At 40.5% G+C, this 144,179-nt stretch overlaps 2 protein-coding genes across 3 annotated transcripts; one reads left to right on the top strand and one right to left on the bottom strand.

Annotated features, from left to right (window-relative positions):
• Positions 1 to 9,139: 9,139 nt before the first annotated feature.
• On the top strand, positions 9,140 to 43,934 carry FRRS1 (ferric chelate reductase 1). Its single transcript, XM_063298270.1, has 16 exons — positions 9,140 to 9,210; positions 17,350 to 17,545; positions 20,838 to 20,974; positions 22,329 to 22,423; positions 23,114 to 23,261; positions 31,747 to 31,926; positions 32,822 to 32,923; positions 33,933 to 34,080; positions 36,364 to 36,480; positions 36,951 to 37,066; positions 37,279 to 37,365; positions 38,588 to 38,685; positions 39,168 to 39,226; positions 40,049 to 40,192; positions 41,706 to 41,767; positions 42,157 to 43,934. Exons 2-16 carry the CDS (start codon positions 17,350 to 17,352, stop codon positions 42,247 to 42,249), a joined length of 1,782 nt encoding a protein of 593 aa, XP_063154340.1. The 5' UTR covers positions 9,140 to 9,210; the 3' UTR covers positions 42,250 to 43,934.
• Positions 43,935 to 45,246: 1,312 nt separating this feature from the next.
• On the bottom strand, positions 45,247 to 115,035 carry PALMD (palmdelphin). Of its 2 annotated transcripts, XM_063298268.1 has the most exons (10): positions 114,897 to 114,997; positions 93,241 to 93,333; positions 74,491 to 74,536; positions 69,334 to 69,414; positions 60,955 to 61,085; positions 55,569 to 55,683; positions 54,211 to 54,244; positions 54,009 to 54,122; positions 50,892 to 51,956; positions 45,247 to 46,070 (listed from the first exon to the last, which is right to left on the bottom strand). In XM_063298268.1, the coding sequence occupies exons 3-10, from the start codon at positions 74,533 to 74,535 to the stop codon at positions 46,027 to 46,029; spliced, it is 1,629 nt and encodes a 542-aa protein (XP_063154338.1). In that variant the 5' UTR covers position 74,536; positions 93,241 to 93,333; positions 114,897 to 114,997; the 3' UTR covers positions 45,247 to 46,026. The 2 variants fall into 2 exon arrangements, with proteins under 2 accessions (XP_063154338.1, XP_063154337.1); XM_063298267.1 differs by lacking the exon at positions 93,241 to 93,333 and having other exon boundaries at positions 114,897 to 115,035.
• Between the last annotated feature and the right edge of the window lie 29,144 nt (positions 115,036 to 144,179).

Raw genomic sequence — 144,179 nt, forward strand, 5'->3', positions numbered from 1 at the left:
TAGCATTTTAAAACTTAACAGTGCAGGCTCTAAGGAAACAGCCATTTGGACCTCCTTGTCATTTCATAATAGCTGGACTGCAAAAATACAGATGACCACTAGATGGCTGCACAGGGCTACAGTTTTCTGTACGTCTGGGCTGCTGTGTAGTGGTCATCCTCATTTTTGCAGCCCTGATATAGTAGTGCTAACAATTAACCCCTGGTGGACTTTGGGATACTTCATGAGGAATGTATAGCTGACATTGGTTCACTCATTTTCTAGTATGTAAATTGTTTTTTTTTTTAATGTTAGAATTGTAATTTTGAAGTAGAATTCATGGGATGTAAAATCTGTAGCACTATTGCTTTATGCCATTCCCTTCCTTGACTCTTCTACCAATAGGACTTGCATGAAGACTGGCAATAAGCAGATGACAAAAGAAAGACAACTTCTTCAAAATGACCACTTTCCAAACTTCCTAATAGCTTGGGGGACTGCTTAGTATTTCAATATTGATCCATATATCTAAATAGCTTGTCAGCTATTCTTCTACATGCTCTTGACATTATACAATAAAACAAAACAATTCCTATTCCCAGCTGGATGTTTTTTGTAATGCTGCAGAAGAAAATACAGTTGGTGAGATTGCTGCTCCACTGTTTGCATATCTATCTGGAAGACTGAGCTGATTCAAAACCCACTGGGATTGCATCATAACTTGCTAAAGATGGGTTGGTTAAATTGTTGTTCAGTATATTACGCAAACTCACTCAGCATGTTTAATTCCTGGTTCAGAGTGTTGCAAGCATCCAAGCAATTGGTTTAAAAAAGAATGGAGGATCAGCTAACAATGGGATAGACAGCCATGTTTTCAGAAGCCGCCTTACTTCTGCCACAGGTAAGAAATACCACAAGAGAGGGAGGGAACATCTTTGCATATAAATATACTATATGCAAATATAGAAATGACTGCAATTTAAGTAGAAAAGTAATAGATCTCCCCATGGTAAGACAGCGTTAGCAGGGGGCCTGGGTGCCTACCAAGTCTGCTACTCTGGTGCTAAATATGGGCAACTCTGAGAAATCTTCTTGGTCTTAGGTTCCTGTTTCTCAGTGTTGTGAAGTAGCAATTATGGTTCAATTTATAATAATTGCATTCTTACTGCCAATGAAGAGAGAGAGGGGGGTTTAAGGTTTTATTTTTTAACCTCTGTTGCTAAAATAACTTGACCACTCTTGGGTCTGTAGTTTTATTCAGCAAAGGGATTCAGCTTCTGATGTCCACCTTCAGAAATTCATTGGGTGACTATGAGCCAGTCACTGCCCAACGTACCTCACAGGGTTATTGTTGTGGGGAAAAATAGAAGGAAGGAGCACCATATATGCTACCTTGAATTCCTGGAGAAAAAGTGGGATATAATTTAACAGAGAAATAAGTAAATAAATAAATAAATAAAATGTATCAAGGACTCCACAAAATGTTTTGTGGCTGACAATAGGGGGAGTAGATACTATACTGACTCCCTTAGAAGAAGGCCAAGATAAACATATAATGCAGGGTTTCTCAACCAGGGTTCCACGAGAGGTCACTAGGGGTTCCCTGAGAGATCACGATTTATTTAAAAAATTACTTCAAATTCGGGCAACTTCACATTAAAGAGGTAAGTTTCATTCTTTATTTTTAGTTTACGAATGCTGTAAATGCATATATAAAGGCCCTCACATGAAACAAATAGAATAATTTTGTAACTTCTGGCCTATATTTGAGCCTGAATGCGCAGGGGTTCCCTGAGGTCTAAAAAACATTTCAAGGGTTCCTCCAGGGTCAGAAGGTTGAGAAAGGCTGGACTTCCTGTGGGGAATGGCAGACTAAGTGGTACTGCTTTTTTAAGCAGTGCCGGTGGCACAGCATTTTCTGGGTGCGGGCTGGGTCTTTGCAGCCTGAAGAATTCTCCAGGTAAGGAGAATCCAGGAAATCATCCTTTTTGTTCTCCGGACAGCATTTTCTTGCAGGGGGGTTGCAGAATGGAGTCCTTGCGATCAATCCGTGATTGAGAATGCTGGGAGGCACGGATGTCATCAAGTTCGGGGCTGTACTGAAGCCATAAAACGGACACTAAATCTTGCCACCCCATTTCTAAAACACCCAGGGTTTTTTGTTGTTGTTTATTTGTTACTGAAGAGAGGCCTTTTGCAACAAAGAAATGCGAACCTCTTGGTGATTTTTATTATTTTTGGAATTTATTAATTTGGAAAGTTGGCTTTTTCAATATTTAAATTGTAATATTGGGATTTAAACTTTTTTGCTTTTTTGTTGCTGTTTTCTTAATGTCTTGAGGATTATAAAAGATTTATCTACTTTCTTGAATCTGCGGAGTTGAATTTTGAGCTATCTGCCCCTGCTTTCCTGTGAGAACGGCTCTTCTTTACATCTTTTTTCTCCTGATAACACACTGTGGCGAGACGTGGAAGAAATGAAAGTGATCTTTAAAGAACTGTATCTTGACGTCACCCAAGCCCTGGATCATCTCCTAGAACTTGTGGAGTCTAAAGCCTACCAACAACTTGAAAAAGAAGACAAGAGTGGAAAAACGACTTTGAGAGTAGTGCTCCTTCTTTAAAGAAGAAAATGAGGATTAACGTTTCCAAGTCAAAAATGAAGGGAGAAAAGTCGGACTGCGGAGAGCTAACTTTGATTCTGAAGTAGGAAGCATTTCGGACGCAAAGGGAGAGATACAGTTGGCTGTGTTCCTGGAAAATCGGGACCAAGAATCAAGGCTGGGTGCCGAATTTGAGACTTGTAGGGGGAAAGCTTTGTGTGTAATACTGAGATATGTAAACGCCTTGGTCTATTTTGAAGTGGGACAATTGTTCAAATGTGTTTATCAGGATGGTCTCTTAAACGTTTACACTGATGTTTTTGCTTTGGGGATAATGATTTTACTTTGGGAAAAAGGACATCAAAAGGTTGTTTTAATATACAATAGTAGTGAGGTGTAATATTTAAATATATAGATACTTGGGCTAGTTGCCTATATATGTTTATTAGGATGGGTTTTTAAAGGCTTTGATGGATCCTTTTGTTTTTCTTGTTTTTTTTAATCTTGTTGAATAATATTAACCAAATGTAGACAATCTATTTTAGTAGGCAGATGGCAGTAAAATTTTAGTGAAGTAGGATAATATTTGATTATTTGCTTACTAGGTGAATAATCATGTTAGAAAAGGTTTTTTATTTTTTTTAAAAGGGAGAGACAGTTTGTTTTAGAGGAGAATGTCATATAAAGATGGAAATGCTTTATAGAAATAATGTTTATCTTAGGTTAAATTAGGATAAGAGATTGATATTGAGTTATGTATATCTTTGTTGTATAAAGTCGGAAGTCACCATGTAATAGTCTTTGTATTTCACACTTTTTAGTTTTCTTTTTTCTTCTAGTATTCTTTGTTTAATTATTTTTAGTTTTTATGTATTTTATGTATATGTTGAAACATTTAATAAAGCTTTATATATAAAAAAGAAGGTTGAGAAAGGCTGATACAATGAATAAAAATGTTCTTAGCCTTTGCTTTTGCAAGAGAGAGGGAGGGAGAATGAATTCTTGCATTCAGTGCCATCTTGTGGTCTTTCCATAGAAAAAGCATAATTAAAGGCAAACCTTTAAACAGAACTGGAAGTTACAGTATGCTCAAGTAGAGATGAGAAAGGAATGAAAAGAGAGAACTGTTGGCCAGGAAGAGCTCCTTAAACATTCACTGACTTTTTCCTGAAGATCCCACACACATTTGCAGTGCTGATTTCATTTTTTACCGAGTGGTTTAAGCCAAAGAAAGTAAATTGGGCCTAGCAATTGGAAACTTCAAAGAAGTTTGATGGGTTAAATACCAAATACATGCTCCTGCACACTCTGAAACATATTTCTGAAACTGAATCTGAAGCACTGCCCAGCCCTACTTAGAAATAGATTGTATTAATCAAGGATATGGTGTTTAGAAAAGGATATTTACTATTTTTAAGCTTAGCATGGGTACTTTTAATCAGCTTTTTTATTCTGTTAGATATCTTATTGTAAAGGAAGACAAACAAGCTAAATGCTATACCCCCCCTTTTTAAAATTGTAATATAGTTCTAACTATCTTAAAAATCTCCAGCAAAGGATCGTTACCTTGTCGTGGTGCTGGAGCTTGAGCACCTCAATGATGCCATGAGCTAAACTGTGAAGGGCCACCCAAGACGGGAAGGTCATGACAAAGAGATCAGACTAAATATGATCCCTGGGGAAGGTGGAAGCTCTGGCGTGGGCTGGTCCATGAAGTCACGAAGTGTTGGAAGTGACTAGACGAATAAAAAACAAAATCTTAAAAATAGTTATCACTGATTATATTTTGAAACATATATCATCATTAGTGCAACTTAATTGTTTATTTAAGTTGACACTTAAGGAGGTCATGAAGTCCACAGCTATCCTCCATCATCAGGAAAAATGTATTTTTTCTATGCACTAGTAATACTGTCACAATTTAGAACATCATTTTTTAAAAAACCAATTTTTAAATGAAAGCCTACTTTAGTTCAAAGTATGTTTGATTTCCTATCTCTCTTTTTTCCTCCCGTAATCTTGCTACTGTTAGCATTCTTTTTTTTAGGTCAATTGAGAGGATGCTGTAATATTTCTGAAATGAAAATATTTATTTTACATTGTATTTCTATAGCAATGACATACCTAATAGCTCAGACAGCATTTTCTAATGGGTTGTGCACTAGATGCAGCTCTACAGAAATAAGAGAATTTTAAGTGCAACAGAGGTATCTTAAAAATATGTTATTTGTAACAGGAAGAGAGAAGATGGTTTCTACGAGTATGAACACTAAAATAGTATATAAATGTTAGCAGAGTGCCTTTTATTTTTTGGTCTGAAGTATGAAAAATTATACCTTGGAAGGGGCCAACCAAGGGCAAGGTGGATGGATGATATTCTAGAGGTGACGGACTCGTCCCTGGGGGAGCTGGGGGTGTTGACGACAGACAGGAAGCTCTGGCGTGGGCTGGTCCATGAAGTCACGAAGAGTCAGAAGTGACTGAATGAATAAACAACAAAAAATGTAATCATTTGGCCTACTCAATAAGATTACCATTGAATGTTCATTACTCAATAAGTTTAGTATTACTAATACTAATTAGTATTACTAATACTAATTAGCATTCATATTACTAATTAGTATTACTCAATTAGTATTAGTTCATTACTCAATAAGATTACCATTGGATGTTCCTTAGTACTTCCTTGGTCTTTTGGCAAAGACCATGATTTTGGTCTTATGGTAATTACAAATTGGGCATTGAATCAGCATTAACTAAGGGCCTTCAAGGCTTTCCTGAGGCCAACTGGAGTTTGTGATAGCATCACACCGTCATTGCCCAGAGTTGAATAGCAGTTGTTCCCTAGTCAATTTGGAAGTGTGTATATCCAAATCCATAAAATGTTTCACTACTCTATTACCATAAATGTGGAAAAGTAGGAAGAGTAGGGTACAACTCTGCTTTTTTTTGGAATCAGCAGGGCTGGAAAGTTGACCATTAGTGTTAAATTAACTTTTATGTTTGTATTTTTGTGTAACATGTAAGTACTAACAACTACCTGTCAATTGTGGAATTTTTAATGTCTAGTAATATTCTAGAAATAGAGTCAAATGCATACCTAAGAGCTCTTCTTTATTTGGTGGTACATTTTTCAACCAAATACTGTAGTACAAGAGTCTGATCTATTAAGAGTGTCCACACCTATCTGCAGAAGAGGATAATGTATTTTCTGTCCATTTACTGAATTAAGCTAGTCTATAACCATTTTTCCCTGCTTGCAAATTCCATTTAACCTGAATCAGGCCACCTTACTCTACAACAACTGGTTGGTAATATGACAGGGTCCTTAAAAAGAAGTTGGGAGACTGCACCTGCGCATCAAAGATAAATGATCATTATTGGAGCAGGAGTCTATTCCAAAACACTCGGTCAGACTCACTAGACTATGCAGAATCAACATGTAATATGCTAATACAAAGGTCAATAGCTGAGAGCTTGATCAAAGTTGAGGTTTCAGATCCCAGGTGGAGGCCATCAGATTGGCAAAGACTGATCATTCTTCAAATGATTGTTTGATTTAGGAATTCTGGTATAGATTTTTTTCTGTACAATAATGAAATAAGACCACAAAGAATAATTACAGTTCCTTACATACTAAGCTATCTTATTATGCCCAGAGATAATTAGATGGGTTAGTATAAAGAATAAGTAAATCATGAATTATAATTATGTTCTGGGCTTTTGGATGACATAATTGAAAAGACAGGTAGAAATTACATTGCATCCAGCCTGCAACTTCTCCCCCATTAATTGTTACCCAGTAACAGTGAACTTATTTTAAATGGACATGGTTATCCTCAAGCTGATGTGCATAAAGCAAGAATTTGAAATCAGGTTGTGAGCAATCTTGCATAATAGCTGCTAACCTAAGGAGGCTTACCCATTCACAAAACAGCTGCCATGTGGATATAATTAATTCCAAAGCACTGATTTACCAGAACGTTATCTCTTACCCTCTCCTTACTCTACCCTGTTACATTTGTCCTTTTTTTCTGAATGGGTGGATATGTTTATAACCATTCAACAGGCTTACGAAGGGGCTAAGTGGCATTTCTGAGGGTAAGGGGCATTTCTGGAAACACAGCTGATGCTAGAGGCTGGTCCTTTGCAGTATACCAGTATTCTATTTTTACGTGTATGTGTGGGGTGAGGGCACTGAGTTAGATACCTGCCCAACAATAAATCAACAGAGCACCCAGTGCTACAAATACATAGCAATGATGTACTTTATGTTAATATTTTGAGTTGCCCATCTTATCACCCTCAAGTCAGTAAAATCAGAGGGAAATCATTCTGATTGTATATGGTGACTGCATCCTACAAGGAGGGCCTTGGCAGAGACTAATGGAATCTACTACTTAACAACCATACACTGAGTTTGTTCACATGTCATATAAAGCTGGGTTATCAATCAACTTAGCATATTGTTCAGACTTTAGGTCAAACCATGGTTAACAGGAATACAATACCTGAGTTTCAAAAACCCAGATAACTACTAGGTGGCAGCAGAGAATAAGATATTTTTATTTTTTACTGCCATTTAGATTAGGCAGCCTTACCTGAGACTAAACAGTAACTACAGTTTTTACCCAAAGTTTGTTGTAAGGTTATCCACTCTACCTTGGGTCCTGATGTTGTCTGGTGTGTGAGGGGGTTCTTCTTAAGTTCGCCTTCCCTTTTGGCCCCTATTACTAGAGAATGGAGCTTAGAGAAGCCATCAATGGGGTAGTTCTAGTTTTACTTATTCTAATATATATGGCTGTGTGGGATGGTGGTTAAACGGGGACAAAAAGACAGTAGAGAGACGCTAAGCTGTTCTCTCTTGTGTCTGTGTTGACTGCAACTCTGCTCAAGATACAACTGACTTTAAAAAACAGGCAGTTAAAAAAAAAAAAGTAAAGCCAGCTTTGCTGTATTGCCACCACAAATACTTCTACTTGCTGCATCTGGTGCCAGATGGATGGGCTTTTTACCCTAGACTAAACTAGGTGGATTATGTGAATCTACCCTATGAATAATCACATATTGGCTTTATGGTGATCAGTTGGCTGATTAGACGTTCTGACAGGTGTAAAAGATGGGTGTTATAAGTAAATAGACCAGATTTTGACCAGTTAATAGAACTGGTGAAAATTCAAATGTGGAAGTCTGATTTGTAAATGCTGGCTTACAGCTTAGCATATTGTACAAATGTAGCTCATTGTGGTTTAATCATCAGAAAGGGTGAATGACAAAAAATGGACACCTTCTCATCATGTGTCCAACATACCTATCTTTAGCTTCATTATTAGTACTTCTGGTGAGCATTCTGGTTTTACTTTATTAGTACTGAATAACTTGTTCTCCTTGAGATCCAAGGTATTGTGGACTCCTTGGTGCTCTCTCAGCCTTGTTGTTTTCTTGCAGATGTTTCACTGCCAGACTAGGCAACATCTTCAGTGCAAGAAGGGAATGGGGTTTGCAAAGGAAATTTGAAACCCCCAGTCTTTCACCATATGGACTCAGCCTCGCTGCACTATAGCATCAAACTTTCATTTTGCCTTTGGCCACATTAGCAGAATTAAATTAGTTTGAATGGTTGGGAATTGGCATTCCTGTCAGCTTTCCAAAATACAGATTTCTGTCTAGTACAGACAAAGGAATATGTTTCCGATATTAATTTTATTTTAGAAATTCTGTTCCAGTTCATAATATATCATTCCAAATTTTACACTGTCTTGTGAAGCAATTATCATCCCAATCTCCTTCCTTTCTAAAATATATCCTTCTATCTTTTACCCAGTAAAGTGATAATCCTATACTCATTTACTGATAAATCCTTTTGAAGCCAGTGAGATACTCACAACTATATTTGCTGGTTATCAGCCCATCTACTTGGCCATCTCCATATCATTCCCTTTCAACACATCCCAAGGCTAAGTGTGGCACGTTCCATTTTGTTTTGAACATCGTCCCATTAGTCCTTTTAGTAAAAGAGAGGCAGCGTCTAAAAACCAGCACGCAATCCTATTTTAGAAGCAAGTCCGAGGCAGTTCAATGAGCTTTCTCTTGAGTATGTGGAAATTGGTGTTCTGCTCTAACCAGACACTGCTTTCTCGTTCAGCCAGCCGGGGTAAAATCTAAATACGAGTAGATGTGTGTTTAGCGATGTTATAGCTGGTTCCCACGTTAAACCATAAATCTGCAGCCTTTTATGGGTTAGGCGTCTTGCGGGACCCCAGCCGTTCTTTCAATAGCCATTCTACGTTCTTCTAGAAAGGCTGAGCACCACAGGACTCGATGCCTAGCGATCAAAAATATTTTTAGGGGTTGGACGTGAGGGTCGTTCTCACGTTTTTCCCACGTCGTGAAAGGTTCTTCCTTCGTTTCTCCAAAGGTGCGTTTGGCTCCCTCGCTACTTTTCTCGGCTCCGCCCCCTCTGGGATGGGATACAGGAAGAGTCTCCGGTATTTTAGCCTATAGATAAGCATGTTTGTCTGCGTACTTGATAGCGTTGACGTATATGCTGCGTTTAGGAAGTCTTCATTCTTTGCTGCTGCCATCGGGCAAAAGTTTGGGTGGTTAAGCTTATGCGGTGTTTGGCAAGGTAAGAAACGGGTGTTTTAGAAATCTAGACCTTCAGAGGGGTTATGCAAAGTACGGATGAGAGAAATAGCATGTACTACAACAAAATAAGAACATAAAATAATAATTCCTCCAGCTAATGTAAGGCAACGCATGTGAGCAAGTTTATGGGAAGCTGGCCTGCTGTGGAGAGGACATCCCTGCTACAGAAAGCAGAACGGCTCAATTTGTTTATTAAAACTGTCTCCCTGGGACATGTTGGGTCATTTGTTAAGGTAAATTCAGAAACTTTCATTAGATTAAATCCAGGAGTTTGTGGCCATTGCTTCTTGTATGTGCTAAAACTATCCAAGTACGTCTCTAGGAATAATTTAAAGAGGACATGCTGGTGCTGGTGATCGGTTTTTAGGAAGCCCTTTTGAAAGTGAAATATAAACTAAGAAATGTTTGGGGTTTATGTAATGGCTTTTTTATGGCCTTTAGGAGCACATTGCTATTTTGTAAACTGAGAGAATGTTACATTCTAGATAAATAGAAATCTTAAGAGGCATAAGAGTTGCTGCTGGATATGAAATATCCTACAGTGTTTGCGTTGTAATACTTGTACAAGATTTTAACTGTGCTTAGCTATTCTCAAGGAATAGATTTGGGAGGGATTCAATCCATCATCCATATTCACCCTGATTCAATTTATATTAAAAGCATCTCTGAAATAATGGCTTTAAAACATTTGATAGTTAAACTCTCCCACTCCAAGCTGTATATCTAACTTTAGAATGCTAAAAATCCCTTTATATATATATATATATATATATATATATATATATATATATATATATATATATATATTCCCTATTTACTTTTTTAGATTTCAAAAGATATGCAGACAACCATGGAGTGATGATCTTCTAATCCTTCTGTAAAAGTAGCTGAAATACAGGAAGTTTCCTAAATATAAGTTCTTCTAGGGCATCATAGAAAAATGAATCTCAAAGAAGCAGTTATTAAAGTAATCTGCTTCCCAAATTCAGTTACAAAATGTAACTTCATTGGTTGGACTCTACCTTGTGCTTGGATGATTAAATCCCTGCCTGATTATGAAACTTAGTAGGTGCTCTTGAAACCTAGTAGCTATCTTTTGGACTAAAATGTTTATTATAGATTCTTTATGGATAAAATGTGGTGGAGATGACATATACTGCATTGAGCTCCTTGGAGGAAAGCAGATAAATTAAGGGGATGGATAGATCAGCAGAGTAGACATTCCCCAATAATCTTGTATTTCACTGATGTTGTGACCTAAAGGCCATTTAATAAATCATATTTGGAAGACTGCATTTGAACACAAACTGGCAGCACTGTTTCATTGAATGTATACCCTTGGGTGTACCTCAGAACTAATATTTTCTGGCCCAGTGAATCTTGGCTTTTTCCTCTAGAAGGGCAGCGGTATTTAATCTGTCTTGTTGGATTCTGTCAAACATTATCAGCTGCCCGACTGTTCTTTTCTGACTCAGCCTTGTATATGGAGCTCTGTTTGCAAAGTCCAAATGGGTCATCTTGATATCACAGTAACCTAGTAGTCTAGCTTTCTCAATGACCAATAAGTGACAACGTTATCATTCATAATATGTAACTTTTTAAAAAAAAAATAGTATGCAGCCTTCTTTATTATCATGTATTCATGGAAAAATTGAACTATTCCTGAATCTCATCTTTTCTCTACCATTACTCTGCAAATAATGATATTGAAATGTCTAAATAATGTGGATAACAGTGTAAATATATTTTATCTTCAGTAAGACATTGATGTACTAAGTTCTGATAGTTTTCACTGGCAAGTATACTTTATTTACTTCCTAGTAATTATGCTTAACATTTATTTATTCATTACATTTATATCCTACCTATTCTCCAGCAATTCTAGCATTTTCTCATCCACATTTTTATCCACCACATTCCTGGGAGCTAAGTTGGGCAGAGAGGTGGTAACTAGGGCCAAAATCACTCAGTGACCTTCCTTGGCTGAGGTAGACTGAAATCTGGGTTCCTTGGTCCCCAGTCCTAATATAACATCTTTACCACTATACCTACTGAAACTTAATTCAGATCTTTGCTGCTCTCTCATGACCATTTCTTCCATATTCCTCCTTAAGAACCTAAGTCAAGAGATTATATTGCTGTTCTCCCAGGAGGGCTTTGTTTTCTGTGTTGTATAGAAAATAGAATAGCCATCCCGTGATGTTAGTCAGGTGATTCCAGTGTGTAGAAATTGGTATCTTGACAGCAACTTTATCTGTCCTGTAATTGGCTGACAAAAAGTAGTCCATTTCTTCAATTAACAAAACTGTTGTAGGTCCTTTAGTATTAGAGGTGGCTTTCTTGAGTAGTTGTCCAACAAGTGCCCATACTTTATCTATCAAGGACATTTTGAAAATGACCTCCTTTCTTCCTGCTTTTCAAGTTCTCATTCCTCGTATGTATGTATGTATGTATGTATATGTTTGCTTGTTTTAACTTTAATTTCATTAATATCCTCATTGGTATATGATGGTGTGATGGTAGTCATTATTACTAACAGAACTAATATAGTATTGATGAATAAGATGGAAAAAGGGCTTCCTTTGCAAGTTCTATCAATACAATATGACAAAGTAGTTCTTAGGGTGGCCATATATTGTCCTTTACAGAAGACAGGATTTTATTTGGCGGGCTGTCAGAAGACCATCCTGTTTGAATATTATGCAGTCCATGTTTTAAAGTTGCCTATCAGCATTTCTTCTCTTGATGATGTATGAATGGTCCTCATGAAACCCTACATAGACTATAAATTGCATTTACTGTACCCTAGAAAGCATTGGTATGTGAAATGGAGCTCATATTTGATAACCTGTCTGTAACTCTTAAAGCGGTAGTTAAGTTTATCTTTTGCTACACATTTCCTCTAATAACACATATGTAACTAACTTAGTATAACTGGCAACAACTGATAAATAACATACAAGTCCCTATGATTTTGCTTTCAATATAAATTCCTTAGGATTTAGTCTCTTGCAGTTATGAACAATGTGGTCAAAACTGTTTGGGATGGCTTTTGGGGACTAAGAGTTATAGAATATTATCAAATGAAAAAATCAAACACCTAACTCTACCTCCAGAGGCTAGATTCACATATTTATTTATTTATTTATTTATTTATTATTTAATACATTTATATGGCTGCCCAATTCTCACACAGTAACTCTGGGAGGCTTACATATCATGCCAAGTTTTAAAGCACGGTTTATGGCTGGGATCACACAACATGCTAAGCCCAAACCAAACCAACCGCACTGTGGCATGAAACTGCACGTAAACCTAGTATTGCCGTAGTAATACAAAACTTTCTTTCTGTCTCCAAACTGATAGGCTTACCCAAACCTATAATATCTGTGAGTGAGGAAGAGGACTTTGATGGAAATATTCAGGAACTGTTACCTAGGCCAAAGGGGCTGAAACATTTTTTAAGTCCAGAGCAACGTTCAGAAATGGCTCAGGCAGATACTTCTCTAATTCAAGAAGGAAGGAGAAGTACAACACAATCAAACTGGCAAAATTCTGTTATTATAGCCAATCTTGATAGAAGTACCCACACTTCTTATGGAGTTGATTTCCTGATCTGGTCTATCTAGTTAATATGATTGACAGTATCTCATAATCATTCTTCAAAACCAGCTAACTGCCTTGATTGGGATTTTCCTAGCACTGTCCTTCGGGTAACTCAGTTCTTCCACACTGATGTTTGATCACAGATCAGTGACTCATGTAAGTTTCACAGTGATGACTTCTCTTTTTAGGAAAAATTTCAAGTTCATTTCTTCAAGGCTTTTTATATATGTATATATATACAAATGTAAAGAGCTCAAACATGAAATGAACTTTGATTATTTGCATCTGAATTCAAAGAATTAGTGTTATCAGCATAATCTTACTATACTAATTAGATCCCTTTTAAGTAAGTTTTGTAGGCATCATATAAAGTTAAGACATGACAAGAGTACAATAAAAGGAATGTAAATGAATTATAGAAGTGTAGAAATTAAATGCATAATTTTCTATGAACAGAAGCTTAGAATTATGATCTCAGAATCAGAATTTGCTCTCTGTACGTTAGACATTTTTCTTTTTCTTTTTCTTTTCCCTTCTTTTTTCTGTCTTTACTTGATTCTTACTGCTTCGCACTTTTTCTTTTACCTTTTCATATCTTTTTCTTTAATTTTTCCTTTACGTTTTTGTAGTTTTTAATCCTGTATAAAATTCTTTCTTAATAAAATTTATACATATATACATACAAAGAATTTGCTCTCTGTAAATGGTATATTACTTGAATTTGGGACTCTAGAGCTACTCATATCTGGAATGCAAGCACAGTACTTAATTTCCAAAGTAGTAATAGTTGTTCTTATTATTACTATTATTGTCCAATTCCAGCCATTGTGGTGAGTGTATTCAAAGGGAGGAAGGTTTATAATATTTTAAAAATACCTTGTTTCCTAGGGTTCTTCAACAACTCAGCAGTGAAGTGCTGTCATCTAGTATGGGAGTCAGCAGAAAAATATGCCTTGCTTAAATAAGTGCTGATCACATTTCCTTTTTTTCATAGTAATTTTATTAAAGATTATAATTACAACAGTAAAAACTAATACAAACTAAAAGAAGATTAAAAAATAAAAAGAAAGAGTAGAAGGTGCCAAAAAGAGAGAGAAAAAGGGAAAAAAATAGAGAAACAGAAAAGAAAGAAAAGTAACAATATAGTAAAAAGAAATATATAAAGAAGTGACTTCCCACCTCTGAGACTAACAGAAATAATAATAACAGAAGCATTTTGTGAGAACAAACTCCCTTGTTTGAAAGAATGTAGATCTGGCCTTGGGAAGGGAGCAATGAAATGATTTGTTGTTTATTCGTTTAGTCGCTTCCGACTCTTCGTGACTTCATGGACCAGCCCACGCCAGAGCTTTCTGTCGGTCAACACCCCCAGCTCCCCCAGGGACGAGTCCGTCACCTCTAGAATATCATCCATCCATCTTGCCCTTGGTCGGCCCCTCTTCCTTTTACCTTCCACTCTCCCTAGCATCAGCATCTTCTCCAGGGTGTCCTGTCTTCTCAAGCTCCTGTCTTCTCAAGCCCTGGCTCATAGATCTTACATTCCAGGTTCCAATGGTGTGTTGATCCTTAAAACATCGGATTCACCGTTCACCACCAGCACCATCGGCCGCTAGCCGTCCTTTTGGCTTTGAGCTAGCTGCGTCATCACGTCTGGGGCTAGTTGAACTCATCCTCTGTTCCTCCCCAGTAGCATTTTGACCATCTTCTGACCTGGGGGTCTCATCTTCCGATGGTATACCGACATATCTCTGGTTGTACTGATCCATTTAGTTTTCACGGCAAGAATACTGGGGTGGGTTGCCATTACCTTCCCCAGGGATCGCATTTAGTCTGACCTCTCTGTCATGACCTTCCCGTCTTGGGTGGCTCTTCACGGTTTAGCTCATGGCATCATTGAGGTGCTCAAGCTCCAGCACCACGACAAGGTAACGATCCTTTGCTGAAGAATGAAATGATAAGGGAGGAGAATCAGCAGCTCAGTCCTGAGAAAACGGAAAATGTGAGATGGAATCTGAAAGGAAGCCTGCCTTGATTTTGTTTAGCATCAGATGAGGCAGAGAGAAACGTTCACAGACTTTTAAGATTCTGTTATTCTACCCTACAATGATAAAGAATATTCCTGGAATCCCTCTCATGTCTGTTTCTTGACCTTGTGTACCTTGGAGGCTGACATCTTGTATTTAGTATTAAAATACCTCTAATGCTGTAGGTAAGTTTTGCAAAGAAATGTTAATACTTTTAATAACTTGCCTGAAATAGGAACATCAGACCTTTCCAAGTTTTCAGAATTGCTTGTTTTCCTCCGCCTTATTTTCTGTATGCTGACCTGTCATATGCAAGAAATAAAACTTGAGAGCCATGTTAATGCTTCATTCACTTTCTGGAATGGGTGTGAAGGGTCAATTCTTACCGCTCCCACTCTGAAAATGTCCTGGAGCCATGCTTCCCTCTCTTATTTTCCCCTTTGCTGCTGTCTCTGTATCACAGTAGCTCAGACTAAGTCAGGGTTCCCCAAAGTGGTCAAGGTGGTGGTGGTAGTTGTTATTATTACTTCTATTATTCGTAGTACTATTAGTTAAAATCGTATGGGGATAGACTAACAATCTGAAACATCACAAAGGGGTAGATGAGCTGAAGAATTTGGGGACCCCTGCTTTAGGTAATATTTGTTCAATTTATGGTAAAAATGGGAGAAAAAAGTGTTTAAAAATTGAAGGAATGTAATCTGCAGTGAAAGGTTTTGAAGCAGCATGGCAATTCAATTAATGCCAAAACTCAGGTGATGTCATTTTTGTTTAAACCTTTATTTGTTGACAAACATCCACATTTTGGGGAAACCCCCCCCAATGGTGATTATATTACTAAATCTAGGCTTTGGGTGTGTCGACATTTCTCACTAGTTGGGATAATGATGGATTGTCTTTATATTAAAACATGAATGGGACTATTTGTTTAAATTGCAGCTTGCATTTGACTACAGATCTCATAAACCTCAGCCAGTATGGCTATTCTTCCTGGGGTGAGAGTTAAGGATATTAGATTGGGGTAGACTATTGTAAACTGAAGTTAAAAGAACATAGGATTGTGACATTGCTCAGTGGCGATAATTGCAACATTGAAAGAAATGATTATGGGGGCCCAAAGAGAATAAAGTCACAATGTCTCCAGTCCCAAATTTGAAAATGGAGATAAGTAGTGGGTTCTGGGCTGCTAATTCAGAGAGATCAGGCAGAGTGAGTGCTCTCCAGGTTCCTTTGATTAAACAGTGTCATCTATGGGGATCAAAGAAGAATGCTTCTTTGTCACAGTGCCTGTCCTTTGGGACAGCATCCCCCCAGAGACCCATCTGTTCCCACCCTGATGATATTCCAGAAGTCCTTGAAAACCAGGGTGTAAAGTGTGGGTATAAAGCCCCTATCAGTTGTTTCTTTGGTATGCTTTGCATTTTTTTCTGATGTACATGATTCTTTTTCTCTATTTTATGGTTCTTACTTTTCGAAGTATAAGCCACCCAGAGTCATCAGGAGCCAAGTGGCCTAAGTTTAATAAAATGAAAGCAAATAAATGAATAAATAAATATCTTGCACCATGAGGAGTGAAGGAAGAAAGTGGTTACACTGAATTAAAGAATCAATGTGAAACCAACTGGAAAGACTTGAATACAAAAATCCAGTTGTCCATGAAGCTCATTAGGGAATCCTAGGCCTGTCTCTTAGCCCAGTTTACCCATCAGGAGTTTAGTGAAGGTACTGTTAGCCTTCCTCATCAAAGGAATAAAATAGGCTTTCTTGGCCAGAAGAAAAGAGTAGCAGGAATGTAACCTTTGGACTATGTTAGTATAGTATAAGAAAGGTCTGTTTTTGGCAGAAAATAGTCATCTTAGAAATGATCTCCTGTTCTCTGTCTCTCAGCAGGTGGCAATACTGGTTCTTCTTGTCTGGGCCTTAAGCATGCTAGAACTGGTTAATGGGAGACTACAGGGAATTACCAGGGTTGTACACTGGTAGGGACATGCAAAAGCTATTTGTGTACAAGCTCATCTATAATGCAGCACAGTAGGTTTGAGGTAGTTTGTATTCAGACCAAAACACATGTTTGGTCCAGGTACAGAATAAACCATGGCTCTTTCATTCTGGATATGGACCAAAGCAGTTGTTCTGGGGGGAGGAGGCAAGTATGTCAGTTGTAATGGTGGCTGAAGGGAAGCAAGGGAGGAAGAGAAGATCAAGGTGAGTGGGCTGGTGGAATATGCGGACTAGGACCCTGGTGATGGCTGAGGGGAGGCAGAGGTCAGAAGGAAGGAAAGGTGCTGGACAGTGTGGTGGGGTGGACTGGTCATGCTAGGACCTCAATGGTGGACCTAAGGTGAAAGAGGGAAGACCTTTCCAAAGGGTGTAATGAAGTGTGGAAGAGAGTTTGGGAAAAAAGGAAAGAGATTGGAAGCAAGCTTTAAGAAAATATAAAGAAATTAATTACAGAGCTCTATGATATTCACTGGTTTTTGTTTTGGTAGATGAAATCTTCTGAAGTAACTCTTATTGCTTCGCTGCTCGCATGCCTTTTGGATCAATCAGCTGGTTACCCAGACGGAAAAGTAAACGAAGCCTGCAACACCATGATGCCTCTTCATGGGCATTTGCCTCAGAAAAATCCTAAGCACACCATTGAAGTGAATGTGACAGAATTTAAGCCAGGAGATCATGTGAAAGGTATGGGTTTTTTTTGTGGGGGAGACCTTTCTTTCTTCTTCTATGAGCCTCGTGTGGCACAGAGCAGTAGGTGGCAGTATTGTAACCGAATTGTAACCGATTGGGGAAGGCAATGGCAAACCACCCCGCTCTATAGTCTGCCAAGAAAGCATTCATGAAAGCGGTGTCCCCCAAGGAGTCAGAAAATGACTCAGGGACTTTTCTTTCTTCTTTCTTCTTTCTTCAGAGACGTGGTTGATGCTCTGGTTATAGGTCATGTTTCCCTGACTTGGAGCTTTCCAGTTGAGTTGGAATGCCTAGTTAAGCTCAGGTTGAATTTATAGTGGTTCATTCTTAATATGAGAATATAAATTGTCATTGCCTAATAACATTTATGAGCTAGTTTGGGGTAGCGGTTAAGGCATCAGGCTAGAAACCGGGAGACCGGGAGTTCTAGTCCTACTTTAGGCACAAAGCCAGCTGTGTGAGCTTGGGCCAGTCACTTTCTCTCAGCCCTAGGAAGCAGGCAAGGGCAAACCACTTCTGAAAAACCTTGCCAAGAAAACTACAGGGACTTGTCCAGGCACTCTCCAAGAATCAGACATGACTGAAAGGATTTAAAAAAAATTTTTGTAATAGGCTCTTTCGGTTTTCCAACTCTTAAAGATCAGTAGCTGGTTCAGGAGAAAACCTGAGGTAGCTGTGCCATTTTTATTTTCCTCACACATAGTTTTTTCATAGAGTTTTCAGAATTACCATGTTATTTAGACTCTAAGCAGCTGCCATCTTGGATGTCCTAATCCAGGTTCTGTACCTTAAGTTTGTTTTAGATTATAGCATCTGGTTTAAAAAGTATGAAAGGGCGACTATGTAGAGTCAAACGATGTGGTAACATAAAATGACATGGTAACATTTTTCCAGGTTTTTAAATTGTATTTTAATCATATTTAGTTATATAGTAATTTATACTATTTTAGATGTTGAAGGCTACCCTGTTGCTGGCCAGTTTGTATGGTATCTTTATTTTTATTTTATTTTATGTATATGTTTTAACTGAAATTGCATTTTTTGTAGTTGTATGTGTGGTTTATTTTAAACTGTCCAGAGAGTTTTGGCTATTGAATTGTTTAATTTTTTCAAATAAATAACTCTATGTCCAGTTAAAGTACTTGAGGTATAAGCATGAAAGCGGCACATGCATATCCTTGATATCTGATGTTTCTTTCTGGGTGTATTGTATGAACATTGCCTGTCTGTTAGCTAAAGAATGTTCTGTTATACCTCTGTATCTGTTTAGACCAGTGTTTCCTAATCTTGCCAACTTACTTTTTTTTTTATTATGAATTTTATTAAGTTTGAAGAAAAAGATAAAAGCTATGAAAAAACTAAAAAGAAAAACTAAAAAGGCGTGAAAACACAAAAGAATTTTTTTTACAACATTACAGAGAGATGTGACTTCCGACTTTTAATAGCAAGGATGCACAAAATTTTTCCATATTCAATCTCTTACTCTATGTTAAACCAAAATCACATTATTTCTATAAATCATTCCCCTTTAGCATATTATAAAAATCACTAAGTACAGTTATTCCCTTCCCTTATATGAAAATAAAGAAAAAAAATTCATGTAAACCTCCTAAACAACTCCCCTCCCCCCAAATAACACTTATTTAATTATTCCCTTCCTACTACTATTTCTGTCTACTATAATAAAAGTCAAACTAAAAAGCACATAAATTGTCTGCCATTATATTAAATAATCCAACAGTTTTTTAATCTTAATAAACCCAAAAAAGGAAAGCAATTCGAAACGACCTTAAATCAAATCCTTAAAACCGTTCAATTAACATTTTTATACCCTAATAATCTTAATCCATATCCTTAAAAACAAATACATCAGTCAAATCCTAAAAGCGATCCAGATAATCATTCTTTAATCCTTATCCCACTTCAAAATAAACCAGAGCATTTACATATCCCCACAATGTGCACAGAGCTTTTCTCTTGAAAAAATCAAACAGCCCAACTGCTCTCCTCAAAAATTCCAACTTATCTTCAGAAAACCTCCCATACATAATGACCCCTTGTTTTTCATTACATTTCACCAAAAAGTCCATTTTACTTATTGCTTGCAGATCCCTATCTACATTGAATTTCTCCAACTCTACTCTGTAATCTTCATTCAGCATCTCAACAGAAATCCCAATCTCATTGTTAGAAGAAACATTTCTATCACTGTTGAATTCCTCAGTTTCATCCACTACATCCCCAACCAGATGACACATTTTAGAACTCATATTTTCCACAATGTCCTGAATGTCTTGTATAAAAACTTGATAGGAGTCAGAAAAGGTCTGTTTAAAATCTTGATGGAAGTCAGAAAAAGTCTGTTTAAAATCCTCCATGTCTCATGCAGTAGATTATAGTGCTCCCTAGGAGCTTAACCAGTGAAAGTTGAAGATATGAAAAAGTTCTGAAGTATGTTTACACAAAGTGCAAGGCGAGATAGACAGTTCACAAGGGAAAGTAGAAATAGAAAGCTGAAGGTTTAAATCAGCCAACTCAACATGTAGGAAAATGATATATCTTCAAATTTAATGCCAAAATAATAACAGGAAGACAATTATTTACTCCCAATCCTCCTTTATATTTGGAAGGAAAACGAACTCCAAAACTTGAAAAAGAATTTTTAAAAAAATTAATCCCAAAAATAACAATAAGCACCAAGAGACCCTGCTTCTCCTTGCTGTAGAAAGCCTCTCTTAGGGTACGCATATTTAAAATATATATAAATATAAATATAAATTTGGTGATTTAGATTTGGGGTGGCTGGTCTTAGTGTTCCTTTAAGGCTACAGTGCAGCTTGGAAAATGGTGACATCCCAGCCCCCTAGCTAGCTCTTACCAGTTGAACATGAGCTCTATTTGCGATCTTCTGCTGCAAGCAGCCATCTGGAGGGCAAATGGGGTGATTCCAGGTGTTTTCCTTTATATGGAAAACACTCCTGGGCTTCAGGAAAACCTGCCTCAGCTTGAAAAAAATTGTCACGTTTTCAGTTCTGCCTGTGGGCACAGCTGCTCAGTCTGCCATGTCCCCACCGGAAGTCCCTAATCTTGCCAACTTCCAGATGTGTGGACTTCAACTCCCAGAATCCCATACCTAGCATAGCCATTGATGAGAATTCTGAGCGTTGAAGTTGGCAACATACCTGGAAGTTGGCATGTTTGGGAAACACTGGATTAGAGGCTTGCTCCTGTTGCCAGAATAAACTGAGATCCATATCCATTTATTTTCTCAAATTCCTGGTTTCAGTTAGTTTGTCTGGGCCTACATTTGAAGGCTTTTTTCTACAAGCCCGCAATGCTGATTGTTTGGGAGACCCAGCCGTTGGTTCTTTTGCATTAGCTGATTGGAGAAGATCTCAGCTCCTCACTTGTGGGAATGTAAAGGTAAGAAGTCTAAATCTTGAAAATGGCTTCCGCCAGCAAATTTTGACTAGATTTTGAGCAATAGATGATGTAGGAAGCGCTCTTAACACCATTGCTTTAAATTACTATTTTACCCTTGCAGCAATTTTGTATTGGAATTAATCAACACTAATGAAGCTTTAATTATATTTATTTTTTCCTTTGTAGGCTATGTTTAAATATTAGTGTTCCCTCTACTGGTTATCTGATTGAGAATTAGTTATTAGCTGTTAGCAGACTATATTACCATGTTTTTATATATCCTTCCCTATCTCAGTTAACTCTTCAGTATCCCTCTGTCTTTTTCTGATTGACATATTCAAACTCTGGAGCAATGTGCAGATTGGATAATGTTGATGAGTTTCTTGGATAATGATAGAAATAAATCCTCAAGTTACTGAAATTTTAAACAGGTGGTATCCAGTCCCTTCTCTTTGGGATATCAAAATGAAGCTTGATTTGTTGCTTCCTCAGTCTGCCTCTGAGTAACACAACTCAGCATGGTTCTTTGTAGGGATGGCCTGCCTGAGAATATGTGGGCTGGATGCTATAATATGTAAACATAATAAAATAATAAAAGCACCTTCAAATAAACAAACCAATTAAAATAAAATATTCAAATATCTAACAGCAGTAAAGTCACTTAAATCTTTAAAATTAAAAGCTAGGGATTGAGGTGAGCCATTTCAGAACATAATCCATTTTTAGGTGGAATAAACCTCCTGGTGCATAAATTCATTGCCTTAAATGGTTTATGATCTAGGAACTCACATTGCCTTTTATATGGGATTGCTCATACATTAATCCTACTTGTTCCAGCAAAGTTGTTTGGCACCACAGTAATTGGGTTTATGTCACGCTAAGTCATAAAGTGATTTGTTGGGTTTCTGTTAGTGGTTGTGTGTTTTAATTTAAGCTGTGGCTGTTAAAGTCACAGTTGGGTTTGTGTATAATGTTAAACAATAAACTGTGGTTTTCAAACTGCAAGGTTGCATTCATACAACATACTAAGCTAAACAAATCACAGTTATGTCTGAGCTCAGTCAGTGTGGTGTGTTGAACCAAGTCATCATAGTTTTTTATGGCTTGGCATTTGTGAACCAGCTACCATGAATTGTTAGATTAGAGTTAGTATAGCTTATCAACCCAGTTATTGACTTGGTTAATTCATTTTACTAAGTTATTATAAATTTTGTTTCTTTCTGGCTTGATGCAGTGTTTGCACTCAAGTGATAGTGGCTTATTCAACAAACCATGGTTAATACAATTATGATAAAGTGCAATGTATAAGTCCAGCCATCATGTAATGCTAAAGTTGGGCTTTTGTATCTTGTAGAATTCAGCTGTTAGTCACACAAGTAAATCTAAGAAAAACCATCTGGATGCTTATTGGATTGCTCCTAGAGATGCACCAAAGAAAATACAATTTCTGTAAGTGTATTACAGTAATTTTCCTGTTTGGATGTTCCGGCGTATTCCTTTCCAATATATGTATGGCATGCAGAATATAAAAGACACAGAAGTCTCTGGTTTGTATGTCACGTTGACTAAGTCCTAGATAACCTTTCAGTTTTCACATGTCAGTGTTACAAGAGATCCCCGTCTTGCTGTATGAAGCAGCAGGAAAGAGCTTCAGCTCAACTTGAAACAAGGCTGAACTCTTTGGTAATTAGGAGTCCTGCTTTCTCAGAGCTCCTGTTTAGTCTGAAGGCTAGTACATATGTAGACATTAAAGGGAGATTTTTTTCATTACTTTAGCTCCTCTGTGTCCAGACTGATCACCTGCAATAAAGTTAAGAAACTTAAAAGGTTTGCAGAAGAAACACGACCCTTATATCGTGAAGATTGCATATGGTCTCATCCTTTAACATTTGTTATATATCTATATTAATCCTTGAGTCTTTTTCCTCTGTCAGGCATTGGGTATAGTTAATTATCCTACCACTTTTTAATTATCTAACTCAGGAATGAGTAGCCTTTTTAGAGGAATGAATGCTGGATTTTCTGGGCTATTTTGGATGGAAGTTTGCTGGGAACGTTTTTTTAAAAAATGGTTAAGTCTATGTTAGTTAATATTTGAACTCTAAAGATACCCTAATGGGCTTTGTCTCTTCTTCACAGAGTCACAGTTGTACAAAAGTATAGTATCTTCTGGGTAAAAATTCCTGGTCCTACGATTTCTCAATCTAAGATACCTCCTTTGACAACAGTAATGTCTCCTAACTGGACCGTTCCAACATCTTTGCCTGTCTCTTATCTAAGCCAACCAGTAAGTAGTAATGAGTTCATGAATTATTGTTGTTGTTGATTTTGTTATATATAGTAAAATACCCAGAGTCCAATGGATTGAGACAGTCCATAAATTTCATGAATAAATATTTGTGCAAAACTTATTTACTTTATCATTTGCATTCTCTAGACCAATGTTTCTTAAACTTTTTTCTCTCAGGACACCTTCCCACTTTAAAAAACTATGGAGGAGCCCGAAAGAGCTTTTATTTGTATGGATTATATTTATTTTTATGAATAATATTTATTAAAAGATTTTACGAAGATTTTAAAAACTACAGAAACATAGAAGAAGAAATAGAAAAAGATTAAAGAAGGGCAAAAGAAAAAATGAGGAATAACAAAACAGCATGAAAAGAAAGATACCTAAAGAAACGACTTCCAATCTTCTTTGCAGAAGTTACAGACATAGCAATTACCACCTCCACCCTCTCATATTTTATTTATTTATTTAGTTATCAAATTTATCACCACCCATCTCCTCCCACCAGAGGGACTCTGCATATCATAACTCCCTCCTTCCCATAACAAACCTTTTTAATCAATAAATCCCAAAATCAGCAGTTCATTTTTATCCATTTTCAGCAAAAAGTCTTTCCACTCTTTTATAAAAGTAGTTGTAGTTCCCTCCTTAATCAAGCAAGTCAACGTAGCCATTTCTGCAAACTTGGCCATCTTTACAGTCCCTTCCTCCATTATTGGTGTTTCTGTAGTCTTCCATCTTTGTGCATATAATAGCCTCGTTGCAGTTACAATATATAAAACCAATCATCCATGAGCCTTTTCTAGTTGAATGTCCATAAGTCCTAGTAAGTATGGATTATAGTTATCAATATTTACCATATTAAAAATTCAAATTGTTGCATTTGCTGCTGTAACCGCTTCTCATGATTTTTTGATGGGATTTTAATATTGTATTATTTTTCAACAGAGGTGGGAAATAATTTTGATTTTGCAGACCCCTGAGAGGCTCTTGGGGGACCCCCAGGGTTCCTACGACCATACATTAAGAAACATTGCTCTAGACCAACAGATGTGCACTACACTTTCTCACAATCATATAATTATCAGAAACCTGGTGAAAGGCAAAAATCTGGTCTCACACTCCCCGTCTCATAAAGCTGCTCTGCACTTCCCCAATTTTGCTCACTGCCAATTCTAGTACCCTTTCAATCAGAAATCTGTCAAGCACTTCCCAGGCATACTTAAATAAGTAACGCCCATGTAGATTTTGCATTGATTCTTGCTACCTGTCCTTTGTGTAGGGGAACAGTAATTTCATTCTTCCAGTTGTCAGGCATAGATGTAGTCTTCACACACACACACACACACACACACACACACACACACACACAACAAGGCATGCAGTTACTCCATAAGCAAACCTTACCCGTATTTTAAGATTTCTCCTGTTACACCTTGTACACCATTTTTCAACACACTCACAGCATTTTTAACTCCGCAGCACAAAAATAATTAACCTCTCCAATTTGCTGGAATTTATAGTTTTTATCTTGGTTCCTAAGTTTTCAGAATGGAGAGAATTTCCTAAATCCTTTTGGGTCAAGATTCAGACTGGTTAGGGGACATACATTATTTAGGGTATCTTGGTAAATTATACTCCCTTCCTGGAAGAGTGGCTTTAAGGAGTGATACTGGGGGATCCTAGTCTCAGGGTTATAGTTATGATTTTGTATTGCCCATGCTGTTCTGAACTGCAGCATACAACTTTTTGATACAGGTAAATGAATAAAACTGGGAGAGGCTGTCTAGAGTAGTGTTTCTCAACCTTAGCAACTTTAAGATATGTGGACTTCAGCTCCCAGAATTCCCTAGTCAGCATGCTGGCTGGGGATTTCTGGGAGTTAAAGTCCACATATCTTAAAGTTGCCAGTGTTGAGAAGCACTGGTCTAGAGCTTTGGCATTCAGTGCCATTAATATATTGAAGATAGCAATTCTTGTCTTCTGATGAGTCCAAGATGTTGTTCTAGCTCTAAATTCATGCCCCTCCTCTTCTTGCAGAGGACCAGAGTGGGCATGGTTGGCTCTATCTGAGCAGTGTTCACCATGAGAGGGTGCTCCCTGCAGCCTTAAACAAAGCTGTGGTACATCCCCTACATAAGAAGCCCTCCTTACATCCAGACATATTGGAGAACTATTGTCCTTCTTTATTTTTCTCTTTTTAAGAAGGTTGTTGAAACTTTGGTGGGGAGGCAGCTACACAGTGCCTAGAGGAAGCACCATATTGATTGTGTTGCTTGAGGAGCTTTGCTGAAGCCTGGTCTGGTGAGGTGTGCTGGTAGAGCTTTTGGTGGTCTTTGATATCATTGACCATGATATACTTCTGGACTGCCTACAGGGGTTGGCATTTGGGGGCGCTGTCTTAACAGCAGCACCACTCCTTTCTCAATGAGTAGTTCCTGTCAGTAGTTGTGGGGGGAAAAGATTGGCCCAAAGTCCTCTGGCATTTGGAGTGCTGTATGGTTCTCTCTCCTTTTAAACATCTAAAAGAAGCCAATGGAAAAGCTCATCCATCAATATACTGATGATATCCACTTGTACATCAGTACCCCATTTTGCATTGGTGATGTGCTTGAAGTCTTATTGTTGTGCATGGAGACTGCAAGGGAGAGAAAATACATGTTGATATTGAACCTAAGCAAGATGTAGTTCCTATTTGTCCATCAGGGCTGTCTGTCAATTCCAATGTTCTCTCCTCCCTTAGAGGAGTGGCAGTTCCTCTAAGGGAGCAGGTTTATGGCTTGAGGACCTTCCTGGACTTGTGGCCACTGCTGGTTGGGCAGGAGGAGGCTGTGGACAGAAGGACCTTTGCATGGCCCTGGTTGGTTGCTAGTTACAGCCTTATCTGTAACAGGAGGATCTTGCAATGGTAAATCATGCTGTCACCACTATCCATTTGTTGGTTGAACTACTTTACAGTAATGCCCTTTACTGGGGCTGCCTCTAGAGACCACTTGGAAGCTGCAGTTGGTACAAAATGCAGCAGCCAAAATACATGGGGTCAGGTGCTCATTATGCAAAGTGCTGTGGCCCTACACTGGTTACCAATAGATTTCCAAATGCAATTTAAAATGCTAGTATTGATCTCTTTACCCAATATGAATTGGCACCAAGGTACCTTGAAGACTCCTTAGCTAGAATTGACCTGTTTGACACATCTGTCCCCCAAGAAATTACTTGGGATTCTTCACTTCTGTGAAGTTGGGGGAATTCTGGCCAAGAGGAGATGTTTCTCCACTCCTCTACTATGGACCAGCCAGCCCTTAAAGGTTAGACTTACCCCAGCATGGATGTCCCTCTAGAAACAGGTTAAGACAGAGCTTTTCTGGAAGGCTTTTAAAACTTAGTTTGAGAATATTTTGCTTTGTGAATTTAATTGTGTTGCTTTGATTTTAGACTGAATGTTGCCTGTTTCTCATTTCTGATTATTATTTTTATGCCATGAATGTTTTATGGCTTTTACCATAGATGTTTTATCCTTTCTTTTCTTTGTAAATTGCCAGGGAAGATCCTGGTAGTATAGTAAATAAATACATGATGTTTAGTTTTTTTATTATGGTGATTTTGTTTATTTTTATTAGATATTGCAATTTTTAGGTTTGACCTGATTTGCAAATGTTGGGTATCTACACTCAGTCAGCTGTAGCTAGAGCAGCATATAAGCCCAATAAATAAGTTAATTACGCTTGCAAATTCAATGTGGCCAAGATTATGAAGTCCTCAAAAGTTCAGATTTGCATTTGGAAACACTCCTGGATTAGGCCTGAATTTACTCAGGTTTCAGTGACAGCTAGAAGTACATTTGCACACTAAATCTAGTGTGTAACTGTATCCATTCACAGAGATACTGGATCTGGCCATAGCAATACATGCCTTCATTAAATCCTGCTTGAATTACTGTAATGCATTCTATATGTGGCTCCCTTTGGAACGTTGGAAAGTTCATCAATGTGGCCATCAATCCATTTCTGGATGCAATTCAAAGTGCTGTCTAGGGCCTATAATGGCACATGTCATATGTGAACAGGTTCTTTGAAAAGTGACATGTTTCCAAATTGGACTGCCTTGAGTTCAAGGCCCTTGGGAAGGGCTCTTCTCTCTTTCCTGCCATAATAGGAGATCAATATGACAGGAATTTGGGAGAGATGCTGCTCCAAGGCTATAAACCTCCCTACCAAGGGAGGCCTGACTGTTTCCATCTCTGTTCTTCTACAAGTAAGTCTGAAGGCATTAAAAAAAATTAAACAAGTTAATTAAACTTAATCTATAAAATTTGTTACCGTTGAAGCTTTCAATCTGACAGGTTTTGCTCAATTGATGTATTACTTTGAGTTGAGTTGCAAATTGTAACTTAATTTGATGTAGATTGTTGGCCACATCCAGTAGTATTTCAGTGGAATGTCAACAATTGCATTTAACAGATACTTTCCAACATGGACACCATAACACTGATTCCTCTTCATAAAATGATTAGGACAGTTATTTGCCTCTTATACTTTTCTGTTTACCATATATTTCTTAGTTATAGATTTAAAATTCTAGAGTTTCCTTTATATTCAGTTATTTATTTAAAAAATTATATGGCTGCCCACATTATATAACAGCCAAGTATACAAATAACAACAACAACCCCCCCCCCCAAATTAAAACTCTTACATATCACCAGGCACCATAATACTACATCTTAAGAACAGAAATGCTGAGCTCATCTCCCATCCTGGCCCAACACCTGAGAGAAAAGCCAGGTCTGAATGGCTTTCCAGAAGGCAGGGATGGGAAAGACCCTCCATATCTCAGGGGAGACTGTCCCGTATGTTAGGTGCCACTACAGAAAAAGCTTGCTTCTTAGATCCCACCAGATGGCAACATTTAATAGAGGGGAACTGGAGCATACCCACCCAATCCAATATGTTGGGATGGTTAGATATTGGGGAGAGGTAATCTCTTAAATAATCTGGTTTGTGCCATGCAGGGCTTTAAAGGCAAAAACCAGCACTTTAAATTGCACCCAAAAAGAAAATGGAAGCCAGTGCAGCTCACACAGCAGTGGTGTAACACAGGCTAAATGTGGAGCACTCAGAACTTCACACACTGCTACTGTCAGGTGAACATGACAGCTACATATTGGACCAGTTGAAGTTGCCAGGTGGTCTTCAAGCATTGCCCCATATAGCATGTGTTGTAGTGGTTCAGATGGGAAGTGACTAAGGCATGGGTGATCATGGGCATGGTTCTTAGATACTAAATATTACTAAAAATAAATTTAATTTAATTTATAAGCGTGATGTCTCTTATGGCTTTCTAAATACAGTGGTGTTATAGAAAAATCTTTTTTAAAAAAATAGTCATTTATTTTAGCCTTTTTGCAAAATGAACGAAGTTCTCTCCTCTTTAAAAAAAATGGGCCCCTGTGCATTTAAAAAAAATGCTTTAATCTTTTTAGAGTTAGTAATTATCTAGAACACTTTGGGTTGATTTATAAAGCCTTTAATTATACTGCAGAATGAATGAATGAAAAAAAATATATATATAGTACAATTAAGTGTCTGACTTGGACAAGACTGTAATTGTAGTGTGCATCCCAAATTATAGACTTCTGTTGTTGTGATGTCAAGTATCTGGCTTAAACAGAATTGCAGATTTGAGGCTTAGCGCATAATAATGGCCAGAAAAATGAACTCCTTAAAAATACTTCAATATGAAAAAAAGGAAGAAAGAAAAAAGGAACTGAACGAATAAAAAGAAAAACAAAACTGATTGTACTACATATAAAAACAACTCAGTTTTTATTTTTATTTTTTTAATATAATTTTTTTTTTTTAAAGATAAAACTGATACAAACTAATATAAAGTAAGAAAAAGAAAATAGAGAAAGCTAAAAGTGAAAGAAAGGGGAAAAAGTAAAAGAAAAATAGGAAAGAAAGAGAAAAGATAAAAAGAAATAGCTTCCAATCTTCTTTACAGCAGTTATAAGTACAATTATAAATTTACCTCTTACTCTGTGGTTACAACATAACTGTCTTCTTTCTATAATCTATCCTGTCTAATCATCACAATCACAAATCAAAAGTTCATTTTTTTCTGTTTTATGCAAAACATCCATAAGAGGTTTCCAGTCAGCAGTAAATGTAGATATTGTCTTTTTTTCTGATCAAAGAAGTCAATTTGGCCATCTCAGCAAGTTCCATCCTCTTCACCAACCATTCCTCCATTCTGGGTAATGCCGAATCTTTCCATCTTTGTCCATACAATAATATCACTGCAGTTATCATATATAAAAACAAAGTTCCATGACTTTTTTCCAGCTGTTTGTCCATTTTTCTTCCCAAAAGAAAAATCTCTGGTCTCAATTGTATATTAATCTTTAAAATCCTCTGAATCAGTGTGTGTATTTGAATCCAGAATTTTCTAGCTTTTTTACATGTTCACCAAACATGATAAAATGTCCCTTCTTGTTCACATTTCCAACATAAGTTTGAAGTACCTTTATACATTCTAGACAATTTCTCTGGTGACATATACCAATGGTACATCATTTTATAAAAATTCTCTTTAAGATTATAACAGTGTAACCACATATTTTCTCATTGTTCCACCTGTATATTATAACCTTAGCCTACTTTATTGTACATTCTTTCACTTGTTCTTTTGTTTCAAATTTCAATAAAAGGTTATACATTTTAGCAATTAGAGGTTCATCATTTGTACACAATTCTATTTCAAACTTAATCTTACAATGTTCAAAACCATAAACTCTTTTATCTACTTTAAATCTTTCTAATAACTGTAAATCAGAAAACCATTGACAACTATATCCCTCTGCCACCAGTTCTTCTCTTGATTTTATTTTACATTCCCCTTGACAAAATTCTAGTAACTCATGATAAGTTAGCCATTTGTATTGGTCTAATATTTCTCGTCTCTAAAATGCTTCTTGTGCTGAGAGCCACAAAGGTGTTTTCAGGCACATCCTAGGTTTGTATCTATTCCACATTCTCATTATGACATATCTAACATAATGAATTTTAAAATCCACGTTAACCTTGACTTTGTCATATCACAAATATCCATGCCACCCAAATCTCAGGTTGTGTCCTTCTAACTTCAAGAGCCTTCTATTTCTCTGCAGCACCCACGCTTTCATCCAAACAAAACAGAATTTTGTTCTGCAAAACACAATTTCAAATCAGGTAGATCCAATCCTCCTCTTTCCTTTGCATCTTCCAACACCTTATTTTATTTATTTATTTTCTATCCCACCTTTATTATTTTTATAAATAACTCAAGGTGGTGAACTATTACTCCTTCCTCCTCCTATTTTCCCCACAACAACTACCTGTGAGGTGAGTTAGTCTGAGAGAAAGTGACTGGCCCAAGGTCACCCAGCTGGCTTTATATTTAACTCATGGTTTTTTCCCCACCACACAAATTTAGATATATCTTTGTACCATTGTTTAAATGGTGTATCAGTTGTCAAAACAGGTATTGCTGAAACAAAAACATCGTTCTAGGCAAGATATTTTTATCACAGAAATTCTCCTCAGTAATGACAGTTGTAGGTTCTCCCATCATAACATCTTTTTAAACTTCATTCCATGTAGTTATTTTGAAATAACATACAGCTCATATTTGTCATAGTGATACCCAGATATTTTACCTCCTTCTCAATCTTAAAACCCATTTTATTCATTAATTCTGTTTGATCTTCTATTTTCATATCTTTTGTTAACATCTTCATCTTCTATTTATTAATCATGAAACCTGCTAATGCACAAAATTATTTTAATTTGCATTGTGTTTGTTTTTAATTGTTAATTAAAAACGTCAACTCAGTTTTTAAACACAGCATTACATCTGGACTATATGAATAATATTAGCCAGTCTTTCTATTACATCTGCATAGAGCTAGTTCATAAGCAGAAAGTGAAGACGTCTTCACTCCAACACTATCTTTCCATCATAAAAACATTGCTTTTTTTTTTGCTATTTTCCATGCTCAAGATCTGTAATTTTTCATATATTGATGCATTCCAAATGTCGAGGCTATAATTTCAAATTTCATTTGCAGATTTAAAGTAGGTTACTCTTTCCCAAGCCATATTAACATATTTATGAATGTCAAACCAATACAAGAGTGAAGCAAGTATCCCCTCTATCATTCTACACTTCAGCATGGTGAAGTTTTTTGCTGAATTAATCTTATCTTAAAACCATACACATATTTAATATTCCTTAAGATTGTTAACACTGATGTGTTAATATGGAATGGAATATTTCAACTCTTTCCAATTAAAATGAATTCTTAATCAGTAGATAGAACTTTGTGGTTGCAGGAGATACATTTCCCTTAAATCCTATAACTGAGTCACTGATACTTTGAAAATGCCCTATTTCTCAAGCAGTAGCATGTGGAGTAATATAACCTTGCTTCTTGTCTTCTTAGTTCAATTCTTCAGACTGTGGAGTTCGCAAGTTCTGTGTGAGAAATCCAACAGACTGTGACCCTAAAGCCAACAATTGCTTCTTTCTCTCCTTCAAGCAAGATTATGACTCCGTATTGATTGAAATGAGCGGTCCCAGTGAAGGCTACGTTGCCTTTGCATTTTCTCATGATCAGTGGATGGTTAGTAAATCCTCTGACAATCTGGAAAAATGGCATCATCTTCTAAGGCTACTCCTACAGACACTTATTGTGGTTTTAACATTGGTAATTTCTACAACGTTCATGAGCAAAAGGCTGGTGTTCGTCAAAATCTCTCAATTATTTTGTTTATTGAAATGGCCATGATATGTAATGCATTTCTGAGACTGCTTGTAGCAGGCCTTTGGTATTTTAGGCAGGGACAGTAAAAAGGTTGTCCATGGGTACCATAGCATCTCTTCTACCTGCACTCTGTCCAAGTTAAATAAGCACATTAAAAATGGCCAAAATCTTGTGCAATCATAAATTCTCAGATTCTAGCATTCTTGCATGAGATCTTGAGATGAATTAAAAATTTGAGGAAGAGGGAGTTCTCAGGCAATCATGGGAGGTCATGTATTAACATTCAAGGTCTGAGAAAATTCTTGACCCTTGATAATAGGATAAATGTTAAATAATTTCTGGCATTCTATATTTTTATTGGGCCAATGGTACAGATATTTAAGGCTCATTTCTTATGAAATTGTTCCTAAACTATTTTAGTGAAACCTTGCATTATGTTCTTGCCAGATTTTTCAGCCTCCTATATTTGTGCAATAAGGTGGAATGTAATGTCTCTCATAGCCTTGGGTCTACTAAATAAGAACATCAGTGAGATGTATCTGTAGCTTAGCCTTCCCCAACTTGATAGCCTTCCCCTACTTGATACCTGATATATTAAAGTACGATTCCCATAATTCTCAGCTAATGCATCATATTTAGAGGATACCATTTTGGGAGGCTGCATTAAATTATTAACCTAGTCTAAATTTGAATATGGGCCATGTAGGCTTGCTGAGTAGAGTGGAAAAACAGTTTAATAATCTCTTATATCCAGGGTGGTGGTGATGATGCATATCTTTGCATTAGTGAAGGTCATTGTGCTGACATCAGTACAGCTTTCCTGGTTGGGCGATCTTATCCAGAATTTGACTCAAAGGTACTGTAATTTCATGTTATTATAGAGTTGAACTCCGTATGTCCTTGTTACAAAATGCCTTGCACAGTAACCAACATACGGACTTCCGTATGAATTCTTCTTACATCAGGGAAAACAACTGTGAAGTTAAAGAAGCTGTATAAAGGGGTTGTACTGTATGGAACTTTATCCATTCTCTGACTTTCCTCTGCAGAATTATTTTGCTGCATTTTGGAAGTACTATGTAATGGAGAATTCTAAATTTAAAATGTATGTGTACAGTTGTTCTATGTAATTATTATGTTGTTTAACAAAATGATACATATGGCCTTATTTCAACTCTTTCTGCAGAATGTAGATATGGTGGTTATTCTGCTCAAATTGGTATATCTCAGAGGAAAAATTACTTGCACTATTAACATTTTAGATCCCCAGTTTGTTCAGTGTGTTTGCATTCAGCTGGCTTTATTTTGCAACAATAAATATTAGGAAAACCACTGCCCCATTCTTGCTAAGTTTAGTGTATACCAGTTTTATTAGTATTGCAGAAAATACTATCACTAGTATTATCACTAGAGGATAACAGAGTTAAGAGGACTGTAATTTAAGTTGCAAGTGTCCTTTGAATGATACAATATCAGGATTCATTTGAAGGATCCAGTTTTTATTTATGCAATCAGCAGGCTTAGTAAGCCCCAAATTGGCTGCTGAAAAATGATCAGACTAGTTATACAGTATGTTGGCCTTTCAGCTTTCAAAAGGATTGAAGTTTTTGTAAATCAGCAGGATGGTGCTGAAGATGTTTGAGAAGGTCATTAAACTTACAATGGGAAATAGCCATGACTTGTCTTGCTAAATATTTTTCATCTGCTTCATACAAGTCCAGCCAATTAAACCTGTTTGGGTTTGGTATGTTCCTTCTTTGATATTGATAAGTGTCTGACAGCACTTTTGACAGCACCAGTCACAATATATGTGGTGGTTTATCTTTTGAGATACAGATGTTAAATCTGCATTGCCTGTTTCTTAGAATGCTTTGGAGAAAATGTCTTGGAGGCTGGCTGATGGTCTTATCCAGTGTTCTTTCAGGAGAAGAATTCATCTTCCAGCTTTTACAGGAAGATTTAATCTAGATGCAAAGTACTACATATTTCTGGCTGACGGTGAAGTCAGTGAAGGTAAAAAGTTTATGACTGTAGGAAAAAATCTGCCTGAACATTCACTTTATATAAGTTCCACATCAGATATATTTTTCATTCTGAGTTCCAGGCATTAGTTGGTCTTTACTTGTTGCCAGCTAATGCTTGGGTTGGAGAAGGAAAAATACTTCTAGATTCATGATCAGTGTTAATGGGGCTTTGGAAAAGCCTTATTAATAGATACAGATAAGGCAACATTTCCCTTTTCTGAATCTTTAATGTACTGGATATGTACTCTGTTGAGTTATGCCATGCTTGCAGTTGCCATCAGTGTGAAACTGATCTTCCCTAAACAAACACGCTTCCTCCTCCTTAGTTCTACTGGTACATTAGGTTGAATGTGTGAACTTTCTGTTGCAGATCCAGGACATGAATAGCAATGGAAATTTCATATAAGTCTTCATACTTCATTTTTAAGAAATGCCCAAGCGGTTTGCCCTAGATTGCTACTTTCCAGAGGTGCTGCTCTATGACTCTCAGCATTCCCAAAACAGCCTTATTATTGTACTGGCAAATGAAGCTGAGAGTTGTAAACCAACACATTTGGAAAGTAAGTCTTAGCCATACGTGAGAATCTGATGATTCTGATGTCTGTCTTACTTACTTACTTACTCATTTACATATTATTTTAATTCCTATAGCCACTCATCTCAAATACATGACTCTGGGTGGCTTGTAGAAATTAAAAACAATATAACACCCCACCTCCCAAAACGCAAAAAAAGTAAGTATAAGAACAATATGAAAAATCATACAATGATACAATCCAAGATATACCAAAACCCATCAGCAATAATCAACAGAGCCCATCAGCAATAATCAACAGGCACGATCAAACACCCGGGTCCCCACACCCGATGGCAAAACTAAGTCTTTAAGGCCCTATGGAATGTCAGGAGGGTTTGGACTAATCTGGGGGCGGGGTGATGTTCCAAAGGATTGGGGACACATCAGTAGAGGTTTTTTCCTGGGCCCCACCAAATGGCATTCCCTAGCAGATGGGACCCAGAGCATGCTGTTCCTGCCAGACCTCATAGGACGTAGTTGCATAGAGACAGTCCTTCAAGTAACCTACTCCCATGCTATAGAGAGTTATCACCAGCACCTTAAATTGAACCCAGAAGCAAACTGGTATAACCGATGCAGCTTGCAGAGCAGAGATGTAATGTGCTCTGACTGAGGAGCACACAATAACCACTCACACAGCTGCGTTCTGTACCATCTGAAGCTTCCAGTACTCTTCAAGGGCAGCCCCATGTTGAATGCATTGCAGTAGTCCTTATGGGAGGTGATCATGGCATAAGTGATTATGAGCAGGGCCTCCCAGTCCAGGTATGAGTGCAACTGGCACACAACACACAATTGTGCAAAGGTGCTCCTGACTGCAGCTGCCACCGGTTCCTCAAATAGGAGCCGTGAGTCCAGAAGGACCCCAAAATTGCGCACAGGTTCTGTTCGGGATAGTGCAACCCCATCCAGAACAAGGGATGGAAATTCCCCAGAACTAGGGGGACACGGTGGCACTGCGGGTTAAACCGCTGAGCTGCTGAGCTTGCTGATCGGAAGGTCGGCAGTTCAAATCCGTGTGATGGGGTGAGCTCCCGTTGCTAGTCCCAGCTCCTGCCAACCTAGCAGTTCGAAAACATGCAAATGTGAGTAGATTAATAGGTACCGCTTCGGCGGGAAGGTAACGGCGTTCCGTTTAGTCATGCCGGCCACATGACCACGGAAGGGTCTACGGACAAACGCTGGCTCTTTGGCTTGAAACGGAGATGAGCACCGCCCCCTAGAGTCGGACACGACTGGACTTAATGTCAAGGGAAACCTTTACCTTTACCTAGGGGACCCTAAAGCCCAAAGCCACTCAGTCTTGCTAGGTTTGAGTTGGAACCTGTTATTCTCCATCCAAAACTCCACAGCCTCCCAACACTGAGACAGGACCTCCACAGGTTCACCTAACTGGCTTGGGGAAGAGATGTAAAGCATACTGATGATTTTGTAGTCTTATTATGGCATGCTGTTGTTAATTTTTGCATAGCAAAGGATCAGTATAATATCAACACATGGAATGCTCTAAAGTGCTAATTTTAATCTAGAAGTGTTTGAGGGGTGTTGCCTTTGGCTAGCACATTGGAACTGCATAGAGAAATGAATCTCTGAAGCAAACTGAATTTCTGTTCTAAAGTCTTGATCTGTGGAGATAATGTTATTTATTCTTCCTGTGCTGGTGGTGCATAATTTATTATTTCTTCCCGGGTGCAGGAGGTGCAATCTACAAACACCACCAACAGCCTCTGATTACAAATGGAAAATACAATGTTCTGGGTCCATTAAAAGACATTGGAGGATCCCGCTCTCCGTTCCTGATCAAGATACATGGCAAGTTTAAAGTTTTACAATTTTGTAAAACATTATAAAATGCATATGGTGCAAGATGTTCTTGTTGGGCGATGGCTTGGGGTGTGTATGATGAGGTCCTGTTGTAATTGCTTAACAGGTTAGCTTTCTCAGATAGATCACAAGGTTTGATTATTTTATTTTGTCTTCAGTTCCAAGGAAAAGAGTTTTGCAAGAGCATATTGCAGAGAGAGTGGGGAAAATACATTGTGGCAAACATCATCTTTTGGGCCATTTGGAAGTCTTGTGGGAATTCAAACCATGCCAACAGAATGCAGTGCAAAGATTAGCTTGTAATAGTAAAAATTGGGGAAGAAAGCAGTCTTAAATGGTTTGAGGGTGCACTTTTGCTCTTTGATTCCGAAATAAAATGGAAGCTTACTTTTAAGTGCAGGGGCTTCTCAGTGCTGCAACTAAAGTCATTAGCAAGTGTCTTGTATTTTTTCTTTCAGGTGCACTGATGTTTCTTGGATGGATAACAACAGTTAGCATAGGGGTGATCATTGCCCGTTTTTTCAAGTCTGTCTGGCCTAATACTCTACTGCTTGGAGAAGAGGTTTGGTTTCAGGTGGGGGAAAAAGCGAATTGTGGAGTATCGTTATTCTGTATTGGTGTATACAAGATATCTTTAGCAAAGTTTTACTATTGTGCAAGAGTTTACTTGTCAGTTTTATTCTTATCCAATGAATTTTCTGTCAAAGGTTCTTGGTCATAGAATGTGTGTAAGAGGTTGCTCTGTTAGCATCTATTCATGTTATTTTTTGAATCTAACTTTTGTAGGTCCATCGTACCTTGATGATAATAACAGTATTGCTCACAAGTGCATCTTTTGTTCTTCCTTTTGTGTATCGAAGAGGCTGGAATAAAGTAAGTGACATAGATAAATTTGGAATTAACTGCTTAAAATCTGACAAGGTCATTTTAAATCTTATTTTAAAGGCTTAGTGTTCCATCCCTATCCCTTTTTGAAAACATCTCAGTATTCTATAATGACATTGAGTTTTTCTGTGTGTGTATGCACACACACACACACACACCTCACACACACACACACACACACACACACACATATACAGAGAGAGAGAGAGAATGATATGGGTGAGCAAAATTAAATCCTGTGCCAAAGGTCTTGAGATATCTGGCTACATGGAGGTGTATGGAGGTATAATTACTTTGTAGACTTTATGTTCACTTGCACCTTGTTAGAGAGGACCATCATCCTTCATAAAAGCAAGAAAAAATAGATTTGTGACTAGTATGTGACTACGATAGTACTTCGAGAACTAGCTCAGAATAGTATTAGCATAGTTAGAGTTGATGAATGAAACAGGAACATACTTGAATTGTACAGCTCATGCTCTGGCAAAACAAAAATACCTTGTACAATTGTGATTTGTACAAAGAGGCAGTTATGTGTAACCTGCATAGAATTAGTGTCTTGAAATCAAACAGATGTACATGATCTATCCCCAAGTGCAAGATGATTCTAGAAACTGGAAAAGACTTGTGCTGTTCCAAGTACTGTAGACTCTTGAATTTCTCCAGCATTCAGTAGTGTATCGAGGAATACTTTGTAATGTTACATTTTCTGCTTTATCTTTTTGTTTTTTATGATATAATAAAGCTAAATCCAATTTCCAAACAGACTTTACTGTAACCCCAACCCTAACTTTCTATACATGGAAAATTGTCCTTTATAAATTAGCATATCCAAAGTTTAATATTGTAATATGTGTGTTGTTGTGAAAAAAATGATTGCGCTGCTTGCAAAGTTTGGAACACCCTCCTGGGATCAAGCTGGTCCCTACACTCTTGGCCTTCCCAAAAGACTTGAAGACCTGGCTTTTCCCACAAACACTGGGGTAGTGTGTGCTGAAGTCCAATAAAGTTGCTTGTAGATGTGAGGGGTATGTTGTTTTTGGGGGGGCGGGCGCTCAAGGTGTTTATATTGGTTTTATGTTTTTATGTTTATTATTATTTGTAAGCTGCCCGGGGTTAAGATGTAGGGCAGCTATATACAGTACATCTTTTAAACAAAGAAAATTTAAAAAAAGCCTAGTTATAACTAACATTCCTTTTTCTAATATAGCAAGCAGGTTTTCACCCCTATTTTGGCTGCACTGTAATGGCACTGGCACTTTTTCAGCCTCTCACAGCAGCCTTCAGACCTCCTCCGCAAGTACCAAGGTATTCTGATTTTGTACGCTTAATTGCCCAAAAGTTTATTAATGAGATTGTTAGTAGCATTGTCAGAAGGTTTAAATGATCATTCCTCAAGCTAGTGTCCTACAGATGCCGAACTGCAGCTTCTAGAATTATTAGCTAAGTATTGATGTTGGCCAGTTTGGACTTGCAGGATGGGAATTATAGGGATTTCATTTAACACATCTGGAAGCACCTGATTCTGTGTCTCTTGTCTTAGGAAATTAGCCCCTGCAATCTCCAAAGATGTTCTGCAGACTCCAATTTTTCCAGAACTCCTAATTGTATAAATGCCTAAATGAAAATGCATAATGCATTTGTGCTCCTTCCTTCCTCCCTTCCTCCCTTCCTCCCTTCCTCCCTTCCTCCCTTCCTCCCTTCCTCCCTCCCTCCCTCCCTCCCTTCCTTCCTTCCTTCCTTCCTTCGTTGAAATGAGAAATGAATTCTTCTTTCCTTTCTGGGGACAGAAGGCAGATTTTCAACTGGTTGCATTGGAGTGCTGGCACAACTGCTAGAATATTAGCTGGTGAGTTACCCATTTTAACTCTTTAATGTACAGCTGCATTTCACTCAAGATGAAAAAGCCACTTTTCTGCTCTCTGCTGACTGCTTGAAATTCCTCTAATGCAGTCTGTTGCTTTCCAGATGTGTTGGACAACTCTCTGACTACTATCCATTCAGCATCATCTGAGTATTCAGGGAGTTGTGGCCAACATATCTAGCAGGCACCAGGTTGCAAAATGCTACTGTAGCATGGAATGCATATATGGGATTTAGCTCTTCTGTGATTATAGTCTGACTACATCTGAGAAAGTATAGGACAGTTTTGTATTTAGATTATTTAAAGAATAGAAAGCTAGCATGCTGCAAAATAAAGGTACAGGCTTAATCTTTATTTACAGCAATGCTTCTAGGCCTCACATATACTTCAAAGGTATTCTTAGAAAATAAGAACAGTAAAGGACTGGAGCTCAGTGAGCAGAAAGGTAGGGTATAGCTCAAATAAATAAATCTGCCCATGTGCCTCAAAGAAAGAGAAGCTGAAGTAGCAGAGCATCCTGGGAGGCTAAATGATGATGGTGGGGACCCAGTCTGTGAGAGTGTCCACAAAAGCTCCTGAAATTCTATATGTGCTTAGTGGTAAAAAATGTTGGGGTTCTCTAGTCTAATGGCTTGCATCAGAGCCTATTAAGATGGAGAGGATGTAAAAATTCTTTAATGGAAACAAGCAATAATTCACTAATGCTCATAATTCCATCTATACAAAGGATTTGAATGAATGTTTCAGTTTACAGTACTTTTTGAATACCTCAGAAAAGTGTATAAATATGGTTTTGTTCTTAATTAGTGGTAACAATGTTCCTGGGGATGGACTTGCCAGCTCTCAACCTTCCAGATCCATGGGATACTTACACAATGATTGGATTTGTAGCTTGGCATGTTGGCATTGATGTGCTTCTGGAGATACATGGCTACTGCCTCATCCGCAAAGGTTTGCACTGAGAATAATGAAGTTGCAATAAAGAAGAGATATTTCTTTTCTTGGTGGGGTCAGGGGTGGCTTTCTGGAGGATGTTGGCTTTTGCTATTCATGACTACTTCACACACTTTTCCCCATGATCCATTCCTATATAAGTCATAGAAATAATGGGCAGCTCAATATTTTAATCAAGTGTTGGTACATTCAGTTTGGTTGCTTTGTAATACAAATACTTATATTTACTATTTCTTAGATTAAAGTACTGAATTGTTAATTTTAGCAAGGTGAGGTTTTGATATGTAAAACTTTGTGCATATGAACAAAAATCTGTTCTTGATCAGAAAATTGCAGCATTGCAAAACATAATAATCATGATATAAAGCTCAAGGAAGGGAATTCTACCACTTTGTCCTATTGCTGTTCAGATAGACCAAGAGAATTTCACTGTTCAGCTTCTATTAACAGAGAGAATGGCATTTTGGAATCCAAATCGCTCTTGGGGTGAGGAGGGGAAAAAGAAATCTTAATCTACCCTTCTTCTAGAAAACTATGATGCTGTGTCATTTGGACAATTAGACCAGAGCTAGTTACTGTACAGAAAATAGCATTTTGCTGACATTCAAAGAATGCCATACGAAATGGCATTGACATGTTAAGAAAGGGCAGGTTTTAAGTTGCAGTTAAGCACATGAGCATTGTTTCTACTATAGCCATACTTAATAACTATAATTATATATCTGTGTGCATACACACACACACATACATACTTACGTAATAAGGCACTATGCCAGTTTTCAGATGAAGGCATCCACAGCAAATATGGTCAATACTTTATTTTTGTAGTGGAACAAATGGCAGGAAAGATTTTATTTTTGTCAAATGCCTTATGTGCATTTTGAAGGGGCAGTTATTGCAAATTGGAACAAAGAAAAATAGAGCCATATAGCAAAAGAGTGAAGGGCAGAATTGTAATTATATTTGCCTCTAAAGGCTTATGTTTGACTTGTTTTCCTGTGGCCTCAACGGTCATTAAATTGTCCTGCTGCTTATGATGAAAATAGCCAATCTGATGCCTTTTGACAGTTTCACTCCAAAATTCATCACTGTTCCCTTTTGCTTATGGGAGTTGTAGTACACAAGACTACAGGTTGTCTACCTCAATCTGTAAGTTATAATTCTTTGCATGATATAATAGTGCCCTGAGTTGGCTTTCAGTCTCACCTGCTGTGGGTCCCACCCAGTGTGACAATTAAAATGGAATGCAAGGGAAGAAAACCATCTCCCCTTCTCTATAAAAACAGAATGACATTTCAGAAATGTCCTATTAAATGGATCTTTTTTGTACTATGAATGGGTGGGTGATAGTAGTACAGTGAACCTGACATGTTGGATTGTTTGTGTCTATTATCTTTTTGGATAACATATTCTATTTAAGGCCATACTGGTAATCAAGATAAGTATGTATATGAGTGAAAGGAAGAATATTTCCATACAATGTAGCTTTAATGATACCTCTCTTTTACAGTCGAGGTGCTGGAAGATGACAGGATACAAATATTGCAGTCCATAACTTCTGCAGAAGCACAGGTAAGCATGGTACATTTGTCAGGGAGTGGATAGAATGGAAAGACAAACACAACTTTTTTTAAAGAAAACATGGAATGCCTTCTAAGATCTATACAGTTTTAAGACAACAGGGTTAGATCGTATGGATTCTTTCTGCTTAGGGAAGGGAAGCCTCTGTGGATCATGGCTGGGCTAGGATTTTTCATTTCCAAATCATTCTGTTAATTTTATTATCCTTGAGATGCTAGTATTGTTTTTCCATTGATTGACATTCTAAATGCTATTGGTTTCCCCTCCACCTTCACCATCATGAATAATTGTAGATGTGCCTTTTTCTAATGTGGTTTAGTCATTTCATAAATTGGTTAACATCTTCAATTTTTCTTTTTCCTTCTTTTTTTCCCACCCAGGGCCATACATTTAAAAAAGCAGTGTTGTTTATCTACATTTGTGGCAATATAGCATTTCTTGTCACCTTCATTACAGCAGTTGTGCAAGTATGATTCTAAAAAAGCTTTGAATATTCTAAAGAGCTTATCACTAGAGAGTTCAAAATAGCTTCTTGCTGGATTTCATAGCTATCAACGAAACTTGTCTTCAATCAAGATGTGAAAACAGTTTTTCAGCACACAGCCACTGAAGAGCAGACTTTGTTGGAGATTTTGTCTTGGTCCTGATAAGAATCTGTCTTGGTCTCCTTCATAAGCTAACAACTTGCTTTAATGTCTATTTGTATTCTGTAGCTTTATCTATTACCTGAAAACTAGAAGGAGGATCTTACTTTGAGCGAATGGGCAATTGCGTGTTCATTTCTTCATTTGGAGATAGCTTCTCATGTTACAGGATGTAGATTTAGCTGATGTTTTCACATACAGTATTGTTTTCTTGTGGTAAAATGTGGTCTTCCATGACCATGTGGCCCACAGCATGTCAAAACTGGAAGATGATCAACAGAGTATAATGATAAAAGATCTACCTCTTCTGAATGTGAGCACATTTATACAAAAGGTGTGGGACTTGCATTGCAGTGCTCTGTCCACCATCTTGCTGATTTTGATCCCGCCTACCCCAAGGACATTGCTGCATGTGCCTCATACACTTTGTCTCCCTGCCCTTCCACATAGGTAAAGCACAGATACAGATAGTCACTATCTCTATCTGAGATGAATCCCATCTCCCAAATACAGAATTTTCACAAGAGGCTCCTTTTTCTTGAACTGGGATTCAAGATGTTTGCATGAGGGAGAATACTTTTTGAAGTATTTATTACAGGATTTTTAGGTTGATTGAAATGTGCTATGACACTGAACATTCCAAGAGTGATGACAAGTGTTCATTGCTGTTTCTTGACACTTCTAAACACTTGAATGTGGTTATAGTCTACCTCTTTCTCTTGAAAGTAACTAGTTATTATACAGATAGTCTTCTTTAGCATGCATTTAATAAATGATGGCTTATATTGTTGCTAAAGTTAGGATGATCCCTAATTGTGTCCGTCCATTGGACAACCTTCTGCTACAGTCCCCTGTATATGTTCTATAGGGTTAGAAGACCCTCTAGAGAAGAAGGGGAATGCATGCATGTGATGCTGCTGCATTTGGAAAAGTCAGGAATTAGATGGAACTGCATAGGAAAATAGGCCAAAAACGTTAGTGTGAAATTCCTGTGTACGTTGTTAAATGGCAATGTAGGTCACTAGATTTCTCTGACTCTGATCCTAAAGAAGGGTCCAGTAAAAAAATTATTCTTTCAACTCAATCTCTTTGGTGCAGACTGCTTTCATTACTTACCATGCTCCATACAAACAATGTCCGTGCCCAGCAACACTGTAGTTTTATAGATGTATGTTACATACCAGTTATTTAATATTTTTAATTTTATGAAAAATTGAATTCTTGTACAGATTTTTGAAGGGAATTTCTTTATAAATTAACTTCTAAGAAATGTTTAACCAGATATATATCCAATCATATTAATGTCTGCTACAAATACATTTGCTATCAAAGAGTTTGTTCATCTGTTATGTTAAGTACGAAGTGTGATATCTCCTCAAATTCCTATGACTTAGTATTTACACAAAGTGTAATTTTGCTAGAAATTTTTCTCTAGGCAGAAACAGTACCCAGACAGCAATGTTACCTATGAATCAGTGTCTGAAAACGAATAAAAAATAACATTGAAATAATACTGAATCAGTGAGAAATGTGATGTCTAGAAATGGAAGAAGGGCTTGCTAATTCTTTAAGAAATGATGTCCTGTCTAAGATCATTTTAGTTATTTTGGAATACTGCTGGTTCCAACCTTATATCTGGATGCAGAAATAATTAGTAATATGGTCACAGCTTCCATTAGAAAATTACAGGCAGTGTTGTGAATGACTTGCAATATACCCAGTGTTGGCAACTAGGGCTTTTGAGAAGCTGCCCAGAAAGTTAAAAAAAACCAACAACAGGTAGAAAATGAAGCTCATTGGCTAAGCTATTTCCAAGCACTTTTGGTGATAATAGTATTGCCTTTCGATCTTAGCCTCCCTGTGCTCTATTTAACAAGAGGGGAGAGGAGTTTGTGATCCATCTTTAACAATTGCAACTGTCTTCCTCTTGAGAGTAGCACAAGGGTAAAGAGAGATCTAGTTGTATGCTAAACAGGATCATTCCAGAGACCCTGAATCTCAAATCCATTGAGCAGTCAGAATAGGTAGGTATTCTGGAAAATAAGTTATTTTCTCTTCCCTCTTATATCTTTTGTCATGAATATATAAGTAACATAAAAGTAGAAAATATTCAGAATATGTGAAGGCACTTGTAGCAGTGTATTTTAAATGCTCATCCATCTCTTTGGGAAGAAAATAGCTTCGTAGTCTCTTATATGATGTATTGTTCATATATTTCCTGTAGGATAAGTGCATTTCAATTCCATTTTGACTTTTTTACTGGCCTTTCATTTGTAGAGAACATGCATATTGTCTTCTAGAGTAGTTTCAAACTGAACTACTAAATACACAGCTGAGTACTGAAATATCACTTCTAGTGTTGAGACACTGTGTGGTGCTCTTGATTAGGTTTATAGCTAAAGCTAGTCATGCTGAAGTAGCCCATATTAATCTAATCTGTCCTAGAGAAGTATGTTTTAAAAATACACAGTGTTAACAAAATCCCCAAATTACACAGTATTTTTCTGAACACAAATATGAAATACTATCTCCGAACACATAGGCTCAACCAACTAGAAAGCCTTGCATATACAGTACCATAACAAGACATTCTGTCCTCTTGTCTGATTTCTGGGCCAGGCTGCATTCAGAAGCAAGTACCCAGCGATGACTAGAGCAGCTAATTTTCATAATCCGGTTTCCAAGTATTGCTGTGCCTAATCTGAGTGCTGTGATACAATGATGATAAATTCAAACTTCTGCCTAAAAACTGGGAGAGGTATGCACATTCCAGCCCAAAAGCAAAGTTTTATCAGAGGGCTAGAGGAAGAAAAAAGACAACTGTAGGACAAGGATGCCTTATTTAATATGGAAGTGGCTAAAATTCCAGTGATGAACAATGAACACAGGAATATAGAAATATAGAAAGCAAGCGACATGAAGGATAGAGCGGCCCCCATTTCCCATGAAACAACAGTGCATTTTCCAACTTGAAAGGGAAAATGAGATGCGGCCGCCTATCCAGGATACATTACTATTGGGGATATTAGGTGTACTTTAATCGTGTTTTTCCACAAGCCATAATAAATAAGGCTCTTATTTATTATGAGTGGAGAGCTGGTAAGTGGCAAAGCTTTTCCTTCTGTTGGATATGCTTGAGGTCATCAGTTCCTGATACCAAACACACACATGGGGGCTGTTTTTGCCAAGTTTGAAAAACATTGCTGTGATGGAATATAGCTTAGTAGGGATTGGAAAATAAGTTCATGTCTTATATTCCTATTTAAGTATGGTCAGAGAAGGAGATGGACAAGGCTCCTTCAATAAAACTCTAGATGCATTAGTTTTCACGACACTGATCCTTCAACTCCTATAAAATATAACAAGGCTGATAATTTCCTAACAAATACCACTAATAATTCCTCGAGGGACACACTTTTTTAAAATACTCATTTATGGATCAGAGTGAATATCTGGACTGGCAAACATTCATTTCCCTGTAAAGTGCCATTATTCCTATTGATGTATAGTTGAATAAGTAAAAGCTACCCAGGTCCAAAGCATAAAAAATTCTTCTTTTGCTTTTGTTAAACTGCCAGACTTTTAGTATTATATCACTGCAGATGTTTAAATCACCTTTTTCCCCAGTTTTGCCATTCTCATTCTCAGAGCTGTAAAAAAAAAAAGCAAAATATTATGTATTGATATTTTTATAATGTGGCATTATAGTATTCGTTTAATTAAAGAGTACCATACTTACCTCACAGGGTTAGTCCCAGAAAGTACTGTTAAGTTAGTGTAAAAGATAATCAGAAATTACAAATGTGCTATGAAGTTACAGCATAGGCATCAGAGAAATAAAGAATGGATGATTTTTAAACTTTTTGGCAGGTGTATTGTAGTGAAAACTGAATCTGCATTCCAATCTATTGAATATTTACCTAAATAATTTGGCTTTTCATTACCAAGTCTAGATTTCTGTCCATAATGGTTATAAAATAGCAATTTAAGGGATAAGATGTCCACTTGGACTAATATGTGGATTAGAATTAAGTTTTCCCATGGCATTTGCATTTCCAAAACATTCAGCCACTCTTCTTAGCTCAAGCAGGTCACTGTAAGTTTAGAAATATGTTGGCTGGGGAATTCTGGGCATTGAAGTCCACACAACTGAAAGTTGCCAAGTCTGAAAAACACTACTGTAAAGCATCTAGTGATTTACTTTTCATTTGGATGTGTGTTTTGAAATCTGAATTATATTTTAAGACAACCTTCCCAACATATATGCTGAGGATTTCAAGCCCATAATTTCTATTTTACCTGGTGGGTATCAAGCCGTGAAACTGGATTGTAAGGTGAAGCAGCTTTCCTCCGGCCTACAGTTGCTGTGCTTTTGTTCTTACACCAAAAACAGGTCCTTACCTATTCACCGGGTTTCAGTCCACCCTAGATTTTATTTTATTCCTTAGATTTTATTTTATGCCTTTTAGGCTTTGGCTTTCTACAATATAAACCATTATATCTTTTCCAAAAAAGAGACTTCCACTGATTTCAGTCATTTTAGTCAAAGGAATTTTGCTGAAAACATTCCAAGAAAAGAACGTTATTCACTTCACAAACAACTCTTTGTACATTGCTACCTTACTCTTCCTGGCTTTGTTTCCTTTTCAGAACAAGCAGTATAATTATGAGATTGTTTTGGAAAATTACTCATTTCCCTGCATTCTCCAATTCAGTATGTGTTATGGCAGAGGAACAATGTGTGGGAAAGCTGTGGGGGAGGGGATCAATGCAAGGGCAATCGCATTGCTTCAATCTGATAGCAAGCTCTTTGAGGAGCTGCCTGTAGCTGATCTGCTTATTTCAGTTCCATTATGAGAGCTCGACTGGTGGGCCAACACCTCTCCAGCAGTGGTTCTCAACCTCAGCAACTTTAAGATGTGTGGACTTCAACTCCCGGAATTCCCCCAGCCAGCAAGCTCGTTAATAAAGAAGAAGCACTGACAAAATCAGTTAGCAAAGCATACAAGTATACTCCTCATGGACAAAATCAGGATACTCATTGTAAATTTGTTTTTTTTAAGAGCACTATAACACTCGATATGTTAAGAGGGGAAAACAAAAGGCATGCAACTCCAGTCTAGAAATATCTCCCAAATCTAGACAGTATCCTCCAACACTTGGGAAGTCTGTAACCATGAAATCAAAGAAATAAAACAGCACATGGTCAAGTACTCTGCCATCTATTCTTATACCTCCCAGACTTAAGTCGTAGCCCTTTAACTAGGAACGGATGAGAAATTTGGCCTATCAGAACAGACACCCCGACTTTTTTTCTCAGCCCGACTGATGTTTCCTACAATTGTCCTGAAGCATGCTGACTTTTATCCTGGATCATATAGCAACCATGACTAATAGTCACTTTGTGTGATTTCCCCCGCTCCCCCCCCCAAAAAAAGGTAAGCACAGTCAGACCCATCACCAAGAAATCCCAGGTTTGTTGGTTAGACAAGGAAATCAAATAACCCAGTAGAAGGTAATGTCAAATTATTCCCAAATATTGCCAAGAGAAGTTTGTGGATCCAGCCGTGAATTCACCTGGAGTTGAACTCCGCTCAAGAGAGTCACTTCTAATTCTTCTTTTAAAGCCAAATTGGTAATTCAATTTCAGTTAAATTTTACACTGTGCAAAGAAGTACTTCTTTTTTCATCTCCTGAATCTCCCATCATTCAGTTGCTGAATGTGTCTGCTAGATTGCCCAGCAGGGGAATTCCAGGTAATAGCTCAGGGTAATCATGCAATACAGTAACTTCCTCAATGGTTCTGAGGAGGATAAATAGATATACTTTCCCCTCTGCTCCATCATCAAGATGGTTTAATCTAGAACCCCATATTTAAAGGAGCTAAGTCAGGTTTTAGTTATGGAAAACCTTGTTGAGGCTTTATCTCTGGGTTTAATGATAGCATGCAGGATACTGGCTCCTTGTAGAAATATGTTCTCTGGCTGCACTACGTTCACCTTGCATGTTTGTAAATAACACGAAATACTACATGAATGTCTTAAATCTCCAGTGATTTTTTTCCTCCCAAAGGAAACCAAACTTGGACAGCCATTTGCCTTGCAATTAGCTTTGCAGTTCCTCACCACTCAAGAATGTGAGGCATCTATAAGAATATACCAGCTGTTCCTCTGCTTGTTTTGATCGGAGGACATTGCTTTCTAGTATACAGTATCTGTCTGGTACTACTGAACTTGCACTCTAGCATGTGACATCCAGCAATAAATTTCAGATACTGTCAAGCTCTGTGAGGCAGGCAAAGAGAACGAATACCACCTTGGTCCAATCTGAAGGGAACTTTGCTGGTCTGCCTGTCATGAACAACTCACACTGAGTAATGAGAGTGAGGAATTGGTCCTGAATACCCTCCTCCCTGAGTTCCCTACAGATTGGACCAAGGTGGCATTCGTTCTCAGTTTGCCTGCCTCACAGAGCTTGACAGTCGTCTGAAATTGACAGCTTCCAGATAAAAGAATTGTAATTAGCAGTGCAGCACCTGCAGGGCCATTCCTGGTTGAGGTACATCCTGGCCCAAATGCTGTGCTAACTGGATCATAGTATTGTGAAAGCTCATGATCTGTGTATCTACCAGCTGTCTATGTCGCAACAACACCTCTACTACTTGTTCTGCAGGTAATGGGGTGCCTCAAGGGTTCTGTAGCCATAGTCTAAGTCCACAATGCAGGATCGAGTGCCTCTGCTAAGAGAGAGTAAAGGCGCTTTGAAGATTAATGTCAATCCTTGAGAGGCAGGCAGACTGGAAACAAGAACCAGTTGGATTTCTGTAAAGCTCTAAATTCTTCACAGCTACTCTAACCGCTAGAGCATGCTAATAAGGATATGATAGTTATAAAACAAAGATTTTGCCTTCACTTCTCAATATATTTTTGGAAAGGGTGTATGTGTGTATGAAAGAGAGAGAGAGAGAGAGAGAGACTTGTCTGCAAAGAGATGACTGCAACCTCCAAGTGCTGAACAGGGTGAGAGGTTGTACTATCTCATCAGCACAAGCTTGTCCTCATAAAGTTCTTCTTGAAAGTGTAAGAATAAATATGGCATGTGATTTATTGCTACCAAATTTAATTTTTTGCTATTTGATAGAAGAAACTTAAACTATCACTTGCACTTGCACTTCCCTTTCTATTTCAACAGCATCATGAGTCCAAGACTTGTATCATCAGTTGGGATCACTAGTCATTTGCCAAGCAAGACTTTGTCTCCTAGACATTCTAGCTACACTCTTGTTGGTTAGCTGTCTTGACATCACTTCCTGTTCCTGCTCAGGACCTTAGCAACAATGAATAAAGAGAAGATACAGCATCCTTTCTTTGCTTTGTCCTCTAAATAGGATCAAGAGAGCAATTCTGAGCCATCTTCAACAAAAAGCAAACATTTCATCTTAGACCAAATGCAGGCTTGCATAAACAAAGGGATTGATTATATGTAGATTGTGCTGATCTGTTTTGCATTCATCCAGGAGAGGTACTATTGTGTTTGCACTGAGACAGAATGAAAATATGAACTCAGAAGCCACTTGGTTTTAAGGTTATTATGATCTGTAAAACATTTTGAATGCAAAAGATTTATAGTGAGAAGATTTCATGCAAAGGTTAGAAAATGTAACAGCTTTTATTAAAGGTAGATACACAGACAGTCTGAGATTAATGTACAGACAGAAATTGATTTTTGTTATTTTTACTATTAAAACAGGCATTCTCTGTTAAAACAGGGTAAAAATCATACATTAAAAGTTGCATTAAGTTCTGTCAAGTGAAGCAGGCACCATCAAATAATGGTTAAGTCAACTCACTTTAACCAGTCTTTCTGTGCAAGATACATAATACGAAATCAGTAAATGAGAAAGACATATGAGTAAGTTCCAAAAATGGAAAGAAATATAACTTAATCACCAAAATGCAGCCTGAATTCATTTGTCTCATATTGCACAGGTGCAATGTGAATTTTTAATGCGATTTTCAAAACATGCTTGAAATAGAAAGTTAAATATCTGACTTGCATTATCGCTCTGATCTGATTTCAGTAGTATCAAACACACTTTCTGCTCCGAGCACTTAGGTCCTTCAAAGTGCTATGATTGCACATTATTAAAAACTAAATGAAGCATCCAAACAATCTTCCTCGATCTGCAGCCCTCCAGATGTATTGGATTTCATTTTCTGTGATGTATAATCAACACAGTATGTTCAACTCAACCACTGAACAAGTTGGCAAGGGATTGTGGAAACTGGGAATTCAACACATCAGGAGGGTGCATCAGAATTTAGAAGACCAGGAGGAAATTGGTTAGAGAATCAGAAATTGTAGATGAATCAGAATTAAAATGAAAAACAAGAACAGGAAGAAAGAGCAATGTGAGTAATGAATCTGCTACACAACAGCACAACAGTGCTGTGACTTGCCCATTTTTTTACCTGTTAAGGAAGGCTCTTCAGTTCCATCACTTGCTAAGTGGTCATCAAGTTGGCCATTGAAGGTAGAACAGCTCAAGCTTTCTTCTTGCTCTTTCAGTGACATGGAATTTTTGTAAAGTGGCTTGTTTACGTTGTCTCCAAAAGTTTTAGTCTGTGAAATTGCACATGTCTGATTGGATGGCTGATAGACCTGGCTATAAGGACCCACTGGATGATAAAGAGGTGTCTCAGTTTTTCTGTCTTCATCTTCACTGTCATCACTGATGACAACAAGTTCTGCATGGATAATCCCATCATATCCACAGATTTTTTTATTTAGTTCTTCATCATCCACATGTTGGTATCCCATGAAGATCATTGTAACAGGTTCTTCTGTATCATCCACATAACATGGCACAGCTTGGACCACACTATAACTAGCATTATCCTCACTCTCTAGTGTTACTGGAGAACAGTTTCTGATCTTTATATCTTGGTACTCCCTCATCTTTTGATATGGCTGAACAGCTTCTTGTGTAGCTTCTCTTTGAACAGAAGATACTAGCTTGTTTTGAGGACTAATCTGTAGAGGCCTTCCTAATTGTTCAACAATTGGACATTGAGAGTTCTGCTGGCAGCTCTTTGAAGTATTTAGATCATCTTTTTCAGTTTCATGCCATTTGTCCTTATCAACAAGTTCATTAGGAAAATTGTCATGGTGGCTGATCTTATTCTGGATGTTGTCTTTTCCACCATTTGCTTCTTGGATGAATTTATCTTTCTGAGGAGTTCTGGGTCTGCAAAACTGGTTAGCGTATACTGGCTCATGATATTCAGTGGGAGACTTTGATTGTTTCTCAGTTGCTTGTCTTAAGAGATCCTCCACTTCAATTGGGGCAAGGTCATCCACATCATCATTTTTTATGCTCCCATTGGCACACACTGCATAGACAGACTTTCTGCCATCATCATACACTTTGACACCTGCTCCTTTAAATTCATTTGAGGGAAGTGGTATTGTTGACAAAACTGTACTCTCCCCAGTCTTCATGTCTTTTTTTACTTTAATTTCCATAGCGCACAGTGCTGTAGGGAAAGAAGCAAGCAATCTTTTAAAAGCTAATTAGCACAGTAGCTAATGATATATATTGAACTTAAAAATCTATAAGAGATAACAGTGGATCTGTGAGCCAGCAAAGCAGGCTGAATGATTTCAAGCCTTGTGTGTAGGTAATGTTGAATTTCCCATACCCCAGATAGTTGTTGACTTGCAATTCTTTTTTTTCCACGTAGGAAGCAGGAGGTAAATTGTGTTGGGACAAAAACTGATTGGAAAGGTCATCTGGGGAGAGGGGAGAAGTCAAAGCTAGGGAAAGATAGAGCACTTCCATCCTACCTGCTTCTTCCAGTTTATGTAGCCCAACTCCTCTTTGTAAAAGTTTTGTTCAGCTCTGGTTCAACATTTGATTCCAGCTAAGAGGACACTGAGGAGGGGAATATAGGGAGCTTTCCCTCCTTATTTTCAAAGTATCTTCTCTACAATTGCCCTGCTGTTCTACTTACCTGGCCACTATCCATTAAAGATTAGAATAGGGTGGTTCAGATGGCTTTGGCTGCACTGCAGAAATCTCAGTATAATCCAGTGGTGACTCTGGAGACTGTGTGTAATAAAATGGAGCCTATACATATAGGCATCTGGTAGAAGCCATGATGACATCACATGCATTATGATGTAATCATGCAAATAGCGTAATTTCACAAATTATAAAATTCATGTTGTTGCCAATGATACCATGACATCTTATTTGCTCCTCTTGCCTCCCCTGAGGATGCCCCTATTGTGTTACTGATGATCAAATTTAAAATGGTAGGGTGGGCTGAGCTTTGATAGCAGTTTCACTGAGAATATAAGTCAGTTTTGCAAAGAAATCTATACAAATTAATGTTCCAAAGTTTACCAGCTCATCTGTCTACCCATGATGCTATAAATCATTTGTGATTCATCAATTGCCAGGAAAACTGAGAACTTTTTTTTTTCTGCAAGAGCCATAATTCAGTGGCCCATCTCCTGCTAAGGCTTGGATTCAATCTGAAGCTTTTGCAGCTGCCACTAGCCGGTGTATCCCTGATTTTCTCAACTGAATGTCTTCCAGAAGTGCTGGATTACAACTCTCAGAATTTTCATTCGTGCTTGTTGGTCTTCCGGAAATTGTAATCCAACATATCTGGAAGGTACCAGGCTGGGGAAAAATGAATGTAGGTAATAGAGGAATAGATAGTCATACTCAGACATCAACCCTCAGAAGTAGCTGGAAAAGTGCCTGCAATTGTTTTAACTTCTGCCAACTTGAAAAGCAAAAAACAAGGAGAGAAAATCTGCCTTGTCCTGATCTGCTGCCATTCCTACAGCAACAAAAATCCCCTTCCCTACTTCACATGAAAAAATAAAGAGAACTTCATAGCCCAATGCTTTTCATGCTAGCTCTTTGGTGCTGCAGAGAGGAGACAAATTGACAGAACACTTCTTAGCTTCATCCCTGACCTTTTGCTTAGGCTGCTAGTTTATTTATTTAATTTTTATCCACCTTTATTATTTTTTTATAAATAACTCAAGGCGACGAACATACCTAATACTCCTTCCTCCTCCTATTTCCCCACAACAACAACCCTGTGAGGTGAGTTGGACTGAGAGAGAGTGACCGGCCCAAGGCCACCCAGCTGGCTTTCATGCCTAAGGTGAGACTAGAACTCACAGACTCCTGGTTTCTAGCCCAGCACCTTAACACTAGCTCCACCATAAGTGAGCTGGGAATAAATCTCAGATCTCCAACTTCGATCAAGTGTTGGGAACACAGAAGTCTGGACTTGTTTTCACAGTGATGCAGAATCCACATGTGGAAATGCCATAAATCTAAGTCTCTCCAGCCATAATTTTCAGCTAATCTGGTCAGCAGAGTCTTCTATGAATAGAACATATCTAGAGGCCAGCAAGTTAGGAAAGGTTGGTCTGATGCAATTTCTTATGATCTTATGAAATTATAACCAGCAACAACCATGTAAGTTATTTTTATGACATTAGTTTGTTTTCAAAATGTAAAACCATACACATAGTTTTTGAACTGTACTGTTAATCTGTACCTCTTCGATTTTCTTCTTCATCTTCTGTTTGTAGATGGGCTGTTTTTTTAAGTGCAGAAGGTCTGAAAGGTTTTGGAAGGTCCGGTATGTTGGCATATATGTAGTCAGCTGGCTCTGTAAAAGAGGGATGGTTAATCAGTACATATATCACTTCTGCTTATGCATAAAATCATTTGAAAAGCTATACTTAAGAGAAACATACCTTCTGCGGTCTCTACTCTTTCCACTTGCACAGACTAAAAAAACAATAACAAAGAATTCTGTGATGTTCCCATCATTTAAAGAATTATAATACAACTGATTGCTGCTTTCTTTTAGGTTAACCAATATAACCAATTCCATGTGGTTACTCAGAAATGTATCCCACAGCACGTATTTTTCAGTAAATGCATGAAGTATCAGCTTTAAAAGCAATCGGGATTTTAAAATAATTCCTATGCAACAGGGAGGAAAAACATTTTGCTCCTAAGGGTCATGCTTTGCCAGGGACTGGGAAAGGGGAGCGGGGAGGCTGAAAGGTGAGTGGGACGATATTTTTGGAGAAGAAATTTTCCTGTGTCTTAGCAGCAGCTACATGGACTGTCCCACTGCTTTTTTGAATCTTTCACAGACTTAGTGTTATCCCACATTATGGTGTGTGTTGTTTGGAAAAAGGAAGGGGAAAGTTGGAGAAAAACTGGCAAATAGGAAGGAAGCAAAGTAAAAAGGCCACACTTTCTCAGAGCAGTGTTGTTGTTATTACTGTTTTTGTAAAAATGCAGCTCAGCTCTAGAAATCAAGGTCTGTGTCTTCCCAAAATGGATCAAGCATTTCCTTTTTGCATTTGGGTTATTAAAATGATTTTTTAAAAAAATGCTTAAGTGGTAAGTGTAGGTGGTAATTTTTTTTTGTCATTTCCAATCAATAAAATGAGATTTTTCCTCCACATCTCTCTCTGTACTACCATATTCTCAATAGAATTATTCAGGCAAAGGCAGTACCTTTTCCCCACTGTACCAATTACATAATGCATCTCTGCAGAATTGTTTGACTTTCAGGCAAGTTTCTATGTTTGTTCAGGCTTTCCCCCCCTACAGAATGAATAAATACATATCATTTTTCCCTTTCTCTGTGGGTTTGGAGAGGGCAAGGAAATGTACTCAAAATAATCTTGACATTTAGGTAATATAGGTATGGTTAATAGTTAACATCAAATAATTTCATGTTGCAATAATGTTTCAGTGCATAGCACAAAGTACAACTATATGCTGCTACAAGGTTAAAATAGAAATATAGGGAAAAAAATCCTATAACATGGAACAGATTTGGCAGTGCTAAAAATCCAGGCTCTGTAATATAACTGGACTGATCCTAACATTTACTTCATTTACAGTATCTGATCCTGAGCTTGACTTTTGTAAGTTTTTTTGGTATTATTAATTTCTAGTGTTGTGCATCAGATTGTAGCCTTGAATATTTCCTTGCTTTCATCCCTGCATCTACCTTAAAGGTTCATTTGTTATTTCTGACAGATCAATTGACTGTATCAGTGGCAACAGGATTTTAAAATTAGATGCTGACCTTTATAATATCTTCTGTGGTCCTTTCAACAGATTTAAGCTTCTTCAAAATGGCTTTTTCTTTTGCTGAGATTGTCAATTCTTCTTTCTCAAGATCCTCAATTTCTCTCTCAAGCCTGCATAGATGGGATATTAGATAGACCATAGATTAACAGTAATGAATACACGGCTTTCTCAATTTGGCACTTGCTGGAGTTCAACTCCTAGAATTTGCAGGCTTTGGAAGTTGTGGAAACTGCACTCCCAGCTCAGATAGAGGGTGCCAGTTTGAGAAAGGCTGACCCAGAATCAGGATTGCCCCCAAGGTACTTCATTGCCTGCTTCCATGTACAATATCCAGCTGACCTCGCATTTAAGTCTTCAACAGGACATCATCACGCCATGCTTAATGGGAAACAGAGCTTGGAGAAAAAGTGGTGGCAGGCTGCTGTCACTGTCCCTCCATCCCCGCTACCACCATCTGTTGCAGGATGCAACAACCTCAGTCTTCAAAGTGGCTAGGTTGATTCTGCCCTATAGAGCAACAGTGAGGTAGATTCAAAGCTTATTTGGTTAGATTGGAAGCAGGCAACTTTTTGGGGCCAGAACCTGCACTGAATATTTCTAGGGGAGCTGAAGACCACAGTGGGTGGGGGAAGATGTAAACAAGGCTAGGCTATGTCATACATCTGGTCAAAACACAGGTTTTCTACTTTTTCCATGGGTTGAGAGGACAGTTTGACAGGTGATCTTCATTTTTTAAAAAAATACAATTTTCATGCATATTCTCAAAATGGTAGAAAACTGTGACATTGATTTTTGGCAGCTGTGGTCCCCTGAAGGGACTTTAGGGGACACCAAGAAAGAGTTTCAGAACCAGATGAAACTCTTGTTACTTAGATTACCCAAATCCAGCCCTTGGAGAAATCCTCCCTATGGAGAAGCTGTGCCAAGTAAACCCTGCTTTGTGTACATCTATGACACCATAGCACTTCTTTTGTTGTTGTTGTTGCTGTATACTGAATCATTTAAACAAGGTAAGTGGTTCAGCTGCTGGTCCAAAGGAAATGCAGAGAATATGGGCTTGTTCTGTGTTTCCTCACTAGCTGCAGCAGAGGCAGTTTCCCACTTTCAGGAATTCTCACCTCTTGGCAGCTGGGATTCTCCTCATCTTCTGAAGGAAGGGCACTGCAGCGGCTTGCTACAGTCTCCTTGCAATAAAAGCAGCAGCTTTGCAGAGCCGCTGCAGAGGGCTGGATAGGCTTTGTCCTTGTCTACTCCCCACCCCACCCCCAACCTGGATAACTCAACACAGGGAAAGAAGAAATAAGAAGAGGGCAAGGCGCTGGTTAGCTTTTTAAAATATTACCCATTCCTAGCTAGAAATAGGCTTAAGGGGTTGGGGGGCGAGGGCAGAAGATGAGGCCAATCATGAGGACAATCATGAGAACACTAGGGAGTGGTGGAAAAATTACTGCTGGCAATTCAGAAGGCAAAGATGGGTGTGTGGCAGGGACCTATATTAGGGTTATGATCCCCAAAATATGAGCTGGAGAGTGCAGAAATCTGCTGAATGAAGTCTCAGCTCAGGTCGTACTACTTCCTTCTAAGAACCCAAAGTACTGAGGAACTCTCCTGGAATGGACCAAGGAGATGGAAAGAAATATTTTCCATTTTATATTCTGGATAGTCTCCTTCTAGCACGCTAGCACTGTAGAAAAACTTGACATAAAAAAAATGCACTTCTTTGCACCATTGTGGCTTCTTCTCTTGGAATTGCATTGCTTTTGATTTGGCATGTGGATAAACACATGTTTTCAGCTGCCAACATTTATCTGAAAATGGATTATTGGATGGAGAGTGTCAGCGTAAAAGTGATTCACAGTGGTGGCACATTCTACCAGAATTAGAATTAGTTGATATTGTCTTATTTAAAGTGTGCTCATAGAACACAGGACACAGTACAATCAATACTGAATTGTGCAGTATGTCTCAGTCTCTATTCCCAAGTGTAACATCTTATTTGCTTTATGATTATATATACCTAGGAATGAAGTGAATGCCAGGCAACCTTTCTGATTTAATCCTGATGACATTTTGCTGGGAATCAGTTGATATCTATTCTAATAAAAAGTATATTTTTAAATATGCACCAAAACAAAACCCTCCCAGAAGAGATAATAGTTTGGAGTAGATTTGCATGTGAAAGGTCAGAATCAAACAAAAAAGAAATACAAGCTAAATATCAGAGGGGACAACACAATGTTTCCAGATATTTGGGACTTCAATTAGCAAATGGCCAATAGAAATGCACTGAGAGAGTCGTAATCCAAAACATAAGAAGGGCACTAGGCCTCTACTCTTGCACTAATCTAAGACACAGCTATCAGTTCCCTAAGAAGAATGGGCCTTCCTGGAGCTGTTTCTAGCCACTGTCCTGGGAAAAAGGAGAGGGGAATACATATTTTTCGGTATCATACAAAGGCATTGATCAGAACTTAAAGCAGGGAACAGACTATCTGGGATATCCAGATGTGTTTGACATTAGTTCAACCCAGAATGGCCAGTGGCTGTAGTTTATGGGAGCTGAAGTATCTGAGAGGTTGCTTACTTCAGTGCACATGCAGAAATGCAACATGTTTGTGCAGCAGATGCACAACATCAGCTTTGTATATCATACACAAGCTGTGGCCATGATTTTCTGCCATACATATGTATGACTGAAGCAGAAATTGATTTTGATTAACTTCCATCCTTGTCATCAGGAATTAACCTCTCCATAGCACAAGTACGCCACTGATAGGAGTTGGTGTTGGCTTCCAATGAATTTTCCTCTACAGAAGTTGTCAATAAAGTTTTTAATGAGACTACAGCTCAACATTTGCTGCTCTGTGCTCTTTGTTAATATTATAGAGTTTATTTGGATACTAAGTGTATATTTCAAATGCTTATTAACAGAATGTGGGAAGCCTATTACTATGGTTGTTGAGAGATCTGGGTTGATTATGAAGCATTTAAGGCACCTCAGAAATTCAGGAGACATTCAATCTATACTGACCAACTCTTAAATTTTGGTTAAAGAGATACTAGACAGTATATATATACACACACACACTCACACACACAAGGCATTTGTACATGCTTTTATGAAGATTTGTATTCTATAAATATGAACATAATCACTTTAGAATAGCAGCATTCATACTGAAATAGTGTGTTGTAACAAAGGGAAGTTCTAATATGTTGAAATAGTTCTGATAACTCAGTGTCTTTGTTTTCTATCATGATTAGCTAAATTAGAATTTTAAAAACATAAGCTATGTCCACTTTAGGTATCAAAGGGATATAGGAAGCTCCTTTCTGTTGAGTCATTGGTCCAAATAACTCAGTACTGCCTACTGTCTACATGGACACTGAAGTCGGTCTTCAAGATTTCAGACAGGACGCTAATATTATTGGGCAATCCTGGGGATTTAAATTTTATTCAAATCAGCAGTGTCTGTCATTCTGAAGTAATGATTTAGAAAACAGCAATGACTTCTCAACCATCTGAAAGATACTCAGAATCTGATCTCTTAAAATGAAGAGGTTATATTTAATAAAGAGCTTTATTACTGAATAACAGATTACAAATAGAAGCCCAAGCATTAGATTTTTAGGGAAGGCAATTCAGCATTAGATCATTGTCTGACATTTATTCATTTGACCAAGTACTATAGCAATTCTAAGGAAAATTTATTTGCAGCATTTATAAATTTAAGGAGTGCATTTGATTCTTTCCAACAGAGATAATCTATGGTTAATACTAGACAGATTTCCTATAGACAGGTGACTAATTCTCCTTGTTAAAGCTTTGTATAAGAATAGCCTTCTGCAGGTCACATGTGGTAGCTAAGGCCTCCTTGCAGATGTCATCCAGATGTCAAGGTGAGGATGCATTCCTGCTCCTACTTTGCTTAACATATATTTTAAAGACTTGTTATTCCAGCCAGAAGAGCACTCACCAACTCTGGGTAACAGGAAAATTTGTGTGTTGTTATATGCAGATAATGTTGTCCTATTACCACAAACCAGATTAGGGTTGAGGTACCTTTTAGATACATTTGCTGATTACTGTAAGGAAATTTTTTCAAATAAATTAAGGAAAATTCAAGACCCTGGTTTTGGAGGAAAAAAAGCCCTGTTTGTAGATGGGGTATCTATATCAGCCAGCAGAACAGATTAAAAGTTTTATTCATCTGGGAATACTGTTTTAAAAGACATGATCATGTTTTCCTACCATAGCTTTGTAGTCCAGCAAGCTGAACCCGTTTGCTCTGCCCTGCTTTGCTTTTTCTATTTTGGTGGTGGGAAGCTTGTTTCAGCTGTAATTCAGGTTTTTAATGTTCAGCAATTCCAGTTCCAATTCAGATTAAGGCAGCTTCTAAAGTGATAACTGATCTTCAGGAAAAGTTCCTGTGGGTTCTCTTAAATCTCTTAAGTTGTCTCAAATACTATTATCCTCAGGACTGGAAATCCCTTTAAAACTCAAGACTGGCTGTCTGCAGTAAAATATGGCTCCAAATATATGTTTAAAAAAGTGGAAGCAGGTTAGTACTTGAACTTTTGAATGATAGCTTCACCAGCTTTAGAACTACACAATTAAGAAAATTTCCCATGTTGGTTTGTTACTGGACTATTCTTTTTCAAAGGGGTTATAAAACTGCTTTCCTTCTCACTAAACCCCAAAGATTATGGGGCATCAGGAGACAATAGAAAAATCTAAATCATGCTGGTTGTTTTGGAACAGTGGCACCAGTTATAAATATGCCTGTCAGATGGTATTTATTTAAGTAATCTTAGCCAAAGTAAATACTGGATCACTTTTACTAAAGTTAGATCAAATGTCTTACCATCACATAGGTTGAAAGATAAATTTGATGGTATCTCTGCTGCACAAAGATTTGGCCCTTGCAATAGTAATAAGGTAGAGTTCAGGGAGTACATTCTATTAGTTCGTAATTTTTATGTGGGGGCTCATTCTGATCCGGCATGAATTAAAAATGGTATCAGGCAGATCTAATTTTGAGTATATAAAGGACTGTTGTGACAATCACATTTTTTGATGGTGACTATCAAACTTAAGTATGAAGCTAGTGAATTAGTTAGGATTGGTTGGATTTTTAATATTTTGTCAATAATTAACCAGTGTTTAACATTTACCATTTTTTTTCTGCATTGCCTAGTGTAATAACATTAGTAATCTTTATATTCTGATCTGTTTCACGCTGGGTCTCTTGACTGTAATAAAGTTACTATTACTATTAAATAGCTGGCCCCTAAATATTAATCCTCCTGTTAAAAATAAAACATTCTGATTCCAAAGGCTTATATTCATACACCAGTAAGGAGGAGGACGTATGTTGTACCTGAGGATATTTTGCTCCAGTTTATTAATTCGGTGTTGATCTTCTTGATGCTGGTTTTGCATTTCTTCTTGTTCTTCTGGAGTAAGTGTACTTAATCCATCCCAGAGCCATTTCTCACGCAGAGCTTTTTTCTGCACATATATTTAAAAATACTCATTAAGAATTTCCTCTATCACGCCTCTAGCACATACTGCCATCATAGCTAGATGTCAGTTCCACCTGAAGAATGAGTGAATAAATGGTATTATTTGTTATCATCATCAATGATGTCGCTCAGGTTCCATGAACTTGTTCGTTACATCCTTTCCTTTCCCCTTCCTCTTCTGATGGGGGAAACAGCTGGACAGACAATCTTGTTTCATTTGTATCATTTCCTTCCACTTTTGTGTGCTGGTAGTACACAAACTACCTGTGGGACGTTTCTGGGAAAAACTGATTAGTATTTTGTTTATCTTAAGAATGGAGCATGGCCAAGATGCCAGAACTTTTTTATGAATTCTTATATGAATAGCTCAATCAATTCCACTAAGTACAATGAAGTAACCTGCAAGGTAGAGTGGGAACCTGTGGATTGTCAGATCTTGCTGAACTACAAGTTTCAGGGGACTCAGCCAGCATAGCCAATGCTGGGAGATGCTAGATGCTGTGGGTCATCAAACTATGGGAAGTCACAGGTTCCCTCTCCTAATGCCTCATGCTGATCCATGCATTTGTAAGGGTCAAAGAATTTATGGGTGATAGCAAAGGAGGGAGACCGTATCATATTCCTTATCTTCTGATCATGGGCACTTCAAGAACATTACACCTGCATGAGCCCAAAATAATTATGCCAACAGCTGAGTGATGAGAACAGCAGCAAAATGAATCTGAAAGGAGGATGGGAAAATATAAATCAGAAAAATAATGAGAAAGAGTGTTTGGAGAAACAGGAAATGCATATTATGATATATGTCCCATACCTTACATCAACTATCCCTTGATGCTTTCCATGTGAACTGTCTCAACAGGAAATGTAGTGTGTTTGGGTTGGAGAATATTTGCTTGCTTGCTTTAACCATTCAGTCGTGTCCGACTCTTGGCGACTTTATGGACGAGAGCTCTCCATGCAGCCCTATCAAGCACGGCTTCTTTCAATCGCTGGATGTTCATCTTGGTATCTGTTTTGATGGTATCGAGCTCGATACCATCAAAACAGATACCAAGATGAACATCCAGCGATTGAAAGAAGCCGTGCTTGATAGGGCTGCATGGAGAGCTCTCGTCCATAAAGTCGCCAAGAGTCGGACACGACTGAATGGTTAAAGCAAGCAAGCAAATATTATAGAATATATAGATAATATATAGAATAGAAATCTCAGATTGCATTTATTTCATTCATGTGTAGGTGATTTCCCATGTACACATGGAAGCAGATGAGAAACACATATGTGTGAACTCTGTGTGTTATGCAATTCCATCTTAAATATCATGGCATCTTGCGGTATATTACATCAAAAAGGAGATACTAATACCGAGTGATACACTAAGACTTTCAGAATGACATGAATGGCAGAAGGCTACATTTGCCTTGTGCAGATCACATTCCATTCCATTTCATTCCTGTTACTGTTAGTAGTAGCATGAACTCCTGTCATTAAGACCTCATGCATGCTAGGGATGCATGCACTCCCCCAAGCTAGCCAGAAGCAAAGAATTCCTGTAATAGTTCTTCAGCAACCAATCATTCCATAAACTGAAATAAATCTTGCCTGGGGCTAGTCGTGTTTCTGGTGTTCTCTATTATATTTTAAAGAAATGTTTAAAGCATAAAGATCTTAAAAAGCCCCTTTTGAGACTCCACCGTCTGCTAAATTCTTTTATTACTGCTCAGCTATTTTATCCTTGGTTGGAAAATTTTATCTCTGGTTGGAAGAAGTGATAGGATAAAGGGGTGCCACAAATGGAGCTTCATAATTTTATAGGTTCGTTACTCATGTGGTGGAACTGATGGATCAGGGTTTCTCAAAGTGGATTCTGTGAAACTCAAAGATTCCTTGAGAATTTGATGGGGTTCTGTGAGAGGACCAAAAAAAAAAAAATCACCCATACAGGGCCAATTTTTTAATCACTAGAGCTTTGCCTCTTGATCAGGGGTTCTGGGATTTTTTTTTCAAACTAAAATTACTTTATCCCTTATATGCCTGCCCATATAAGGTGGAGTAGGATGCCTTCTTGAAGGTGTTGTACTTGCCAGACATTTGCTATGCAGCAGTCCAAGGAGGGCCTTTATTTATACTGGACCCTGATTATGGAATTTCCTTTCTGTCCATTTATGATTGATATTGAGTCTAGTTAACTTGCAGGATAAAATACCTCCTAGTTCACAAAAGCTTTGGGATAAATTTAAGCTGCTGTGTCAGTTAATATGCTTCTGTTCTTATTGTCTTGGTCTTTTCATGGTTTTAATTTTTATCATTTTGTGTGGTTCTAACTTCTGAACTTAGGGTGGCTTTCTTGCTGTGTTTTATGGGGTCTGCGCAGGGATTTCTTTTAATCCATTACATAATTGATGTGTTATTATTTTGTAAGCGTCTTGTCCTCAGTCCTGTGAAATGTCCTTTGGTGCTTAAGAGCTTTTGTTTGTTTGTCTTCAACCCAGTGTTTCTCAACCTTGGCAACTTTAAGATGTGTGGACTTCACCTTCCGGAATTCCCCAGCCAGCATGGCTAATAACACTAATAAAAGCAGTGTTTTGTTAGTGTTTTAACCACGAGAGGCTTAGATCATGGGCAGCTGGTGAGGCTTGCCTTTCCTGTAAGAACTGATTGGTCATTCCCTGCTTCTTGCCCTTCCCATCCATGCAGGAAAGGCAAGCCTCACTGGCTGGTCCCTGTGGACCAGTCTACAGTCCCTGCCCTTTCCTTTTAGAGATTATGCCCTCCTTACTGTTCCCCATGCTTTTGATATGGTCAATTGACTAATCAATAAAGTTATACTACTACTACTACTACTACTGTTCCCCATGCCTTTCCTTTGCTTTGCACAAATGAATGCCTTCACCCTTCTTCCTCACATTATCTCCTTGGGTCTTTTCTTTTTTCTCATCATGTTACCATTGTAGCTCTGATACTACAATAATAAAAGCAATAGGGAACAAGGTGTTCTAGTCTGTAACATATATTTGCAGATCAGTGGTACACATATGGCTCTGCAATATGCCAACATCTTCATGACTGACCTAGAGTTTCAACTCTTGACGCCACCTTTTTATTTAAGATTCATTGATGACATTTTCATTATGGACCCATGGAAATGAATCTCTCATCAAATCTGTTATCAACCTCCGTCTCAGTCTATCTCAGAACAAGTCCATTCCTTGATGTCATGGTAAAACTCACAATGGACACATAAATGCCACATTACGCAGGAAAGATCACTATGAATCTTACATGCTTCTGGCTTCCATCTAGAACACACCACCCAATCTGTTGTCTGTAGCCAGGCTTTAAACTACAGCCACATTTGTTCTGACCCACTTGGCAGAGATGCTCAACAGATGGAAATAAACCAGGCTTTTGGGAGACTGTGAACAACCCATCTAATGAGATCAATAGACAAATCAATACAGCCAAACTGATTCCCAAGAGGACCTATTAAAAGACAGATAAACAGGAATAGAACAACAGAACACCTCTGGTTGTCATCTACAGCTCAAACTGCTAAAATGTGTTATTAACAAGCTACAGCCCATACTGAACAATGACACTGTACTTTCTCAGGCACTGGGTGGCAGGACTATACTTACATGTAAACAACCACCCAACCTGAAGCAGATTCTCACAAGCAGCAAGAAACAACAGGACAATGATGCTAACATGGGAATCAGACCCTTTAACAACTTCACATTTACACACACCCCTTTAAACCAACAGCATCATCACAGGCCTCAACAACTTCACACATGAGATTAGACACACTTTCACATGCTCTTCCTCTAATGTGATATATGCCATCATCTGCCAGCAATGTTTCTCTGGATTTACATAAAATAAACAGGCCAAATTTGTATAAAAGGATTAATGGGCACAAATTTGACATCGGAGAACTCAAAACAAGGATAAAGTAATACTGAATCATTTCAACCCCCTAGAACACTTCATAGCTATTTTGGAAAAAAGGAAAAAAGAACTTTAACAACACAATTGAGTAAAAGATTGTAGAACTCACATACTATACATTGAAAGGTATCTTAGAAGATCTCACCAAACCCAATGGGTTTTTAACATACTACAATTGTTAATTGATAAATTGTTTGTAATCTCTCCCATACCTGCCTCTGCATAGCCACCATGTCTTCCCCTCCCTGCCCCCACTCATCTCAATTTAAATCCTAGATCAGTTTAGCCACTTCATGCATCTGAAATGAGCTATAGCTCATGAAAGCTTATGCCTTTCGATAAAATTTATTAGGACGAAAATGTGCTTTTAGACTCTTGATTTTTGCTACTATAGACTAAAAAAGCTCTCCTCCTCCAATTCAGAGGGACTCTGCTTCAATTTGGATATGTCTTGAATTTGTCTGAACCAAGTTGTTTTGGTTAGGGATTCTTCTGAATCTGATGTACACCCCTATCTTCTTGCAGGTACATGCCTCTGACTAGTGTACTACAATAGTTACAACAGTTGTAATTTCCTAGCAGTCTTGTTCTCCCCATTCCTGCCAAAGCTTTAGATTTGATGGGTTTCCCATTTTTAAAAAAGCACATACTGTATTTGTTAGGCAACTAAAAGAAGTGCTCTCCAAGCATCTGAACTGTCCTGAAGGGGTTAAGAAATGACTTCTGCCGTTGCATAGCAACCACAATTCCAGCTTCTTTTATTTTCTGATGGGGAGATGATAGCCATGAAGGGTGAAGCCTAAAAGTCCTGTGGAGCTGCCTAATCAGGGATGGAGAACTCAAGAGCTAGTCTGAAAATATTGGTTGCTTTACGTTTACATTGAAAGGTTCTCAGGTTATCCTTTTCTTGAAAATTATGTTGTAACTGAAAGCAACAGAGGTGATTTGTTCCTTGCAACCTTGATGCTTTCCCCCCAAATAACATCCTAAGTCAAGACTTGTTATGTCTCCCAGTTCCCCATATCCTCAAATCCTATGACAGACAGGATTAAAGCAGCATATATTGCCTTTATGTAGACCAGTGTTCCTCAACTGTGGCAACTTTAAAATGTGTGGACTTCAACCTTGCTGGCTGAGGAATTCTGGGAGTTGAAGTCCACACATCCTAAAGTTGCCATGGCTGAGGAACCCTGATGTAGACTGAGCTATTGATTGCACCTCCTCAATTAATGCTGCATTCACTATGGTGCTAGGGAGATTAATCTGCAACATGGAACATATTTTAATGTGTTGCAGACACATCTTCAAAGCAGCAGTCAGGAACCTAGCCATGAGATGCAATATCAGCAGGAGAGCTATGGCAACATTGTTTCCAGTTTTTCAACTTGTAACCAAAAGCTGACCTTTCTGTATTAGAACAGCTGTTCACTTAAACTCTGATTCTCTCAGTGATTCATTGGTTTCTAATTACATCTCTTACAAAGAAATGTCTGGCTGTTCTTTAATTACATTTTCTTGAAACAGTATAATAGAATTTCTCTGTACAATGAAAATTAAGATCATCATTATTATCAATAATATTTTAAATACTTATTGTTGGATTGGATAAAACTGGAAATTAATGAGTGATATAAATATAGAATTTTAAGCTTTATGTTAAAAAAATGTAATGCCATAATTCTATTTAATACAGAGCATACTTTGTGTTACTAAATCTGGTCTGGTCTACCTAGTGGGGCTGGCAACTGTAGGCCTTACCTTTCTGGATTTCTCCATGTCTATGAATACCTGAAATGAATCCTTGAGTTACAGCAATAAATCTATGAACTAGGATCCTGCAGAGTCAAGGTTCTAGATCACTTTGGGAGATCTATCTACCTACCTGCCTACCCTTTATAGTACAGGTGGTCCGTGTTTAATGACCGCTCATTAAACGATTGTTCGAACTTATGACAGCATTGAATGAGTGGTAGTTACGATTGGACCTCGTACTTATGGCTGTCGCAGCATCCCGCAGTCACATGATCTGATCATGATTTGTTACCTTGCCTGCCGGCTTCCCACAAGCAAAGTCAATGGGGAAGGTGGCAGGAAGTTGGAAGTTGTGGTCACATGAGGTCCTTACTTAACAACCCACATGGTCCTTGCTTAACCACAGCAACCAGGACTGCTGGAACTGCCATTGCTAAGTGGCATGGTCACGAGGCTTTTCGACTTACGACCGCATCGCTTAATGATGGAGTTTCCAATCCCAATTAGCATCATTAAATGAGGACTACCTGTACACATATCATGCTATACCATAGTTTGTTTATCCATGGTTTGCAGAACAAGCCACAATCATTTGTATGCTGCCTATATTTGTTCCAGTAGGTAGGATACAAATGACCATAATAAATTATAGTAAATAAATAAGTTAGTACGATTTAGACAACCAAGCCAAAACCAAATGAACCCTGCCATATCTTAGTACAGTGACTATGTATAGCTTGGGAACAGAGTCTGCTGCTTTGATGTGCCTCTTAGTGCAGTGAAGACTAGTGGCAGTCAACAACTGAAAGGAGCTCTGGAACATTAGCAATTTGATCCCCCAAACACTTGTGTGATGGGGCAGGCCCAGCAACCTGAGCAAGATCCATTAGCAACATTCCTTTGCTTGCCATAGATTTTTCCAGTGTGGGCAGGCTGGAAAAGTTGAGAAAGATCATTTCTGTGACTTTAACAATTCTCACATTTTGTAGCTGACTTTGACAACCAAATACTCTCACTTGTTCGGTGGGAAAGGCACAATTCATGATTCTGGCATGGTTTTGATTACTTCCAATAAATAAGCATTGTGGGATTTTAGGTTTGTTCAGTTTTTAATATGACATGAAATGTCAAGCTGTCCTTGATAAGCTGAGCCTGAGAACATGTCGTCATTTTTTCCTCTTCCCTTTTATTCATGTCAGGCTTGTCATTTGATTCATCTATAATTGAGATTCCATTCCAAGCAACTTGGCAGGTTTAACATCAGTGTAAAATCTGCAGATGACTCCCCAAGGTGTGGGAAGCAGGGTTAAAAACATCTTGTCTTTAGACCCATTAATATAATTGACTAAAGTTTCGCCAGATAACATCAGTTACTGTCTGAGGATTTTACCAGGACCTGAAGCTTTGTTGAATCTCACTCTTAGGGTATATTAAAAGAAGTGCCAGTTCCAGAGTGAACACACCCTGTTGGAAACACACACACAGCCATACTTTCTAAAGGAATTATTTCTGACAATGATCTCATCTGACATAACATGACCAAACAGCACAAGCCAATCATTTGCATGACTTCTAAAATCCTCTAAGCTTATTTAATGGAGTCTGCTTTTTTTAAACTGGTAAAGCTTGCAATGCATAGATAAATGTAAGGAAAACAAACCAACAAGCAAAATTTAAGCTGTAACCATTAAAGAAATATTGAGATCTGTGAATTAGATATTTTTAATTTGAGCTGTATGGATGATACAGTTTATTTAAATTGGGTTGGTTCACAAATATGTATTTCTTTTGTGCTGGAATGGCAGGCTGGAACAAAAGACCAATTTATAGGCATATTCATACAGCACAAATCTAACCATAGATTAGAGTTTCCCTCTAGACATGGAAGGCTGAATTCTCAGCTAGCAGCAGCTCCCAACTTCTTGGCCAGATGGACACATTTAGAATGTTGAGAACATATTGCCAACACTCATGGAAAATGGCTGTGAGGGTGGAGAATGGTCAGTTACAAGCCTGGACATACTAGAATACTATTTTGCTACAGCCTCCCTTTCTGCTTCTTTGTTATTTTGTTTTTCTGGACTGGGGCACAAACTTAAAATCCAAATACTGGTTTGGATACCTCCCAAATACCACCCATCAATTTTCTGTGATGTGTTTAGGGCCTAGAGGTATTCTTGTAAATAAAGTGTTGCTAAAGGCTGTTGCTTTGCAGCACATCAGCTTCTTTATATATATGGAGAAAATCTATCTACGTCAAAAATGATGGCACATAATCAATATATATATATATCATATTATATCATCATATCATATAGTTTCATATATCATATATCTATGAAATAAGACAGGAAGCCAAGTGGATGCATTATGCTGGGACCCTGAATGTGGAGGGTGACACCATGGAGCAGGCTGCCATAGGTAGAGTTTCGGTATTCTGTCCACTATCCCTCCATCACAAAATCTTGGTTTCTTCTGTTTTGACACCATGCATTTCTAAAGAAAAAATAAAATAAAAAGAACACCTTACCTTTAAATGGTGGTGCTTTAGCTTTTCTTCTTCTACTTTAAGGCGTCTCTGAGTAATTTCTTCCTGCAGCTTCCTCTTGTCCTGAAAATGACAAAGATGGGAGATGGTATGTGTAGTGGTATTTTTTTTTAAAGTCCGTATAGGATTCCAGTTGATTTGGATGCTTTATGTCTGCTATATGATTGCCATACAATACTGAAGCAAATCCTATTAAGCCATTTTAGATATATTAAAAATAGAGGGAGCCTAGTCTTCTTAAGGCTTCTGACTTGCTAGGTATTCATGCATTAATAGGATGTAACTGCAGTGCTTGTTAACAGATGGGATTAAAGGTAATTGCACTCATCTTTAGGAATTATTTAGTATGCTAAAAATTTGCAGGCAGTTGCTTAAATTCCTGGAAGTACCATCTTTATTGCCTTATTATCATGGGAGAGGGGGGCAGATAGAAGGCCCTCTGGCACTTACTTGCTGACTTGCTTGTAACCTAAGAATTGCATAACCACTAACTAACATGTCAATGAAGATTCTCGGTCATCTGGGTGGAATTGTCTGTAGGTTGAGTCATGGCAACTGGATTTCTTTTTTTTTTTTTTGGTAGAAACGTTTCGCTGCTTGTCCAAGCAGCTTCTTCAGTCTGGGCAAAGGTTGGTAAGGGGACCCCATATATGTCTTCCAGGGTGGCTGCATTGTCCCTACACCTGAATGGCTTGCTAATTGTGCAATGGAGGTGTGGATTGTCTTTGGGATGTCTTACTCCTGAATCCTTTGTTCATCCCCAAGTGGATTAAGAGTGGCCTTCCTGGTGGTCTTAATCTTCCTGGGGACTGATGAAAGAGCAGCATGAAAAATGGGAGACAGGTTGTATCTGAGGCCTCTACCTCTATTGAGGGAAAATCCTTCCCAACCTACAGACACTAACTAACATGTTTTGCTCCTAAGAGCCTCCAGCTGTTGTTGGCTGCACTGCTATTGCCCTGTAGAGGACAATCAGATTGTCCAAGGAAAGAAAGGACAAAGGAGGGCATGTTGAAAGAAGGAACAGCCCTCAAGTGAAGAAGAGAGAGCCAAAAGGAGTGGAAGTGATGTTGGTTTGCTTTACTTATGTTTTTTTTCAGAAGCTATGATGGCCTGTTTGCATATATAACCAAAGTTTACAAACCACAATTGCTGGGCTCATACATTCTAAAGTACATGATGGCTTAATGTGAAGTGCGAAGTCAGTCTTGGAATGGAGAGAGGCAGAGAGGAAAGGGGCATCAAATGAGTTTAAAAGGTGAAGAAAGCTTATGTCACATACTAATTTCAGATAGCCTACAGTTTTGATGGGAAGTCTGTTTTCACTCAAAGCATGAGAATATTGCTCATGAAAAGGAATTGGCAAAAGCCTTTTTACTGTACTTTGCTATGTCGCTCTCATCACAACTAAGGGCTGCCACATTTTTTCAATGTATGGACTGCAACTCCCAGAATTCCCCAGCCAGCATGCTGGCTGGGGAATTCTGGGACTTGTAATCCATCATCTTCAAGTTGCCAAGATTGAGAAACACTGAACTACAGAACCCTGCCACCCAGAAACAAACAAAATGGTTGCCATAAGTACAATTTGTAGTTGTGTGCTTAAAAAAAAAGGGTTCTGCATAGCACTGCTTAAACCAATAAGTGAGGGAGCCAAGATCAGGATACCTCCAAGTTTTGGGAGAACCATGAGCGTAATATTTATTTCCCCAGTTAGTAACTACAACTGTGAAATTAGAATAGCTATGGTAGACTCATGCTTTGACCAGCTTGTGATTTGAATAAGAAGAAACAAACTAAAGCTGAATCCAGATAAATGTGAAGAGGTGCTGACTGTTGATAAGTCGGTTTGACTGGAGGACATTTGATCTTCTGTGGCCCTAGAAGAGCATGCTCAGGCCAGAGTGGTCAGATGAGTGTGATGATAAGAGGTGCCTTCCATCAGTTGAGTTTAATTTATTTACTTTATTAATGTTTGATTGAATTTAGCAGCTTTGCTCCTTTCTGGCTAAGACTAAGCTGGCTTCTGTGATCCATGTGCTGGCTATCTGATACAGATCATTGCACTGCTCTTTATGTGGTGATGTTTTTGAAGGAGACTTGGAAACTAGTGAGCAAATTTCTGTTGGGTGTCTCCCACAGGGACTGTATCAGCTGCATTGGCTTCCAGGTCACATTCAAAGTGCTAATTTTAAGGTATAAATGATTCCTTTATGCCTTGAGTCCTGCCTATCTAAAGGAAACATTTCTGCAATATGTGTCAAGCCCCATGCAGCTGATATGTGATTGAGCAGCTGACAACACAGCTGATATGTGAAGTCAGTCTTGGAACAGAGAGGGGCAGAGATCAAGGCAGCTTTTGCTGCCTAAAGCAGAGGGCTATATAAACACCTTGATTCCCCCCTTGCTGTTTAATATACTGAAGTCAAGAAGGTTAGCAGTTTAATCTTCAAACTACTTTAAACAACCCTACCATTGTTGATAGGGTACAGTGCTGTCCAGGGGCAGGGTAAAAAAAAAGTCAAGATGGTGAACATGGCAGCAAGAGCATACCCCATCCCTTTGTATGTGTGTGCCAACACCGGCACATGTAGACCAGGGGCGGTGTTTTGATTGCACACTGCAGTCGGCATCTTGACTTTTTTTGACATCTCCTGCGTGGATGCTGCTGAAAGGGTAGCATCCTTCATCCCACGAGAGGCAGAAGTTGCTTTAGAGGGCATATACTTCCAAGATAGAGGAATGCAGTGAGGCAGCCCATGTATCTGCTGCCTTAGCCAGTTGTCTCCTTATCTCATGGTAGATCTGGCCAGAGGGAAAATTAATTAAGGTGAAGTTGATGGCATAGTTTTAATTACAAAGGGCTAGAAGGTGGGTGGGTTCTATTCCTAAATTCATATTAAAGCTCTCAAGAATATTCCTTGCAGGGGTAATACAGTAGAGTAAGTCTGTGTGCAAATGTATTTTTAAAGTTTGTTTACTAAACACACCTCTGTTGAGCAGTTTCGGGTAGTTCAGTTAACCCAGATTTTAAGAACATCTTGCTGTCAGTCTCTGAATTACACACTTTCCTTTCTTCCTGATGACACTATATAAACACCTTGAGAAAATCCAACCCTTAACTGAATGGGTCATCAGAATGAGTTTGTACTTTACAAGTGAACTTCCCAATTAACTTTTCCCGACTGAATGTACTCTATCGCTATGATATTGTAGTGAAACCCTGTTTTAACAGACAAACCAGGGAAAGGAGGTGCCTGCTATTCAGGAATGTCCATTAAATACAAACGTAGTTTATGCTCTTACACAAGGGACACAAATTACATCATTTGTTTCAACTTAGATAATTTTATGCAAATACTGTATTTTGCATCATTTGCATAAATGATATAAATTAAACCATTTGCACAATATCATTATGCAAATGATATAAATTGCAGAAGAAATTTGGTTTGCTGTATGCAAAGTCTCTTGTATCAAAGTCCACTGAACTGAGGTTTTATTTATATTTAGAAGCAGGGAACTTTGGATCTTCCTTTAATGTTTTTGAGTGAGGTTAGCTTCTTTTTGCTGTTGGTTATCAAATGATACACATTCTGTTGATTTCCAGGGTGCCTGAAGAAGAATTTCTTTCTATGCTTCAGATATTTCTTTTTAGAAATGCCATCCCAGAACATTTCACCTTCTCCTGGGAAACCTTTGGCCCAACTTCCCATACATCATAATACAAAATAAACACACATTCACCCAACTTCATTTCTTTTGATGACAGTTTGAACTGAATATGGATGGTGGTATACAAATAGCAATTAGAATGTCTACGATTATGTAATTCCTTTAGGTGCAAAATGTGTTTTATGAGAAAGCTGGATTTTTATACTATTTTATTGTGGATATGGAAAACTCTTTGGGCCACTGTTTACAAAGAGGCTATAGCAGACTTGCAAATGAGTTTGCAAAAGTTACTAGCCTGCCTACTTCATAACAATTTGCCTGGCTGCTCATTTTTAACTGAGCCTTTTAAGGCATGGTAGGTAGGAAGGAGATGGGAAGAACTCAGGTCTCTTTCATTTCTTTTTAAAGCTTTGTTGTCTTGCTATTTGGAACATTTTTTTTTATTCAGTGCAAACTACAAAAACATGTATCTGTATTTGGAAACCTGGCTAGAGAGGTAATAGTTACATCTGTTGATCAGTGAGAGGGCTTTTATACATGGATGGAGAACGAAAGGTTGATCTAAGAGTGGTTACCACCAAACTTTAAGATTTCTCCAGTTTCTGCCCCTTGGCTATATAAGTTTGGGAAGCATTGACAGCAATGAAACTACGCACAGAGTAAAAACTTTGGAAAACTTAGCTTATTTTGTTTTTTCTGAAGGATATTATGCCTCACCTGAAAAGTGTTCGCTTAGATCATGGTTATTATTGTGCTAGCAGACAGTTATAGCCCAGTCTTTACAGAACTGGCAAAGTCTGTAGGCCCAACTTGTCAAAGCATAGGACTGTGAGGGTCATATTAGGTCAAGTGAGAACCAGAAGACAACACATTTTGATGTACATTGTCTTCTCCTCTGTATCTTTTTCTAATTACAACCCCATTTTTGAGGAAGCTTTCCCACATGCTTAACATATATGATTGATTTTTAAGGAATAAAATCTCCTGACTATAGTATGAATTGACCTGACTTTCACTTACAATGCCCTTTAAACAACCACAACCACTTTGATGTTTTCCAGAATTATCAACAAGTACTCCTTCAGCTAAGCAGAAGACTTCCTACCCTGGTTATTTCAGTTCAAGCTATGAAATTGTTGAGCTCCATCTTTTTTCTAGATTTCTGTCCTGGTGTCCTTCAAATGCAAAGTTTGTTCAAAGAGTCACTCAGCCCCAATAACAGCATCGCAGATGCCTGATATAAAACATAGTGTGACTCCAGCATCTGTCACATTCTGTGTCAGCTCAGTTGCCCACTGTGAAGGCAGTTGGGGTACTGAATTGTACTGATCTTCAAAGCTGCTGGGGTAACCCAGTCTTGTCAAATAACAGAAAAAAAGGGCTTCTGAGAGTAGAAGAATACATTATAAGCCACACTGAGAATCAGAATGCATAATTTTCTTACATGTGTATGTTCTTACTTACTGTGATGGCCTGAAATCTCTCCTTCAGCAGTTCCTCTTCTTCCATTCTGGAAGTGAAACAAACACACAGGTTGCAAAAGCTACAAAGGAATAACAGACTCCTGTGTGGAAGAGGGTTCCCAGGCAGGTGCTTTGAGAAGTATAGATCTAATTCCACTGAGGAAGGAAGGTGCCTGACTTAGCTGGAGTGTCTCCGAAGAGAGAGCAAATCTGCGCATATAGACGTGTAACAGGGTGTGCTGGAGAGCCAAACGTCCAGAACGCTGGCATCAGTTGACTGACAAGTTTGAACGGCAGAGCAGAAGCCTTTTCCTTCTGCAGCAGCTGCCAATTCTTTGTTGTAATAATATGCACACTTTACATGCCACAGATTAACTATTCAATGCCCAAATATTTTCTGTCCTGTCCTCCAACCAGAAGACCAGTCATATTTGCCTGTGGAATTCCTTTTTGGTTTTTGTTTTAATTGACAAAATAGAAAACTTCCAGCATTTTTAACCCCTGCTTATCCTTTCAGGCTTCTTGAGAGGTCAGAAAAAGAAGGGTGAGCATTTCTGTAGCAGCCTGCAAGGGTTTAATGATGCCCAGCAGGGTCCCTACAAGGTAGAACTGTTCCCATGTTGTCAGAATGAAGACTTGAGGCTGAGAAAAAGTATGCTGAAAGTTACAGGGAAATTTGGACTAGAGTAGAACTCTTATTTAATTCCATCTTATCACAACAGTCTCAGGACTCATATACATACACCCAGAGAGATACTTCTTCTGTCCTCAAAGTAGGAGGAAGGGCTGTCTAAATTGAGGCTGGCAGAGGGCTGTTGAGGGTTGCAGTGGGCAGACACCTGACTACACAGAGCAGTTCTGCCATGCAGTGCAGTAGAGATTTCTGCCCATGTGCAAAGGGCATATGACCAGCCCTGGCACTACTACCATCACCACCATGAGCCCACTGCCACTGTGCAGCTGCACCTAGGGGGCCTGGTCCCTTAATTTTGTGTGTGTGTGTGCACAAAGTAGAATATTAACCTCATGGAAGATTTCCACAATGTCAATATTCCCCCTACCCCCAAAATTGGCTGCCAGGTGGGGCTCGGTTTTCTCTGCTGGTCAAAGCTTGAATGGAAGAGTTGGGGTGGTTCTGCAGGTTGCAGGCTTCCCTTAGGCTCCTCCTCCATGTGACCTAGAATGCTTGCCTAGAGGAAGACAAATGAATACACTTGATGCTCAATCAAAGAGAATCGCTTGGTTCTCAGCAAGATAAGGTGCTACTGGAGGACATATCCTTGAGAAAAGGGAGCAGCCCATCTGAGCATCAGGGCAAAGAGGGTGTAGGGCCAAGCCTGTAGATGCTATATCAGAACTCCCCAATCTGACCCTTTCAGCCCTGTTGGATTAGAACTCTGATCAACCCTAACACTATAGATGCCCCTGGCATTATTCTTCTGCCTTTGTTTAAAAGCATTTTTTGAGGTCTGCAGTAACACTTGGGAGGCTGAGTCCAATAACCATGGTTTTCTTTCAACTGATTTCAGGCAGGCCAAGGCCATGCAAGTTAGGGATGGTGATATGATGACAAAACACCAAGTCAGAAACTGCTGCCAATTACTGTACTGCAGCAATTATCCTTTGACGTGTCTTTTGTTATTCCAGAAAAGCCCAACATAAGTTCTACTTTTTGAATAGTTTTCATTGGCTTTTGAAGTGGGAAGCTTTGGGAAGGTGCTTTGAAAATATTTTAGTTGATTTTTCCAATAAAAATGTTATGCTGGTCGACTTAATGCCATTTTACAGAAACAACTGTGTGGCATAAAGCAGTGCCACCCCATCACTATTTTTACCTCCCCAATACTTCCAGAACATTTTGAATTTGACCCAGGATCTCCTTTTCTGCTGATTGTGAAATACTGGGAACACGTAGAGTCAATCAATGCTTCCTTCAGCTGGACAACAGCAATTGCTTAGCCTAACTATCTCATTGGTAGTTGCTGTGAGAATGAAAAAGAACAGCAAAAATAAAATAAAATAAAATAAAATAAAATTGTGTGCCACCTTAAGTCCCTTGCCAGTAAGGCCAGTTTCAATGTCCCAATGAGAATAGAAAAGAATGAAAGTAATTTGCTCAAAACATACATCAACTCTGAGCGTTTTGGAAGGGTCATTTGACAAACCATTTCTTTTAAAGCTGCCAAGCAGGCTGGTGACCTTTGGGAGAGTGGGTGCTTTATGACTCCTCCTGCTAATGATTCCCAATCAAAGAGGAAAATCCAACAGATAGAAGAGATGGGCTCATTCTCCTTGAGCACAACTGGAAAAGCAGCTTAAGCTGAACTCAAAATCCAGAGCAGCAGCAGCATCAGTAACAGCAATCAGAGTGGCCACAGGGCAGGTATGTGGTCAAGGTCAGACAAGTCTATTGGTTGTAGGAACCTGCATGGGTAGGTTGTCACTATGCATCAGCCCAACAAGGCTAAGGAAGGGCAGCACTCACTGGGTGCAAGGCAGCAATAGCTGTGCTAATTGCTCTTTCTCCTATTCTAACGATGGCATGGCCAGTAGCTCTTGGTTTGGAGAGGGGCACCATTTTTGTGTGTCTACATTCAGGACCACCAGGGCTGCTGCCGCCACATCCATCTTCTTCTGGTAAGAAGGGCCACTTCCCATGTGGCTACTGTTCATAGGTAGCAGCCAAATACTGCTTTATGCCCTCTTCCTGAATTTGCAGCTTTCAAGGGAGATGATTTCCTGGAATTCCAGTCTTGCTATACTGTAAGTCAGTGTTTCTCAACCTTGGGAACTTTAAAATGTGTGGACTTCAGCTCCCAGAATTCCCCAGCCAGCATGGCTGACTGGGGAATTCTGGGAGTTGAAGTCCAAGCATCTTAAAGTTCCCAAGGTTGAGAAACACTGGTGTAAGTTCAAGTTTTGAAAACTGGTGCAAAATTCACTGGCACTAGTCTGGCTTCTGACACCTATAAGCCAGCCCTTCCCAATCCTCTAGATGTGTTGGAATTACAGGGCTTAGTATTCCCAGCCAGCACACCATAACAGCATTTTTTCTATAATGAAATTCGGAGCATGTATGAAGGATAAGCAGCCAATGATCTTCAGAGTGATATTGATGACTTAGGAGATTTTCATCTTCTGTAAATTACTGGGTGACTTTACCTATAAACCGAAAGGATGGTTTTTAAAAGTGAACAACAAAAACAAAAAAAGGTAAACAAATATTATTAATGCAAGGTATTATTGTATGGAACCTTACAATGCAGAAGACATTAATTAGAGAGGTTTTTTTAAAGTTAGAATTGGATGTTTGTCTCTTAAAACAAGGGTGAACTTTACAGCAAAGTCCAAAGTGGCTTTAAACTGCTGAGAAACCGAGCAAGTTCTTTCCTTTTCTTGTTTAAAGGACAAGCGTTCTAAAAATACACAGAGTGCTCACAAAGCAGGGGTTTGTTTTTCCAACCTTTTATTTTAAATCCCTGACAAAAGTGGAATGTGAATTATTTAAGACGTTATATGATATTGGGCATTGTTTCATAGCTTCAGTATTAGGTAAGCTTACCTTATGAATTGCTCAAGTACGCATGGGCGTGGGAACTGGTCAGCATCTTCTGTTTCTTCTATAAAGTGTACAGTGAGTGTAGCATGTGGCTCTTATACTTGAATTATAAGGAGAAATGAAGAGGGAAATATTTTCTCATCACTGTGTCTACATGACTGCAAAAAGTTTTCTCTGTTATCAGCTATAGCTGTTAGGCACAGAATGTCTAACCCCTTGTTTGAAGGATTCTCCTGAAAGCATTGTACTTTGGAAACCAGGATGACTAATTGGGTATTACATTACTGTTATAACAATATGCAGCAAATATGCCATTTCATCCTTGTGCATTTCTTTCCCAGATTTCAGACAAGATCGACTTAATGTCATATGATCTTTTAAATTATTTCAGTCTTTCGGGTCTTCCAGTTTCCAAGGTAGGTTAATAGCTTCTGACATCCTTCTAGCATTGCTGTCTTCTGCAGCTGTGTTTAGTTTGATTCTTATGCTAGGACAGTTTTAATCCATTATAGATGTTACTTTATTCATTTATTTGATTTATACCCTGCTTTTCTGTTCTGCTAAGCATTCCAGGCAGCTAACAAAATTAAAAGCAAAAACATATATGAAGAGTTTAAAAGAACTGATTTTAAATAACCAAAAAATAAATGCTAAAGCCATCTAACAAATAGCATTGTGGGGAAAGAGATAGGCCTTTAGATTGCCTAAACGTTGAGACAGTGGCGACAAAATGTATCTATCAAGGAAGTGCATTCCGTAGCTAGGGAGCAACTTTGCAGAAAGCCCTTTCTTATGTGTACAAAAAAGTTGGCTTCTGGCAGGGGAAACATCTGCAAGACAGCATCTTCTGCCAATACTGGAAAGTGGTCCCATAGATTATACTGATGTATGTCAAGATTTAATTTTATTTTGTGACTCATCCAGCAAAGTTTGGAAAAAGTTTATCGCTTATTATTTTTTTATTATTTTAGATGCAACATGAAAAATGTAAAGAAGCAAAGAAAAAGTAGAATGAGAAAAAGAAAAAAAAAACCCAATAGACTTGCATATACTTATCAAAACTAGTCTTACATATGCCATGCAATACATTCTTAAGAACTAAGGAAGTTTATTTAACAATAGAAAAAAATAAAAGTTTGAAATAAAAAAGAAAATAAACTATACAGCAGTATATCCATCCAAATCTCTAAGTAATTGTCCAGTTGGGACTCTCAGTATGTAATAAAACAGGAAGAGGGGGAAATTCTTCAGGCCATTGGTGGGGTATTAGTATCCTTCCAAACTTGTAGCATCATTTCTTATGATCATAAAAATATGCAATTCATTTTTTCATTGTCCTGTTAACTGCCAAACCATTGACATACACTGTAATGCAAATCAACATGAGTATCTACAAAACCCAATATTTTTCCGTAACAAACTTAAAATGTGAAATAACTTCAGTCTAACAGAGATAGATTATAGCACATGATAATATGAAATGAACCGATGCAACTTTTGGAGTACTGCATCTCCAGTAATAAGTAAACAAACAAACAAACAAACACTCTAATTCTAATTAGAACAGACCAGTTTCTTCCAAGATTACATGGATAAGTCTTGGCAACAGTACAGAAGTGGTTTGCCACTGCCTTTCTCCAGAATATGTTTGTCTGGATTCTCAGTTTAGCCTACAGACCTGGATTTTTCTCATTCAAGTACTATACTAATTAGGTCTGACCTTACTTAGCTTTTTCAAGACCAGTCAAGGCTGACTAGGCGCAGCCATGCTGCAACTCCACAAATAACAAAAAAATCATCTTCTAATCCTATGAATGAGTCTCATTGAATTAGACTCCACATTTTGTCCCAATTTGACAGAAAAATGATTGTTTTGCTATTTTCAAGTTTGGATTCTCCCATCATTGTTATCTAATTGGAGCTACTTTAAACGTCTTATAATTTCAAAAAGGTGATTCAAAAATGAAATCAATTTACAGCTTGTAGCTTCTGTTATTTTCTGAAGAATGTTTGACTGATATTCTCAACTAACAGGAGGTCACTCTACTGAAATGAAATTCTTTTCTCCAAACAAGGTTCATGAAATAACTTACAAAGAACTTTTCAGTAATGGCCACATTTGTCTGCTCTGTAACCTGATGCCTAAACTTTTGGCCTATTAAACAATGTGCCCAAACTGAAAAGCTGACATTTTATCTTTCAATTTTTTTTTGAAGTATTTGACCCCTTCTGTCTTATCTTCCCTAAGCCTTCTCTGAATGCATCTAAGATAAATAGCTGAATAATTTTGATTCCAACCAAAGTATTTTAATATGTTCAGTTTTTAAAACAACCACCCACAAAAGAATGTGGATTGGTCGGTAAAAGATTAGTAAGAAGATTATTTATTTGTGTCAACTTTCTTTTGTGACTCCATTATTGATTAAATAACAGATCAGTGTTGGCTCACCTACTTGATCTCCCTTGATCTCCCTTCTGTCCCTTGCTTTAATTCTGATAATTATAAACATTTAGCAAGATTGCTAGCAAAAAAAAAAATCAAATATTGTTTTTTTAAAAATGTGACCTTATTCTCTCTTTTGATACTTGTGGCAAACTGCTGTCACCATTGGCTGAGTGTAAGGTTCAATCTTTGATGGCCCATTCACAAAAATGTGTGAGAAGTAACCTTAGAATATATCATAAGATGTAGAAAGGGCATCAGCATTCTACTGGTTGGAAGACCATTAACAAAGGACAATAAAAATAGGCATCCAATAGATCAGGGATAGATATTAGATGCTGATGGCCACACTTGGTGAGTCAAGGGCCACAGCAGGCAGAGAGATAATCCAAAATGGATGGAGCCACATCTCATATATGACCAGATTAGGATTTTCCATTTTGCCCTTGTTTTATTGGGAGTTTAATACCCCTTGTGTTTGGGGGTTTTCTTGTTATTTATAATTGTATTGTGCTTACTTGTATATCCCCATGCACTATTTATTGTATTGGGACCACAGTATTTAAAGCTAGTTTGAGGAAAAGAAAAAAAGGTTTTTCTTCATACTATGGCCACTTATTTTTAAAGCAATTAGGATTCTGTGGGATTTATATCTACATAGTTTTCCACAAGATTGCCAGCAGAAGAATGTCACTTTCCCAAGTGTCTTCAGTTCCAAAAGTTCCTTAAATATTTGGTCCATTTAAACTTGTTGCTATTTAGAGTTTTTCCTTCAATCAATAGACTCCTTCTCACCATTTTGATTAGTCTTAGAGAGAACTGGATTTATGAGGTAAAAGGAAAAATAGGGCAGCTGTCATTTTGTGTAGCTTTAAGCTAACTTTGTCTATGATGGTGCTAGAACCAAAAGGTCGTATCTTGATAGCAATAAAGCTATAGTCTGTAGATTCCTGTAGAGAAGGAATGATATATCTGACAATTAAAATTGAAATAAATTCCTTTATGGTTACTTTTTAAGATGGCTGATGCCAATAACAGTAAACAATTTGCTCAAATTTCATCCCACCATTTTAGTAACTGGTTGTAGGCAAACATTGGTTCTGGATGTGATGGATGCTGATGTAGCAATACGATGCCTGCATCTGGCATAATCTTGCATATTGATTTGTTTCTGGAGACCCTCCCCCTTGCTGTATATATTCCATTCCATGGATTGTAAAGGCATTTACTGTAGCGGTTTGCTTTCCCGGCGCTTTACCATAGAAGATATTGAAATAACTATATTAAGAACTGACTGGGGATTTTGAAGATTAAATGATTACACTTTGCCTTTAAAAATGTAACATGAGCCTTGAATGATAAAAGTAACAACTGGAAAGGAATATAGATATATTGTTGTTCTCAGGATTTTCTTCCAAAAGGCGATCTTAAATAACTGCACCAGCTGCTGTTGCTTTACCCATAGCTTTTGACATATTCTAAAATGGCATTTCACCAAACTGCAATAGCTGTAGAACACACCCTGTTCTGGATTAAAATTGGAGGCATGTTTCACTGTGTTATGCTCCCTGGGATTAACACCAGAGTGAGAGAAAGCAAGAGGTCCTTGCCTTGTTTCCGCTTGGTAGGGTAAAAAAAAAAGCTGAAAACAGTGACTCATATAAAAACTTAACAGACAGCCTCCTCTGAAGGCTTATTGTTCTTCTACATTTTCTCCCCATTTCCAGCAAGTGCTGCTGGAAGAAACACCAGGACTATGACTCATACAAAGATGGTCAGACAATTCTCATGCAGTGAGGTTCCTTCAAAGGGTTGGAGCTTAGATCTTCATGTAAGTGACCATAAAATAAATACATCATTTACAGATGGCCCACATACCTGAAATTATTTTTCTAAGATATACCATTGTTCAATGGTAGGGAGGACACATAGCTCCTGAATGCCATTGCTGTCATTCTTATTGTCTCAGAAAGGATAACATTACTGGGCCACACCACTGAGGCTTGTAAGCCATTGGGGTTTAGCATTATGCATTAGGTTTTACTTCATTAAAAAAAAGCCTTGACTTAACAGATGTATAAATGTATTTCAGACGAATGCCTTTCTGGATATTATAGTTTTCCAGAGTGGCATTGCTTTCTGAAATTGCATTTTTTTTTTAATATCCACCTGCTTTCAACAGCTTTGCCACACATCTCTTTGGAACATCTTTCAAAGAGGAACAATGCTGCCCACACAAGTTGTTAAAGAAGTTACAGTTTGAATTTAGCAACAGGAAAGTGGGTTCCCAAAAACAATTTAATGGCTAGGTCCTTTGCTAAAAATAACATTGAAAACCACTAGGGTAAAATTCTTGTTTACGTTTTCTCAAAGGTCATTCCATTGTTATTATGCTAGTGTAAAGGGAGGTCATTTGCTATCTTCCAGATGGTTTGGAGTAGAAATTCCTCAAGTCACATAAGTATGCTTGGTAGTCAGGGCTAATGGGAGTTGTAGTTAAGATTTCTGGAGTACGTTGTGTGCATACTGCTACTCTAGAGTCATCGGGTAAATAGGTGTAATGGTTGCCTAGTCCAAATACTCAGACTCACAAGAGGTTGCTAAATGAAATCTGATTTATTAGGAAATGTATGGGAACTACAGAGAAAGCTGAGAATGAGCCAAAGCGCGCGAAATACAAACTAAATACCCTCGCTTCAAACCCAATCCCGCCCCTCGCCCCACCATAGCAACCACCCCCTCCCAGGTGTTGGCAACCGTCACACATCGGCCTGGGAAAGCAACCTTGAATACATGTCATAACCCAAACATACATTCCTGCAGAACAGCAAGGAGATTACAGCCTGGCACGGCTGAAATTCCCCTCCCCGCAAATGACAGACACAGAACAGGAGAGTGACATGTGAAACGTTACGATGTATTCAAACCATTGGAACGATGAACATGACAATAGGATTTCAGACTAGGAGAGGAGAGACCTGGATTCAAACTCTCATTCAGTGATCTTGTACATGTTACCATCTCTTAGATTAATCTACTATTGAGATGATCAACTGCTAACTGGGGTAAAGGTGAGGGACAGAGCCAGGTGCAATGCCTCAAGAACCATGGAAGTAATAAAACAAAACAAAACACATGAGGATCATGTCTGTTCTATATGGAATAGAAGTGTAAATTAGGCTTAATTCAAAGCACTGTGGAAAGTAAAGCGGTAGAAATCATCATCATCATCATCATCATCATCTTGTATGCTGCCTGAAACTCAGTGACTCTGGGCAGCTCACAACCAACCTTAACCTGTCCATTAGACAGATGAGTTAATCTGCTGGCTTGTGTAGGATTTTTAACTACAGCTATCATAAAGGAAGTGGTGTTCCAAGGTTTGCACATATAACACCTTTACTGTGTGAGCTGCACTGGGTTGCAGTTTGCTTCTGGGTCCACTCCATTCTTCCCCCGGAGGTGAGACAGGCCCCCTCGCTCCTGGACCTCCGTGAAAAATTAAAAACCCGGTTGTGCCAGCAGGCCTGGAACAGGAAGGGGACTAGCCACTCCTGGGGATGGCTAGTGCCATAGAATGATTTTAAAGGGGTTCGTTATACTCTCGGACTGCTAGAGAACTCTCAGCCATCTGGATTTTATCTCATTTTTACTTTTAGGTATTTATTGTATTTATAATTGTTTGAATGTTAATTGTTTTTGTTGTGAACAGCCCAGAGTCCCTCCGTGAGGGGGAGATGGACAGTGATAAAAATTTGACAAATAAATAAATAAATAAATAAATAAAGTTGATATTATGGCTGTGCAGAAATCTAGTTTTGAAAGGCAAAATGTGGTTTCACTGCATTTGAAATCTCAGTTTTCCTGTTGGTAGCAACTCTTGTCTCATCCTATTTCTCAAGTTCCCTCTCCTCCTCCTCCTAACAAAGGCTACAGCTTGTATGAATGCATTGTTTAGAATGCATCTCCCTCTTTAGCTGCTTTAGCAGCATGCAACCATTGTTAGAGGCATTGAGAAAAGCCCCTGATGTCACAACTGCCAGCATGCAACCTTCACATGTTTCAGGGGCCAATGCAACAGAGAAATAGCAGATGGTAGCCAGAAAGTCTATGCAAGATTTCAGTACTTTTCTTTACATTTCCCTGAATTCTATGCAAGGCTTTCCTTAGAGCGATCGCCCAGATTCTTTTGCAAATTGCCAGACAAATGCATACAGATATTTGTATTGGCAAATATGGAGGCAATATTGGGGTGAAGCAGGGGTGAAAGATCTTTTGTTACTCCAGTACTGGAGATAGCTCTGGAGCCAGAGATTAGCTGAATGATGTTCTCTGAAATCACCTATTTGTTAATTAGAGGGAACATTGCTTGTGGTACACTTTGTGATTTGACCTCAACAGAAGTGAAGACCACCAGGGGTGTCTCAAATTGCTTTTGAGGGCTTAGAGAATGATTGCTGCAGCAACATGGAAGTGCCCTAGCTGAACTATCAAGATCTAGTGCATTGCAGGAGCACATTAATTAGCCAAACCAACATAGTTCAGATGTTTGCTAGTTCCTTGATTCCACTCAGAGAACTGCGTTCTGAATGATCAGAATTGCAATTTGGATTAGATGCAAAAATATGTCGTTCTGCAATACTGAACTCTTTGAGGTGGATCAGATTTCCTGATTATAATATTTATGAAGTATGAACGAATCACTCTCTATGATTACCATCCTCTTTGGTAAAGGAAAAGCAATTTGGCTAGGCTGCAGTGTTTGACTTCTCAGCTGATATAAGTGACAGTGTTTTGACATATTTACCACTTTTTGTTTCAAAACTGCATTTAGTTAAATTTCAGTGACACAGCTTGCTTTTACCTGAGTGGGGAAAAGATGATCCAGACCTTTTATTTTAAAGAGCCATGCACTAATAAGAAAATACCTTAACATTCAGTGACAGATAATGTACTTCTGCTTATTTGCCTTTGTCTAGTCTCAACATACTTAATCCTCTTGACCTATCTCTATTATATTTACAGTGGGTTGAACAAGATACCTGTCTGTAGAACTGAGTAAGATGGCTAGAGAAGGAACTACTCTTAAGACGACTCTACTACTGCTCTCAAACATTCTCAGATAGCTTAACACAGTAGAAACCCTTCAAATTACAGCATTTTGCTAAATTTGAGGAGCAGCAATAGGGTTAAAGGCCTTGCACTGCAAAACAAGCAAGGAGGGAAATGCAGCTACAAAGGAGAAATAGGCTTACTTAGCTCTGGCCATACAGAAGGGGAAGGAAAGCTGCCATAGGGAATGAATCGATTGAATTGATATGATTAGAGCCATGGAGAACACCAAAAAGAATAGAAGGTAGATTTTTGTGAAGGCTGAGATGCCGGCAGGATGATTGGCCAAGGCTGGAGAGAAGGGAATTGAATAGCAGGACAATTTTGAGTTAATCTACTTTACAAGTAGCCTTCAGCCTTTCTAAGCAGGAGTTAGTCACAAAGTAAGATTGGGTGTTTTCTTCAGTCAAACATAGGACTCAAAGCCAGATATTAGGGTTGTGTAAAAGCAAATCACATTGGCTTGACTGAAGTGCAAGGCTGAGCACGGCTGTTTGGAGGGTTTTCCAAAATTCTTTATGTATACTTACAGTGGCCATACGTCCTTTATTATAGAAAGCTATCCTTCAGGTTTATTTATCAAAAACTCACTTTTGTCCTTTATTTTGGTCATTTAAGTTTTACCATACAAATAGTACCAGTTAAGGCACAGTCTTTCACATTCATGTGAAAAACATGGAAATTATCTTTTAAAAATAAATTTACATATACTGTTTGCCCTTAGATATTTTTGTTAGAATATGCATTTTTGTAAAGTGTTTTTGGTTTTGCTCCTGAATTTTCTTTTGTAAAGCAAAGTTATAAACAGAAACAATTACTCTTTTTTATCCTTAGGAACCTCTTTCAGATTTGCCCCTTTTTCAGGTTTGTCCTTTTTTTCCACCAAGAAATTGTGGGCACCATATCTGAACTGTATGTGTGTATCCCCAGTCAAACCAGGGTTGCAGACACCCTTCCAGATGTGACCTGGGAAAGCCTCAAAGCAACCATATCAAGCCTGCTGTAGGAGGTAGATAACTTGGTGCTTCAAGAAGGACTGCTTTGGTCATGAGAACAGCACTCTTACAAATGCCTTCCGTAGCCCTACAGAATAGCTTCATACAGAGAGGGATCAGCTGCTGTCCGTGTAAGCTTATTTGAAATGCTGTAAGTTGTTGAAATAAGAATTAGGTCCATGCAATGAGACATTCTTCAGTTAACCAGTATTATCCTGCTCTCGTTGTGTTCATAACTCAGCAGAAAGGGGCTAAAGCCAATGAGAATTCTTCACGGGCTAGTTCTGAAGGCTCTGTTGGCCTGCTCCAGGCTGAGGGTTGGCATGGTTATTATGTGAACGGGGGGAGCTCTATCAGACACTTCAAGCTGGAGAATGAAAATCAGCGAGCAAAAGTGAAAATGAGAACCAGAGGAAAATAACTATAAATCATGGCTGGACAACATGTGGCTCTTCAGATGTTTCTAAATTACAGGTCAAAGCATTCTTCATCATAGGCTGTGTTGATACAGACAGATGTTCTGGCTATTGCCTCATGCATTCCAGCTCTTTCTCACTGTGTATTTAGCATGGCCTAGTAACAATAAGGCAAGGCTAGCTATTTTGAACTGCTTTCATGTTATTTTAGTATTTTAATATTGCTTTTCCTTTAAGTTCTATGGGTTATTGTTTTTATCTGATACGATGTTTCCCATTCTGCTGATACAAAAATATCAAAATATATTAAGCAGGCAGGCAGGCAGGCGTGGCTTCAGATAACAGGGAGGCATATAAACATGCTCAGCTGAATGTGCTTATGAACTTATTGTAGACCTTTGCTCTCAGAAGTTAATGCTTGCAGAATCATCAGGCTTATAGGAACATTGGAGGCCAGAGGTTGCATGCATGCCCTGGTCATCAAGACATTTTAAATCAGGTTTTCTCAAGGTGGTGCCCTCTAACTGTACTGGAGCAGCAGCTGCAAGAAGTCTGTAGCCAATATAGCCTTTGGCTATGCTGGTTAGGAATTCTTGAAGTTGTCATCTCTAAAACATCTGGAGGACACCAGCCTTACAAATCTGCTTCAACTCCTTGTTAATTTGACTCTGAATGCTCACAGAGACTATAACTTTCTGCATACTTGTGTGGTATGTATTAGGTTGTATGAATTCCCATGATGGTTTACTGTGGTAGAAAGAAAGGAAATCCATCATGCCAGCCTGGTCTAAATGTTGCATTGTGTTAATTACTGGATGCAGAGCTATCTTACTTTCTGGGATAACTGCCAACAGAGATGCCAATGCCAAGAAAGCAGACCAACTAGACAAATGCACACATGGACACACACACATACTGTATACAGGACAAACTGGCTTGCTTGTGCACTTTTCCTAGCAGGAAATGGCAGTCAGGCTTTTAAGGGGATAAAAACAACAATGTTCCCTTGCCAAAGGCTTCACATCTGATTGGGGAGTTAAAAATAAGCTAGAGTACCATTAAAAAACAAATAAGCAAACCAGCACGGTTACATACCAACCACACACCAGTCATTGTTATGTACCAGCCACAATCTGGCATTGCAACCCTTGTTTTGAATTTCAAAAATTGGTTCTGAAACTAGGTAAAGCTTCAAACTCAGATTTTCTTGCAATAAACAGACTTGGCAACCTTGGCATTGAATGAAACCAGATACCTATTTCTCTGAGCAAAGCTGATGAGAGTGCCTTGTTATGGGTGCAATCCAGAGTTGTGAGATTAAAGACCACTGAACTCATTGGATTTAAAACAGCTCTATGGGCATAGAATTATGGTCTGTTTCTCTTAGACCAGGGTTTCTCAACCTTGGCAACTTTATGATGTGTGGACTTCAACTCCCAGAATTCCCCAGCCAGTCTTTCTGGCTGGGGAATTCTGGAAGTTGAAGTCCACACATCTTAAAGTTGCCAAAGTTGAGAAACACTGTCTTAGACAAAGAATGCGTCCTGATTTGCTCAGGAAGCCTTCTAATGAATTAAATATATGATTTCTAGATTTAAAAAAATCAGTTCAGACTAGGAATGCACACTTTTTTCAGACTGAGGGCCTTGCTTGGTCCTTGAGTGGCCTGCCCTAGCTGTATTTTCAGACATGCCAAGGCAAAAGCAATTTCATCAAATTAAATTGACATCTTGAATTTGCTCAAAAATCAACCTAATAAAATGTAGTCAGTACTGCATGATTATTTCCCAGGTGATACATAATTTCTGTCTGTTCCCATTCAAAAGTTCAGTTTGTGGTACATTGGAAATATTCACCCAAGCATTTTTGAGGGACCACAGGTTATGCACTCCTGAGTTAGATCAACTGTGGGAGTGCCAAAAAGGTTTTCAAGGTACACCCAGACGATACTCAAGAGAACTCATGTTTCAAACAAAACGAAGGAAACAAAGAAAGAAAGAAACAAAAAAGATGATAGAGTGGTAGAACTAGAAATTCATTGTTCAAATGCTTTATTTTAACCCCAGTTCTGTCATCTATTACTCCACAGATCAGTTTGGGTAAATGTAGCAATGTAGACTAGCCTCCTTGTGGTGCACCCGGGCAACGTGACTTGTCACGGCTAAATAGTCCACACATCTGGCTGCTGGACCTCACAAGGATTTCCCAGCAAGAAAAAGCAGCATGAACACCAAACTGCTATGCCATACGATTAAAAAAAAAAGTTTGGGTAAATCCAGCTTCTCCATGCACTGCAAAACTTCCTTTGCTTTCAAGACGCAGCAAAATGGCACTGATCCCTTTAAAATGCTTCTTCCTCTTTTTTCTTTATCAAAATGTGTCTGAGCATTATTCCCGAAGGAGGAAGATTTGTTGTCCCATGTCTCTTCTCTTCCTCATCCCCACTAATTATCATTTTTCTCTCACATCTCCTACATTTCATTTCTAGCAGAGGCCAGCTACTGAGCAATAAGACATCAAACCCACAACGAACCCTGAATCTCTTTCCTGTAGCCTTTCTATTGTGAATGGGTCAATGAGAGAAGGACATTTTGCTTCTTTTTTTTTTTTCTCTCCCCAGTACTATAAACCTTAGACTGCTCTCTTAACATTGTGCTGGGCATTTGTTAAGATATTCTTATCGAAGCGAGTAACGAAAGTTTTTCTTTCTTCCTTGAACAGGAAGTTCCACATCCTGTACCACTGGAAGAAAGTTTTCCATAGCTGTGTTGCTTTAAATGGATCTCCATTCCTATTTCTATTCCTAACTACCCTGTTTAGTCTTTTAAGATGAAAAAAGGCCTTGTTAATAGAGTTCCAGTTTTCTCTGTAAACTGCAATATGCTTTTTAAAAAGCGACTGGCATGTAACGCTCTCATGTAAAAAATTTACGTGGTGGACTTGTTTCCCACCTTCTTCTTCTCATATGTATGTATGTATGTATGTATTTTCACCTTCTGCATCTTCATCACTCTATACACCATAAATATTGTACCATGAAGTTATTTTGACAATGTAAGTATAAGTATTTTTAAAAACGTCTCATTCAATCTTACAGTGTTTCTGTAAGCTCCATTGAACAGACTGAGAGCTGAATCTGAAAACAGTGCCTTTAAAAAGCAAGTCATGAGAAGCAGAAATGAAGAATATCTGGCTTTAAAGCAGTGTTGCATTAACGCTTCACCAGAACCAGCCCTGCCATTATGCACATTATAAAGTCTGTTAATTATTTAATTGAGATGAATATGTGTTCAGTAGCCAGGCCATCAAAAAATGATTTTGTATTCCACTTCGTTACTATGATACTTTTAAAAGAAAAATTCAGAAAAATCTATAAAAAAGGCAGGGCTGCTCAGGATATTGATAAAAATTATGTATAAGCAAGGGAAGCTATTTTCATGACCTGCTTTGGGGCATCTGTCTGACCACCAAGGGAACAAAATTATAGGCTGCCTATGCCTTTTTTTCTGATCCATCAGGGCTCTTTTTATATCCTTAAGAGATGGTGAACCATCTTTTCAGGAATTCAGTAGATATGAGTATCCTAAGTTTCTGCACACCATTAATTTATTTTCTTTACAGACTGATAGCCTTTCCTTGTTGCTATTAATAAAGGTAAAATCTCTTTCAAGTTGAGTTTGACTGTTCGTGACTTCATAGCCATGGCCACATTGTTTTATTGTCATTGCCTTCTAATCTTAAAAAATAGTCTGGCTTACAGCTTTGGGATGTCCTGGTGTTCTGTCAGACAAGTATAAACCATATCCAATCCTGCTTAGCTTTTCTAGATTGAATAGGTGAAGCTCAGCTCAGCTCCATTTCTTCTGTTTCTCCAGGACAGTGATAGGCAACCTATGCTTTCCAGATGTTTTGAACTTCATCTACCATCTTGCACTGGTACTGCTAGTTTTTCTGGGGCCAATAGGAATTATCTTCTTATACATCTGGAAGCATGAGGTGAATACTGCATTTTTTTTTAATCTATTCAATCATGTCCGATTCTCGGAGACTGCCTGGACAAGTCCCTGCAGTTTTCTTGGCAAGATTTTTCAGAAATGGTTTGCCATTGCCTCCTTCCTAGGGCTGAGAGGGAAGGACTGGCCCAAGGTCACCCAGCTGGCTTTGTGCCTAAGGCGGGACTAGAACTCCCGGTCTCCTGGTTTCTAGCCTGGTGCCTTCGCCACTACACCAAACTGGCTCTTGAATACTGTACACAGTGGAGCAATCATGGTGATTCCATGGCTGGAATTTTAAACTTCTAAATATACAAAGGCTGAGAGGAGGTGATTATCTCAGCTCAGGTGACATGTCCTTGAGTTCTGCTATTTCCTCATTCTTTTTTCAAGAGGAGGTAATGTCTTTTTCACTGCATGTAAATTATTAAGTATGGAGTAAGGGGGCAGGGGACACGTGAAAGCCCATAGTGTGTACCAGTTTTTACAAGGTCATGGACAGGGTTGTATACATTTCTGCTTGTCTCCAGGTTGAATTTTGATATCAGCTTATTCTTTGATTGGATCTCTTGTGAATTCCTCATGATATTGCATCAGTAGATAATAGAGCACAGCTTGGAAATTTGTGGGCTATGCTCCTGCCTCCCGTTTATAAACCAAACATGTGAACAATACTAAATTGAGAGTCAGTATGGAGTCAGATGGCAAAGAAAATAAAAATACGTATGTTAAACCATATGCCAACTGATCACTGTATTATGAAAGAAAAGGACTGTGGTGCAGGCTCTGGAATATAGATGGATTTATTAAAGAGGGAAAATGGAAAGGAAATTGTTTAAAAGAAAATGAATAGTTCTCCAAGGTCTGTTATTACATTCAGCAAGGATTTTACTGTTGTTTGATTTTTTAGAGTGGAGAAAAATAAATAGTGTATTGGTAAGAATCTTGATATTTGCTTTGGGCATTCTAGGTAGAAAAATGTAATGAATGATTTGTTTTATATGTATACATATTTCAGTGCTGGTGCTTTTCAGTGATCTGGTTCCTCCCAAAGGAAACCAGAGTAATGTACAAAAGATTAAAACAGTAATTGATCAAACATTTTAAACAATGAAACAGAATTGATTATACATGTAACGGTAAGGCAAAGTCTAATTCTTCTACAGTTTAATGCCCCACTCTGCAGGGGGCATGTGAAAGCACGTAGTGTGTACCAGCTATTACAGCTGTGTAGCATTTCTGAAATAATTTGGAAAAAGTATTTCAAAGGCGGTCAGGTCAGAAGCATAGCACTTACCTGTAACTCTTTAAAGCAGCTGCATCTTCTCCTCAGATAGTACAGATGCCCTCAACAGCTGCTATGGGATCCCAAGAAAAGCAGCTGCTTTAAATGAGTTGCAGACAGGCACATTTGCACCCCTGTATGTGCCCTGAAGCACATTTTCAGAACAGAGACTGCAACACTGCCCAGCCTTTGTACTGTAGAATCAACTATGATGCACTGCTCCATTTTGATCAAATCCACCATTTTGTTCCCCCAGATTCATTGTTTTCTCTGAACTGGATTAATTTCACATTTATAGCATCTCCATATTGTTTATAGCCAGAGGAGAATTTGGATGATCCAAGTCAAGCAAACCTTGGGTAGAAATTTTCAGTTGCCACATTCCCAGAATTGCATGCAAGATCCAAGTGTCATTGGCCTCCATCTGTCACCTCCTCTCTTTTCCTGATGTTTCCCCATCGTTTTTGTTTCTAGGAGGGGGAAAAAAACCTATCCTACAAATGAGGAAAAGGCAAAAGCCTTTTGATGAATTTGTTAGATTTATACCTTTCTTGCAGGACCTTAAGGTAATGTATATCACACTTTCATCTTTCATCCCACTCTCGAACCAAAAGGCTAAAGAAAGAAGTAATTCTCTTTTTTATTTTGACTAAACTTGCATAGTTGTTAGGATCAGGAATGGTCTGGTTTGTGTGCAGATTCAAGCCCAACATTTATTTTCTTGTTTTGAATTTGAATTTGAATTTATGCTCTGTGCATTTTCTCACTGATCTACTTTAACTGTGACCCGTTATAGTTGCTACCACTGGAATTTAATATACACTTTCCCAATCCTACATTTCCTCCTCCTTCCTATAAAGATATCCCTTCTTTTTGCATCCTTCAGATCCCTGAACATCAGACTGAAATAAGCACCAATGGTCTCCTATCTCATCTTTTTCTGACTTACTATCTGTTTTGGGGGTTTGTTCTGCTTTTCGATTTGAAGGAAAACTCAGAATCTGGCTCTTCAAATCAAAATGGTACACCAAAAGTTATAACACTGCAACAGAACAAAATTAAACCAAACTGTGTAAAACAAGAATAGATGCATTCTAAAAGCACATGATAAGAAGGAAAAAACAGCAATTAAATTGCCATCCCTGTTCAGTCATAGTACAGGCAAGTAAGAATCTGATCTTGAAACAGTCTTCTTGGCCTTTCCACTTTTTGTTAACTTTCTTTTGTCAACATAGATAGGAAATGTCAGGTGCCAGTAAATATAAAACAACAACAGCAAAATTGTTGTGTCTATACATTGTTGTTAATTTAAAATAAATTACCGGTCTCCTAGGGCTGAATAACCTTAATCTTAGCTTTCTGATGATGGTCTACAGTACATTTCTGCATGGAAAGACAAAATCTCAGTAACTGCCATAATTTTCAGAAACACTGGCATCATTTAATTGCTGCAGCCCTAAAAATGGTCTGTTTTGGCAGAGTATATATAATTTGTGCAAGTAAATGATGTTTTTTTGCACTCTGACCCTTGCATACCATTCTGACATTTCTCAATGTTCAGGATGATTTTTGTGCAGTTTTGCTAGCATTTTCTTTTTTTTGAAAAAAGGGGGCAGCACCTTGGTTACTCTAGAGCCTTAAAAGTCAATTTTGGCTTTTAATGAGACATTCCCAATCCCCTCCCAGCTGTTTACTTTTAATCAGACATTCCCAACTCCCTCACCAGCTGTTTACTTTGATGAAACAGCTACCCGGTGTTTGAAATCCGCACACCGTGTTGTGAAAAGGAAAAACCAGCTTGCTGCTGAACAAAATTTAATTAAGACGAGCCTCTTTTGCATGGCCTCATCAGACATGTGCACTCCCCTTGGATGTCATTACCTTTCCTAACTACTCAAGAAAATGCTATTAGCAGAGGGTTATTAATTAAGGGGAAAATGTGCAGATTTCATTAAAAATAGCTAATAGAGACAGTCATCTTAGGGGTTATTTCTGGCTTTTGTAATGTGCTTCCTTTAGGTATGTGTTCTTGAAGAAACCCGTGCTCCCACCTACCCCCCATGGATAGCAGAGTTCCTTAAGGCGAGCTTGCATTTAAACCACTTCCACTTATAATTTAAGGCATCCTGTGCTAGAAAAATAAAACCAGTAGTCAGCCCAGTGGTTTCCCATGATAGCCTCCTCCAGGCTTTTACTTCAGCTGTGGGTCTGTGGGTTGCTATTCCAGTCTACTCTGTTGACTTTTCCATTTTGGTGGCATCTGGTGAGAAGGGCATCAGTCTCCTACTACTGTTATACTATTTCTTACTCTGTATCAGACTAGGAAAAAAGGTATCTCTTCTCAACTTCTCATGTAGTCTCCTTGCATCAGGGACAATCATTCTTCTGGGCTGGTGGACCCTTATGTAAAGTTCGGAGAAAGTTTATTATTCATTTATTCAAATTTTGCTACCGCCCATCTCCCCCAAAGGAGGGACTCTTTTGTGTGCATTCCTCCAAAATGACTGCTATTATGATGGGTGATTATGACCAGTTATAAATTATCTTTTATCAGAAAGCAAATTAGTTATCTATTCTATTCCACCTTTACTAGAAGTTCTCTACTGCCCTACCCATCATCATCATCTTTCTGGGCAGGGAATTTCTGACAAACTGAGAAACTCTGTGGGTGTGTGTAGGCCTGTACATATGTAATCTATAATCCCAGGCTAGTAGACTGATTAAAGTGATAATGGAATCCCACATAAATTTCATATTAAATTTATTTGGTTAGATTCTATGATGAAAGGGAGAGGGTACATATGATCAGTTGTTACAACATTTGGAGTGGTAGTGCTGGAGCAGATACTTCAGCAAAAACGTTCTTCGAAAAATACTGCTCTTAGCATTTTAAAACTGCTTAGTTTGATGATGAAGAAATAGCTGGTACAGAGTTAGTGAATAATGGAACTATTTGCAAAATTGGTGAGCCAAGTGTAGAATTCACTGTTAGAGCTGTGATAATACAACTATTTAAAAATGTTTAAAAGGAATGATACGCCATCTTTTGATAGAAACTCATCTGATTAGGTCAATTGCAAACCCAGTAAAATAACTGCTTTTTCTTCTACTCTCTAATCCTTTCTCCAGTTTTTATTTTTCATCCACAGATTCTGGGCTTTGGTAGTTTGATGATTGTAATCATCTTTTCAGGTGAAAACTCTTAGTGTTCCCAGTGGTATTCTGAACACTGGGATTTTGCTTCATCATGGAAGTAGGAAGGGTAGAAGACTGAATGCAACTGAAACAATAATTATGGAAATTGGGTTGATATTTGATCTGATGAGTTACTTTGGGTGACTTCTCTGCATAGTGAGTTATTTATAAAAATTATAAAGGCGGGATAGAAAATAAATAAATAAATAAATAAATAAAATAGTGGCACAAGCGAAGCCTTGAGAAACACATTGAATAGGGACTTCCAGGAAGAAATGGTGAACTGAAGATGGCCCTGCTAAGAGTGGAGCTGACAACTGCAGCAGAATGAAGAGTGGGCAAGCGGACTGGCTGTTTGTGATTCCTCTCTGGACAAGGAGAGGACCTGGGATCACCCACAAGTTGCTCCTCACAAGGAGATTGCAAGACAGCATTCTCCAGTAGGTTTAGAGCTCTGGGAGATGAGGGAATGCCATCTTTGCCCCAACTATGGTCAGTGCCTTTGAAAGGACATGAAGTCCGCATACTTCCTTTTGTAATCACTTTTGGAAATTGCTTGTTAACTGCTTTTCAGCTATTAGGAAACTTTGGAATGACAAAGTTTTTACAGCACCAGGTGTTTCCTTCAGTCCTTAGTGAAAGAAGTTTTAAATACAAGTTTAAGGACTTTACAAGATTCTCTTTTTGGAATAAACAGCAAAAGGGTGATTAGAACATTGATTTTGAAAGTTACAAGGGTCCGGATAGATTTGAAATAAGATTTTGAAATTAATTATAAGCATCCTTCCAATGGGAAAATGCTGTTCATTTGAATTCTTAAAAAAAAAAAAATAGGATGGGACTTCGAAGGTTGGACACTAGAGGGAACCAGAAGGAACTAAAGTTTACAATTAAAGGAGAAGAACACTTAAATTTGACTTACTAATACAGAATAGAGCAAAATTTATTTATTTATTTATCAAATTTAATCACCGCCCATCTCCCTCAAAAGAGGGACTTTAACATTGGACGTATTGGAGGATATTTGTGAACAATGGACCCAGAAGTTAATTTTAAGAGTGTCTGCCATTATAGATCACCTGTGTTTAAAAGATGTTATGGAAGAGGAACAAGGTTTACCGGTCAAGACTGAGACTGATCTGAATGTGGATTTTAAAAATGACAGGCTACAAGAATGATATGGAGGAAGATGCCACACTAGATGTACAAATGAAACCAGCTGATGTCTTAATAATTAAAAGGGATATACAAATAACAAACCAAAAAAGTGACTTGGATAACCTTCCTATACTGGATTTACAAAAGAGACTTGTTAAAGTTTTGAAGAATTTTGTGAGAAGGGACAAAGAAAAAATGAAAAGAAATTAAGTTCTAGGACATTATTTGAAGGGACTAAATATCAAGATCGTTAAAAGTAAAAAGAAGGAATATAAAGTTGGTTTATTTGATCAGAGTTAAAATAGATATGCTGTTATCTCTGGTAACCCCTAATGGACTTTTGCTGATCAGAACTGAATGATGAGGTTTTAAGGATTTGTTTATAGATAAGGGAGGCGATATGGGAAGAAGAGATCTTTTGTTGTATTTTAAGAGAAGGCGATAAGTCACTAAAATTGTTTATACTTGTGATGAAGTCATTTTTTAATATATTTTCTTTTTCTTTATGGTATTATTTTTCTTTTCTATTCTTTTTCTTTTTTTCTTTTCTGTACTTTCTATTTTTTCTTTTTTCAAGTTTATATTAGTTTTCATCTTTTCAATTGTAATGTTTAATAAAATTACTAGATATAAAAAAGAGAAACACAGTGAATAAAACAAATGCATTTCCCCCCTACCCATTTAGAAGTACCTCACAGGAAGAGTACAGATCTGTTCAGCTGGAAATTAGTTCTGTCATTTTTTAGGAAAGTTCATGTAGATCAGGCCGTGCATATTGGGTATTTGCACTGAATTCTTGGTCTCTTACGTTGCTTAGATCAGAGCTTCAACTTCAGAATGGTATTTGGAAATCACAAATGATAGATGTTCATGTACAGGTAATTCTCCTTTTGAGACTCCTCAGTCAGCAACCATTTGCAGTTACAGTGGTGGTGATAAAGTAACTTTGCAACCAATGCCCACAGTTACGACCTTCACAGCATCTTTCAGTCAGGTGTTCACCATTGCAGTCAGTTAGTACATGTTGCCCTGTGCCTGATCCTTTCCCCCCCTTTTTTCCTCCCTTGCAGAGAGGAAAGATTGCTTGAACAAACTATCTCTTCCTGAGCTGTTTTTCTCCCCAGCGCTGGGTGTCCCTAAAAAATGCTAGCCACAAGTTAAGAAACTTAGCTCTGTGACCTTAATTAGCCAGTTTGCAGATTCTGTCTGAAACTGACAAAACCCTAATCAGTTTCACACTAAAATCTTTTGTTTGTCTCCTAAAAGGCTAGCTCGGCAAATAGCTGGCACCAGCACATTCCTTTCTATGCATATTCCCCATTGTGTTACTTTGTTGTAGTCCCTTCCTCTCCAATGAATGTAAATAGAAACATTAATTCTCTTCTTGCTAATTATCCCAGCGCCAGGGTGAGCATTCCAGAGGGCAGGGGAGTGGTTGAAAAGAGCTATAAGGTTTGCCCTTTTAGGCTTCCTTGTGAGTCGAGTTCCAGAAACCTCCTCCACTGTTTGGGCTCACCTGGCTATTTGGGGTTGTATCCTTCTGATGCTGTAAAGCAAAGGAAAGCTGAAGTAAAAATTATAAGCGCAGTCGTGGTCACATGAGTTTTCACTTAGTGACTGTTTCGCTTAAAGACCAAGTTGTCAGTCCCAATTGTGGTCACTAAACAAGGACTACTTGTAACTTCATGTAACAATGTATTTAAATAAAACAATGTTAGGATTTCTCATATTTCCTTCTGCACAGTGAAGGTTTGTTTTGCCTTTTTATCTCTGTCTAGAACTCTGAGAGTTTCGCTAGAATATGCAAAAAAAGTCGGCACCCCGAAAGAAAAGAAAAGAAAAGAGACTGGAATAAAACAACAGAATTAAAATGCTGCATACTTATGACAGCATTACTGAAAGAAATAATATGCACACTGTAACTGAATTTCGAAGTTGCTGCATTTAAAAATATACATTGTCCACATGTTTTTGGAAAGCACACATTGGTTTCTTGCAGGTGAGTGAAGAAATTATAGCCCTCCAAATGTTATTGAATTATAGTTCCTGTTATCTCCAGCCACTGCTGCTGCGGCCTGGAGCTGATGAAGGTTCCACAATCCTGCTTTATTGTCAAATGTATGCCTATTTGCTTTTGATAAGGATATGGCACATGCTGAGATATAAAAGCTTGCAGTCATATGTTTTGTGATTGAGTTACTCTGCAGTGAGAATTACAATAAAAGCTTTCATTTTTGTAAGCATTAATTAAGCATGCTTGTTTTTTAGTCCAGAATCAATGAAGCCCTGAACTAGGATGTAAAAGAAATCCACACAGATTTCTTTTCCATTAAAAAGCCAGTACTCACAAAAGTGGACTCCACTGTAACAGTTAATGGAGTCCACGGTTTTCTCTTCTTCTCAGGATATATTTGAGAAAGTTGCATTTTGGACACATTGCGTTGTAATCAGAAAGTTGCACAGAGCACAGAAAAAAGGCACATGTTACATGCAGTTATATAAAAAGTATGTATATAGTAGGCAAGTATCTTGTGTAGAAAAACAAATACATTTTGAAAACATTCATACAACACTTGTTATAAGAACTGTGAATTTGGTCTGTATATAATTTTAAATTATTTGCTGAGAAAATGTTAAAGGGCAATATTTGAGTATATCTGTCTTCATCTGAATTTTCATTCAGCCACATATCCTTGATCTTGAGCATACCGAATTATAATTTTAGGGTCTATGGGCGAGTCAGCATTATATAGCTGTTCTGGTTAAAAAGTAATTTTATAGCCTTGTTCAAACATTCTTAAATCAATGTGTGAGCACTCTAGAAAAACCCTGCTTCCTGCCAATATTGCTCATATGATGTTGACTTCCAGCAGCCACTTATGTGCTAAGCCAAGTGTTGGCAGGAAACCTGCATGCATACCACTGTATGGATGTTAATTTCCACATGTTGGTCTCCATGTGCCTTACCACAATCCTTTCTATTGAGGAAGCCAACATAGTTGTGTTCTGCAGACATGCAAGTGTCTTTAGGAAGCCAGTATCCCATGAGCAAAAGGGGTTATCTGGAATGTTACATGGCAAGCGCCCAGAATTTGGGGACACTTGGAGGGGGCTCTTCCTCCTCAGACATCCTGGGAACTATAATTCTGCAAAGAACTAGACTACTCTTAAGAAGAAAATGCTTAGCACATCTTTGTCAAACTACATTTCTTTGCATCTGGGGGGAAAGACATTAATTGATCAGAACCAGCATCTCTTGGTAGAGTAGACATGTTAAATCAATCCAAGTATGGCTAGCCAAATATTCCTTTGGAACATTGTTCTGTTCTGTTCTGTTCTAGAGGTTGAGGTATGTGTGTTCTATAAAGTGTGATATTTCATACAGAGTTGTATAAGACATGTGTCATGAGTGCCGTTGAGCTAAAGTCATCAGCGCAATGGCACACATGACAATGACAAGGAAATAGGTGAAGGGGTACAAGATAAGTAGCCATCAACCCACAACGACTAACGGCCAACAAACAATAGCTAAACGGATCACGGAGCCACCCAAGCCATCAGCGGCAATACCACGGGGATCGCCCAGCTGAAAGCAATCAGCAGAGGAATGGGAAACCTGATGATGGGCGATCCCGGAAACCCTCACCCACCGGCAGGGCAACGTATTGGACAAAGGGGGGTGACGTGACCGTGAGCGAGGGGGCGCTGACCGGCGCGGGGTATTTAAACCCCGCACCGGCGCGCTCCTGTCACTCTCAGCTTTTTTCTACCAACGCTGTACCTGCCCTGCAAATAAACCAGAGCCTGATCCGCGAACCAGTGTCTGAGTGTTATTCAGAGGTAGGCAGCGCATGACATAAAGCTGAGAGTCATAAACTCAGCCTCGCCGAGCCCCACCGGACGACGACGAGCCACGGGAGGAGTAGACGGCGAGAAGACCAGCAAGATGAGGCCGGAGCGGCGTGGGCAAGGAGGGCGAGCCGCGCGGCAAGAGACAGAGGAGGACCGACCAAGGCCAGAGGCACCGCGGACTCCCGGAGCCATGGACGCCCACCCCACCCGACCCGAGCCTCAGCTCCAACCCCAAGGGGAGATGGCGACGGAGGCAACCCGACCGCGGGAGGGAGCAGCACGACTTCCGAAACCAGCGGAGGACCCCGCGCCCCACATCGCACCCCAGCAACGGGCGTGGAGCGACAGCCCCACGGCGGTCAACACGGAGGAGGACGACGGAGACACCCATCAGACGGCGGAGGAAGCGGACCCGCGGCAGAGGGACGATGAACCCCGCCGGCAACCCACCCCCGAGGACGCGCCAACGGAACCGGCCCCAGCGGCGGCGCGGGCTGTGGACGAGGAGGCACGAGCCGAACTCGCGGCCATGCGGGCTCAACTGACGGAACTCCGGACCATGCTCCAGGCGCTTATGCCCCCCGCGCCACCCAACGACGTCCCCGCACAAGCCCACACCCCGAGCGAAGCACCGAACCCACACGGGCCAGCGGAGGGTCAGCAGACGGCACAGGCGGCCGACACCACACCCCGGGAAGCGAGAGGCGGGGCCGCACAAAACGCCCAGGCCCCAAAGGACTTCCCCATCTTCTTCGATGGGACCCCCACAAAACTCTCGTTTTTCGTGACCAACGCTAGGGAGTTCATGGGGAGGCACGGACACTCCTATGACTCCGAGGCCGACAAGATCGCCGCCGTGGCGATCAAACTCCAAGACAGGGCGGCGGACTGGTACGTCCAACTGTACGAGTCCAGCTCCCCCGCCCTCGCCACCTTCCCTGCTTTCATCAATGAGATGAAAAACTACTTCGAAGACCCCCTAGCCAAAGTAAGAGCGAAAAGCGCACTCCAAAGACTTAAACAGGGCACACGCACGGTCCCTGACTACGCCCTGGAGTTCAAAGCCCTCGCGGGGAAGGTCAGCGACTGGTCCGAGACCACCCTGCTGGAAATGTTCAAAAGGGGGCTCAACCGCGACGTTCTCCAATGGGCCCTCTACCGCGATGACCCAGAAACGTTACACGGGTGGATCCACCTCGCGGGGAAAGCCGAACATGCGCACCGCACCTTCCTCATGACAACCACGGAAGACACAAACTATGCCGGGAAAAAGGTACCCGCACCACACGGGGGGATGGCCGGCCCCATATACCCAAAAAAGAAGTTCAACCGGGAGCCCTGCGGGAGGTGTGGCAAATTAGGGCACAAGACGGCGGATTGCTTCGCCAACCGACCGCCGACCAGCGCGCCCAAACCCACTCCGAAAATTAGCCCCAAACCACCCAACCCGGGGCCGCCCCCTCACCGCCGAATGACCGTGGCCACAGCGACACCAGAAGAGGGCTGGGATGCTTACTGGGGGGAAGAGGACAATACAGACCCCGACCAGCCGGCGGGAAATGCTCCCCGCTTGCCCTGAGACGCGTGGCGAGGCAGGCGGTGGGACAGCAACGCGGACCACCTCAACGAAACGACGAAAGCCCCGTAATATTGGCAGCAATTCAACTCTCTGCCGGCAACGGAGCCACCACGGCCGCGGCACTAGTGGACTCGGGGTGCTCAAAAAACCTCATCCACCCCGACCTAGTTGCCAAACTCGACCTCCGCTGCTTCCCCCTCCCCACGCCGCTGGCATTCCACCAGCTGGACGGCTCTACAGCGGGAGGGAAACCAGCCACGCTACAAACCGAGCCGGTCACCCTGCAAATGGGCACTCACACCGAGCGCACATCGTTCGTAGTCACGCACATCGGACGGCCCATTGCAGTCCTGGGGATGCCATGGCTCGCGACAAACAACCCGCGGATCAACTGGGAGACCCGCACCTTCACATTCGGCGACGGCGAGTATCGAGCACCAGTTCCAGCGGGCAGAAGCAACCCCACGGTAGGACGAGCGGAGGCGACCACACAAGACAACGCCGCTACCACAGCAGACCTACCAGAACAATACGCCGACTTCTCCGAGGTCTTCGGAGAGGCAGAAGCTGACCAACTACCCCCCCACCGCAAGACGGATTGCCGGATCGACCTACTGCCCGACGTCCCCTTACCTAGACCAAAGATCTATTCGATGACCCCGAAGGAGATGGCAACCCTCCGGGAGTTCATCGATAAAAACCTAGACAGGGGATTCATAGAGCCAGCATGCTCACCGGTCGGAGCCCCCGTCTTATTCCGGGAGAAGAAAGACGGGACCCTACAGCTCTGCACCGACTACCGGGGCCTAAACGCGGCTTCCCTGTCCAACAAATACCCCTTACCCCTGGTGAAGGACATGCTCGCCCACCTGTCCACGGGCAAAGTCTTTTCCAAATTGGACCTTCGCGAGGCGTACTATCGCATCCGAATCAGGGAGGGGGACGAATGGAAGACGGCGTTTAACTGCCCCCTAGGCGCTTTCCAGTACAAGGTACTGCCCTTCGGACTCGCGGGGGCCCCTGGGGTGTTCATGCAGCTCATCAATGAGGTACTGCATGAACATCTGTTCAAAGGGGTCCTGGTCTACATCGACGACGTCCTTATTTACACAAAAACGCACGAGGAACATGTAACCCTAGTCAGGCAAGTCCTCGACAAGCTCAGAAGGGCGCAGCTCTATGCAAAGCCTACAAAGTGCGAGTTTCACAAAGAGCGCCTAGACTATCTGGGGTACCGAATCTCCGGGGACGGCATCGAAATGGACCCCGCAAAAGTCGAAGCGGTGCTAAACTGGGAGCGGCCCCGCAACAGACGGCAACTACAGAGCTTCCTCGGATTCGCGAATTTCTACAGGTCATTCGCCCGGGGGTTCGCTGAGATAGCCCTCCCCTTAACGGACCTCCTCAAAACCAAAGGGGTGGGGGACACCCGACGCGCCAAGAACCCAGGCACAGTGCTGAATTGGACTCCCGCGTGCCAGACCGCATTCAACAAGCTGAAAGCGCTGTTCACTACGGAGCCAATCCTCGCGCACCCGGACCCAGAACGGCCGTTCGTGGTCCAAGCCGACGCCTCAGACTTCTCCCTGGGAGCCATCCTGCTACAGAAAGACCCCACGGGACTCCTGAAACCATGCGCCTACCTGTCAAGGAAGTTCTCCGAGACAGAGAGGCGATGGCACGTCTGGGAGAAAGAAGCCTTCGCGGTGAAATCGGCACTAGAGACATGGCGACACCTACTCGAGGGAGCCACCCAACCATTCGAGGTCTGGACTGACCACCGGAACCTCGAGGCCCTACGAACGCCTAGACGCCTTAGCCCAAAACAGGTCCGATGGGCCCAATTCTTCAGCCGCTTTGATTTCCAGCTGAAGTTCATGCCGGGCAAGAAGAACTTCCTGGCCGACGCCCTCTCCCGACTGCCCCAAGACGAAGAGCCCGCCCCAGACACCATTGGGACGGTCCTATCCGCCTCGCAACTGGGGATGGCCGTGACCACCCGAAGCGGCGCACGGAGGCAGCTCGACTCTACGGCGCAGCCGACGGCGGGACAACCGGCGACGGAAAGAAGCCAACCGCAACTACCAGGGGGAATGCGCACGGACCTCGCCGCCGCCCTCAAAACCGACCCCTGGTTCCTGGCAAACCCCGACAAGGTAACGATGGCACAAGACCTGGCATGGGGGGAAGGCAGAATCTACGTCCCGGACTCGCAACGCCAGGCGATCTTGCATAGGTCACACGACGCCAAGCAAGCGGGACACTTTGGGTTCCTCAAGACCCTACACCTAACACGGCGTCAATTCTGGTGGCCCGTGCTCAGGCGAGACGTAAAAACCTACGTGGCGTCCTGCCCAACGTGCGCTAGGGCCAAACGGGCACCAGGCAAACCCGCGGGGCTATTGCAACGGGTGGCAGAACCCTCCCGCCCATGGGAGGAAATCTCTATGGATTTTATAGTGGACCTCCCACCCAGCCAGAAGAAAACGGCCATTTGGGTGGTGAAGGACTACTTCTCAAAGCAGGCCCACTTCATCCCCTGCACGTCGGTCCCATCCTCACAACAGCTAGCCAAACTCTTCCTCATCCACGTGTACAGGCTACACGGATGTCCCGCACGTGTGGTGACCGACAGGGGCACACAGTTCACCTCCAAATTCTGGCGGGCCTTCCTGAAGTTGACGGGGACCCAACAGGCCCTATCTACGGCTTGGCACCCTCAGACGGACGGAGCCACTGAGGTTCTTAATGCCACCTTAGAGCAATTTATACGATCATATACTAACTACCACCAAGACGACTGGGCTGAACTGCTCCCGTTCGCCGAAGTTGCATACAACAACGCCGTCCACACGAGCACGGGGAAAACTCCGTTCGAAGTAGTCTCGGGGCGCGACTTCGTCCCCATACCGGAGCTACCTCAACCCCCGGAACCCCAGGTGGACGCTAGCGACTGGGGACGGAAGATCGCGGAAGCATGGCCAGTAATCACGGCGGCGCTGAAGGATGCACAGGCTGCCTACAAAGAGCAGGCCGACAAGCACCGGTGCCAACAACCGACGTTCCAGGCGGGGGATATGGCCTATCTATCCACCAAGTTCCTAAAGTCAACCCAACCCTCGAAAAAACTGGGGCCTAAGTACATCGGGCCGTTCCGAGTCACGCAAATAGTGAACCCGGTAGCAATACGCTTGGACCTGCCACACAACCTCCGGAGACTCCACCCGGTGTTCCACACCAGCCTCCTGAAACCGGCAACCACCTCCCGATGGCACCCAAGCACGCCACAGCCCGCACCGGTAATGATCGACGGGCAACACCACTTCGAGATAAGGGACATTCTCGACTCCCGCAAGCAACGAGGAACTCTACACTATCTGGTCAGGTGGAAACACTTCCCCCACCCGGAATGGGTGGCGGCGCACAACGTTAACGCGCCTGACCTGACCAGAGCATTTCACCGGGCATACCCCGACAAACCGCAACCAAGGTCAGCAAAACCAAACCCCCCCCCCGCAGGCCCCCCCCGCCTCCCGTGCCCCAAGGGAAAGGGCCCCCCCCAAGCCCGCGACTTGGGTGGACCTTCCCCCCCCGGGACTCACTCCCCCCGCCCCGGGCCCACGGGGTGGTGACAAACGTTCGCCAGCACCCTCCCCCCGCCCCCCGGCCGCGGGGGAGTGGCAAGCAAGTCAACAGGGCAACCTGGGGGCAACGCCCAGGAGACACAACAAAGGCGACGCACTTTAAATAAGAAAAAGAAGGGCCCTACCTGGAGCTGAGAAGCACCCGACCAGCCACGCCTCTCTCCTCGCCGAACTGAGCCAAACAAACAGGGTGTGGCTGGAGCATGCGCACGCCAGGTCAGGACCCGAGCATGCGTACCATGGACACACCCTGGGAAGGCACGTGGTAGAGGGAGGAGCAAAGGGAGGGGCGACAACTACTCCGGCGGGAACTTTGAAAAAAAAAAAAAATGTGGCGTTTTGACAGCTCCACGGGGAAAACCCAGAAAACCGGGGGAGAACACTATTCGAAAAGGGGGCAGTATGTCATGAGTGCCGTTGAGCTAAAGTCATCAGCGCAATGGCACACATGACAATGACAAGGAAATAGGTGAAGGGGTACAAGATAAGTAGCCATCAACCCACAATGACTAACGGCCAACAAACAATAGCTAAACGGATCACGGAGCCACCCAAGCCATCAGCGGCAATACCACGGGGATCGCCCAGCTGAAAGCAATCAGCAGAGGAATGGGAAACCTGATGATGGGCGATCCCGGAAACCCTCACCCACCGGCAGGGCAACGTATTGGACAAAGGGGGGTGACGTGACCGTGAGCGAGGGGGCGCTGACCGGCGTGGGGTATTTAAACCCCGCACCGGCGCGCTCCTGTCACTCTCAGCTTTTTTCTACCAACGCTGTACCTGCCCTGCAAATAAACCAGAGCCTGATCCGCGAACCAGTGTCTGAGTGTTATTCAGAGGTAGGCAGCGCATGACAACATGTTTCTCCTCCACCCAGTTTAATTTGTTCTGTTCTCTGTGATCAGCATTTTTCCAAAAGCATGACAACATGTCTCAAAAGGATAAGATGGGTTGTTTGATACTGATCTTCTATTATGTTATGATAATGCCTCAGGACCCTGGCTACCCTAACAACTCCATAATTTTTTGAAGCCACCCATGGCTCTCAGTGTTAAATCTCAGGTAGTTCATATGATGAAAGAAGCTCTTTGATGTATGATGCCTGATCCAGGCCTTATTACTTGGAACACAGACCTAAGGCTTTGTTTGCATTAGGAATATTTTCAAATGCAAGTCAAGAGAGTGGTAAATTAACAGTCAAGACTGGGAAGAGAAACAGGAGCAGAGAGAGATTAAAACAGCCCTCATCTGGACTCAAACATGGGGGAAAGGAGGGGCTGGGGAAGGGGCACAGTGGCAGCAGCTCCTTTTCCTGGACCAGGGACTGAGCCTCAGGACAGGGAGGGGCTCCGTGGCCTCTCCCCCACACTCAGGTGGCACAAGAACCCCACCAGGCCACAGGCCTCTTTGGAGGGGGGGAAGCTGGCCCCTTTGGCCCTTTGGCATGGAAGAGGTTGGGCAGGCGGAAGCCGCTGAGGGAGAAGGGGACCTGGGGGGGAAGGGGGAGGCACAGCTGGGGGGGAGGTCAGCAAGACCTTGAGGCCCTGGCCAAAGCACCCAGCCTTCTTGCAAGGGGGCTCATGGCAAGGGGCCAGTGTGGTGAGTGTGTGGCACCAGCTGAGGTGCAAGGGTCTCTCCTGCTCTTGGGGGCTGCCTGCTGAGGGCCAGGGACCCTGTGGGGGTTGGATGCGGCACCCAGAGGCAGGAGCCCAGAGGGAGAGGAGGTCCAGCTCAACATCCTGCAGCCCGGAGTCCTGGAAGGAGCAGGTGGCAATGGAGCGCCCTGTCTTGACTGGTGTTAATTTACCACTCTGTTGACTCTCAATAAAGTGTTTTGGAATGTCAAAAAAAAAAAAAGGAAAATTTTCAAATGCAAGCTCAGATATATTAAAAAAAATTGTGTGTGCATTCACTGTAACAAAAATAAGTTAGTTGGTTGCAATTAAGCACCAAAGCACTGGACTGTTACCCTAGGCCAGTGCTTCCCATACCTGGGTAAATTACCCATAATTGGGTAAATGTGGTTTTTCTTTGGGTAACCACACACAAACCCATTACCCAATCACAACCAGGAGATTTAAATTGACTTAAAGTGTTTTGACTACATTGAGTAAAAAGGACTTTCTGAAAGTGGTTTTGGATAATGAAGGAAAAAGTTTGGGAAGCATTGCCCTAGGCCCTTCCTTGTAGCTAATTTAAAATGCTATTCTGTGGAGTTCTTGGTGCTCTCTGAGCTTGGTTGTCTGCTTGCTGATGTTTTATTACCCAACTAGGCAACATCATCAGTGAGAGTCATAGATGTTACCTAGTCAGGAAATGAAACATCTGCAAGCAAACAACCAAGCTCAGGCAGCACGAAGGACTCCACAGTTCACCCCTGAGCTACAGATATTCTCTTCTATTGAAAATGCTATTTCCCAAACTTTGAACCAGGAGAAAACTATACTGGCCTAAAATATGCTGCCCTCTTTGCTGATCCCTGTTTTACCACAAGCTCAATGTCATCTAATGGTGGTGTCCTTATTTACTGTATGCAGGGCATGTTAAGGAAAGGAATTGATGGATTTCCCTGGCTTTGTTTCCTTCTCCTCATACCAAATATCACCAGCCAGCAGGAAAATATTCACCAATCACTCTTCTTAATATGGGCTAGGGCTGGGGAGGAGACAAGTTTTGATGGATGCCTATCCCATTTGATTTAGATCATTTGATTCAGATGGATGGTTTAGCTATTGCCAAAATTCAGTCCAGGTTTTGAACAACTTTTCTGCATGGGTAGATCCACAGGTAACAAGTATGGGTGCTGTTGTTGTTGCTGTTATACAATACAACAAGAGTCTCCCTGCTGCTTCACTTCCTGAACCTGTAACCTGTTAGTTGGGCTGATTCCTGTTTCAAACTCAGGTCTCCAAGCCAGGTGTCAGATCAGAAACCTGGTTGGGCAGGCAGGGAAGTCAGTTTCTGAGAGCTAGATTCTTCCACTGCCTGACTAAAATGGCCCAGAAAGACAGGGACTCGAGGAGGGGATGTGCTTGTACCAGCCTAATGAAGCCAATAGAAGCTGGGCTGATCCTGGAGCATGCCACCAACAGAATGGTTGGGGCAGTGCATCCAATTGTATCCATGTTTGCAAAAAAACATGTTTGCATAAGGGCGAAAACAATGATATGTTGGAGCAGCGAAGGATGAGCTAAGACTACCTCAAGTATGGGCTGGGGATCAGATGAAGACAATGTCATGAAGATATGGCAGGAAAAAAAGAGATCATTGGGGTATGTTTGTGGCACAATTACAAGTAAGCATATCACCTATGTCTTGGCCTCTAAGTGGTAAAATCAATTAATGGAGAATATATCAGTAGTTTTCATTAGTGATGGCTTAAATAGAATAAAACCCAGAATAGAATAAAACCCAGAACAGGCTGCCAAGCAGCCTTCCCACCTGAGAGTTGATGTGCAAATTCTTAACCTTGGATACTGACAGGGATATACTCGTGACTTTTTCCACGTATTCATCTTGCATAATTGTCACTGTAATATTCTGTTTCCTTGGCTCCATTGCTGACTTCATCAGTTCACACCCTAATGGAAAACTTTCTGCTGAATGGAGGCTTTTGTGTGGCCTGGCAGTTCTATGGGTAGCACACATCTTTATAGACTTTGTGGAAAATAAACGTAAGAGCTCATGATGAATATAGGGAACTCTGTAGGCAACCAGTCAGTTTGCATGTAAGTGAATGAGTCAGAGGGATTTCATTCTGGGAAAGAATTATCTGATGCTTAGGGTTCCATGAGCTTAATTTGTCTGAAGGACTCTAAGAGTTTTTTTCCCCCATATAACTTGTGAATCTTGGGTCCATCTCACTCCAGATGCTACATGTCATGAAAGCAGCAGATCAGCATTTTTTCCACAGACTTCTGAGGTCGTTACTGCATTTATTACTCTTGACCAACCATTTCTGCTTTTAGCAATGGTGGGGGATGTACAGCTGAAGATGTAATATACTGTTTTAGCAAAAAAAAAAAAAAAAAGCTATGGTCAATATAGTGCAATGAAGCTTGTAACTACTACAGATCTATCTGCTGTTTAGGATCAACCTCACCCTGGTGCCCTTCAGATGCGTTAGGACTACAGCTCCCAGGATTCCCCAGCCAGCATAGCCATTCATGGGATTGTAATCCCAACATTTTTGAAGGGACTTTGTTGGGAAGATTAGAATTGACACTGTACTGTACTGTAGTGTTGCGAGACGTTTGAGGAGAGATTGCACTTGGACTGGAAAAACCTGTTTAATTCCAGTTTGTGTTACTTTCATATGTGCTTACCCTAAATGAGGCCGCCAAGCAACATGATGGCTAGACACCATCAAAGTCGACACCAGCCAGAGCATTAAACAACTAAAAGAAGCTATACATGATCACAAAAAGTGGAGAGAATTGGTCCATAGAATCACCAAGAATTGGACACGATTGAAGGGATAGCATCATCACCCATAGCAAATCTGTTTTCGCTTATTTTTATATTAATCTGTGCTGTTTTCTAAAAAGGCCATAGAAAAATTAAAAATTAAATAGGTATTCAACACGTCCATGAGAAGAATCCTAGTTTGTTTATTTTATATACTATTTATTGTAAACCACATTGAGCTTTTTAACAATGGGAAGCAGTTTACAGATGTTTTAAATTAATAAGTACATATTTTATTTCTGATTATTTACATGGATTGAAAGAATTATCCTAAGAAGCAAAATATGCACAGTTGCAGTAAGTAAAGAAATATTTTTATTATTTTCCTGGTTTTTTTTAAACTTCAGTTTTATGTATATTTTAACTGTAATATGCCTTGAGTAATTTATATGCTGAAAGGAAAAGTATAAAGTAAATAAATAACTTAATAAAATTCTGATCTAAATTTTACTCAAAGAGGTGTGCATCAGCTCAGTTTACATTAGAATTTGCGAGGAGCAGATCTACTCTAAGAACTTGAATTCTTAGCTTAAGCTAGTCAAACAATTCTAGACACAAAGACTACTGCAGATGCTGACTGCAGCCAGGAAATCAGAAGACGTTTAATCCTTGGGAGAAGAGCAATGACAAATCTCAATAAAATAGTTAAGAGCAGAGACATCACACTGACAACAAAGGTCCACCTAGTTAAAGCAATGGTGTTCCCCGTAGTAACATACGGCTGTGAGAGCTGGACCATAAGGAAGGCTGAGAGAAGGAAGATAGATGCCTTCAAACTGTGGTGTTGGAGGAAAATTCTGAGAGTGCCTTGGACTGCAAGAAGATCAAACCAGTCCTTCCTCCAGGAAATAAAGCCAGACTGCTCACTTGAGGGAATGATATTAAAGGCAAAACTGAAATACTTTGGCCACATAATGAGAAGACAGGACACCCTGGAGAAGATGCTGATGCTAGGGAGTGTGGAAGGCAAAAGGAAGAGGGGCCGACCAAGGGCAAGGTGGATGGATAATATTCTAGAGGTGATGGATTCATCCCTGGGGGAGCTGGGGGTGTTGATGATTGACAGGAAGCTCTGGCGTGGGCTGGTCCATGAAGTCACGAAGAGTCGGAAGTGACTGAACGAATAAACGGCAACAAAGTCAAGCAAAGTATATAACAAATATTTTGCCCTTTCTTGATATTTTCCCCTTGAATCCATTGCCAACATCTCTGTTCTGTTGTTTTCTGGAAGCTATGAAATGTTTATCTGGATTTAAAAGTTTTCTCCTAATTCTTGATTAATTAGTTGATTAATCCCGTTTGATACACGGGGTATTCTTTCTGAATGAATTTGCACAGGATTGCAGAGGTTGGAACAGAGAGAATAAAGCCACTTAATCAGAATCCATCTCAGGATTTCTGAAGTCTGAAAAATCCTGCTTTTCCCCTTTCTCTTTTTGTGTACTTTTTGTGAGGCAACCTCTGTTTCCTAACTAAAATACTTTTTAAAACTCCACTCACCTTCCCTTTCAAACTGGTTAATAAATAATAAAGCAGAAGTGTGCTGAACAAATTTGTAGCAACACTGAGTTTTTAGAGACAGGGATCCATATATCACTGTTTCTCTAATTACGAAATTGTTAAATCATTCTGGCCACTGATGTTTTCTGGATATTTTGTTTTATATACAAGCACCATCAGGACTGTATTATGAACCCTAGAGAAATAGGGCTCATTAAAATGTATTATAAATTATGCACAGCACTTATTTCCAATCTCAGACCCTGTGAGTCTAAATTCAACTTGGAAAAATGGGAGGGCTGCCCTTAAAATATTGGCTTTGTTATGGAAAAAAATCCATAATGAAGAAATAGGACAAGCATCTTGGGTTCACCCTCTTCAGTTTCAACTTGACAAGTTAGGACTGAAGTGGTGGTGGGGGAAGCTACATTTGTCTTAATGCAATTAGAGGCTCCACGCATTACTCTGCATGTAAAGTGCAGAGAGCTGTAGCTCCATTCATCCAAATAAAAATACAAGTAGTCCTCGCTTAATGACCATAATCGGGACCAGCAACTTAATACAGTTGTTAAGCAAGACATGTGACCATGACAGGCTTATGACCTCACTTCCTCTGTGATTGTTAAGAAAATCACCCATGATTATTGAGTGACTTCACGTGACTGTGACTTGTGATTTTACTGCCAGCTTCTCCATTGAGTCTGCTTGTCAGAAGCCAGGTGTGAAGCATGCAAATGGTGATCATGTGACTCTGGGACGCTGCAATGGTTGTAAATGCCCACTGGTTGCGAAGCATCTGAATGGCAGTCGTGACTGCAGGGATCATGCAACAGTCATAAATGCGAGGGCCAGTTACTTTTTTAGTGCCATTGTAACTTCGAATGGTCACTAAACATGGTAGTTGTGAAACAAGGTCTACCTGTACATCTTCACTTCAGTATTTAGTCAGGGACTGAAAGGCATGTGCAATGTCTTCCCTTCACATATTCTTTTCCTGAACACCTGAAGTTTATATAGTATTTTTATCCAGTTCCTTTCCTCTTGTCTTGCACAGTTGTTTTGATAGTGAAAAACTATCCCTCCATTGTAAGACTGACAACTACATAATGCCAAGATTCCCATTTTGTGACACTGAATTGTGTATAGCTCTTCTCCAAGATTTCCTTCCTTCCTTCCTTCCTTCCTTCCTTCCTTCCTTCCTTCATCCCAAATGCTACATGTTGAATACGTAAGACCATTGTATATGTAACTTTCCTCTTACCAGGGGAAAAGAAACTTCAGTTTGCAATTTTCCCCAGAGAAAAAGGACTGGAATTTTTTTTCTCTGTATGATCTTTACTGGAAAGCTTGCATCCTGACTGTATTTTTAAAATTATGGCTTCTCATCTCTAAATAAACAAACAAACAAATTCATTCATTCATTCCGGGGTGGTGCTGGTTCATAATTCACTGTAGAACTGGTGTTTGAATAAAGAACATTTCAAGGCTAATCTGTGACATTTCATATCCAATCAGTGCAGAAAGTTCAGGTATGGATAAAGGATCTGGTACGACTTTTCCCCAAAAGGTCAAATATTAATACAGTGTCAACAAATATATAAGATACCTGTATTATTGGCCAACATATGTTGAGACTACAGGTTTTAATTAGTCTAAATTTATATATTATTAGGTGCATGATTTAAAGGTTATCTCTTACCTTTATGTGCCAATTAGTATAAAGTTTGTTTTTATGTAACCAAGACGGTTTTGCATTTCAAAAGGACTAAATTATTTTCTTGGAAAGCAGTTGTTCAAAGCCCTTATTTTTCATGCTTTTTTTCTGTAATATATGTATTTCTGTATGTTCTTTTAAATTGAAAACTCCAGTGTAAAAATTTAGAAAATGGTAGAATTCATTTCAGTTCCCACTTTGGTTTGGGAGGTACAAATAAGCTAAGTTCAAGATCTTTCTTTAGTTTCTGATTTTTCTCTAAAGAAGCTTTAGACTCCTCAGATCCATCCAGAGATGAGTATGAATTCTGTCTCTTTCTCTGTTGCCAGACTTTGTCTTAGAATATTTCTTTGAATATTATGCTTCCTATTAATTATTACTGATGATTTCTTTATTTATTGTAAAAGTGGTTTGATTTGGTTTATTAAATTGCTGGTTTACTCTGCTAATTCAAAAGTATATTTTATTTTGACTAGAGGCCTACAGTATATGACTTAGAGGTCATGTCTGTGGGTTAGTCACTGTAAAATAGAATTGCTGACCCATAGTCCATTGACTGTATGCAGCTCTCCAGCCCTTTTTGGTGGACTCCAATGCCCAATTCCCTAGATTATTCATTTATTAATTCTGTTCATATTCTGTCTTTTATTTCAGAGCTATAATCTTAGTTCTAACTCTAGCAACTTTGAGAAGTAGCTTGGGCTGAAAAAGAATGACCCAAAGTCACCCAGTGAGTGCTGTGGTCAAGTGGGGACTCTTGAGGTCTATCTTCAACAGCTTAACCATTACAGTATACTGGCTTTCACTTCAGTAGCAAACTATGAATTGGTTGACATTTTTTTAAACAACTAAGAAGACAAATGGTTTTATTAAACCAATCACAACAAAGGGGCAAACTTCCTGCTTAGTTCCTCTGGATGTTACAGCCCTTCCGCAGGTCTTAAAGGCTAAAAAATATTTTAAATGTGGACTTCTGGTTGCAAAAAAAGTTGTCTGTATCTGTGTTAAAATCTCCTTAAATAAGCCTTTTTCTAGGCTAAATCTAAATTACAGCTTCTCCAGGTTTTGTTTTAAAATAATTCAGTTCTTCCCCTTTCCTCCCAAGGAAGAAGGACCATGATTCTTTGGGGAGAAATATATCTAGAGGAGAGATCCCTCAAAGCTTTCATTTCACCTAAAATAAGCCCTTCCAGCCTTTCCCAGGGTGGCATCTTCTCAAAGGGATGGATTATAGCAATCATTACCCGCAGCCATCATGACTAACGTTATAAACTGCCACATCTAGAGAGCACCAGATAAGGAAGGTGGCTTTTCATGGTGGCAGTGACAACTCGATCATCTGAGTACAGTCTCTTCCTTCTTACAGGATTCACCTTATGGAAATGATACGAACAATAAAGCAATACATTAGAATTCTTAACAAGCGAAACTGGGGGATGATGTTTGGAAAATTGCTTCTCTTTTAGAAGTATTATAGAAACATGGTGCCTTACCTTTGGCCCATCAGAGTGCAGGCATCTGTCCAAGTAGTTGTCTTGTTCTGCCACATCACAAGGGAGCAGGTCAGAGCATGTAGATGGAAATTCCAAGCTGAAAGGTCCACTATTGTATTTGATTGACGTAAGAAAAGAGACACGTTGAAGCCCAGCACATTCTAGCCAATCTAGGCGACAACTGTACACACAGTTCCTAGCCCTACATTAAACTAGTCTGGTAAATGTTTAACCTCAGTAAATGCAGGAGGTTGAATGCAATTATGAAATGATTAGAATGTGTGCCTGGCAGCATCTTTGCTCTGTGTAAATATCAGCGAACAGGAAGGCAATGACACAAGAGGAGTGGCCATTATTGATTATTCTTTCATTTTGCCAGAAAAATGACTCATGGATTTTGAATTTCATTACTCCATCTAATCACCTTTGGCAGAGAAACAGAAATCTGTAGGCGGGCCAATTTGCATGCAGCTAAAAGGATAAAACAGTATGCACCCTTCCAGATATTTATTATTTTTTTTAAAAGATGGAATGTTATCATCAGCTAATGAAATTTCTTTTCATCATTCTAACTGATGCCTTAATTGATAGAGTCAACATTCCATTTGTGCTTTTACAAAAATCACTGGAATTTCATTGTAAGTAAAACATGTGGCTCTAGTGAGATAAAGTCTCCCCCTTGTGGAGGTTTCTCTATATTAGATGCTTTCTGCTATTTTTTGTTTGTCCATCTGAAAAGCTTGTGATATGGCTGCTGGCCATTCATTCTTGGATCATGTCAGATTACAAGTAGATGGCAAACCAAGGAAGCAAGAACCACATGGATTTCAGAAAGGCATCTTTAACACTAACGCCTGGAGTAAAACATAACCTTGAAAATAGTACGATTAAATTGCCAGCCAGACTTACTGTGAGTTGATCTAGGCAGAGTCTCTTCAAATGGCTTCCCTCACCTAAACTGGACTCCTTTTCCACTTCCTTCCCACAATCTTTCAAAGGTCAGAAGGATGGTGGTTTAACAGTTTTGGAGGTGGCTGACTCTGTTCTTAGGTAGTGTGAGACAGCAAGGGCCTCAGTGGTGTAAGAGGTAGGGATTTCTACCACAAAAGACTTCCTTATTTCCCCTAGGTTAGCCTGCAGCTGGATACATTATCACATTGCTAACGTTGACTAAAAATTCAGCAGTTGATCTAGTCAGCTTCTATATCTGAAAAGAAGATGGATGCCTTTACTTGGGGTAGCAAAATATCCTGCTGGTCCTGGTCAAGATGTTAAATTAATGTCTTACTAAAAAGATGTAATCATTCGGAGATGGCTTCCCACACGTTTGGGAGTTGTCTTAGTTTTCAGAAGACTTCCTTGTTATATTGAAAGACGTTGAGCGCAATAAAGCTAACACCTCCATCTGAGCAGAAAAGCAGGAGAGAAAGACTAGTTCAGCAGCTTTGTAGTTGCAGAGACAGAGAATGAGTTTTTAGAAGGAATTAGCCAGAAGTGGGAGTTCAATAAGAGGAGTTGTTCAACTAACAGTAACTTGTAGCATCTTACAGAAATAACAGGTTTAGTATGAGAGGTTTTCATGGACTGCCCTGAAGTCAGGGATTGAGTGCATGTGCATGTGCACATACTGTACATGCCATAAGATGAAGCATTGGGCACAGTGAAAATGCTTTGGACAGCAAAAGACATAGTCCCACTGTTGTCTTCCTTGTATATGCATTTAATATTTATGTAGAATAGTCTCAGTCTGCTTTTTTGCCTTCTTTTTGCCTTCAATGCTTATTTGGCTATGAATGCGTTGCCTAAACCAGTTCATGCTCTGTACATGTAACAAGCAGGGATGCAACACTTTATCCATTTCAGTTTCACTCAGTTTTACATTTTCACAACTTTAAGTTTGGGTTGGGACCATTTTTCTAACAGAATCTGCCTTCCTATAATTTAAATCCAATATATCGAATCCTGAATTCTGGAATGAGGGAGAATAGGTCTTGGATGTCTTCTGTGGAATATCCTTTCAGTATTATCATGTCCTCACTCAATCATTTTGTTTCTCAAGGCTCAGCATATCCAGCTCTCTAAGTAGGGTTTAGTTTCCAGTCCCCCGATAATTTTAGTTGCCATTCTCTGAACCTGTTCCAATTTCTCTGAATCCTTCTTAACAAATGGTGTCTGAAACTGGACAATGTACATAAGGAGTGGTCGGACCAATGCAGAATAGATTATAACACTTAAATCCCATGATTTGGAAATTATGCTTTTGTTGATGCAACCTAAAATTGCATTTGCCTTTTTGCAGCGTATCATATTGCTGGCTCATACTCAATTTGCAATAAACTATTCTTCCAGTGACAGCCAGTTTGGTTTAGTGGTTAAAGGCACGGGATTAGAAGCTGGGAGACCATGCGTTTTAGTTTGGGTGACCTTGGCCCAGTCACTCTCTCTCAGCCCTAGGAAGCAGGCAAGGGGAAACCACTTCCAAAATCTTGCCAAGAAAACTGCAGGGACTTGTCCAGGCAGCCACCCGGAGTCAAGAGTGATTTGAAGGCACCCCTCCCTAAATATTCCAGTATATTTTCATAAGCACTATTACCAACCCTGGTATAGCCTATCCTATATATTTTGCTTCCTACGAACTAACAATCTATACCAGAATGATTGAGCTCTACTTGTCTGGGCAAACAATTACTTTGTTATTCTAGGAAAATGAATGCTGTGGCTTACTTCACTTCTGCAATTTTTATTTGCTTTCTAAAAAAGACTTCTGCTACTGCAACCATTGCAAACAAGAATGTTTTTACTGATTGATTTGCTAGACTGATATCCTGCCTTTTCTCCAAGGTGGCTCTCAGGGGATCTTCTTTCATTTCATTCCCACAACAGCAATTCTGTGAAGTTGGCTAGAGTGAGATAGAGTGACAAAGTCATCCGGTGGGTTTCCATGGTGACTTGTGGACTTGAACCTAGGTCTTCCAAGTCCTAGTCCGGCACCTGAGACGCCACACGATAGCATCCTTTGTACTAGGCCTTCTTGCATTTTCTCTGTTGCAGCTGAAGAAAGCTTTGGCAATTACATGAGAATGAAAGCGTGCGTGTCCACATTATGACAAAAAGGGAGATGATATTGTTTTGGTTAATTGCATATCAAACCATTTACAGCAGCACATCCTCTTGTTTCCAGCTTTTACTGCCTAGAAGACAGAGAAGGGCCCTCTCAGGAAAAATACTTACGTTCGTATTTATTTGTTATATTTCTACCCTGCCTTTCCTCTAGGAGGCCAAGGCGCCGTACACAACACCCTCTCCTCAGTTTTGCCCCAACAATTCTGTGAAGTAGTTTGGACTGAGAGTGATTGGCCCCAAAGCATCCAAGAGCTTCTGTGGCTGAAGGCAGACCTGAACCTGGGTTTCCCCAGCCCTACTCCAACATCTCAATTACTACATCACATTGGCTTATGGTTTTCCAGGGACAGCTTTGTTACCTTTTCTTCTTCCAAAATATAATTACTTATATTGAATTATATGGATTCCAGACTTGGCAAGTCTTATTCAGCTTACCACGCTAATGTTTCAGATGAGAGTTCGGAAAAGTCCTCCATTAAACTTACTGGGTGATAAATAACCTGTCTACTTCCGGTTATCACTTTGGGTTCAGGATGACCTAGGAATTTCGTGTGACCATCTGGTTGTAATTGCATGGGGTGATACTGAATTCTTCTATCTCTGTTATATCTGAAGAGGATCTGTTTGACACCTGAGTGTACCATGGCCATAGACCACTAACAGGATACACAGATCCTGTCATGTTCATCGTTCCAATGTTCTGAATACATCGTAACATTTCGCATGTCACTTTCCTGTTACGTGTTTGCAGAGTGTAGATTTCCAGCCGTACCAGGTTGTAATCTCATTACTGTAACTGTGGAATGTATGTTTGGGTTATGGAATGTCTTCAAGGTTACTTTCTCAGGCCGATGTGGGCAACCGTTGCTAACACCGGGGAGGGGGTGGTTGCTAAGCGGGAGCAGGGGCGGAACTGGGTTTGAAGTGAGGGTTTTTAGTTTGTATTTGGCGCGCTTTTGCTCGTTCTCAGCTTTCTTTGTATTTGCATACTATTCTCTCAATAAATCAGTTTTCATTAAGAACCTGTTTGTGAGGCTGAGTATGTCAGAATAGGCAATCATTACATAAAGCTGAGAAATCCTAAAAACTCTTTCCACTAACCTCCTTCCAGTGTTACTGTGAGGAAATAAAGTTAGTGATGACTGAACCTACTTCTCGCTCGGGGGAGAGTGAGGATTCCAGCGTGGGGGAACCGGATTCCATGAGGCAAAGAAGGGAAAGGACCCTCACGCCGGAGTTGGAGGAGCTGTCGGAGACCTCAGATGCCAGCTCAGCTACTGCGAAAGCGGTAAAATCCAAAGTGGTCAGGAAGGACGAGGGAACCCGGTCCGGAACGCCCCAGGCACCTGGGAAGCCAAGGTATCCGCTGTCCCCAGAGGTGGCCATAAGGGTGAGGAGTGGGTCGGATGTCTCTGAGGCCAGTGAGAAATCACAGAGATTGGAAGCCAGGGTAAAGTCTCTGGAAGACATGATGGCAAGGATGTCATTTGCAAGGGGCAGCCAGGATAGAGGAAGAAGGGAATATCGTTACAGACGGTTGTCTCCATCTGTTTCTCCTTCCCCCCCCCGAGCGTGAGGAGGAAAGACTGGAGGAGGTACTGGGGGGGATCACCACCGCGCAGTCCCCGGCGGGCATCCCCGTCGCCCCTGCGGCGGGCCGAGGATGTCGGGAGGGGACGAAGCAGAGATTGGAGGAAGAGTCCCAAAGTCGGAGCTGCGAGTCCCCTCCCCCCTCGGGAGAAGAGGTCTCCGGAGCCCAGGAGGAGGGCCGGGAGAAAGGAGAGGAAGAGCAGCCTGCAAAGAGCCAGGTATAGGGATTTCAATGTCAAGTTTGATGGGGATCCCACAAAACTGTCCTTCTTCCTGACTAATGCAAAAAGTTATATGGAGGAATTTGGGAGGCTGTTCCCTTCAGAGAGGGCGAAGATAAACGCTGTAGCTACCCAACTGGAGGGGAGGGCAGCTGACTGGCTTGTCCAATTAACCAAGATGGACGCCCTGGAGTTGGATGATTTCAGAGACTTTCTGTGGGCACTAAAAATGCATTTTGCTGACCCGTTAGCAAAAGAAAAGGCTAAGGTGGCTTTGAGGGAACTGATCCAAGGATCAAAGTCCATGGCAGATTATGCCCTAGAATTCCAAGCCCTAGCGGCCAAGGTGGATGATTGGTCACCAACCACGCTAATAGAAATGTTCAAAGATGGAATGAGACCCGACTTACTGAGATGGGCGTTAGGAAGGGCAGATCCGCTCACCCTATATGACTGGATTCAACTAGCGGCGAATGTCGAGCAAGCCCAGGCTAGGTTTGCACAAACCAGGAGGGGTCCCAAGCAAACGGCCATGGCAAGGACGGCTAAACCACTGGCCACTACTGGCAGAGCGGGATGTATGGGCTGGCAGGAGGAGAGGGAGAGCCGTCTTGCGAAAGGGCAATGCCTGCGATGTGGGAAGGAGGGGCACTGAGCAGCGGCGTGCCCACAAAGGAAGACCGAGGAGCGTTGGGAAAAGCAGTCAGAGAAATCCCCCTCCGGGCCCAGGAAGATGAAGGCAGCGATGGCTGAAACCGAGGCTGAGAATGTTCCTTTCTATGGGGATGAAGGGGAGCTTGAACCATCTCAGCCGGCGGGAAACGCCAGCCACCTGTCCTAAGAGGCGCTGCTGGGCAGGTGGTAGAGGAGGGGCGCGACCACACTTCGGTGAGTGGAAACTTCCCTACCCTGACCATGAAGGTGAAATTGGGGTCACGGACACGGACTGTGGAAGTGTGGGCAATGGTTGATTCGGGGTGGTCACGGTGTTTAATGCACCCCGACGTGGTAGCTGCATTAGAGTTACCCACGTTCCCTTTGAAACGGCCCATGATCTTCACCCAATTAGATGGATCTATGGCGGCGGGGGGGGGGGGGGAAACCGGTGACCCACTCCACAGGGATGGTGGCATTGCAAATGGGGAGCCACTGGGAGAAGCTGCCTTTTGTGATGGCGCCTGTGGGGGGCCCATTTGTCATTTTGGGGATGCCTTGGTTTGTTCAGCAAAACCCACACATAAATTGGGTGCACAGGACTGTGACTTTTGCAGATGAATTTTACAAAGCCCCTGAGGGGGATGAATTGGAAAACGGTGAGGTGGGGAGGGCGGCAGCAACAACTCCGCATCTCCTTACGGGTCCGCTGGATGGACTGCCAGAGCAATACCAAGACTTTGCAGATGTGTTTGGCGAAAAGGAGGTGGATCAGCTACCACCACACCGCAAAACCGACTGTGCCATAGACTTTATCCCTAATGCAAAGTTGCCGAAGCCAAAAATTTATGCTATGACCCAGAAGGAACTGGCAACACTAAGAGAGTTTATCGATAAAAACCTAGCCAGGGGTTTTATCGAACCAGCCAGTTCCCCAGTGGGTGCTCCTGTTCTATTTAGACCCAAGAAAGATGGGACTTTGAGATTATGTACAGATTTCCGTGGATTGAATGCAGTGTCAATATTAAATAAATATCCCGTCCCATTAATCAAGGACATGTTATCACATCTGGCGAAGGGGAAAATATTCTCTAAGTTGGACCTGAGGGAGGCATATTTCCGCATTCATATACGAGAGGGGGATGAATGGAAAACTGCTTTCAATTGTCCTCTGGGCTCTTTCCAGTATAAAGTGTTACCTTTTGGGCTGGCGGGAGCGCCAAGGGTTTTTATGCAACTGATCAATGAGGTCTTGCATGACCACTTATTCAAGGGGGTCTTGGTATATTTGGATGATGTGTTAATCTATACTGAAACAATGGAGGAACATATAGAACTAGTCAGACAGGTGCTCAGCAAGCTTAGGAAGGCTGAACTGCATGCTAAATTGTCCAAATGTGCTTTCCATAAAACTCAAATTGACTATTTGGGTTATAGAATTTCAGACAAGGGTATTGAAATGGATCCAGCTAAGATTGAGGCCATTCTGGCATGGGAGGCACCACGCACACAAAGGCAACTTCAAAGTTTCCTTGGTTTTGCAACATTTTATCGATCATTCATCAAGGGGTTTGCAGAAATCGCCCTGCCCCTCACTGAATTGCTTAAAACTAAGGGGCAGGGGGACACCCGGAGATCAAAGAATCCGGGGGCATTGCTAAAATGGACGTCTGCATGCCAGCTGGCTTTTGACAAGCTTAAGAAACTTTTCACTGCAGAACCCATTTTACAGCATCCAGATCCTAACAAACCATTTGTGGTGCAAGTAGATGCCTCTGATTTTTCCGTTGGAGCACTCCTGCTACAAGCAGATGAATCAGGATGTCTAAAGCCTTGTGCTTATCTCTCTCGTAAATTCTCTGAGACGGAAAGACGGTGGCACGTCTGGGAAAAAGAGGCTTTTGCTGTTAAAGCTGCTTTGGACACTTGGCGCCATCTGTTGGAGGGGGCTACCCATCCTTTCGAGGTTTGGACTGACCACAAAAACCTCGAAGCACTCAGTGCGCCTTGTAAGCTAAACCCAAAGCAAATCAGATGGGCTCAATTCTTCAGCCGTTTTGATTTCAAGTTAAAATTTATCCCAGGGAAGAAAAACTTTCTGGCTGGTGCACTGTCCCGTAGACCCCAAGATTCCAGCACTGTACCTGATGTAATAGGGACTCTCTGGACAGAGCCACAATTGAGTCTGGCAGCTGTGACTCGCAGCCAGACTCGTGTGCAGCAACCAGACGCTTCAATTTCAACCCCTCTGGGACGGTTGCCAGTTCCCTCAGATTTGCAACAACAGTTTCTTTCCCAATTGAAATCTGACACTTGGTTACAAGCAAATTTATACACTGTTGCTTTTGACAAGGGTTTGGCTTGGAAGAATGATCGCCTCTATGTACCGGAAGTTTTACGCAAAGTCGTTTTGCTCCGTTGCCATGACAACAAACTAGCGGGGCATTTTGGATTTGTTAAAACACTTCATTTAGTTAGGTGCCAATTCTGGTGGCCAACGATGAGGCGTGATGTTAAAGACTATGTTGCCTCCTGCCCTGTTTGCGCTGCTTCCAAACGGAAGGTGGGGAAGCCTCAAGGTTTGCTCCAACCAGTCGCCAGTCCCTCTCACCCCTGGGAGGAAATCTCTATGGACTTTATCATGGATCTACCTCCAAGTCAGAGAAAAACTGTGATTCGGGTTGTAAAATACTTTTTCTCAAAGCAAGCCCATTTCATTCCATGTGCTTCCATTCCCTCAGCACAACAACTCGCCCGCCTCTTCTTTGTACACGTGTACAGGCTCCACGGGAGCCCCTCCCATTTGGTGACTGACAGAGGCACACAATTTACGTCGCAATTTTGGCGGGCTTTTATGAAATTGGTGGGCACCAAGCAAGCGCTCTCCACTGCGTCGCATCCTGAGACTGACGGAGCCATGGAGGCACTTAATTCCACACTGGAGCAATATCTGTGGGTGTTTGTGAACTATCAACAAGATAATTGGGTCGACCTCCTGCCATTTGCTGAAGTCGCCTACAACAATGCAGTGCATCAGAGCACAGGTCAGGTGCCATTTCGCACTGTCTTTGGTTGGGATTTCGTGCCCATCCCTGAGCTGCCGCAACCAACATCACCTCCTTCTTCCCCTGCAGACTGGGCAGCACATCTGGGAGACTCATGGCCTAAAATCAAACAAGCTCTCGCCGATGCCCAGGCTGCTTACAAACGCCATGCTGACACCAAACGGGCACCTCAGCCACCCTTCAAAGTTGGGGATAAAGTTTACCTCTCCACAAGGTTTATCAAATCGCCCCAACCATCTAAGAAGTTGGCACCAAAATTCGTGGGCCCCTTCCCTATTGTGGCTCACATTAATCCTGTTACTTTTAAGTTAGATTTGCCTCATAATCTTAAACGTTTGCATCCCGTTTTTCATTGCAGCTTACTCAAACCCTTCCACCAGTCGGATCGCTGGCACCCACAACCCGCGCCACCTCCCCCCATTATGATTGATGGCCAGCAACACTTTGAAGTCCAGGAGATTCTGGATTGTCATCGCCTTCATTCTATGCAATATTTGGTCCGGTGGAAACATTTCCCTCATCCTGAGTGGGTTGCTGCCCGCGATGTTCACTCCCCTCTTCTAGTTACCCATTTTCATACTGCCTATCCTTCTAAACCTGCTCCTTAATTTCGCAATTTTTTTTAAGGGGGGCGGTATGTCATGTTCATCGTTCCAATGTTCTGAATACATCGTAACGTTTCGCATGACACTTTCCTGATACGTGTTTGCAGAGTGTAGATTTCCAGCTGTACCAGGCTGTAATCTCATTACTGTAACTGTGGAATGTATGTTTGGGTTATGGAATGTCTTCAAGGTTACTTTCTCAGGCCGATGTGGGCAACCGTTGCTAACACTGGGGAGGGGGTGGTTGCTAAGCGGGAACGGGGGCGGAACTGGGTTTGAAGTGAGAGTTTTTAGTTTGTATTTGGCGCGCTTTTGCTCATTCTCAGCTTTCTTTGTATTTGCATACTATTCTCTCAATAAATCAGTTTTCATTAAGAACCTGCTTGTGAGGCTGAGTATGTCAGAATAGGCAATCATTACAGATCCCAGAATTCCAGGTTCAGGCCTGGCATTTTCCCACTTGCTTGATGGGTATTAGCCCTACACTCTGTAATATGAGTTACATCTGCTAAGCAGGAATCAGCTCTAATGCTTATTGGAATAATTTTAAAATGAAAAAAAAAATCCCCTGCTGCTAACAAGGTGGCATACACAGAAGTATAATATGCATTTTAAGTTCCAGAAAGCAATCAATTAAAACAGCAGTATGATTTAGTTCCAAGCCATTTTTAATAGCCATAATAATCATGCCATTAAAAATCAGCAGGAGCTTTCTAAAACATCATCAAAGCACCATAAAATCTTAGGGAATAGCCACCTAAAATAAATGGGTCTTGAAAATCAATTTAACAACCTAAATTGATGATGCTGTGTGTACAGTAGATGAAAGGGAATTCCGGAGACATTTTCTTTCTCTCTGTAGCAAGGAAAATGAAAGAAGGGAGGGGAAAAAAAACTAGTTTGAATCTGAGCAGAAAAAAAAAAGTTTTGAGTTATTGCAAACCGTAGGCACATCAGCAAGGATTGTGTGAATTTCTCCTGAGAGTGGAAAGTCAAAGAGCTTCTGAAATGAAGCCCTGAATGGAATGGTGCTAACTTGTCTGCCATTTGATTTTTGCAGCAATAACGGATCTTCGTATTTTGAATGAGATGAATAGAATAGCTGCCTGCAGAATCTTTCTATTAATAGAACGAGCCTGATTAAATTAGAACTGGTAGCAGATTGTTGACAGAGATGGCTGCATGAAAGCTACCATGGAAACAGAGAGGTCAGTATTGCGCTAACAGCTGAAGGAAGCCCTTCAGCTACTTTAGGAACTAGAACTGTGAAGAACTAAAGAAAACCAGCCTTGCCAAGCTGTTCCTATCAGTAAATTAAATTGCCAATATTTCTGGTATTAATTAGTAAAAAGCAGTTGCCTAACTCTTTTTCTTTTAATCAATCCATCAATTAACCCATTAGATGAAATGCTGGGAACTCATGTTTGCTCATTTGAAAGTTTTCAGAGCTGACATTATTAGTTACAATGATCTGTGCATACTACATCATCCTCATCATTTATTTTATTTTATTCATTAAATGTATTTATATGGCCACCAATCTCATGGAATGTGACTCTTGGCGGTGAACAACCAACAATTAAAACAATGTCACAACTATTAAAATACTTTAAAAAATAAATAAAAACAAGATTGTGGGAGAACATCCATCTAAACAAAATGCAGACATTGCACAGGCTCCCCACGGGATCCCCAAGGTTGCTGGAGGAACCAAGTTTTCAGGGCCTTCCAAAAAGCTAACAGAGATGGAGCTAACCTCATCTCGGAGGGAATGATGCTCCGGAGGGTGGGAGTCACAGCAGAAAAGACACATCGTCTGGGTCCTGTCATCATTGCCATAATCTTCATTATCCTAATCATAATATTAACCACACAACAATTCAGGATACCTGTAAAAAATCAGGTTAGGAAACCTGTAATTGAAACAAGTTTCAGCAGATGGCAGCACCTGGATGATTTAGTCTAGCTCATAAGCTAAGGAGGGTCAAACCTGGTTAATGCTTGGATGGAAGATCACCAGAATTGTAGACTAAACTAGAAATAATGATAATGATAGTAAAGTAATATATGAAAATAAAGCAATAACAAACCACTTCTATGCTGTTGCCAAGAAGCTTGCATGGTTCTGCCTGTGTACCCACCAGGAATTGAACTTGGCTTGAAGGTGTTGTTACCTTTAATGAAAACAAATTTACAATACATCATCCCTGGTGACAAGCAATCCTTTCTTGGGAAGGAGTGCCCATGTGATTTGGTGAAATGTGCCAGGCTGGGAGGGCTGAAGCCAAGGCTAAAATATTTCTTCAGTCATGAAGTTAGCTAGATGATTTTGACCCAATGCTCACCTCTCAGTCTTTTCACTATTACATGGATGTGACCATAAGAATAAAGAGAGGGAAGTGCTGATTTCTTGGCCTGAGATCCTTCAAGGGGCAATGGGGTATGATAGTGGACAAAAACATCTGTGCTCACCACCTACCTAATTTGGGAAGGCAAAGGAAGCATTCAAATGACAATTATACTGGTTATCTGGCTCATGTGCTCAGAGGTAGTGAAGTCCCTTGCTGTTCCAAGCTTCATAAACAAGCTTAAAGAAACACATGTCTGGGCCTCTGGCTAAGGATAATCAAGTCTAGTTCCATAGAACTGGTCAATGGCTGGATATGTTGACAGGGTAAAAGGGGTCAGTTAGTACAGGAGACTGCCTGCTTTAGAAGTTGGGTCTAACTTAAGGTGGGAACAGCAACACAGCCCTGGGGAGAGGGCTAAATGTATGGCTCCAGTTCTCCTATTATTATGGATTGTGTAAGTGCTTTGCAATTAGACAATGTTTAAATCAAATAAATAAATAGGAGCAATTATTGTTGTAAGCTGCCCAGAGTCACTTGTTGAGATGGGCAGCTAGAAATCAAACAAACAAACAAACAAACAAACAAACAAACAAATAAATAGTGTGATTATGTGACATTTTATGAAACTGATCTTCATTATTATTTATTTTATTTATTTTCTATCCCACCTTTGAGGGAACAATATTAAAGGCAAAACTGAAATACTTTGGCCACATAATGAGAAGACAGGACACCCTGGAGAAGATGCTGATGCTAGGGAGAGTGGAAGGCAAAAGGAAGAGGGGCCGACCAAGGGCAAGGTGGATAGATGATATTCTAGAGGTGACGGACTCATCCCTGGGGGAGCTGGGGGTGTTGACGACCGACAGGAAGCTCTGGTGTGGGCTGGTCCATGAAGTCACTAAGAGTCGGAAGCGACTAAACAAATAAACAACAACATCCCGCCTTTATTATTTTTTTTATAAATAACTCAAGGCAACAGACATACCAAATACTCCTTCCTCCTCCCATTTTTCCCACAACAACCATGCTGTGAGGTGTGTTGGGCTGAGAGAGAGTGACTGTCATGACCCCGTTGCAAGGCACAAAGAGCCTCACAACGTGGATCATGATCATTAAGGAAAAGAGGAAGGAGATAAGTAAATCAGAGCTGAAAGCAAGCACCCAAAGTAACCACACCCGTGGAAGCATATGCAGCTGAATAGAAGGACTTCGGATAAGCAGAGATAAACCGCACCTGGTGCCCCGGAGGGCACACCTGAACCCAGAGGACAGGAACAGCAACCGGGAAAACACCCACACAGCCATCAAGGGACCCATCAAGGGAACTGGGGACAATGAAGGGTGGGGGAGCACGAGACCCCGCAAGAGGGTATAAACAGGGCACCTCACCAAGCACCCCCCATTCCCGTTTTTCGTTCTGTCAGCCACCATTCCAATAAACCGGAAATCCTTAATACCTATTAAGTGAGTCCGTGCCTTATTGAGAAGCGAGACTGACCCTGACAGTGACTGGCCCAAGGTCACCCAGCTGGCTTTTGTGCCTGAGGCGGGACTAGAACTCTCAGTCTCCTGGTTTCTAGCCCGTTGCCTTAAGCACTAGACCAAACATTTAACACAGTTCATTTCTTGTGTCATAGCCTCCACTCCTCATAAATGTACCTATTATTATGTTATGCAGTGAGGCTGAATTTTTACTCCAGGAATGTGGAGAAATTTACTTGTCTCTCCATACACTTGCTTTTACCATGAAGCAGACCAATTAAAAGTCTTCCTCAATCTCTGGCCACAGGTCAGGCATGCTGGACTAATCAGGTCTGAATTCTGAACATATAAGACTTCTTGAACAGATAGTGGGTATGCTCCCACGTTGTGGAAACAGCTGCATGAGAAAAAAAAGCAGCTCCTTCACATCGACATCTGATCTCACAAAATCATGGCTGCCATCCTAGACATCCATCTGTGTAGATGGGGGAGATGTCAGTGCACAACCAAAGACATTTGGACAGATTTTTCTGCTCCATGTGACCAATGGCTCTGCTAAACAGGCAATGCTTGCCCTTAATACTGAGAGATAACAACAACAACGACAACAACAACACCGTTGGCATTGACAAAATCACCATCAGTCAACTACAAAAGGCAGCTTTATCTGGAACAGCTTACACCCTCCAACAATACCTTTAACATTATTAAACAACAACATCTGCCTATCCTGGGTCCTTGGGAAGGGCTTGATAGGTGGACAAAAATGCCAGATCCAGGCCTAACATCTGGCTGACTGTGTGAAAAAGATAATAAATTTATATGCTGCCCGAATCCCAACGATTCTGGGCAGTTTACAATTGTTAATTTTTGATAAGCTGTGATAAGGTCTTTAAATGCTTTCAGTATCATACATACTTCTCTCTGCCTCTCCAGATGGTTACCATGAGAACGTTATTACAGCAATAATAATTGCAGCAGGATTTGATGGCATTTGTATTAAGGAGATCATGACTGGTCCTCTATTGGTAGCATTTGACTGGTATTAGTAACTGGTTCTTTTTTGGTAGCATATAAAAGAGTTACACTTCAGGGAAACTTTCAACACTGTCATGCAGATCTTTCGAGCAAAAGATCTCCTTTGGGGTGTGTGAACTTCTAGTAGAGCACAGACTTCGGTTTTTAGGGCTTAAGGCTCACTGCATTCATATGGGGAACCTCTTCTTAAATGTTGACTCTAAATAGAATTGGTGGAATGCTGCTGTTACAATTCCCTACCCCTTGGTTCAGGCAGTTGAAGGCTGAAGATACATATGATGAGCAACTACTAGATATGCCAATTTCTCCTCCCCTTGCAAGAGGCTTTTATAACTCTAGAGCAGGACTGGAGAATTTATGGACCTTCAGATGAATCTCCCAGCAGCCCCAGCCAGTATGGTGAATGTTAAGAGATGCTGGGAGTTGTAGTTCATAGAATCATAGAGTTGGAAGGGATCTAAGAGATCATCAAATCCAACACTTCAGGATTCATTAGATCACCCCTGATAGATAGTTCAATGGATGCATGTTCACCATGCCTGCTACAGGTTCAGTAGAATCAAAGGCAGGGCAACTGAAGGAAGCAATAGGTAAAGGTAAAGGTTTCCCTTGATGTAAAGTCCAGTCGTGTCCGACTCTAGGGGGCGGTGCTCATCTCCGTTTCTAAGCCTTGGAGCCGGCGTTGTCCGTAGACACTTCCATGATCATGTGGCCAGCATGACGACACGGAACGCCGTTACCTTCCTGCCGAAGTGGTACCTATTGATCTACTCACATTTGCATGTTTTCGAACTGCTAGGTGAGCAGGAGCTGGGACTAGCAACGGGAGCTCACCCCGCCGCGCGGTTTTGAACCGCCGACCTTCCGATCGGCAGCTCAGCGGTTTAACCCGCAGCGCCACTGCGTCCCGTGAAGGAAGCAATAGTGCTAGGTAATCAAGACTGTACTTGTAGCATTGCAATAGAGTTACTTTGGAGTAATCCCCATTACCTGAAATACATTAAATATTTCAGGGAAGTATTAATTAACCTGAAATTTCAGTATTAGATCTGCAAGAAGTAGAGCATGTAAAAAAACAGATGCTCCAAATTTCAGTATGCTTTTTTGCTTTTTACCTGGGTTGTAGTGATATGGAACAATTATGTGGACAGGTTCCCTTGTTTCCAGAAAAAGGAAACCTTAAAAATCTTGGAAGGATTTGAGATGAAATCAAATTAATTAAATGGAACTTGAAGAACAAATGCAACTGCTTTAAGAAAAGAGCAATAAATCCTTCAGAATTATACACCATTAAGGAAGAGTCACTGAATAGGAGTGAACCAACATAATAAATCTCATGCAGTTTACTATAGGGCAAAAAAGAATTTCCAGTTGAGATTCATTAGTTTCAGCAGTTACAGTGCCTTAGTCAACTTGCCCAAGGTTCTAGTTGACTTAAAAGGCAATTTTCTCTGCTATAAATTAATTGGGGAGGTGGGGATTAGCTGCCTAGATGCCTAGACTTTCTGCAGAAGTGTTTTAAGATGCAAACAGAATGCTCTCCTTATTGTTAATAGTGCTAGCTGGCATTCTTATCTCAGTACAAATGCTCCTATCATAGTAAGATCAAAGAACTCATCACACGTGAAAGATTTCCATTTCTACACGGTAGTGTGCTTTGATTTCATAATACCCCAGCAGCATTACAAGATGAATTAGAGGTTGTCTTAGTAGTTGCATGCAGTGAACACAGGCTCAAATGAAGTGTTACATTATGCATGTAAATCACAGCTGACTTTTTAACTTTGTTTTTTTAGAAACATGTACAGTAATCTCTGAATCTAGATTCAGATGATGATGCTGTTTAGGAAGAGATAGGCAAGCTAGAGACTGCACAATGTATTCTCAGTTGCCAGACTCTAACGTGGACAAGTTGCTGATACAAAACAGTAAAGGATGGGATTTTCTGTCTTATTTTTCTTGGGTTCTCTATGGATATTTTTAGACTATTTTAGAGCTCACACTGTTGAATGTCTCCAACTAAATTTATACCACCAGTGTTCTGAAATTGTGGCCCAAATTGGTCCTGCAGGAGATAAATATGGACTTTGGGGGCACAGTTTGTTTACTTCTAGGTTAAACTTTCTCTCCACCCCCCGCCCCCCCAGTATTCTTCCCTACATGTGATTTAAAAGGAAAACAGGGCAAAAGACCTTCATTCCTTTGTAGGCCTTTCAAAGACAACCTTCAGTTTGAGGGCTGGGCAGCCACCAACCTTTTATGGAGGATTCCTAGAGCCACGTCTGAAGGGAGGGGTGATGCATAGTTTTCTGCCCTTGTGAGTGAGAAAAGCATGAAAGCTATAATGCAAATTGTAAAATATACTTCCAAGAGTTACAAATAAAAAATTAAATTTCTGCTGGCTGTACCCACTTTGCATAATTTCTTTGCCCAACAAACTTGTTCAGTGATGCTTAATGGCTACCAAAAGGTTGTCCACTTTGCTGTCTTTCAAGAACTGTCTGGTCCAAGTTTAATGAAAGGGGGAAGCTGAGCTCCTGAACTTGTAAGAAGCATGTTAACATGGACCAAACAGGCTCTTCAGTTAGCTAAAGGTGTTTTCATGATGAAATACGTTTTATTTCTATTACGTATTCAGGTTGTTATTATTTCCAGCATTGAGTCTCAATACAAAACCAGGCATGTGAAAATTTTATGTACTGTATTCTGTATCTTCTTTTGGTGATGAGCAAGTAAGCAACATTTTCACTCCAAAATGAAAAGACAAATGGACTTTAGTCAGAGTTTATGATCTATTTATTTATTTATTTAAAAGATTTTGTATTATGTAGCATAATCCTGAGTGGCCCACAACTGTAATAAAAGCATAAAAGTATAAAAAGCATAAAAACCAGCGAGAACAGAACATACCTGGCGCCCCAAACACAGCACACACACATAGATGTGTCATCTGTAGAGCTTCCCTGGGCTCCAGCCTCACAGCACACCAAGGCTTGTGGGAAAAAACAGCTCTTTACAGCTTTTTGGAAGGCCAAAAAAGGGGCCTTTCAGATCTCAAGGGGAAGGATGTTCCAAAGGGCAGGGGTTGCTACCAAGAAGGCCCACTACTTAAGTTCTACTAGATGGCAACATTTGCGGGACGGGACTTGGAGCATGCCCACCCTGTCAGATCTAGTGGAGCAGGGAGATATCTTCAGGGAGAGGAGGTCCCACAAATATCTTGGTCCTGTGCCACTTAGGGCTTTAAAGCACTTTTAATTGCACCCAGAAAGAAACTGGAAGCCAGTGCAGCTCCCACAGCAGTGGTATAACATGGGCAAACCATGGGGCTCCTGAAACAGCACATGCTGCTGCATTCTGGACCAGTTGTAATTTCTGGATGGTACTTCTTCTACTTGGCTGATAATGCACTTAAGGAATAAGAGGTAGACATTAGTATATTATTATACTAATAATAATGGTAACTGTTAATTGCTCAAGGATGTCCAGTTTGTAAATATTTGCAGGGTTTATCATGAGTAGTATATGGTCTGGCTCTAATCTACTATCCTTTCCTCTGAAAGCCTTGTTTCTGCTACAGGGCACAGCAAAAATCTTCTTGCATAAATCAAGAAGATCATTGCATTAAAATGATCTTTACAATTTATGATTATTTTATTGCCTTTAGGCAGAAGCCTTTGCAATTCAAGAATATAGGCTTACAAAATTAAAGGAATGCAAAAATGTACAGGGATTTGTATTTAATTACTCTAAAACCAATAAAACTAGATTTTGGAGCATAAACTGTGACACATCATTCCTCCTCATAGCAAATATCTGCAGTCCCGGAGAGCAAAGACAATTCTGCAATCTTGTTGGTAATAAAAGCACTCTTATCCATTAAAAGTTTTGTCACTAAGACAGGATCTGTGGAGCTGTTCCATTTTCTGAATAAGGTGTGACAAAAAATTTCCTTCTTGGATTGACGTATAATTGGCAGAAGCGTAAATAATGCAAAATATTTTCATCTACTGCACTGCAACAGATACTTTGTCTTCCCTTGGCTAATTATGAATGTATCTCCCAGCTATGGCAGCTGTACCCATGAACAGAAATCTCAGTCTGGTAAAAGCTCTCCTCAGTGAAGGCATTAGATGTTGCCAAGAAAGTGGTTTCTCATCATTCTGAATTTATTACACTAATTGGGAAAATGGGAGTGTTTAAAGCTTTAAGCATTAATTGTGACATCAGCCAGTGACATCTGATGTTGTCTCCCCCTGCCATAACCACAGAAGGTATCTTGGTAAACCTAGACAATTTGAATCTTTTTATCAATACAGTGTTGCTCCATCCCTCATTTTCCCAGCCTTTTAATGTCCCATTTCTGCATCATTTTAATTCAATGTATGCCCTTGCCCCTAATCCATACCTGTTTTGTGAGTGTCTCTCCAAAACATAGTCTGTCTGTCTGTCTCTCTCTCTCTCTTTCAAATCTAATGAATGTACTATAAAGAACAAATGATTACACCGGTTGCATTCTCAGTTTTTGTATTCCAATCATGAAAGCAACATTTAATTGCCCAGAGTCCCTCTTGTGGGGGGAGATGGGTGATGGCAAAAATTTGAATGAATGAATGAATGAATAAATAAATAATTGACTATTATCTGCATCCCGGTTACATGAAATGGCAACTCTTTTTAATCTGAGTCACAAAGAACAATGACTAGTGTCTGAGAACCTGAGGAAGGGGCAAAGGAGAAGAGAAGCAAGACTGTAGAGTAGCTAAAATCTTTCTTTTAGGATTTTGAGTTTGATCTAGGGCTTACTACAAAGGCACCAGGGGAAGCCTTTAATATCCCACTGAATTTCTGCAGATGTATCTCTGCTATTTATATAGAGGGCCGGGAGTTAGAAGAACACTCATTTATTTCTAAGGCCAGATGGTGGCGGTATAGAATGCACTTGATCACTTGAAAAAATGTCTGTCTGATAGAGATAAAAATAGGTTTTAAATACTGTAGATGAGGGTGGGTCGGAAAAACAGACATTCACATTCATAGCATTCTTTGCTCCTTACTGCTGTGCTTAAAATATTGCCTTTTTATTTTCATGAAAAAGGAAAAAAGGCTAAGATAGGTCAGGTAGTTAGGACTTACCCAGTCTGGAAGTAGCCTAGGACCATGGCTGTAGTTCTGTATGCATATTTATTTGGAGGCAAATTCCAAGGAATACAGGGGAAAATGGAACTCTGATAAAACACCAGGGCTAGCCTAAAACGTTTTACTGACTGAGGTGGAGTTGAAAATCCCGGCTATCCCCTAACACTGCATACGGTACACAGAATTTGACTGGATTGGCAGTTGAGTCTGACTTCAGTAGAGAGCATGGGGCAGAAATCACCAAACCTGAGAGCAACAGGCCAAGTTAGGGGTCTCTGTATGTGCTGTATAGGCATGTAATGTAGCTTTGCCTTTCAACATCTGTTACTTATTTATCTTTTAATCAAGGGACCTTCCCAATGGTACAGTCTGTAATATCTTTAGAGAAGATGACTGGACCAAACAGAGTTTGGCAAGGAAGCCTTCCTATGGCCAGTTCAGGAAGGTGAGACTGAGAACTGATCTGTGAACTTCTGCTGCTTGAAATGGCTCTATGCTTTATTGTATGGCTGGCAGATCTGTGAGCTGAGAAGTTCTGGGCTAGACTAAATTATTCTTCATTGTATGCTAAAGTATTGTAAGGAACCTTTAAGGATTTGCTAAAAAGAAAAAAGAAAAGAAAAAATAATTGCAGGGCATGATGAATGCACTGTGTTTCCAGAATCAATAAAATACATTTTCCTATTATTTTCTTTGAAATGGGAGTGGGCAGCTGATGATCCTCAGATGTTGTTGGTTGCTGAATACAATTCTCAGCAGTTGTGGCTGTAGCAGACTCTGAAGAGCCAGGTTTATCGTGACAATCCTCTAAGAAAATTCTTTGTTTCAGTCTTACCTCAGCCCCTAGGGTCTCTTAACCAGGTTATTGTTTCCCAGTGTCCTGCATCTTCAAAATGGCCAGCCCAAGTGTGGGGACTGTAGATTAATGCATCCACAGAATGTCAGGTTGGGGAAAGATAATATTTATGAATTGTACTTTCAGAATATTTTTATTCTACAACTGATACAACTCAAGGTGGCATGCGCAATGCTCTCTCTTCCTATTTTCCCTGTGAAATGGGTTTGGCTATGAGAGAACGACTGGCCCATAATCACCCAGCCAGTTTTGTATCTAAAGGAGGACTAGAACTCATAGTCTCCCAGTTTCTAGTCCAGCACCTTAACCACTACACCAAAATGGGTCTCTTATATTACTATTTTCTCTTTCACTTCTTGTCTTAGGTATTAGGAGGATTTCTCCTATTGGAGTAATTTCCACAGTGTTGGGGCTAGGATTGGTGACTGGGAGAGTTGTAGCTTTTCTTGATACCTCATGCCAAAATTCTAATCCACTCCTTTTTTTTTTTTTTACTTCTTCTTGCATCAGGGCTCCAGCAGGTGTGAGGTAGAACTTTCTATCCAGTCTAAGTGAGAATATTAGAGGTTGGGTCTCTTCCTTCAAATGTGGCTTTCTCACTGCCCTTGGAAGTGGTGATTCAACACATATGCAATGCCACCCCATGAGCCATAGTAAGAATGTACTGTCTTAAATTCAATTGCAGTGCAATTTTGATGTATCTAAATTTTTCTGGATTATTTATTGTATGCACATCATTCCCCACTATAAGTAATTGCCTCTTGGCTGTTAATAGGCTGTGACTGAGATCCATTGAAGGTGATGAATTGAGTGATCTGATGAATTGAATGAGCTGTTTCAACAGGCAAAAGAGAGTCACTGCCATTAACAGATAATTTAACATTGTCACACAAAATTCCATAGAGATAACACTTGATTCAGTTCTAATTCTCACTGAGGTGGCAGAAACAGTTTCAGCAAGGGGAAGTTATGTTATACATATGTGTCATGTTCACTGTTTCAATGTACAGTATACATCATAACGTTTCACATGCCATGGTGCTGACGCGCATTTCTGTTTGGGAGGGAGCTGCTGTGAAACCTTGTACCAAGCTCTGTATCTGTGTTCATTACAATGGAATGTGTTTGGGTTACGTTCTCTGTTCAAGGACTTTTCCCGCAGACCATCAGAAGCTGTTAGGAGCACCTGGGATTGTGAACTTGGGAAGATTCTACGGGGGGAGGGATCTCATTTGCACTGAGGGTTTTTAGTTTGCATTTGGCGCGCTTTTATCATTCTCAGCTTTCTCTGTGATCCTGCATACTATTCTTAAATAAATCAGATATCTTTGAATTCCTGCTCATGAGCCTGATAGTGTTTTAGAATAGGCATTCATTACATAAAGCTGAGAATCACCAAAGTTGTACCGTTAGCTCCTACCAAGATTAGTTTCTTGTGAGGGAAAATAGTTAATGATGGCCGAGTCCAAGCTCACGACCGGGGGACTTGAGGAGATGGCTAGCTTGATGCCCGAGTTGACGGTCAAGAGCGGAGAACTGAGCCTCACCCCAGAACCTTCAGATTTCCTGGACGAATCGAGTTCCATTCCTGAGGTGGAGGAATCTGACGATGGGGGAGAACCAGAGCAACCGGCACCCAGTGAATCGCCTGCAGAGTTGATCGTCTGGGATGAAATGGGAGAACCCCAGCCAGGGATGTCCCAGGCGTCCTGGAAGTATCGGTTCCCGCTGACCCCAGACATAGAATCTACCACGGTATCAACAGAGAGACAGTCTAACACGCGAGGGAGGGAGGAATCTCAAACCCCTGAAAGGCTAAGAGTGGTGGAGGCCAAAATAGAATTGATGGAGTACATGCTAAGAAACGTGTCTCTGTCATTGGGTGGGCAGGGGAGGTGTGAAGGAGATCCCAGCTTCACGCAATCATCACCCATCCTCCCATCCAGACCGCTGGCAGAGCGGGGCCGGAGATGGCTCCGGGATGAATCTCCACCCCCGCAGGACTTGGTCACCAGTGTCCCCACCCTGAAGAGGGAGAACTACTGTAACCTGGGGCCCAACCACTCAAGCAGCCACCAATTCCGCTCCAACAGGAGTGGGGGTGAGAGACTTTTCTGTCAAGTTTGATGGGGATCCAACCAAGTTATCTTTCTTTCTAACCAATGCTAAAAGTTACATGAGGCAGTTTGGAGCATACGCCCCTTCCGAAGAGGCTAAGACAACTGCCATTGCCACCAAGCTGAAGGGTCAAGCAGCTGAGTGGTATGTTCAATTAAGTGAGGCTGACTCCCCTGCACTTGAATATTTCAAGGACTTCATGTGGGCATTAAAGCTGCATTTTTGAGGATCCTCTGGCCAAGGCAAGAGCTAAGAAGGTGCTGAAGGATCTTACCCAGGGCCAACTGTCTATAGCTGATTATGCCCTGGGCTTTAGCTGGGAAAATCCCGGACTGGTCTCAGTCAACCTTAATAGAATGGTTTAAAGAGGGACTCAACCGGGACATCCTACGGTCGGCATTGTGTAGGGACGACCCAGAGTCATTGTACAAATGGATCTGTCTGGCTGGCAAGTCTGAGCACGCCCAGCATACCTTCATGCAAACCAGAAGACCTGAAAAACCACCAGCCACCATGAGGGGACCCCGAAGTGCTGCAACTGCTGCCCGGCCAGGCTATAGAGCCTGGGAAGAGGAGAGAGATCGGCGCTATGCGAGGGATCAGTGTCTCCGATGCGGAAAGGAAGGGCAACGAGCAGCTGATTGCCCAAAAGCCAAGGCTGGAGATCAAGCGGGCAAGCCGCTGGCCAAATCACCCCCCCCTCGCAGCGGATGACAGCAGCCAAGGGCGCAGCCGATGCTGAGGAAGTATTCTACTTCTCGGGAGAAGCTGAAGATGACTCTAAGGAGCCGGCGGGAAATGCCAGCCACCTGCCATGAAGAGCGCCTGCAGGCAGGTGGAGGAGGATGGGCACGAGGATGCTATGGTGAGTGTTGACTGTCCCACTTTAGCAGTAAAAGTGAAATTGGGCTCCCACACAAAAACTACAGAGGTCTGGGCTTTAGTTGACTCTGAGTGTTCCAGGTGTCTAATTCACCCTGATCTGGTTGCTGCTTTGGGCCTGCCTAGCTTCCCCCTCCAGCAGCCTTTGATCTTCACACAGTTGGATGGTTCAATGGCAGGGGCGGCCCCGGCAACCCATTTCACTGAAACTGTTGCAATGCAAATGGACAGCCACCGTGAGACTTTAAAATTCGTAGTAGCACCTGTTGGCAATCCCTTGGTAATTCTGGGGATCCCCTGGTTGACTTATCAAAGCCCATATATAAACTGGGAACACAGAACTGTGACCTTTAAAGATGGGTTTTACCAAGCTCCTATAGCGGAGAGGGCTTCACGTGTGGGGGTTGGAAGGGCTGCGGCCGCCACGCTGCACCCTAACTTGGTACATCTAGAAGGCTTGCCTGATCGATCCCAAGACTTTGCAGACGTTTTTGGGGAAATGGAAGCAGATCAGCTACCCCCCCATCGGAAAACTGACTGTGCAATAGTGTTGGTTCCCAATGCTCAATTGCCCAAGCCAAAAATCTATCCAATGACTCAGAACGAGCTTGAGGCATTACGGGACTTTATTGACAAAAATCTGTCAAGGGGTTTTATTGAACCTGCAAATTCCCCAGTTGGGGCCCCTGTGCTATTCCGGGAAAAGAAAGATGGCACGCTTTGACTCTGTATGGACTATCAAGGGTTAAATTCCATCTCAACTTGCAACAAGTACCCTCTTCTTCTCATGAAGGACATGTTAGCTCATTTGTCTAAGGTCAAGATTTTCTCCAAGCTCGATCTTCGTGAAGCCTATTTCCGCATCCACATACAAGCTGGAGATGAGTGGAAAACCGCTTTTAATTGCCCACTGGGTTCATTTCAGTACAAAGTCCTCCCTTTTGGGTTGGCAGGGGCGCCTGGAGTCTTCATGCAATTGATTAATGAAATATTACATGATCATTTGTTTAAAGGGGTCCTGGTTTATTTAGATGATGTTCTCATTTACACTGAAACCGAGGAGGAACACAAACGCCTCCTCAAACAGGTGTTAAGCAAGCTTAGAAATGCCAAACTCTATGCCAAACTTTCCAAATGTGAATTCCACAAGACCCAACTTGACTATCTGGGCTATAGGGTGTCTGACAAGGGCATTGAAATGGACCCTGAAAAAATTCAGGTGATTTTAAGTTGGGGACGTCCCCACACCTGGAGGCAATTGCAAAGTTTCCTCGGGTTCAGTAATTACTATCGCCAATTTATCCAGGGGTTCGCTGAGATTGCTTTGCCCCTCACTGATTTACTCCGTACCAAGGGCTTGGGGGAGACACGCAAAGTAAAAAACCCTGGGGCAGTGCTGAATTGGACACCCGAATGCCAGGCAGCATTTGAGAAGTTAAAAACCCTCTTCACTGCTGAGCCTATTCTACAGCACCCCAATCCTGAATGCCCCTTTGTGGTCCAAGTTGATGCTTTTGACTCCTCAGTTGGGGCTATATTGTTACAGAGAGATTCTGAAAATCACTTAAAACCCTGCGCTTATCTGTCCAGAAAATTTTCTGAAGCTGAACACCGGTGCCATGTTTGGGAAAAGGAGGCGTTTGCTGTAAAAGCCATTTTGGAAGCCTGGCGTCACCTCCTGGAAGGTGCTAAATGCCCTTTCGAGGTTTGGACCGATCACAGGAATTTGGAAGTCCTCCACACCCACCGGCATCTCAGTCCTAAACAGATTCATTGGGCTCAATTTTTCAGTCACTTTAACTTCCAGTTAAAATTTATTCCAGGAAAGAAAAACTTTCTGGCCAATGCTTTGTCACGTTTACCTCAGGACCTTGACCAGGTGGCAGATGTGGTTGGGACTGTTCTCACTGAACCATAGCTGGGCTTGGTTGCTGTCACTCAGAGCCAGACCCGTGCGCAGGCAACCCTGCCCCCAGCCCAGTCTGGGAAGCGGAAAGTGCAAGTTCCTTGTCAGTTACAGAAGGACTTTCTCCAGGTGCTGAAATCTGACACTTGGTTGCTAGGTAATAAAGACACTGTTTCTTTTGAAAATGGTCTGGCATGGGTGCAACACCGCCTTTATGTACCCAAAACTTTAAGAGTTTCGGGTACATTTTACAGCATTCCCATGATGATAAACTTGCTGGGCATTTTGGTTTTCTCAAAACATTACATTTGGTTCGTCGTCAATTCTGGTGGCCTATCTTGAGACGCAATGTAAAAGACTATGTGGCTTCCTGTCCTGTTTGTGCAATGTCAAAACGTAAGGGGGGGAAACCGCAGGGGCTTCTATAGCCAGTGGCCAGCCCGTCCCGTTCCTGGGACGAGATTTCTATGGATTTTATTGTGGATCTTCCTCCCAGTCAGACGAAAACTGTCATTTGGGTTGTAAAATTTTTTTTTTCCAAACAGGCACATTTCATTCCATGTGCATCCATCCCATCTGCCCTGCAATTGGTGCGCCTATTTCTCATCCACATCTACCATCTCCACGGTAGCCCCTCCCATTTGGTCAGCAACTGCGGGACACAGTTTACTTCCCAGTTTTGGAAATCATTTTTAAAATTGATTGGCACCAAACAAGCGCTGTCCACCTCTTCCCATCCTGAGACTGATGGATCTACTGAGATTTTAAACTCCACTCTTGAACAATTTCTTAGAGCATACATCAACTACCATCAGGACGATTGGGTGGAGTTACTGCCTTTTGCTGAAGTGGCTTACAACAACGCTGTCCATCAAAGTACCAGGCAAATCCCTTTTCATGTGGTTTCTGGTCACGACTTTGTTCCCATCCCTGAACTGCCACAACCCCCTTCCCAAACATGTTCTGCCTCTGACTGGGCTGTTAAGCTGGCTGATTCCTGGCTGGTGATTCAACAGGCTTTGGCTGATGCCCAGGCTGCTTACAAGTTTCAAGCCGATAAGCATCGTTCCTTGCAACACGACTTCAAGATTGGGGATCAGGTGTATCTATCTACCAAATTTATCAAGTCACCACAACCCTCTAAAAAACTTGCTCCCAAGTTCATTGGTCCTTTTCCTATTGTTGGTCTTATCAATCCAGTTACTGTTAAGTTGGACCTGCCTCACAATTTGAAATGCTTGCACCCTGTTTTCCATTGCAGCTTGCTCAAGCCTGTCCACCACTCCTCCCACTGGCATTCCCAACCTCCTCCTCCTGCTCTGATCATGATTGATGGCCAACAGCACTTTGAGGTCAAGGAGGTCGTTGATTCTCGCAAGCTTCGTGGCACCCTCCAGTATCTGGTCCGATGGAAACACTGTCCTCATCCTGAATGGGTGTCTGCTCGCCACGTTAATGCTACCCTGATTTAGTTTGCCGTTTCCACTTTGCTTACCCTTTGAAGCCTGCTGCTTAGTGTTTTCTTTCTTTTGGGGGGCAGCATGTCATGTTCACTGTTTCAATGTACAGTATACATCGTAACTTTTCACATGCCATGGCGCTGACACATGTTTCTGTTTGGGAGAGAGCTGCTGTGAAACCTTGTACCAAGCTCTGTATCTGTGTTCATTACAATGGAATGTGTTTGGGTTACGTTCTCTGTTCAAGAACTTTTCCTGTCAGAAGCCGTTAGGAGCACCTGGGATTGTGAACTTGGGAAGATTCTACGGGGGGAGGGATCTCATTTGCACCGAGGGTTTTTAGTTTGCATTTGGCGTGCTTTTATCATTCTCAGCTTTCTTTCTGATCCTGCATACTATTCTTTAATAAATCAGATATCTTTGAATTCCTGCTCATGAGTCTGATAGTGTTTTAGAATAGGCATTCATTACAATATGTTTAAGTGCATGCTCATGGAGAAATCTATACTTTACTCAGAGCAATGGCTTGTTGACTTGTTGACTTGGGTACTCAGTCCAGATTTGCATTACAAAGGAGTAAAGAAGACAACACCATTAGGGCACTATTATTAAAGTTTTCTTTTAAAATTGTACTATAATTATTATAATTATTACTAAGTTCAAAGTTATTTTATTAATTCTGTGGTTGACTTGGCCTTCCATCCTTCCGAGGTCAGTAAAATGAGTACCCAGTTTGCTGGGGAAGGTGATGACTGGGGAAGGCAATGGCAAAACACCCCGCTATAGTCTGCCAAGAAAATGTTGCAAAAGCGGCATTCCCCCCCACCCAAGGGTCAGATATGACTTGGTGCTTGCACAGGGGGCCTTTCACCCTTTTTTTTAATGGTATGTATGTATATATGTACTTATGTATATTTTCATCAATTAAACACAATAGTTTATTGTGTTTATTTTAAACAGTTCATCCCCATGGGCACCAAGGTGGTAATTCTAGATACTGTATGTGTGTGTGTGTACACCCCCCACCCATACATATAATTTTAAGTCATCCATGCAATGTCATTTCACATACTGTGATGAAAGATATTTTCAAAGCATTGATAACCTGTTGGTAGGAGAATTGCTGATCAGCTGGCAGGATTATGTGGAGTTAGTGGATAAGGCACTCAAAAAGTGGAAAGAGACTTCACTAATTGAGGAAGGGGAAATGGGGATTGTGGGTAGAGATCCTGGGTTCGATCATATGGATTTTTATTAATGCCAGGATCATGTGTTTTGGACAGAATAGATAAAAAAATTCTTCTAGATGTCTAAGAGTTGAGGAAGAAGGTCATGTACTTTGGAATGCAGTTGTATTAAAAGGAATTTTTAAAGAGACTGATTTAGCAGAGGTTGAACTTGATTAGGGCCAGAGGTAAGATTTTTCTCAGAAACCTTGAATATTTTGTGTCTGATTCAAATATCTGACAGCAGAAATGCCCTTGAACCCTAGCATTATCCATGAAGTGTTGCAGTTAATGCCATAGCAAGACTTGTGTTGGTACGTACAATGAGGGTATAGATTGTTGTGAGGGACAAAGTAGCAGAACCGAAATGCTTGAAGATCCACCCAGCTATAGACACATAGATGGATAAAAAACAGAGGGCAAGGAAGGAAGTCCAGAACTACTCATATGTAGAGGAGTGTGGTAGAGAACCAATGGGAGGTATGGATCAAAATAAGAGAGATGATGTCACATCCTAAAGGTTTGAAGGGGAGATGCACTCAGAAACGAAGAAGGCCCTTGGCTTCTCAAGGAAGAGATTCGTTATAGGTTCCCTTCTTATTCAACTTCCTTTCTCCACCTAGACATCAATGAAGCATCAAGATTCAGTAATGGTTGGTGAAAATCAAACCACACACTTAAACTCAGAGCGTTCCATGAAGATTTCTAAGAATTTTTCCCTCATCCCTGCTTTCTCTTCTCTTCTTTCCCATCCTTTCTCTCCTTTCGCACCTCCCTTTCCTTAGATTAAGGTTGTGGGTATTATAATCAAATGCCACTTTGAAATGCTTTACTCGGTAATTTTTAAAATTCAAATAAGTAAAGAACCTAAAGAGTTTAATCTGATCTTTTTTTTAAGCCTCATTCATAGCATCTACTCAAAAAATAAAAATGGTATCTGGATGTGCAAGAATGAAGTGTATGTGTATGTGTTAGGTAGCAGTGATAAACACAGAGGGCCTAAAAGTGGTGGTCTCTGTTCAGAGGGCAGAAACTCACCAGTCGGTCTGTAATCAGAGGTTACCTAGAGGGCAGACAATGGATAGTCCCCAGCATGGTAGAAGAGTTTCAGTTCTTTAGGAAGTGGTGTGAGTGATGAAAGATGAAAGTGCGCAAATTATGTCCTGAGCCAAAATTAGACACAATGGTGTCAGAAGAAGAGAAAAACCGGGACAGCTAAGAGGAATGTCACGAGGACACATTCTTTAGGACCTGTTTAGCAGGGCATCCTCCTGCTTCCGTTAGTGGGTCATGTGGATGAGCCTCATGTTTCTGGTAAAGAGGACTTCAGGACTGGCTTAGTTAAAAGGCTTCCTAGGGCTCTTAGTTATGCCAATGGGAAGGCCTTAAGTTACTCTTTATTTAGAAATAATATATAGAACCTGCCAATCTGGATTGCAGCATGTTGTGGGATTGGTGGTGGATTTAATTCTTTCCTCTGCAGATGTTTCCCTATAAAGATCCCCTGTTTATGCTTCAAAAGATGCAAGTATTTTTTTTTAAAAAAGGTAAAGAGAGTGAAAAA

This window comes from Candoia aspera, chromosome 3, assembly GCF_035149785.1.
Source record: "Candoia aspera isolate rCanAsp1 chromosome 3, rCanAsp1.hap2, whole genome shotgun sequence".
Lineage (NCBI taxonomy): Eukaryota > Metazoa > Chordata > Lepidosauria > Squamata > Boidae > Candoia > Candoia aspera.

What these genes read in the sequence shown, in the direction of transcription:
- FRRS1 (XM_063298270.1), top strand. Translation starts at nt 17,350, where the DNA reads ATGAAATCTTCTGAAGTAACTCTTATTGCTTCGCTGCTCGCATGCCTT. An exon ending in GCCAGGAGATCATGTGAAAG is followed by an intron (nt 17,546 to 20,837) that starts GTATGGGTTTTT and finishes TCCTGGTTTCAG; the next exon opens with TTAGTTTGTCTGGGCCTACA. An exon ending in TAACTTCTGCAGAAGCACAG is followed by an intron (nt 41,768 to 42,156) that starts GTAAGCATGGTA and finishes TTTCCCACCCAG; the next exon opens with GGCCATACATTTAAAAAAGC.
- PALMD (XM_063298267.1), bottom strand. Translation starts at nt 114,952, where the DNA reads ATGTGGCAGAACAAGACAACTACTTGGACAGATGCCTGCACTCTGATG. An exon ending in AGAGATTTCAGGCCATCACA is followed by an intron (nt 69,415 to 74,490) that starts GTAAGTAAGAAC and finishes TGTCATTTTCAG; the next exon opens with GACAAGAGGAAGCTGCAGGA. An exon ending in CCACAGAAGATATTATAAAG is followed by an intron (nt 54,245 to 55,568) that starts GTCAGCATCTAA and finishes TTGTTTTTTTAG; the next exon opens with TCTGTGCAAGTGGAAAGAGT.